This window comes from Vigna unguiculata, chromosome 3 (genome assembly GCF_004118075.2).
Source record: "Vigna unguiculata cultivar IT97K-499-35 chromosome 3, ASM411807v1, whole genome shotgun sequence".
Classification (NCBI taxonomy): domain Eukaryota; kingdom Viridiplantae; phylum Streptophyta; class Magnoliopsida; order Fabales; family Fabaceae; genus Vigna; species Vigna unguiculata.
The window spans coordinates 62,006,763-62,115,930 of record NC_040281.1 but is presented as its reverse complement, the minus strand read 5'-3'; the positions used below and the strand labels follow the sequence as shown (position 1 = coordinate 62,115,930).

Here is a 109,168-nt window from a genome sequence, read left to right as displayed (position 1 = left end):
TGAACTACGGGATGAAGATTAGCCTAGCCTCAACCCTGAAGGTACACAATCCAATCTTAAGTCAAATAGGTGGGACTATTGTTTCTTGCATCCTCAAAATTATTAAGTGTACTTTCATAATAATAGGAAAAGACTTAAGCACCTTCCACCACTTCTGCACCACACCAGTGTACTAGGGATGGTAGTATGGAAGACGGGTTACACGGTTCTATCCTACTTCCCAAAAAAAATCTATCCTCCTTCCTTTTTAGTAGGTATAATTTTTTTTTTCATCTCCATTCTTGTTAGAATAAGATACATCCATACTTATCATACTCGTTTTATTATCCTCTCAATATCAATAAAATCATTTTTACAAAAAAAGAAACATTAAAAAAATGATATTATTAATTATTTAAAATTAAAATAAAATATCCTCATTTCTTTGTTATCAAATATTTAAAAAGAATTTATAATTACATAAATTTCAAATCAAAATATCAAATAATAACTAGATGAAAATAAAAAAATTGCACAAAATAAAATATTATACAATTACACAAATAAAATTTGATGATAATCAAAATATTTATTAATTTTGCAAAATAAGGTTGACAAAGTTAAAAAAATACATTTTAAAATTATAAATATAAAAAGAAAATAAAACAAATATTCAGTATATTTCAAATGTTAATTTACTTCCTTTTTTTTAAATTTTAATGAAATACACTAATAATAAAATCTTTCTTTTAAATAGACTAATAAATATTAAAACGTATTATTTAAGTGAAATCAAAGAAAAAAAAATTGAACTAATAATACTTCGACTTTAGACATACTTTCCATACTTTTAAAATTTCGTGAAAGAATTTGAAGAGTACTTTTTTCACCTGAAATGAACCTTGAAATTTTTACTTCATAAAATCTCAAATGTCTTTGACGAATCATCATTGAGGATAGTATCTAAAATTTCAAGATCAATGGCTTGATATATAGTCCTTTATCTACAACTCTTTCAGTTGTTGATCTTCCATGACCTTGAATTGGTGTCTGATGGAGTTGTTTTATTTGTAACAACTGAAATCTCATGCTCTATCAACTGCCAATACTTCTTAAATCAAAGAAATTCTCCTTTAGTTTTTACCGATGATCATAATGTCCATCAAATCTAAGGATTAGTCTGGACATATTTGTTGATGCTCGTTTCTATCATGTTCCTCTTTTAGAAGAACTGTTGGTGATAACACACAACTCTTTTTCTCACTCACGGCGGTACTATCACGCACAACTATTTCTCTCACTCAATAAGATTCTGGATCAAACCTCTAATTGTAAACACAGGTAAAATTTCTCTATTCAATTCAAACTGCAAACATTTGGCCTTATAGTCATACAACCAAAAAAAAACTCGAGACCCACTAATTTGAGGCATAAAATCATGGGTGGATTTCTAAAATCATAGGCTAAATTTTGGCATCATATCCCTAAATAATAGGTCAACTGACCTATTATTGAACAGAAAACTGCACTCTATTTAATCACAAAACAGAAACTACATCTAAATTGCTAACAATCCTACCCAAATTTTAAAATTACAAGTGTATGATCGTTCCAAATAAAATTAGTACAATACTTTATCCATTCATAATTCTGACGTGCATGGATTTAAAATAAAATCTAGTCCATGATGTTATCTATAATCGCAAACAATTAACCTGGTGGCCCCTTAATCAGTGCTTTAAAAGATCTTTATCCAGCAATACGCAATTTCTTCAAAATATATCACTCCCCCAATAAAATTTTGGAACAAAATTAAAGTAAAAAAAGTCACAAAGGAAAAGAGAATGAGAATGACGGGGGAGTTATAACTCAATTCTTCAAACTTCTATAATGAAAGAATGGTATGAGAATAAGTCGAAAGCAAATATTTTATTTAAATAATCACTTAATCAAATTTTTAATTAATTAATAAATGTAATATTAATCTTTTGAAACATTCACTCAAAATATACAGCAATACTCGGGCTGAACAATAGATCATTAGACTTTCCTTTAGACAGGATGCATGAGGTGGGTTCTTCACGAAATACCTTCCAGGCTTCCATTATATGATAGTGCAAGGACGACTCCAATTTCATTGCAATCCCAGTGCCACTACAACTCTGAATTCAACAATTATTCACACTTATATGCACGAGTGATTTCCCACGAAACTGAATCGTCTGGCGAGAGGCCATCTATCAAACAACCATCTCGCTTACACTTTACCAATGCAACCATAAACCTCTCATTTTCTAACGACGAAGGATACATTAATTGCTCTTCCTGAAATAAAAAATAATGTGTTCTTTGAGAACCAAATTTTTTTGAATAGAAGTGATATTAGTTATAGCATTGCTCAAGCTCACAATTCGCGATTTCTTATATTATCTAAACTCAATTTTGCTTGCAATGGGAAAGGGATATCATGTTTAAGATGTTACCTCGGGAAGTTCATAAAACTCCTCAGGAGCTATCTGCAACAAATCCATAGCAGTTTGACCTGTACACCATGCCAAAACTTTCGTACCCTCATCCACAAGAGTAATTTTCAGATGAAAAGTGCGTACTAGCGTAGCATCAGAAATTGTATGACAAAAGCAGCATTTCACCGACCCATCAGGCATCTTGTTCACAAAATGACCACATAGAGAATGTGAAAATCGTGTATTGACGTAATAATACCGAATTGGATCAAGCGAGACTCGACATACCTTCAACAATAATAAGGAAAATTATCAGAATTTGTAAATAAACAATAAAATAACGGAGATACTGTAAAAAGGATAGGCATGGAAAGTTTCGGAACTGTATTCAAGAGCTCAATTTTTTGACGTATAATAATAAAGCGATATGTTATTTATGTAATCCTATTATTTTAAATGTCTGGATCTATACTTTTTTAGAGAACAATAATTCGTGAAGACCATCCAACTACGAACACTCGAGGAACATGTCAATAACCTCTCGTGTTTAACTCATTAGGGTTGAGCACTTGCATGCAGCAAAGTAACAGAGAATATAGAGTTCAAACAATAAAAAAAGTAGCTAAGGTTGTTGCCAGATGTCTTATATTAGTAAATAAAAATATTTTCTGTATATAGTATCATGTTGCATCAGCTATAATTAATGATTAGTCAGAAAATTGTAAACAGAAGACACTAGTGACAAGAAGACGCCGTAATTTGAAACATAAAAGAAAAAAGTCAAGTAGACATTCAAATAATACATACTGATACGTTATTCTTACTTGTGCGTAGCTAGTCTGGTCAGAAATATCAGAGAGTCGCGATAGCTTATGAAGGCAAGATGAGTAGATCAATGCTGGTAAGCAACTGAGATTGATGAAAGAAGCTCCAATACCTTTCTCAAACCATAATACTTCCAAACTGACAATGAAACATTCAATTGTATTGCGGATATATTAGCCACGAAAAGGGATCAATACAGGCAGATAAAATAGGTAGAGCAGGCGATATGATGGAAAGGGGGACTATGCAACAATTTGAAGTATTCAAAGACTTTCATTTTTTTCTGTCAATTTTCACAATTGTCTTTCTCATGTGGTGACTGGCCATGTGCATCAGTTTTTAATGTTAACTTTGAACTTGGATGCGCTCACCATGTTTGTTTCGACATTGAGCATGTCAAGCCAGATATGAATACAGTGTGACCGAGACTCACTCTTCCTAAGGACCTGCGGTATATATTATAAGAATGAGGACGCAGAGCACTAAGAAAAGAATATTTACAACTGCAAAGAAACATGTTAACCGGTTTCCTTATACTGTTTAATACCAAAATCTCGCAAAATGAAGCTTTGTCCAAATTTCTCCGCTAGCATCCGCGATTCTTAAAGAGAAAACAGTTTCTTTGATATTTTCTTCTTTGATAATATCTGTAATAACACCATAGAGACTGATACCCGTCATCTTGTCACGAAGGTCGACCACAAATGACTGCAAAACTTCACACAGGTAACAAAGTTAGGTAATCAACCATAAGATACACAAGCACACCTTTGGAAGCAGTGCACATAAGATAGTGTGTAAATATTAAATATAAAAGAGAACAGTGAATAAAACATTTTTCCATTGCATCCTTTTGTATTATTGGCCCACACAGGGCAAATTTTATATACATTCCACTGAATACTGAATCAATAGAGACCTACATAATTTATCGGGCAACACAAATTTCACGCAGGGTATCAGAATTGTGTTGCTAAACTAAAGCCAATAATAAAATCAAACACCGGTTATTGGCAGGCTGACAATATAATAAATAAATATCTTACATGAATAAAGTAAAATAACTAGTGAGAGAGCTATTCAGATTAAGAACAAATAGAAAATAAGGAAAAACTATCCTTTAATTTTCTTTAGAGGGGAGGTAGAGAAAGAACTCACCCTAAAAGGATAATTACTGAAATCAATGGTCCCCTGAGAATCACGGGGTAAGCTAACTTGAGAAACCTTGAGATCCTGACTGGGATTACAAGAACCCAAGGGCCGTGAACCGTGACGTCGATTTGGAGTCAATGTTACGCACACCTAATTGGCACAGCTGTTAATATTCTCTCCATTTGACAACTACAATAGTTATGTCAATAAGAAATCCACAAATCACCTGTTCTTCATGTTGAATATAAGGCACCAAATATAACTGTGTTTCACTTCCGTATTCGAGACAAAACCCTTCACTTGTCTCGACATCACAGTCCTCTGAACTGGCAACATATGGTTTGTCCAGGGCAAGCATGCTTCCCACTCTGTATAATCCCCAAAAAATGAATGTCACACAAACATGAAAAGAATTATTCAGCTTCAGAAGTCTGATCACCGCAAGAATTCACCTGAAAAGGTTGGCCAGGAGAATCTGCTCACCCCACAAGAAAAACTCTATTACAACACCATCACCGTCAACAAGAGTAATCTGTTTTCTTTGTAAGATTCCAAACTTCCCTTGAACTTCCGAAGATTCGATCTTTTCAATCCTATAAATCAATATAAGAAAATATTAATGGACTAGTACACACTTTGAAACTTTAACCTGCACCTGCATCTTTGCACAAAAAGTAAAATCAAGCATGGCATTTTATCATCGCAAAATGTGAAAAGATAACACCACTTTTTTTGGATAAACACATCAATAACTGCATGTAGTTTACCGGGCATAAAGGGAATACGAAGCCCCTCCGTTCACTGCATCAAGAGAAATTGAAGAGAAAGAGTCTGAACAAAACTGAGCTCCTAGTAGCATTGCATCATCATCCTGATTCTATGGTTTTGAAGAAAATGAAAGAGTTACCATCACGAAAACTTGACATGAATCTTATCTTTTAGGTGTAGCAGAAACACCGAAAAGGAAGAACTAGTCTACAGAAGCACATGATGTGTTCCAAACTCGAACTACTTGCATATGCAACAACAATGATCCAAGAAAATTACCACAAATTCGTATTGGGACAAACTTTGAACGTTACCTCATCCAATAGAATCACAAGATACTCTGTTGGCAAAAGACGTGCACGTCCAGAACCTCCAGTGGCAGTTCGGAGGTAGCAACCAGTGAGAAAAATCTCCCTCCCTCGCTTCAGAATTCCGTTTTGCATGCCTGCCAGGTCATAGAATCTGTTGGAAAAAATATGACACAATATTAAATGAAATTGCAAATAAACATGCCAAGGTTTTGATTTCAAATTACTTAGTAGCTATGATGCACAAATACAATACTTATATAGCACAAATACAATACTTATATCGGATATCACACGTATCTAATATGTCGACAAATTTATTTTGAAAATAATAAAATACGACATATGATATATGTATATTGAAAAATATACAATAATTTTTAAAAATGTTATAAATATATGATTTTTATTGTATAAATCCAAATTAAAATCATATGTATTAAAGTTATCAACATAACAAATTTATAAATTATTATCATCACAAAAATATTAAAATATCAAACATGGATACATGATCCAAATTAAAGTATTAATGTATCATAGCTTGCTACATATTGCTACATATTTCAAACGGAAAAGAGGAGCTAAATCCATACTCACTACTTGCATTTCGTGCAAATATTTAAAAAATGTAAGTCGTTGGAAACTTTAAGAGCTTTTAAAGCGATAAACAATTGAATGAGCCAACAGTAAAAGACCGACTATCTTCTTAAACATCATTACCGTCAGATTGTCTAACAAGTTGAAGAAACGATTCACTTAAGTAAAAAAAAAAACAAAAAGGTACCAAAGTTTTAAGTACTTTCAGGTTTCCATATCTTTCAGTAGCAAGAGAAACAAGCCATGTAAAGTGAACGAAGAAGAAAAGCCAGCTGTCAGTGCAGGCATAGCGGTAAATTTTTTATTAACAATGCATCAAATTACAAAATTGAGTCAGACCTTTATTCGTTAAATTCAATTACCTGCGGTGTAGGTAGAGATCTATGGTATTGGAGCTCCAATAATCCCCTAATATAAGCATGTGAATGTTTGTGCCTGCAGATGGCAAGCATCAATCATTACAAAACAAAAATTAACACATACAAGAATCAATGGATGATTGTGGGCTCTATCAGATATCAAATTTTGAACATAACAACTAAGTGGGTTCTATTTGACTTACTTCTCCAAAACACCTTAACCAAATAACTTTCACTGCAGTTAAAGTGTGGTAAAATAACAAAACCGATGCCTATTTGTAAATGTTTAACGAATTAAGTTCATTCAAACAATACTTTAATTAAGCAAATGGTAAAGTTTTTTGTATGTTTTATTAGTATTTCAAAAGGTTAACACTTTTATTTAATTATCCACAAATATATTTTAAATTAATATTTAGAATTCATTAAAAACTAAGATTATTCTTAGATTTGGACTTCTTGACTTGGTCATTTAAATTTGGTATCCTTAACCTGACTTGGATTTAGGAACATTCTTTATTATTATAAATATTTAAATTAGAGAATGTGTTTGCAGAGTTCTCTCCCACGTTTTTCCTCTCTTTCTCGAGTTATTTTCATTAAAAACTAGCTAGTTTTGTTGTCTAAAATTATCATTAGGAAGAACATATCCTATCATGGAAACGTGTACATCGCGCTAAGAATTCCTTGGAAACAATGTAAGTTCATGCACATCAGGTCAACTTTGTTCTTGATCACTCTGAGTTCGTGACTCAGACTGCAAGAACATAAATCTTCACATTCGTTCATTACCGTCATTAAAATATTCACATGACAAAAAATGTTTTAATTCCAAAGTACCTGGGAGCACAAATGCATCAACGATAACAGCTTCTAGAACACTGTTCAAGGACAGGAAGTTCTTTTCGAATATGGAATCAATTGTAACTGTGTTCGGAAGCTTAGTCCTCCGATGATTCTTCTTGAGTTGGTTGATTACTTCGAGCTGCTTCTTAGGAGCCCCAACCCTGCGTTGCTCACTCCACGCCTTCAAAATAGACCAACAATAAGAAAAGTAGAAAAAGACAGCAAAAAAAACCTAACTAAACTCAACACCGCGCAAATGTAACAGCCAAATTCTCATAGGGAACAGTAATTGCTACATAACCTATCTAATTCCAAAAGAAAAGGATGTAACCGATTACAAATTCCGTAGTCCATGTGCACTGAGGAAATCACATTCAAACAGAGAAGAAATGGAAGAGAGAAGTTTATGTACCTGAGAGAGTTCAGAGAGCAAGATCGCGGGAGTGACGCCACTTGAATAAGCAATGCAAGTCTTCAGAATACGAGACACGATCCAACTCCATCCAAGTCCAGCAGAACCGTCATCGTCTCCATTTGCATCGCCTTCTAGTGATAACAGTTCAGATCTTGCGTGTTCCACGAATTTTAGAAATGGATCAAGTTCTTCCTCTTCCTTGTCTTCATCTTCTTGGCAACAATCTACATCCATGGCGGAATCTAACTTTCTGCTGAAACAATGATGATCGCGATACTCCATTCCCGAGTTATTGAGTTTTCATATGCAGAAAGTGGTGACGATAGGTCACTTGGCGCGGTTTTCAATTGAAAATGCCCCTTTTGTAAATAGGTCTTCCACTTTTTGGCGGGAACAGTTTGTCGGACTAACATACCACTCATGGCCCAAGAAATCTACAAAGGGTTGGTTTGGTGACGATTGGCTCTGGTCTTTTTGTATTTTTTATACAGCCCCTAAAACTCATTATGCACCCTTTTTAAACTAAAATTGATTCGTTATATTGACTATGAATGATTATAATATAAACTAACGTGATTATTTTTTTCTATAAAATAAAAATATCAAGAATTTTGATTTTTGGGTGCAGATACATTAATTTAATTAATAATTAATATGATATTATCTTAAGAAAAAAGGACATTTATGAGCTAATGCACAGATTTATGTTTGTATATATTTATAGTTAATTTTACTATAAATGCATTAATTTTTGTACTTATTATCATAAAGTTTATTAATTATATAATAATCTTATTACAAAGTATTTCTAATTAATTAATGGTACAAAAAATACTTATAGTTTTATATAATTTATCTCTTCTAAACTCTACAACCAATGTACAATTATATACGAAAATAGTATATATGAGCACTAGAGAGGAATTATATTTATACATCTTAATTATTCTTATCTTATTTTCTTTACACTTTTTGATTCCTTTGATATTATATATCCCTTAGATAGTTTGGTATATCTATATTAATCATTCCGATCTTTCCCACTACCACTTAAATCCACCCAAAATATGCTTTATACTTTTCCTCATGCAAATAATTCTCTTCTCTCTGTCGATCTTCTATACCTTGAACTGTTGCATCTGTACTGTTGCATCTGTACACTGATTTGAATTCCTAGGGTCACCAAAGATTGATAAGCAAATCGCACCACTCTTACCTTTTCAGGTAACCCCATGATTCCATATGAGGGTAATGGTGTTGAATAGTATTAAACAGTATCACACACACATTAACGTGATAAGAAAAAGGTCGAATCTTCAACTATAATCTATTGGAAAGTATGTTATAACTTTGAAAAAATAAAATAAAACTGTTATTTGAAGCAGGGATCTGGGTATCTTTAAGTTCAGCTATAAACCGCGATCATTCTGGAAGTGTAGTCTGTTTGAGATTTTGCATCATGAATTCCAAGAAAAACATGAAGGTATTTTCAATTTTTCTTTTATGTTCAACCAACAAATGATAAACAACAATTTAATCCATCTTTTGAGATATAAAACTATTGCATCAATGATTCGTCTCTGGGTTGGAGAAAGAAAAGACCGAAAAGTAAAGAGAAAAAAGAAAAAAAGGGTGACATGATGAATTGATGTTAATCATAAATGTAGTCCTTCAACTAAGAGATAATTTGAAGTCAATGGTATACATAATTCTCAATATGCTGAGATCATGATGCTAGAAACAATCTCAGATGCATCAACAACAAAAGTAGCCGCGAAAAGTTATTGACCTAAAAATCTCTAGGGTCAACAAACACATTCCCGATTTGTCTCTTAATCAGCAATTCATCATCCTTTTCGTCATTGTGGCTTGAAATTCTTTTCGTGTACCAAATATCATCGATACACGACATAGAAGCTGTTTGAGGGACATGGTTTACAAGTGGATCACCAAACCCTAGCTCCGTTATAACCACTCTGCAGTCCTTCAAACTTTCTCCCATCCTTGATGTGAACCTCCATATGGATTCCATTAGCTCCCCAAGGTTCTCTCCCTCTCCGTGGAGCCCATAGAGGAAGAGAAACCCAAAGGGCCTGCACAGTGAGTCACTCACCGACATTCTCAGACAAGGGAAAATTTTGTCTCTTGCATGATTTAAAGTTGTGTAAAGAAACCTAAGTGGCTGAGACTTTTTAAGTTGAAGCTTGTAAGCCTCACAAGTATTCCATATGCTAAAGATGATCCACGAGCTTGTGATTTCATTGGTAATCATGTCTTCCTTTCTCTGCAAGTTGAGTAACCCTCCCTCTTTGTAATAACTCACCCAGGTGCCCAAGCTGAGATTCTCCTTCAAAATACTATCCATGTCTAATGGGTAAAGCTCTTTCGCCATCAGGGTTCTTCTGTATAAGGAAATTGCCTGGTCTATGTTTACCTTCTCGATTTCTATATCCTTGGAAAGGTGCTTTGCAGGGAAACTAATTGGATGCACAAATATGAAAAGTGAGCTGAGACTCACAAATTTGCATTTGTTGGTAAATAGGTTTCTAGAGGCATCGTTGTTCTTTTCGGTGGCCAGGAATGCATATTCAACCCCATTTCTCAGCATCCATTCTTCAACTGAGGTGACAAGTTTCAGTCCAATCCCCTTTCTCCTGCATAGATCATGTATTATTATTCAGTGCAACACTCACCATATTGCAATCTGATTTTTCATATACCAAGTTCAAAGTTTTACATCCTGATCATATGTAAATCAAACAGATTGAGTACATTATATGGTAGCATTAATCAAGTACCTGTGTGAAGGAGAGACCCTAAGGCCTAGTATGCAACCAATCTTCAGCAATGATTCAGAAGGAGTTTGCATACTCTTAATGCACCCTCGAACCACACCCACAAGCTCCTTGCTTTCAAGCAGCTCAGCCACCTTAGGAAACACATATACCATTAGTACACCCATCTGCTGCATAATGTGGTATAGTATATGCATGTGTTTGAAACAGATAACATATTCATAATTAACTAATTGAACCCAAGTTTTCAAGTTTGGATTTGGAGAGATAATCGTGTAAAGGGGAAAAAGATATAGATAGGGTATTAGCTACCCACCAACATAACATGAAGGGGATAGAACCTAATCCTAGATAAAGGGTCACCCATCATGTTGGTGAAAATGGAGACCCCCTTTTTAGTTCCAATCTCACACTTCCTCTCGAGCTTCCCCACCACCTTAACATCTCTATCTTCATCAAACTCTCTTATATGAAATCTACTCTCTTCACTGAAAGTGTCAACCATTTCTACACTTCCTTAGCTAAAAGAAGCAAGTGATGTACTGGTGTGTGAACTGAAATTAGGAAAGTTTACTGTGATTGGATTGGGTTCACTCCCAACCATCCAACTCATTCGAGATCCTTATATATATGTGGTGAAAAACCATTGGTTGTTTGTTCACAATGTCCTATGATCTAGTATCATCTCGATCAAAATATTGTGTTAATAACTATTTTATCACAACACGCAACTTGATGCGTCCGTTGAAAATAGCATTCCTGTGTTAGTTTTTATTAGTAAAGGCTGACACTATTTATCACAGTCGTTGCCATTAGGACAAATACAAGTACACAATCTACACGGGTTGCACCACAAAACTGAAACAATAACCTCTCAAAATGATCCACTGAATCTACTTATAAAGATTTTCACTACTTTCTTCAAGCATTGTCACTTGAAAAATGTGCATGTAGCAAATGATAATGACTTACCAATGTCGTTTGCGATACACCTAAGAAATCATTTGTTATGTGTCCAACTCTTCCAAGTCCTTCGACATAAAACTCCACGAACTTAATTTCTATTCAACACACACAAAGTGTTGATTCTAATGTTAATGTTGATGCTCGGTTACTCATGTGTGGCCAGACTTGTGAGTTGTCACAGATACGTAGGGGACCCGGGTTTAGTTTAGGTACTGCATGCTTGTTCATTTTTTCAACGGATCTTATTCTCTTCACAGTACAAAATCAGTGTGGTATGATAATTTTTAGGTATAAGTAAAGTGTTTAGGTACTATAAAATATCTGTTTTTTATTTCTTTAAAATTTAAATTTTTGTATTTAATGATGCTAATTTACTATTTATATATTAAATAAAAAAAATTAAACCTTTGTTTAAAAGTGGCGAATTTGAATATTAATATTATGATATAATGTTAACATATGATATTAAAAAACACATTTTTTAGATTTTAAAGTTAAAGGTAACTCATCATCTTAGAATTAACTTTATATAAAAAAGATAAATTATTAAAATTAAAATTTAACTATTCTATAAGTATTAAAAAATATTTGTAAGGTTTACAAGAATGAAAAAAATAAGAATTAAAATTAGAAACTTACAATTTTATGTAGATTTAAAATATGTTTAAGTATAATTTTTATTTTAAGTGTTTATATATAGTTTTCTTTACCTTAAGTTATATATAAGATGAATAAAAAATGTACACATTTATTGAAAAAATATCATAAATAGCATTATATCATTCCACCGATGCTTCTAATATTGGCAAGGGGTTTAGGAAATGATGGTTTATGAATACATGATTGAAAGAAAATGTATATAAATGATGGTTTCATTCATGAATACATTATTGAAAGAAAATTATAGAAATAATTTTTTTTATCAACAAAAACAAATATATTAATGAAGACAATTAAGTTAATCCAACCCGTATAAAACAAGATCAACAACATAAAAAAGAAAAATATAATATAGTATGACACTCTTTGGTTGTACTCGGTAGAAAAAAAATCCAACACAATATGACAAATATTCATTTCTTAACTATGGTACTCTTTCATTACAATATAGCAAGGCTCTTAGTTTTTTTGTTCCCATCTATGATGCACGGATACGATACTTGAATTGGATATAATACGCATCCGATATGTCGATACGTTTATTTTTAAAATAATAGGATATGATACATGATTGATATGTGATATATGAATATCAAGAAGTGAACAATGATTCTTAAAAACATAATAAATATATGATCGTTATTGTGTGAATCCAAAATAAAACTAGATGTACTAAAGTTGTTAACATAAAAAATATAAATTATTGTTATCATAAAGTACCATTACAAGAAATTTCTTAAATAATAACCAATTTTAGTTACCAATATGTTAGAGACCAATTTTCTAATTGAAGAACAATATAAAGATCAAATACTTTGGTAGCCAAAATTTGGTTGCTAATATTAGTGATCAATTTATAAATCACTTATTCTGGTAGTCAAAATCTTGGTAGTTAATATTGATGACCAATTTATAAACCAATGATCATAATAGAAACTATTATAATTATCAATTTAGAGACTAATTATAATTTTTTGAAACTATTTTAGTTGTTAATAATTTTTAGTTTTTAAATTAAATTGGTCATTGTTCAAAATATTTGTTATAGTGTACTACAATTTTATAAATTAAATACTTTATTTATAAGTATCGATAAAATATCCTAAAATATCGGATACAGATACGTTACCCAAGTTAAAATGTCGGTGTATCATAGATTCCCATAGAGTCTTTACCCTCTCAAAAAAATGCATCATTTATATATATTGTCTCTTCTTATTGGTTTCTCTCAAATTTGCAACCTACAAAAGGGCTACCCAAATCCATACACATAATATTCATACTTTCTATCAAGACAATTTACAAAATTTAGAGCTTTGCATATATTAATATCGCATGCTCCACCACACTAAATATAGTCTTTATATCTCATCAAGCATAGCAAATATGTTTAAACTATATATATATATATATATATATATATATATATATATATATATATATATATAATTTTAAATTGTTAATGATAACCTGAAAACGGCACTCTGAGAACCTCGGATTCTACACATATATACATGCCACTATATATAGATATAAGCATATGAAGCTTATCTAGATCATGATTCATGACCTTAACAATTACACCTCAACCCAGCTCTATTGTCTTGCATAAAATCATTGCTGATAAACTCAGATGAAACCAGCAATCACTCCTCTGTTATAGCAAGAAAGAAGAAAAGAGAAAAACGGTGGCAATGTTTTTTCAAGATGAAAAAAAAAAATTGATATGTTGTATCTCTTAAGCTATACACAATTAAACAAATTTGGATTCGATTAATAAGAAGATTCTATATTACCTCCAACCTACAAATTTTAATAATAAGTTCGTGGATATTTCTTTTTATACATCTCTAATTACATGATTTAAGACTTGTATCTTTATTTTTATTTTTTAAATTATTACAACTGTTGGAATTTTTTGTTTAAAAAATTCATCATTTCTAAAATGAGTTATCCACGTAAAAGATAAAACATAACCTTCAATTTAAAATCTTTAATGGAATCAAGCTTAACATAAGTTTTATTTGGAAGCACATATATATATATATATATATATATATATATATATATATATATATATATTTCATTTTCCTGAAAGTACATGCAAGAGTTTATGTAACGACAGACATTCAATTTATTTTCTTAAGTGTATTGTTCTGAAGGTTGAATTATGTTAAATGATTGTGGTTATCACTTGAGATGAGGCAAACTAGGAACCTTTGTTGAAGAAAGCACGTGAAGAGAAGGAATATAGTTAAATCACAGTGTGTACATATTCACTCGTTTCTTTCTTATCACTACTATTGGTTTTACGTTTAGTCATTCAGCTTATAATTGCTTTGTCCTTCTATGTCTGATGGAGAAAACACTGTCACAAGCCTACTTTAGACGTGATGGAAAATATCGAGAAACATGAGGGCATGGGAGTGTCAGATTCCATTACTTTATTTCATTTTCCTTTTTCCTTTTAAGAATTTTGCCTCTCTTTTCAATCTCTCGTATGGTTTACAGAAAGGAAAAGGGTTTTGTAAACCATTTATAAGGAGTTTGACTATTGTGCATTCTAATGAAGAGTTTGTAGAAATTCTGCATGTATTTCTGAATATACATCCATCGACTACTGCATTATATCCGAATATTTCAGCGTCTTGTCTATTTCTATCTGTCGCTCCAATCGCAAATCGAAACGTTTTAACTTCTTTTATTGACACTGTTATATTTTGGTTCTTTCGAAGAAGAGGAGGTTAACTATGAAGTTCCAACATCAATGAGATATGAGTTTAAAATAAGGTACCGACAATAAGTTGATGAGTCTTTATTTTTATATAATGTTCTATTTTCTCATTTTTACCAACTTAGACTCACACTTGAATTATTCTAACCATCTTTCCCTCAAGATGAGTCTCTTTCATCACATTAGTACACTCGTCCTCCAGTGGAAGTCATTCTTTTTAACGGGACACACTTACCTAAAATTATTGTCATGAAGACTTTCGATACAAGAACATTGTACTCATCTTAGTCGGTCACCATGATTACTCATCGACTCTAATACCACTTGTTAGGTATATGGAAGGAGGAGATTCAATGAAAAGATACAATACCAATAAAACATGAGTCCAATCACATAAGACATTGACACGACTTTCAATCTTAACCTTATATAGTAAAAATCTTCTCTCTTTTTTTTTTTTTATGGTTTTCTAAAACAACATTAACAGGTTTGTTCTATATTTCTAACACCGTGTAGCACGTACAATGTTAATGTGTTTTCATTAGGCAATTGATTGCATAATATTAAGTAATTTTATTTATAAGTTTACATAATTAGAGGTAATAAAATGCATCTGGGAAAGATACGTATAGAATATCATTCTACTTCTTTAATCATAAAATAGAAAGATATAGGATATTCCATTTCCTAATTTTCTACTGAAAAGTCTTATTCAAGATAAAAAAATTCAATTTTGAGTTATTAATATTTATTTATTTATTTATTTTTATCGCAGTATTCATCACTGTATGTTTTTTTTCTTTCATGTACTTCTTTCCTGGTTCATTCAAAAAGTATATATACACAATCATCAGATTCCTTTAGAAGCTTAGAGCACCATATAAGATCTGATATATAAGACGAGAATATGACATGACAAGCAATGATAAAGTGTTATATCGTCGACTATTATTGATGCATATATTAATTTTATAAAGGTTTAATTACTCGTATGATACTCACTTTGATAAGAGTGTACCAATTTGGTACTTGTCGAAAAAAAAATGTCAATTGCGTTCTCACTTTTGAAAAAGTGCATCAATCAGGTCCCTTTCAGAAAAAAATAATTAACGCCGTTAACGGCAAGCCACGTGTCACTTTCACGTTTTTTTATTTTTATTTTTTAATTTTTTTTTAATTTTTTTTAAATTTTTTTTAAAATTTTTTTTAAAATTTTTTTTAAAATTTTTTAAATTTTTTTTGTAAAAAAATTTTGTTGCCACGTGTCAAGTCCATGTTTTGACATGTGGCAATGTCAGTGCCAAGTGGCAAGATAATGCCACGTGTGACAACTGTCATTGTACTGATTCTAATTTAGTACCTATATGTACCTGATTGTTTCAATTTAGTCCCCACTTTTGTGCCTTTAATTCAATTTTATCCCAATGTTTTTAAATAATTGAAGAAGATTTTTTAAGTCAATTTTTTATAAGATTAAAAGTAATTAAGCATAAATATTTTTACAATATTAAGTACTATGATATTTATATTGAAATTTAGTTGTACAAAAAATGTTATACTAATAGAACAATATAATCATCTACTTTTTTTTTTTAAAGTAAAACAATATTGTTTCTGTCGAATTCAAGACCAAATATATTATTTGTATAAATATTATACTAATATATTTTTATTAAAAATAACTTTTTAGCATATTATGTTATTGTATATTATTAACCCATATCTTGTCAATGTATTCTTTGACCACTAAATTTTAAGATAAATATAAGTACTTAATTTTGTAAAAATAATTATACTTAATTAGTATTAATCTTATAAAAAAATGAATTAAAAAACATATACTTCAATTATTAAAAAAAATTGGGACAAAATTGAACCAAAAAGACAAAAGTGGGTACTAAATTGAAACAATCAGGTACATATTGGTACTAAATTGAGATAAGTACAGTGACAGTTGTCACACGTGACTTTATCTTGTCACGTGACACTGACATTGCCACGTGTCAAAATAGGGACTTGACACATGGCAACAAAAATTTTTTTACAAAAAAAATTAAAAAAATTTAAACAAAAACTTAAAAATTAAAAAAATGTGAGAGTGACACGTGGCCTGCCGTTAACGACGTTAATTATTTTTTTCTGAAAGGGACCTGATTGATGCACTTTTTCAAAAATGGAGACGCAATTGACACTTTTTTTTCGACGGGTACCAAATTGACACACTTCTAGTAAAGTGGATATCATCCGAGTAATTAAACATTTTATAAATAATACGAACAATGAGAATATATTATATAGAGATTAATGATGGGAAATTTCAATTTAGATAAAAAATATATATATAGTTTGGTGACGAACCGTTGATTTTTTATTTTATTTTTTTACTTTCGATGTGTTTTGTAATCCATGACTAACTATTAATTTAAACTCTTATACATGTCATGGTATCATAAATATTCGTGTGAATTAAAGTTAATAAATTGTTGTTAATATGTTAATAGTTTGACATTAATTATATTACTTAATATCAAAATATTAAAATATTTTACTCGTTGTACGATATTAATTATATTTGTTAATATAACTCCTATGATTTGCATAGATAGTTAATTTTTGAAATTCTGCATTTTTTATATTTAATTGAATTAAATAGATGTAACAGATGATCGTATGAATGGTAATTAAGGAGAATGTATAGTACAATGTGTGTTGAATTACAAAATTAAGCAAAGGAAATATTTAAATTTAATTAATATAGCAAATCACATAGATTGAATATTTGAGGTGAGAGTCGTCAAAAAATGCACATACGTATCCTATCTCATATATTTTTCATTATAGTAATTATGTATTGGAACATCAATAAACGATGTCACACGTACAAGATTATAAATCCATGTGTATATTTTGTAATTTGTAAAAGAACTTGTTTAAGCATTTTGAAATTAACTATAATTTTATATGTTACCTTGAAGAGTTTGTTAAAGTAAAGTAAAAATAATTTATATACATATCATTAGTTGTTTCTATAAAAGAAAAAATTATAAACGCATGTTACATGCTTCTCACAAAGTAAGTCCAAATAAAGCATAAAAAAATCCAGACATTAAACAAATTATAAATCCAGATATGTAAATTAATTAATTAATCGTAGATATGTAAATTATAAGTCCAAATTAATTTTATTAAATTTAAGAGATATTATGACTAGGATTGATTAAAAAAACTTAGATGAGAAATTAGTATATTTGTATCGTATTCAAAAATATTTGTTTCTAAGGCCGTGTTGAACACAAGGTAAAACAGCTCTTATGCCATGCCACGGTCACTGTTAAAATCAAGTAAATCTTTACAAGACAACACCTAAACAACATTTCTTTGTACTTGCACTTTAGCAATTCTGTTATTTGGTCGCCATATCCTTCTACCAGATGGTGGAATTCTCTTCTCAGAAGAAATTTTGGGCGCTTCCAACTGAATTTCCAGATTGGACGAATCTAAGGATAACCTTTTCATAATGAAAGCATCCAAATCGAAGTCACTTTCACCATTCGCATCATCCTCATCATCGTCCTCAATAGAAAAATCGCCACTGTTTTTATCTGTTCCCGAAATATTTCTCGAAGAATTAAACGGCATGTTGTAGGAATTTGGGCTCAGCTTGAGGAGCGTCTTTAAAGTGTCAATGGCAGGGTCTAAAATATCTAAGAATCCCATAACCCATGAAGCATCATCTACAACTTCTGTGCGCTGTACCATGCAACAAATAAAGTTTCTCATGTTAGCAGCGCACAAGGATATTTTCTCAAAAGTTAAATTATCTACATGTTACACAGTGCAATCTTTTAATTTTCAAAAAATTGGTCTGAGATTATAGAGGTCCCGGTCATAAAAAATTTCTTATAATATATGACAGTTACCTGTTGGAAATAGAGATTACGAATCTCTTCAGCACGCACGGAGTTTCCTTGTTCTTCCTCCATTGCTGCCCAAGTCATCCATGTCACATAACTCTGAGAATTTACATTCAGCGAGGATTTAAATAATCTACGTGCAGTTGAAAGATTGCCAACCCTCTGCTCCAGAACACCCCAGGCCTGCATTGGAGAAAATAGTCACAGCAAGTGATTATTAAGCTTTGTAGAGACTCAAGTTGTAACAAGATTCATCATATGCACGCGTGTCACCTGAAGGCATCTGGCAGCAGTTTCACTGTTCTGATCAATTGATAGAGTTTTTTGGTAGAATTCTCTGGCTTTATTCATGTTTCCTTCCTTCCATTCCATCCAACCCCAAGCCTACATTCCGCCAATTTTTCTGGTCAATCACTCTCTTTTCAAATAGTTATATACGAAAATATCTATAGGTGGGGGAATCAAAAGTATGCAGTAAGATAGAAGTCATGATTCATGCAACACTGTTTTAAATCTGAAAGATAAACTATTTTGCATGTTGAATTAGTATGTATGGCACAAATTCCTCATCATGTCAAGCTTAGTTTACAGAACACTAAAAGAAGGGAATAAAAAATTGGGTAATGATATTTAAGATAAATGATCCATGAAAAGAAATTTCTTACAAACCAAACAGGTTGGTGCCTTGGATTCAATTCTGACGCTCTCCTGAACAAAACCCGAGCAAGGTTTGCAGTTGAGTGTTGGTATTCTAATAAAGCAAGAGATTGAAGTAGAACAGCATCCCTCGGATTTAGAGTGTGGCCTATCTTTAAAAGTTTTCTTCCCTTGTCAATGTTACCAATGTTTGCTTCAAAAACGCCCCATACATGCCAAGCAAACCTATTTTTGGGACTAGCCTGTACTGCTTTCTATTAAAAAATAAATAAAACACACATAAGTCACGCTATGACGAAAAATAATAAAATCAAATGACTGAAAAAAAAAATGTCCCAACTCGTAATGACTATATAGTCTGTCTAGTTCAAAAAACCAGATGAATCAGAACAAAAAGAAAAAGAAAAAGGAACTCGTAATGTTAAATACAACCTCAAACAATTTCCTAGCAGCACGGTAGTTTTCTTGTTCCACCTCCATTTGTGCCCAACTCTAGAAAGAATAAACATGATTAGATCGATGAGATAACAAGAACTACATAAAAGGTTTAGTTTATAAACGATATCCCTCATATATATAACCATGACTTACAAGCCAACTAGCACAGCTATTAGGATTACACTTTGTGGCCTGATTGAATAAATAACGAGCCTGCTGATATCTTTTTGCTCTAGCTTCAAGCAGTGCAAGTGTTTGGTATATGTACTCATTCTGTCCACCATATTGAAGACCTTTACCGAGTAGACTCCTTGCCTTCTTTATATTTCCCTGCTTTAACTCTAGAACTGCCCATCCATGCCAAGCAGCAACATGCTTCTTATCAGCAACCGTCGCAGCATCAAACAACTCTCTTGCTCTCCTCAAATTTCCCATTTGCATTTCAAGAACAGCCCAGCACTGTCCAAACACAACTTTAACTTCTTAACTTCAGAGGTTAAAATTCATCGTATCAGAGTATCGGAAACAATCATTAGGATTTGTCATAGGAGAATTGCAGGCACTATAAAACTATGTCCTGAATTCTAAATCTTTAACACACACCCTAGTAGTAGTCTCTAAATTTTTACTTTGTATTGCTTTCAAGTTCTCTTAGGAAATCAAACATATCACCAGAATGATTTTATTGAACAAACATGATTTGAAGGAGGCAAAGCAAACAGTACATGCAAAACACACTTGAACACTGACCTGCCAAATGTAAGCATTTTCACCCTGCGTAGCCTGGCAACCCTTCTCGTATATCTCTCTGGCTTCACCTGTTTTCGATTGCTTGCTCAAAATCTTTCCAAGTACCACGTAAGGTCGACCATCTTCAGGCCAGAGGCTTATACACTTCCATTCCCATTCCCATTCAAAACCATCAGAAAAGAAATTGCCAATATTTCCACAGAAACAAACTCGGTAACTAAAGAAGAGGAAAAACGTGACACCACACCTTTCGAAGCAATGCCTCTGCTTCTTCATATCGAAAGCTTCTTCTAGCCATAAGCTTCGCCCTGTATAACGCCAAGTCCAAATTCACTTTCAGGGGTCTCTCTTTCGATTCCACCCTCTCAGGTTCAAACATGGGCATCTTCTTCGCGAATTTCGCAAGCCCCGCGTCGATCACCGAGGCCTTCGCGTCACCACCGTCATCCGCCTCGTTCTCCTTATCTTCTTCCTCCTCCTCCGCCTCCTCCTCTTCCTCTTCGCCGGAAAAATCCGTCACCGGCCGGCGAACCGCAAGAGCTTCCACGGAGCCTGAGTCTTCCGGCGAAACTGCATTGCTGTAATTCTGTTCCGATGAAAGGGCATTTTTGTCCAGCACCGTGGTGAACGAGGAGGATGAGTCGCTGAGAGAGCAACACGGAGCATGTGAGTGTAGGGGAAAAATGGGTACTTTATGTGTGAGCTTGAAGATATAGTTAGGGTTCTTGGACTGAGTTACGAAAGCGAAGGCGGAAGAGGAAGAAGAAGGGACGGCGTTCATTTCTGGTTAACGGTCTAAACTGTTTCGTGTTTTCTACGTACAGAGCAATTGTTGAAGAAGAAGAGAGTGAGTGGAATTACCGTTATTACCCTCTGTTGGGTAGCAAAGACGGGTTCATGATTCAAGTGGAAGGGTAGTTTGGTAGTTGTACATGCTACGTGTCAGTGGACTGAAATTATCCACGTAACTACGTGGCTTATGTGGCTGAGGAATTCATCTTGATGCAGATTTTAGTCACACGTGTGGGTTCGTGATTGGCATGTGTGCGGGTTCCAGATTTTACAAACGTGGATAAATCATAAACGATGAATAAACTGGAGAAATAATGGAATGTGATGACTGTACAAAATTATTTATTATTAATTACAAAAGTTAACAACCTGTCTCCAAAATTTAATTGTAACTTTCATATATTACCATTATAATTCTAAATTTATTTTTACTTCTCTCTACAATTACACTGTTTACTCACCGTTTCTTTGGTCTTTGACTATCAAAAGCTTGTTCGAAACAGAAATATTTTTCTAGCACTTCGATCATCCTGAGAAGCTAAAAATCCAGTTTTTAAACATATTTATAAAAAAAAAAAATGCTTATAGAAATGTTAGAGGTCGATTTCCCAATACAGCAAGTTCTAAAGCTTTTTCCAAGTGGACAAACAAATTCAATTTTAATTGAAATTTTTAATTCAAATATATAGCTTAATTGAATTGTGTTTCAACGATATGACTTAAAAAACAACGTTAAATATCGATGCATATATAATTGGTTAAAATATTTGTCGTCCTTGATAACGATTTCCACTTTAAAAAACAAGGACTGTTCATCCCATAATTGATTGGAATTGGTTTTAAAAGTTTAAAAAATAGGAAAAAAATTAATAAAGCAACTTCTTAATTTTCTGAAGAAAATATCTTGTTTAATTTTGTATAAAATAGATCTTGATTAATATATACACATAAATAATATCTTTGTAAAAATCATGGAATAGTCTTTAAAAAGACTGATTAAATTTGCAGGAATTGAGACTTTGCATGTCTTATATGTTTTTATACATATGTTCATAACAATCAAGAATTTAGAATTTCTATTGAATTTTTTTATATTTTTTACTGTCATAATATATTAATTATCACTAATTTTAATATTTTAAAATATATTTAAAATACTCATATAATATATTTTTAATGTTTAATAGAAATAAATAATAATAAATAATCTAGACTCCAAGAATAAAGATATGATAATTTACTTTAAAATATCATTCATGTCACATCCCATACCGACTTACAATTGTAGATAAAAATCAAAATTTTTATCAATAATAAAAAGTAAAAACAATATATATATATATAGAAAGACATATTCATTTTAATTATATCTTATTAAAGACTAACACTTAATACGTTGAAGACTATTCCAATTTCTTATTTTATAGTGGTACATGTTACCACGTTACACTTATTAAAAAATTAATAATTAATATTACACAGATGAGTTGTTCCCTATTCTTTTATTCTTTATTCTCTATTGTTTCTTCTCTATTATTTATTATTCTCTCTATTATTCACTTTATTTCATAACACGTTATCAGCACCATGCTCCAACCAATTGAGGACTAGTGGAAACTTTTTCTCTATAACGACAATGCTCTGCACGTCTCAATACAGGCTCTTTCTAATCCTTTCTCAAATTATAATTTTACCTTATATTCTTCCTCTTGTGATAAGAATTATTTAACTTTATCAATTTTCATCTCCGTCTTATTATTTTTATTTTTATTTTGACGGTGATTATTATTATTATTATTATTATTATTATTATTTTATATGCTAGTTTTAAACACACAAAATGTTGCAAAATTTGGATTTGTGACCCTTGATATTATAAGGAAGAATTCCTTATATTGGATTTTAAATGTTGAAATATATTTAGATGCAATGGATATTGGGATACCATTAAATAAAGAAATAAAGCATCTAAGCAACATGACAAGAATATTGTGAAAAGAGATTTCACAAATATTGTGAATTTATTTCATGCCTATGTATGGCTGACTGGACAAAGCAATAAAGCTTTTGATGAAAAATCATGAGATCCGCCTAATCTGCTCCATTCCCAGAAGTGAATGCAACAATCAATATTATGAATTTATTTCATGTCTTTGTATGGCTGAACAAAGCAATGAGCTTTTGATAAAAAATCATGAAACTTGTCCAAATTGGTTCTGTTCCATTCCCAGAAGTGAATGCAACAACATTTTATTTATATTTTCATGATTGATCATGATCTTGATTTTGGACATGGTTATAAAGAAAATTTCAAAGACACATTTTGTCACCAGAAGTGGCACGATAATGTGAAAAAAAGGAAAAGGAAAATGTGAAAATATTGACAAAAAGATGAAAGTATATATTATCATTACGGTGGTAAAGGTCATTTGAGTTATACTTATTGTACACCAAAGCATCTTACAAATAATGAGAAGAACATAGAAACACAATTTGCTTATGAAGATGGTGATTCTGATTATGGCCATATGGATGCTACTCATCTTGATATTGTTATTTTCTTTGCTAAAGCAAATGGAAGCATTGATCACCTCATTGATTATGAGAGTGTTAAAAAAAATCTCATATTGATATTTAAGTTTATATGAAAAACGAATGTTTGCACTAGTACCAAAAGAATGCCTTATTGATAGTGCAACAACTTATACAATTCTCAAGAGTAATAAATTTTTCTCTTGTTTGATAATGTGAGACATCGATGTTAGTATTTTTTATAGTATTACAAATATATTTGAAGACTCTAGAAGAGCTATTATACTTCTACCAAGAAGTTGAATAGAAACTTACTAAGTTTCAATGATATTTGTCTAAATGGATATTATATTGAGACAAACAATGAAAAAGATATGAAATATCTTTATATCTCTATGATTGAGTTGAAAAAGAAAGTGTATTGGAGAAATTATCAACATTCTCTTATAGTTTGTACTACAAGTTTATTAGTACAATTGAAATGCATGTCATGGTAAACCAAAAATTTACAAATCAAAATGATTGACTTATTTGACATGATCAGTTATTATGATGCGAAAAAAAAAGGTTGAAAAACTCATGTGGACACGTTTGAAGCGTGGTAGACCTATTGGTTCCAAAAATAAAAACTCTTGAATAAGAAAGTGAGTTAATATGCAAAATGACCTAATCGAAAAGGTTGAAATTTCAAAAGATTCATTTGACATAATTAATGGTTCGGTTCCAGAAGAACCTCAAGTACCTGAAATGGTTGAAATGATGAGATCTCAATAAATTATGTCATGAATCATAGAATATGAAACCAAAATAAAGTTAACATTGACGAAACTTTTACTTATAACATAGCGATGAATGTTATGAATGACAATGAGGATCAATAAACAATGATCATTGAAGATTGTCGGCGAAGAAAAGATTGGCCAAAATGAAAATATGCAAAGAAGCATAATTGTATTTGCTTACTGAACGAAAGATTTTTGGACGTATAGTTCGCACACCTGAAGTTGTGAAACTTGTTGGGTACATATGGATTTTTGCACAAAAATAAAATTAAAAATGATGAAATTGTTAGATACAAAGCATAATTGGTTGCTAAAGGTTATTCACAAAACCTTGTATTGATTAGTGAAAAAACATGTTCACTAGTATTGGATGCAACAACATTGCAATATTCGATTATCCTAGTTGCACAACAAGGTTTTCATTTACATCTAATGGATGATGTTACAACCTATTCGTACGATTCTTTTGAGAATCATATTTATATGAAAATCTCTGAAGGATTTTATTTGTCCAACAAGACAAATTCTAAAGAGGGTTATTCAATAAAATTGAACATGCTCTTTTATTGATTAAAGCAAGGATGTGTGTGGTATAACCATCTTATTGAGTTCTTATTAAAATAAGGATATGGAAATGATCCTTTTTGTCCTTGTATTTATATGAAAATATTAGAAAATCAATTTTTCATAATTATTGTTTATGTAGATGACATAAACATCGTTGAAACTACTAATGAGCTCACAAGGCAATTGAAAGAATTTGAGATGAATGATCTTTGAAGGACAAAGTCTTGTTTGAAATTAGAAATTGAGTATTTAAATAAAATTATTTTTATACATCAAGAGGCTTATATGATTAAGGTGCTTAAAATGTTCTAAATGGACAAGTCATGTCCATTATGCACTCCAATAGTTGTGAGGTCGTTAGATGTTGATAAAGACTCTTCTTAGACCTCAAGAAAATGATGAAGATCTTCTTGGTCTAGAAGCACCATATCTTAGTGTCATAGAAACACTAATGTATCTTGCGAATTATACTCGATCTAATATTGCATTTGCTATAAATTTGTTAAGCAATATATAGTTCTTCAACTACAAGAAGAAAATGGTTTGGAGTAAAACATATATTTCGTTACTTTAAGGATACTACGAATATGAGCTTATTCCATCCAAATGATTCAGATTCAAACCAATGGGTTATGGATATGCATGTTATTTTACATATTCTTACAATGTCACAATGGTTGATCACAAACAAGATGTTTGTTCACATGTGGTAGCACAATGGTTTCATGAAGGTATATGAAACAAACCATAGTAGCAACATCGTCTAATCATACAAAATTACGAGGAAAGTTGTGAATATGTTTGGTTAAGGTTTATAATTCAACATGTGCAAGAAACTTGTGACTATCCCCGAGAAAGATGGAATCAACAACCATATATGAAGACAATAGTGTATTGTTCAATTGAAAGGATGATATAGATATCCAAAAATTCGTTCATCTGAAAATATGACAAGTCTATTTGTAAAGTTTTTGCCAAGAAAAACTTTTGAGCAAATGACTCACAAATTCGGACTCTGTCACCTTAATGATGTAAGTTTACATGAGAGAGAGAAATAGAATATGTGATGAACAATATTATATTAAAGAATACAGAATGTTGTACTCTTTTTCCTTCACTAGGTTTTTTATCCCAAAGGAGTTTTCCTAGTAAGGTTTTAACGAGACACATTCTTTATCAATGGACACTCAAGGGAGAGTGTTATGAATTAATGATTGTCCATTGATTTGATACATTTACTCATATGATTCATTACTCTTTATAGTAAATATTTGTATTAACTAAGTTGATTTGTTTCCTTTATGGATTACATATTGTATCTATAAATATGACTCTTCCTATCAATAATAATACACAGATGAGTTGCTCCCTATTCTCTTATTCTTTATTCTCTATTGTTTCTTCTCTATTATCTATTATCTCTCTATTATTCACTTTATTTCATAACACCTTTAACTTATTACCACTCAATATCTTAATTTATGTTGAAAAAAAATTAATATTTGGTTTATGGAAAATATCATTTTTATAAAAAGTGACCTCAATTTTGGTGAGATAGAACTTCCTTACATATATTATAGAAACAATAATAGAATAAATTTATTTAACTTATCACCATTTAAGTTCTTATTTTTATTTTATGTGATTAGATCATTAATAAAACATATTTAAAAAAAATAACATATCATTTAGATATTTCATACATTATAGTATAAAACATCACATGCTCATACATTCCATAAAACAATCATAATGGGATAGACACTATTTATCTCATTTGTGATCTTGTTTCTTAAAATCGAGTAACTATTTTTTGTTTAAGGAATATAGTTCTAAATAAGTGAAACAAACTATTATAAACAAAATTGATTGTGTCCCTTTTTTTCTCCTTCCAAACTCAAATGTTAATTTTTGTGTTTTAATTTTTTTAGGAATTTAAATATGAATCGAAAGTGAAATTTAATAGAGATAAAAAATTAAGTAACATATAAAAAATAAAATACACAAATATACTTAACTTACCTTTCAATCTCTTTATAAATTTCTCACTGATTAGTAACAAATCTGTATCCAAACAAATCTCCTAACATTTTCCATCTCTTCCAACACCACCACAACAATTCAATTTTAAACAAAATTCTAATAAACATATACATAGCCTATATTTTGTATTATTTATTCATTTAAAATTTACTGTTATTAAAATTATCACGTCTTATAAATAAAATCAATTAGTCAACATAGTATAATATTCGATCATAAATGTCATTTTAATTTTAAAAACTATAAATCAGAACAATAACTCTGGTTTATTTATAAAAAATATATAAAATAATGTCAGACTTTTATTACATGATTATACCAAAAAAAAAACGTATATAATCGCACTACACCTGTCATTTCATTTTTCTTTTCAATAAAAAAAAAGGAAAAAAAAAAAAAAAAACAACACTAACTCTGGTTAGGTTACACAAGCCTAAAGCATCAGCAAGCAACATTTGCTGCTATAGCATTCCAAACCCTCCAAGAAGACTGTTAGCTCCAATTTTTGCTAGTATGATAAATTGAGGAAGAAAACTGCAAATTGATCTAACAGAAAAGTTTGAAAGATCAAACTAGAAAATTTAAGTAGTAGTTATGTGGGAGAATATCTAGATATACCTACAGCTACAAAATAACTGCCAAAAAACTACAATTTCATAAATTTAAATAAGAAAAAAATATGAAATCAAATTTTAAATTATTATTCTATGATTAATATATATCTCACTAATATTGAATTTTATTACTTGAATTAAAAAAATCAAATTAATTTTACTATAAATTATTAACATATAACAAAAGTATACAGGTGGGAAATCTGATACTTGCTTCATCAACAAACAATAATTAAATAAATATCCACATTATTCATGGGTATCATCTACCTACCCATTTTTTTTTTCCGATGTGCAACTTTCAACTGATTTAAATTTCTAACCATCCAAATTAAAGCATAGAATAGTACCAGTGGAATCTAACCCAATTTGTCACTTTCCTCTGAGAATCTTGGTTTATCAACATACAAGCATCTTGAACCACCACAATTAAATTAATTAATTAGCCAATCTTGATTAATCAGCCCTAAAGCATCTTAATTAAATAAACACCAGGTAGAAAACCAAACAAAGAACAAGGACAAACCAGGATCATGAGCAATCCACTGAACCTAACTTCGAACCTCTTCTTCTTCATCCTCACCTTGACCATCCTCTATGCAGCCTACACATTCTCCACATTCCAACCCAAGCAAACCAATCTCATATTCTACGTCCATGATCACTTCACCGGCGACCACTCCACGGCGATTACGGTGGCCGGAAAGACTGGACCCGTCTCCAACATCCTAAACTTTGGCACTGTGGCCATCGTCGATGACCCAGTTACAGAAGGACCCAACATCGATTCAACACTCATTGGTAGAGCTCAGGGTATGTACATAAATTCGCAGCTTGATGGGAAAGGCTTGTACATGGTTTTCTCTGTGATCTTCACCGGTGGGGAATTCAAAGGTAGCAGCTTGGAGATTCAGGGATCTGATATCTTCACAATGAAGGAAAGAGAGTTCGGAGTTGTGTCTGGCACTGGTTATTTCAGGTTTGTGAAAGGATATGGGATTATGGAAACTGAATTCATGGATATAGCTACACTTAGGGCCACTCTTAAACTCACTGTAACACTCAAACATTACTGACAAAACTCACTGTTATGTTTTTTCTTATGATATGATGGTACAAACATTTGTTACTGAGTCATATTTACACCCAGTAAAAAGTTAGACATATATCTCCTTTAACTTATTATCAAATAATGTCTGAATCTATGTTTCAAAGGGTTAACATTAGGTTCAAAAAAATGTAACTTTTTTAGAAATCAACCTTATTTTTTGTGAGATATGGAGTTTACTTGCATATATTATTAAAACAATGATAGAAGAACCTTATTTAACTTATCGCCAATTGAATTTTTTTATTTATGTGATTAAATCATTAGTAAAATATATTGTAAAACGATAATTTGTTTGTGTAAATTTATATCATTTTTAGGCAACCTCGTTTTTTAAAATCGATGAACTATTTCTTGGTTAAGTAATTCTAAAGAAGAGAAACAAGATATAATAACATCTCTCTTACTAAGCTTAAGTAATTATTTTTTGGAAAGTTAATTATATCTCTTTCTCGCTCGATCTAAGCTTCAATGTTAATTTTGTATTTTAGCTATTTTATGTTAAAAATTCAAATTTGAATTAAAAATCTCATATTTAATAAAAAAAATTATGCATTATATAAAAAAGTAAGATCACATACAGGGATATATCTAACTTATCTTAAAGTTTTGAATTACAAATAAAGTTATAATCTTTTCATAATTTTTCATTGGTGAGGGATTTGTATCCCAAAACAAATCTGCTAACATTTTGCGTCTCTCCAAACAACACCACAACATAATCGATTATTCTTCAATTTTAAACAAAAACTCTAATAAACATATACATAGCCTATATTTTGTATTATTTATTCATTTAAAAATGACTTTTATTGAAATTATCACGTCTTATAAATAAATAATTAGTCAACATAATAATAATCTTCGATTATACATTTAATGTTAATTTTAAAAATTATAAAATAAAACAATAACTCCGATTTATAAAATAAAATTATATAAAATAATGTCAAAATTGTATTATATAATTATACAAAAGACCTACTGCACCTGTCACTTAATTATTTCTCATCAATAAAAATTAAAAGTAGGAAAAAAATAACACTAACTCTAGTTACATTAAAGCCTAAAGCATGATCAGCAAGCAACATTTGGTGCTAGAATTCCAAACCATCCAAGAAGACTTTGCTAGGCTCCAGCTTTTGCTAGTGTGATAAATTGAGGAAGAAAAATGCAAATTGATCTAACTAACACGAACGCTTAAAAGATCAAACTAGGAAAATTTAAGGGAAAATGTTTTTTTTACGATTTTGTTGACCAATTTTTTGACAATATACATGTGACAATATTTCAATAATAGATGAAATAAATATTTGATGTGACTTGAAGAGAGAAGAAAAATGATTGATGTGTGTTGAAAAACAAACTTTGTCAATTTTTTTTGTCAAAGTATCATAGTTCAAAATTTAATGGATTACATAGTTACATATATGATTAAAAGAAGGGTTAACGATATTTTTAATATCTGAACTTTGACACGAAATTAAAATTCATCTATGTTCAAAACTTTAACACATTTTTAGTTTACAGACTTTAAAAATTAATGAATATAGTTATTTTAATCTAATTATATTAACTTTTTTACGTGTCAAACACATTTTCTAGCAAATATTGAAGCGGAAAGGTGTCAAATGGTGTAAACAACTTGAATGCTAGTATGAAACGTTTGACATGTCAAAAATATAATGTAATTAAGTTAAAAGAAATATATTCATTCATTTCTAAAGTTTGAGAACTAAAATTATCAAAGTTTCATATATGAACAAATTTCAATTTCACATTAAAGTTCAAAGACTAAAAATATACTTAACCCTTCAAAGAACATTATATGGGAGAGTATTTAGATGGACACTGATATTTTGACATCACACTTATTTTTACTACCATTTGACAATTAATGCCCCTTATTAATATTCACTTTCTCTTCCTTCTAGAAATATAAAAGTTAATTTTTGTTAAGACAATTTTACCTTTATAAGAGTTGTCAAATAGTCATCAAATGATGTCAAAAAATCTTTTTCCTATTTAGATATCCATAGGCATTTAAAAAATTCATCTAAAATAAAAAGAAAACACAATTTTTACTTAGTCTCACTAAGAGAATGTTTTTCTTTATCATAAATTCTCATAGAGGTTTTTCGAGACATTATAGAGATTTAACATCAATTATGGGTTTATGGGTCATTCAATGTGGAATTTTCATAACAATCTCCCTTTTAAGTGAGTCTTTCATATTGAAACACATTATTCTCAAACATGAGTATTTTAATGGTGACTATATCTTTTTATGCTTTTTTTTACAATGGGATACATTTTTTAAAATGAAAAACTTTAGATACAGAGAATTGTTAAACTTTAGGATTCCTACTTTATAATGTACATATTCTAACAATCACTTGGATAAACTGATACTAAGGATGATAATAAATCGAGTACAAACAATATTTATCTACTATCCGCCGTTATCAGTGAAAAAATATCCATGAATACTCATGTATATCTATAAATATTATTATTATTATTATTATTATTATTTTAATTTTAAATTTAAAAATGAATCTTTAAAATATAATTTTGGTTTTAAAAAATTAATCTGTAATTACCATTCAAATCAAATTACTTAATAAAATAAAATTATTAATATATATTTAATTAATAATTTTATTTTTATCACTTGTATTTTGAAAAATAATCTAATAAAATTTATTAATAATTATTAGTCCATAGTATCACGATAGTAATCTCATCAACAAATGAGTAATTAAAAATCAATGACTTACAAACCACTCGGGATAAGAAACTATAACACCTCCATCACATAAAAAACATATATTAGAGGCCTTTCAATTTATAATTTTTTGTTTAATTAGGATGGTACGTGTCACTTGAGTTCAATTTTTGAAAAATGTCTCAATTAGATTATTTTCAGAAAAAAAATTATTAACACCTAATTTTATTCATGACTTTTATCACTAAATTTTAATATAAATATCGATACTTAGGTTTTTAAGTTATTTTGAATATAAATATCGTTAACGATATTAATAGTTTTTTTTTTTTCTGAAATAGACCTAATTGAAACATATTTTAAAAAGTTTAAACTCAATTAACATTTTTTTTAAAAGTGGATATTAAACTAACACATTTATGAGTACAATCTAACCGATTAAACCATAATTTTTTCATCTTAATTTTTTTATCCGAGGGCACTAGGTGGGATAGTGGTAGCTGTGTCGTGGAATCTAACCCAACAAACTTCCTTTGTCTCTTTCCTATTGGAATCTTGTTTATCAACAAACAAGCATCTTGAACCACCACAATATAATTAATTAATTAACCAACATTGATTAATCAGCGCTAAAGTATCTTAATTAAACTAACAAACCAAACAAGGGACAAGGGACCAGAGACAAAACAGGATCATCATGAACAATCCACTGAACCTTACTTCGAACCTCTTCTTCATCTTCACCTTCACCATCCTCTATGCAGCCTACACATTCTCCACATTCCAACCAAAGCAAACCAATCTTATATTCTACGTCCACGATCACTTCACCGGCGACCACACCACGGCGATTACGGTGGCCGGAAAGACTGGACCCGTCTCCAACATCCTAAACTTTGGCACTGTGGCCGTTGTTGATGACCCAGTTACAGAAGGACCCAACATCGATTCAACACTCATTGGTAGAGCTCAGGGTATGTACGTAAATTCGCAGCTTGATGGGAAAGCCGTGTACATGTTTTTCTCTGTGATCTTCACCAGTGGGGAATTCAAAGGTAGCAGCTTGGAGATCCAGGGATATGATAAGTTCGAAATGAAGGAAAGAGAGTTCGGAGTTGTGTCTGGCACTGGTTATTTCAGGTTTGTGAAAGGATACGGAATTATGGAAACCGAGTTCATGGATATAGCTACTCTTAGGGCCACTCTTAAACTCAATGTAACACTCAAACATTACTGACAAAACTCACAATTATGTTTTCTTTCTAGAATTTCACTTCTATTGTCAAAGACATTTCTATTATTGACGGTAAAAGTAGACTTTAAATTTAATTTAATTATATAAAATTGATTTGTATGACGTGATTTACACCTTATATTTATACTTATATTTATATTTATATATATATATATATATATATATATTATAAATTTTACGATGTTAAATTTTTACCGATCTTATTTATATGGTTACAATTTTATCGGATGTTCCGAAGAGATTATCGAGTGTTGTGTATATATATTTTTTTCTCATGTTGGGGATTTTTTTCTTTGACTAAATATTTAGATACGTTAAAATTTTCCACACTAATTTTTTGTTTAGATTAGTTAAATTTTGGAATTTAAAGATATTTGGATGAGTTGAAAAATTATAAGTACAGGATCTCATTTTGTTTTCCTTCTCGCGTTAAGTACTTGGACTTTCTTGTTCTCCAACTTTGGACCATCACCCCGTGTTTAACAAATGCTGTTTTTTAATTAATTTGAATAAATTATTCTAGAATTTAAAGAAACAAACTTTGTTTTAATCTTTACAGTTTTTACTTAATATGATTAGGGTTCCTATGTTACTATAGTTAGAAATAATTATGATTTTTAGGTTCGAAGATCAAATTTATCAACATACAAAAACCTAAACCAAAATTTTAATAACACTTTTTTTAATCATGATATAATGAAAAGACTTTTAACATGTTCTTAACATCGTCGTTAAAAAAATATTTTTTAATAATATAATATTTTGTAATTGAATCATATATATATACACTGCAATATATTATAATTAAATTTTCTGTATAAATAAAACGTGTGTATTTTTAAATTATTATTGTTGGCAGATAATTTGGATGATACATAAATAAATAATTAACGTTTTTTAATATTCTTGACATTTTTTTACAATTATATAACTTTTTATAAGTCTCATTTGATAACGTATCCGGATATGTCTATATTGTTTGGTTAAATGTCTGTGTGTTAAATTTTATTAATATTAAAAAGTACAAGTAAATCTTACTTTATATAAATGAGACATCAAATATTTTAGAATAATTTTAACATATTTCTATAAGTACATAATTTTTTCATTTAATATTCCCTTTCTGGTTAAATTTTTTTTCTTGCTTTATATAATTATTTCATTTTCTAGATTGATTTTTCATTTTTTCTAACTAGATAATTTCTTTGCGCAGACTACGAAGGATAAAATAATAATGGTCAAAGAAAATCCATCTTAAATAATTTTTGTGTTCCTCTCATCTTTAGATTTTGCTATATACTTTTTGTTTTTAGATGCACATAAAATTTGAGCTGAATAGATATATCTTAGACTAAATTTGTAGTGAAGTGTTAGGTTTATGAAGCGGTCTCACTGGACTAAGTTGTATTTGTGTTTTGTTCCAACTTTTAGATTTCTTGAATAGTTTTTTAGATGCATGTGTAAGATTCAAGCTAACTAGATACATCATGTAATGGTGTGTTAAGTTTGTGAATGAGACTTGTTTCCAGGAAATTAAAACTTCTCTAACTCTTAAGATTTTTTTGAAAAATTATCCAAAAAGAGCATAAAATTTAAGATAAGAAGAGTTAACTTATTTATGAAAATAATTCATTTTGGCGATGATGATTAGTATGAACAAAGAGAATCTGATTTGAGAACTCTGAAAAGTTGCAAATATTGTTGTAGATATTAGTTTTTATAATAGTCTTTGGAATATATATATATATATATATATATATATATATATATATATATATATATATATATTAATGGAGAAATAATGGTTAAATATTAATGGTGCAATATGAATTCTCTTAATTTGAGTATATGTGTTGATATTTTTGGAATAAGTCAAAATAAATGAGGTAACTTTTTAATTTTTTTATAAAAGACATTTATACTTTAGACCAAACTAGAAAGAAGATTTTAAAGACATTGATTAAGGAAAAACACTTAAATATTTTGGTCACAGAAAGATTATATTTTTATTTTGCCATTATTTCTTAAATTAACTGGTGAATTCTTTTGAAGATTTATCATATCAAATTGTCTTGACTTTCTTTCTCTCAATAAATATATAAATATATATATATATATATATATATATATATATATATATAATAGATATAATTTGTCTAGTTCATGAAATGTAATTTTTTATTATGAATTTGGTGTGACTTTCCATAATTTATAATATTTTTTTAAAATAAATTTTCATATGATGATAATGATTGATGAATTTTAGGATATTAATGTAATTAAAATGTTAAAATTTATAATAAATTTTAAGATATTAATATAGTTAAAATGTTAAAATTTATAATAATATATAATATGAACTTATTTGAAATTCTGTATTTATTTTGCTATGTTACTAATTCACTTTTTTGCATTGTTTGGTCAACAGAAAAAATAATTTTGCCTTAAAAATTATCAATATAGTTTTTTTCTAGTTTTTTTTTTTTACTTAAATAATGGATTGTCACTTAAGGTAAAATTATTTCCCAATTTAAAAAATATAAATCGCTAAAATAAGAGTATTTTGTAAGTGATATATATATATATATATATATATATATATATATATATCGAAAAATGTATTAAAATAATATTTGAAGTTTTACTTATCACTAAATAATCTCATATATATATATATATATATATATATATATATATAATATTTGAAGTTTTACTTATCACTAAATAATCTCATATATATATATATATATATATATATATATATATATATATATATATATATATTAAGTTTGGAGACTAAATAATATTTGAAGTTTTACTTATTTATTAAGTGTTATAAAGGAAAGTATCAAATAATTGTGGTCATCCATATATAACTTGTAATAGGTAATAAACGACCTTTTATAAGATTTTGTCATATGGGATAAATACTAAAAAAGATAAAGTAAAAAAAAAAAATACTATAACAAACACTAATATTCAAGTTTATTGCTATATATATATATATATATATATATATATATATATATATATATTACACCTAATGTTCTGAGAATAATACATTTTGATCCGTATTAAAATTATAACAGAATAAAACTTATCTTCATTAAATAAAAATTTCATTAAAATGAAAAGTTATTAAATAATATAATAGTTTTTATATATAGTATAAAAGGATAACATTGTAACAATTTAATGTTTTAACCTATGTATTACATTATTTAACCAATATGTTGCATTACTACAAATTATATTCAATTCCTTAATAATCATATAGACAAGTATTTAGTCTATTAATACATTCTTTCCACATCCGATAATACCAATTAAAATTTAATTACCTCCCTTTACCTAGGAGTACTATGCTTACTATTAACATTTCTCCACTAATCTTTTAATAATCCAAAAAGACAACGTATTTTCTTAACCACAACTTCAAGAAAAGAAGAAAAAGGAAAATAAATTTCTTAATGTAAATTTCCAGATTAAAGATTTATATTTTGACACCTCTTTGTTGTAAAAAAATAATATAGAAGTAAACAATGATTATAAAATTATTTAGATATTGCAAAGTACAAAGAGTTAAGAAAGTTAAAATATTAAAAGAAATTGCTAATGAAACGAAGAATGGATATATATTTCTTATTCATTTAAAATTTATTTCAATTAAACCTTAGGTCTAAAATATCCATACTTGTATTTTTTTTAAACTAGTTTTAGTAATTATAAACAATTAGTATTCAGAATACATTCTATTATTAATTATTTTGTTCATAATTTCTCTTTAATAAAAAAGAATATGGTGAAGTAATTAAAATATATTTATTAAGAAAGTAAGATGAGTTTAATAAAAAAAATTATTCTTTATTATTATTTTAATAGTATGCTAAAAATAAGATCAAAGTCGAAACTGACGTGACAACTTTGTAATATAAAAGGGTTGGCCACTCCATCCACTTTATGCAATGTAAGTTAAAACCAAAAAATATATATATTTTAAATATTTAAACATGATAATTTTTTCTTATAACATAAGAGATGATGAGATTTTTAAAGATTGTTTTTAATATAAAAAAATAAGAAAATAGAAAAAAGATAGAAAATCACTCGATGTCACTTATTGTAAAAAAATATTATCAAATTATAATTATTAAAATATTATTTTCCAATAAAAAAAAATATCATTTTCCAATAAAAAATAAAAGATAAAAATTGGGATGTGATTCACCCCGCACATAAGATAACATAACCGGTCACAGCCTCCTTCTCCAATGACCAACTAGGCCAGTGCTCACCCCACCTTCCCTTTCGCAAAACACAGAGTGTGAGAAAGAGTTATATATGGACATTGGACACTGAGAATGTATGTATGTGGATGAGGTTTTAACAACTCATAATAATGGTGACTCCCGATCTAAGCTAACTATCACTCTCACGTGACCACTCTCATTCATTTCATTTCATAATGTATACAACTTAACTCGTCTCTTGCACAGCATTCACCAGCACACTCCATTCAGGTACACTCTCTCTTTCAATCTCAGATCTCCTTCAACCGTTTTCTTCCATTATCACTGCACCAATCTCATCACATCGTCCCTTCGCTGCTCCCCAATCTGCTTCAATTTCATTTATCTCTTCGTTCTTTCTTTCCCCAATTTCAAAACCAACAGCATGCACACACACCATCTTGTTCTTTAAAAAAAAATTGTCTAATTATGTGGAATCGGAATTTCGGATCTGGCGAGTTGCAGTAATTACGTTGGATCAGCGTTAGATTTTAGAATTTGTTTGATTCGAACTTAATGCCTAACGTCACGTCCATCTTGTCAAGGTAGCTGTTTGGTGGTGGTTCAAGACTCGGTTAAGTTTTCAGTCTCATTTACTCACTCCTTTGACAAATTTGCTTCTTCGTTAATCTGTTTCCTTTTCTTGTAAGTTAGGAATTTAATGATGTAGTTTTGCATTTCCTTTTCTGAGGTTATATTAGGCTTAGGAACGAGTGCGGTTTTTCTTAGTAAATGCCCACGCTCAGTGGTTTCTTTTCTTGCTTTTCAAGTTTAAGAGGTTTCACGTTCTGGTTTGTTTGCTCTATTCCTTTTCCGTGCGTGTGTTTGATGATAACTTCATGACATGCATGACACGTGGATTTTTGCGCATTACGAACCTGGTTGATCTGTTTATTATATTTTGTTAATCAGTCCCGTGATCCTAGAGCTGTTATATAGTATAACTATTAGGCTGAAGTGTCAGTAAGTTATTCGAGGGTTGTGGTTATTTTGTAATCGATTTATCTTAAAGAATTTAACTGTCTTTCTTCTTAAAATTAAAATAGTTGATTGATACTGAATCCTGCAGAAAGATTTCGATATCTATCGGTGATTCTGAGGGAATTTTACATGTCTTTTGCTATGTTGTCAAATATTGGTTTATACTGTATCTAGTTTCTACTGCAATATAGAAAGTAATGCATTAGTGTATGTTATCAGATCCATCTGTTTCTTCGTCATGGCCGCTGGACAACTATTCTCGCGTACTACACAGGCTTTGTTTTACAACTACAAGCAACTTCCCATCCAGCGGATGCTTGACTTTGACTTTCTTTGTGGTGTGCATCATCAATTCTTTGACAGTAGAAAATTGTGGAGCTACATTAATGTGTTTTTTTTTTTTTTTTTAATTAATGAAAGATCCAATTGTTTTATTCGCAGGTAGAGAAAGACCATCAGTTGCTGGAATAATTAATCCTGGTTCGGAGGGATTTCAAAAACTCTTTTTTGGTCAGGAGGAAATTGCCATACCAGTTCATGCTGAGTATGTGTTTCATGATTCACAAATTGTCTCTTTTTGGCTTAAAATTTGAACTTGATGAACCAAACATAGTTAAGAGTTTTTTCCCTTCCTTCATTTTTGTGGTCTCTTTACTGCTTGCACATGCCGCTGGAATACCAAGTAACCTGTAATGAAAGGAAATTCTCGTTTCTCTAAGTTTATGTTTGACTTATTTTTCAGTATTGAAGCAGCTTGTGCTGCACACCCTACTGCTGATGTGTTCATCAACTTTGCATCGTTTAGAAGGTTGGTATTCATGGCTGTTCTTTTTGAGTCCAGGACTATCTTATTGCATGTTATCACGAGAATCGTTTGATATACTTGCAGTGCGGCTGCATCATCCATGACTGCTTTAAAGCAGCCGACGACTAGAGTTGTTGCTATTATTGCTGAAGGCGTCCCTGAGTCAGACACTAAGCAATTGATAGCGTATGCTCGGGCAAACAATAAGGTGAGAGAAGAAATGGAAATTAAATTAAATAAACAAACTTTCTAGCGAAATAGAATAGGTTGGAATACTAATTTTAGTGATGATGTTGTGCTAGGTTGTTATTGGTCCAGCCACTGTCGGAGGAATTCAAGCCGGTAGTTTTAAGATAGGGGACACTGCTGGAACAATTGACAACATAATTCAGTGCAAGCTCTACCGGCCTGGATCTGTTGGATTTGTTTCTAAATCTGTAAGTAGTTATTTATTTTCCTGTTCATGTCGTAGTGTTGTTCCATCTCATTTTTCTCTTGTTAAGGACATGATATTATATCTAGTACTACTTTGAAAGGAGGAGATACTTTTCTATCAATGTATTGGTTAGCATTCAGTCTTGTAGATTTCAGAGTGGAAATTATGGTTGTGGAGCGATGAATCAATTTAATATTGAAGTGCAGTTCTGCATAACAGTGAAAATTGGTAGTAGTAAACCTGTTTGATAGGATTCTGTAACATCACTACTAAGCTACCATTCGCTGATCCCCTTTCTGTTGGTAAGTAGTAGCACCAGCTAGTACAGCTAAAATAATGTGCTTACATTTTGATAGTGAAATTACTGTTATCCAATGTTGGATTACCAAACAGCTAAGAAATTTGGAATTTGAGCTCTATTTCTTTTGGCGTTGTCTTATTATGCATACACCAATGGTTGTGAGAGAAGAAAAAACTATTGAATTGCAGGGTGGGATGTCCAATGAATTATACAACACTATTGCCCGTGTGACTGATGGAATTTATGAAGGTACTGCCAGGGTGTATGTTGCTGCTGTATTTCTTTAACATAGTTTTGAATTATATTTTAATATTGTCTTGCTTCAGGTATTGCCATTGGCGGAGATGTTTTTCCAGGTTCCACACTCTCTGACCATGTTTTGCGGTTTAACAACATACCACAGGTAAAATTTCTTTTTCATCTTGGTTACCGTACATAACATCTGCAACTCATAAAGAACTGTGAAGAATTTGGAGCCTATAATTTTCTTGTGAGTGATCAGTCTGTATTTACATCAAACCTCAGGTTAAAATGGTAGTAGTACTTGGTGAGCTTGGTGGGCGAGATGAGTATTCTCTGGTGGAAGCCCTAAAACAAGGGAAAGTGATAAAACCAGTTGTTGCCTGGGTTAGCGGAACCTGTGCACGACTCTTCAAATCTGAAGTACAATTTGGTCATGCTGTATGTCACTGGGTCGTTACTTTTGACTAATTCTCAGTTATTTTTATAACATGGGAGGCAAATTCTTGATGTCCATTGGCAAATTTATAAATTAGGGAGCAAAAAGTGGCAGTGACATGGAGTCTGCTCAAGCAAAGAATCAGGCACTAAAAGAAGCTGGAGCTGTTGTTCCCACTTCATATGAGGATTTTGAAGCTGCAATAAAGCAAACATTTGACAAATTGGTTAGTTTATCTTGAAAATTTTATCTCCATAACTGTTTTTTTCCTTGTTTCCATCTCCCTTAAGGAGCAATGTTTTAAAGAAGTCTTGTCAGTTTTCTAGATTAGCCTGACTATCGTGGTTGTTTTTTCTTTTGCTAGGTTGGAGAAGGGAAGATCGCACCTATTAAAGAGTTTACTCCTCCACCAATCCCTGAGGACCTTAACATTGCAATTAAGAGTGGAAAAGTACGTTCTCCAACTCACATTATTTCCACCATCTCTGATGACAGAGGTATGTTGGGATCCATCAAGTTTGTTAATTGTAACATGGAAATGAGGTGTCCCAAGACACATTTGATAGCTAAATCAAACTTCTCTTCCATTATTTTCTAAAGGTGAGGAGCCCTGCTATGCTGGTGTACCCATGTCTACCATTATTGAAAATGGTTATGGTGTGGGGGATGTTATTTCTCTTTTGTGGTTCAAACGTAGCCTTCCCCGTTACTGTACTCAATTTATTGAGGTATACCTACTCATACTCCACTTTGCTGAGCTTTCCTTAAATCTAGTTCTCCCTTTCTTTTTATGCATTGTCCACATTAAGCATGTGAAACTGTCTATGCTCATGCTCTTTCTTAAGACTATTATTGCACTATTCGCATTTCATATAGGTATTGGTTGAGTAAAATATTTATATGATCTTCTAGCTTATATTTTTCTGATGCATTACATTGGTGATATCAGATGTGTGTCATGCTGTGTGCCGACCACGGTCCTTGTGTCTCTGGTGCTCACAATTCTATAGTAACAGCAAGGGCTGGAAAAGACCTTGTCTCCTGTCTTGTATCTGGTAAATACTGGCCTCAAATCTATCTACTGCTGAAGTATGCTTGTTATCTGAGTAACCGTGTCTGTGCACTGATATTTCCTTTAAATCATCTCTAATATTTTTCATTTGGCATTCTTGGTTCCTAACATTATAAAACAGGCTTGCTTACAATTGGTCCTCGATTTGGAGGTGCCATTGATGATGCTGCTCGCTATTTCAAGGATGCTTATGACAGGGTATGATTAGTAGGCTTTTCTTGTGAAGCTAGCTATCCAGTTATTGTTTAACATGCGATACCACGCATTTTCTTGTTACAGAATCTTACACCTTATGAATTTGTTGAAAGTATGAAGAAGAAGGGCATCCGTGTTCCTGGAATAGGGCACAGGTAGTGTGTATACTTGTGTGTTCATTTACTTCTTTTTTTTATTTGTATTGTTTCTTTGAAGATCTATAAATTTTGGTTTTGTTCTGTAAATTAGAATCAAGAATAGGGATAACAAAGATAAGAGAGTCGAGCTGCTACAAAAGTTTGCACGCACGCATTTTCCATCTGTGAAATACATGGAGTATGCTGTTGAAGTTGAAAACTACACCCTCACCAAGGCAAATAATCTAGTTTTAAACGTAGATGGTGCAATTGGGTCGCTTTTCTTGGATCTCCTAGCTGGTAGCGGAATGTTCACCAAACAAGAGGTTGACGAAATTGTGTGGATTGGCTATCTTAATGGGCTTTTTGTTTTGGCACGCTCCATTGGTCTGATAGGGTGAGTTTCATTTTGATTGTCTTTTTTTGTCAGGAAGAGCTTCATTTTGATCGTATTTATCTGTCAGTTAGAGCGTTTATCTTTTTCTTTTTTCAAGTAAATAAAAGATATAATTTTTTGTGTATACACACACAAATTTCAACCATTCCAATTGTCAAAACTCGTAACTTCATTGGATTTTGACATCCGTAAAGTGATTGTGTTGCAGAGTACTCATGACTTGAAATTAATTCATTTTTATTAATTTATCTTTTCAGGCATACCTTTGACCAAAAGAGATTGAAACAGCCACTCTACCGCCACCCATGGGAAGATGTTCTGTATACAAAATGAGGGGTTCTGCATTGCTGAAAGAACTTTGCTATGCTTCAGATCAGCTGTTTTTAGGGAAATCATGCATCATGCTGGAATGATTTTGTTTTTTAGTTGTTAGACTAGTATATGGCGGTTTTTTTTTTTTTAATTTTTTTATCAACAATAAAAAATATAGGGATGAAACAAAAGAATATTTCATTCAATAGGTTTATATACACAAGAAAGTAGAAGAGTACAACAATAACTTTTACTCTCCTAAACACAAAGACCAGTGTATATGGGGGTTTATTGGTATCTAGCTGTTTGTAAGTTGTATTAAAAATTAATTTAAGAAATAACTTAGTTAAATTAAAATTATTCTTCTTGCTCTTGATGAAGATGGTCTCTGTTCTACCCTGACTTCAAACAAAATTGGTCACCAAGTCCTTGTTCATTCGTGCATTACTCTACCATTTTGTCAAAAATTCTGATCATCATAATCTTGTCTTTTTATTTATGCTAATAACGACTCTAAGTAGACCATGAAAAGATGCTCCAATTATTTTTACTTCAACATTTGTTTGGTTCAATAAACATAGTGGAAGAAAATAAAGAAACAGTATTTCAAAAGTTTGGCTTTGAATTTTAGTGTTAAGCTCTAAATCTTAAACTAATTCAGGTCAAAAACTATTTTAATTAGTACACTATCAATCTTAATAAATTATTTGAATCACATAAATTTTTCTATTTTCTATTTTACACCAAAGCAAACTTTCAAACCTCGTTGAAAAGTAACTTTAACTTTATATTTACATAGTATTTTATTTTTTATAGGTCAAATGATATATTTCACTTTTCTGTCTTTTTCTTTCGTATATTCTATTTTAGTATTACAATTAACACTTGCAAAATTTGTAATAATAATTCTTGTATTTCCCCTCCTCCGTGGGGATAGGATATCCGGATTCTTCTCTATTCTTTCTATAAGCCTCCTAAAATTGTGTGTATATACTTATTAATATTCAAGAAATCAACTGTCTAAAAGGATTGAATTATACAGTATTAAGATGAGATTGTTAGGATTTTCATTCTAAAAAAATATTTTTTTCTAATTAGAAATTTTAATAAAATGTCATACACTTTTTCATATTTATAATTCTTAATACTTATTTCCATTCTCTTCTAATTGATATTCTTTATTTCAACTTTTAATCTTTATCTTCATCAAATTAATCTTGATGTTCTTTATTTTTAACTTTTAATTTTTATCTTCATCAAATTAATTTTATTTACGTGCAACATTTAAAATGATTACTTACTCATCTAGTGTCACATCACATACTAATTTGAGGTTCTTACAAGTTAAAAAATTAAAAGAATTTTTCAGAACTTAAATAAAACAGAAAAAAAAGTTGTAAAGCAATTTGTACAAGAATACAAAAATTAAAATTATAAATAATATCACTCCTAAAAACACTCATATTTCCTTAAAATTTTGTTTTGAATTTTTTTTAAAAAAAATACTTATAAATTTCGTTATGAAAAAAATTTTGCAGGAAACTATTGTCAATTTTTTTTAACAAATTAAAAAGAAATACTTATGAATTTTATAATTTTATAGGAAATAATTATCCATGAAGAAATTATTCGTCAATCAAGATTCTTATCAAAAATAGTAAAAAAAAATTCTTACAAATTTTTTAATAAATTTGTAAAAAAAATCTTATGCATTATGAAAATTTTTAATAAGATATATAAGGATATAAATTCAATCAGAAACAAAATTCTTAGTCCCTCTTACAAAAGTTATAGTAAATCATTCAATTTGAAAAAGAAAGAGTTAGTTTTCCCTATCTTGATTTTGGAAAGTAAATACAGAATGTATCTGATTTAGACAGTTTAAGGCAACAAAGTGGTGATTTCCTTTTCCATACGCATGTCCTTTTGATAATACTTAGTTAGTTCAACGACGGCTCTAAATTTTTAACATCTTAAAAGATTTCTACTCATATTTTACTAACACAACTTAAAATAAATAAATAATATAAAAATATAGGGTCTTGACCTAGAAAAAAAAAGTTTGTCTTTTAATTTTTTATGTTGCCATAATATGTGTGCATGACATTGGTGTAACTATGCTTACACTTATTAAATTATATTTAATATATTAAAAAATATCAAATATACATTATTATTTTTAAGAACACTGGAGAACAGATTAAATTATAATGTGTCAGTCCAATGAACATACCCAAAATGTATAAAGAAAAATATCTTGTTGCTTGCTCATTTGAGGTCTTATTTCATTTTACTTTATGATGAGTAATCACAAATTTTGCAAACAAGGAAAAAACAGGTAAGAAATGTGTCCAGTATTGTGTCTGAACCAAATTAAAACAAGTGGAGTCCTCCTGAAGAGAAAAAATAGCATGCTCCACGGAATAAAAAAAAAAGTGCTGGTGTGAGAATGAACCAATCCGAATGAAGCCACTCAAAAGTTTTTAAACCAAAAAGACAGAGTACGTTAGGAGCATAAAACACACCCAGAAGAGAGAGTTGACACACGTGCGTCCTGGATTGGCCCAACACTAAGAACTTGAATGGAGAACGGACTGTTACTGCCACGCGCCCGATTGCGAGTGGGGGTTTTCGGTCTACTTTTATGATGTAATAATAATGAATAACTTTCTTTTGGTCCAAATAGCTGGATTCAGATATTAACGATGAGATAGAGAGTGGAAAGAGAAAGAGTTGAAGTAAGAGTAAGCAAAGGCAAAGGAGAAGAAAAAAAGGAAAAAAAAAAAGAAAAGAAGAAGAAGTAAGAGTGAAGAATATAGGTAGAGATAATAGAGATAGAGAAAGGAAGAGATTATTGTTTTTTGTTTTGATGCTGTATTGACTCTGTTGAGAGATAAGACTTTGAACTTGAATTGAAAATTTATTGCAATCTGTGTGTCTAATCAATTTATTTATGAGCTATATGTGTTGGTAGCTTCTAGAGAAAAGGGAGGTGAATGTTGTTGTTGTTGCGGTTGCTTGTTGTTAGTGGATAAAATACACATATCTGAAGAGGACGATAGCAATAGCGTGTGTTTGTGTTTGTGATTGCGATTGTGATTGTGATTGTTGTTGCAATGGGAACTCCACCAACGGATGAACTCGTGAAGAAGATCCAACAGTTAGAAGAAGGACACGCGCACTTGAAGCAAGAAATGTCAAAGCTCAAACTCTCCGATGTGAGGCATGGACATCGCCAGAGGTCGCACTCCGTCTCTCCGCAGCGTTCCAGATTGGGCGCTCCGCCGAGGAGGCGGACTGATGCGCCGGCAGCTGCGTGGAAGAGAGGTTCGTGTTCCTTCAAACAATCCTCGCCGCTGCAGAGAGAGAGCCGCGGCGGCGGCGATCCTCAAATTCACGGCGGCGGAGGTGGAGGAGGAGAAGGAGAAGGTGCTACTCCGTGCCGTGGTCCTTCCGCGGTGAATTTCACGGAACGGCAGTATCTTAATATTTTGCAGTCAATGGGACAGTCTGTTCATATATTGGATCTTAATTGTCGCATAATATACTGGTCAGTCTTTGTCTCAATGCGCATCGCGTTTTTTTATTTGTTTTGCTATTAAATTCTGTGTAATTTTTCTATTCTGTAACGGTGATAGTTAACGAAGATGTGGAATTATATGAATGTATTGACTTTTATAGCAACTTTCTCATTTAACTTTTTTTAAAATGAGATGCATGAGTTAATTTTAGTGCATGAGAGAAAGTCGGATGATTTTCCTTTTCTGTGAATACTTAGGGAAAAGCTTCTTACTATAAATGCTTGTGGAGAGAAGTTTCTTCCACTAAATACTTAAGGGAAAGTTTCTCAAAACTTATGATTAGTTCTTTGCTGGAAAATGGATGTGCTGACTGTGTTTGAGGTTTGATATATTGTTTACTGTTGAGCATGTGATGTTGTATGGTGCTGATTGCGTGAATTCGGGGAACATATATTAAGACCTTGTTTTGAGAAAACAAAAATGTGGTTGGGGAAAATTTTGCAGGAACCGTAGTGCGGAAAATCTGTATGGTTATACAGCAGAGGAAGCTTTAGGGCGGGATGGGATTGAGCTGCTTGTAGACCCTAGGGATTTGGGCTTGGCCAATGATACACTTAACCGTGTAATGATGGGAGAGAACTGGACAGGGCAATTTCCGGTCAAGAATAAGATGGGAGAGAAGTTCATAGCCGTAGCGACTAATACACCTTTCTATGATGATGATGGAAGCTTAGTTGGGATAATTTGTGTCTCTTGTGATTCACGGCCTTTTCTTGAAATGAAAGTTCCGATGTCTGGTGTAAGGAACACTGAGTTAGAATTGGACTCGGGCGGAACTCGATCTAGAAGTAGCATTACGAATAAACTTGGCATTGACACTCAGCAGCCACTTCAAGTTGCTCTTGCGTCGAAAATTTCAAATTTGGTTTGTGACATAACTTTTTTGATTCTGTAATTTTAGTATACCGTGGTGTGTCTCGAGTCTTGACGTCTTTAATCATTAAACAGGCATCAAAGGTGAGTAACAAAGTAAAGTCAAGGATCTGGACGGGAGAAAATAATGTGGATCGTGAAGGTGGAAGCGGTGACAGTCATCATTCTGAGCATAGTTTGTCGGAATCTGTTCTTTCGGACCAGAGAGAGGATGCTAATTCCAGTGGAGCTAGCACCCCCAGAGGTGATGTGCCACCGTCCCATTTTGGTGTGCTTTCTCACGGCGAAGAAAAATCTCAGGGAAAATCTTCGAGAGGGTCTGGTGACGAGAGTGAAGGAAAATCTATTCACAAAATCTTACCTGCTAAGGCTGAAGCCTGGATTCAAAGGAAAACATTATCATGGCCATGGAGAACAAAGGACCGAGAAGGTTCAGATGGATCAGAGGGAACCAATGTTCGTGTTACTGGACCCTGGAGACAGAATGATCGAGAAAATGAATCAGTTAATCAGAAGATTCTGTCTTCTGGCTTGAAGCAAGAAAGCCAGGGAGGTGAAAGTAATCGCCCTAATAACAATGAAGTTTCAGGATCCTGGTCCTCCTTTAATGTTAACAGCACAAGCAGTGCCAGCAGCTGTGGGAGTGCTGGCAGTTGTGCTGTCAATAATAAAGTGGATGTGGACACTGATTGCTTGGATTATGAAATTTTGTGGGAGGATCTGACAATTGGAGAACAAATTGGGCAAGGTGAGACGCTCTTAACTAGAGGGGCAAACTTGAGAACATAATCTTTTGATAACATCTATGCCTTAAGATCAAAATTTATTTTGTTTGAAATTCTGTTCGTTTCTTTCTAGAGCTTTCAAAATTTATTATGCCTATGCTTGCAAACCCAAATATCAAGTTAACAATGGTTATTATGCCTTTTATGCTTTACCTGTGACTTCGTTTCCTATTCACATAACTGTTTCCTTTTCCAAATTGCAGGTTCTTGTGGAACTGTATATCATGCTCTGTGGTATGGATCAGTATGTTCTTTTCTCTTTCTGCAATTTCTGATTTTAATTTCTTCCGTTATTGAGGATACTTTCCAAGAAATTTACTCTAGCTTAGGTTTCTTTGATGCATTATTTTCCTCGCATTTTTTGGGGCATAAGTTTATATATTGGTGCAACTGGAAGTTAATAGCATTTAGTATACCGGTGTCCTTTATTCTGCTAGTTCAACATTCTTGAGTTAAGACATCATAGAATTTCTGTTTGTCCTTGGAAAAGAGGATGACAATTCTAAGCAAGACAACGTTAGAACGTGCCTTTTATAGTTTTATAGGCTGACTGAAATTCTGATGTCAACTTATATTTGAAATTTTGCAGGATGTTGCCGTTAAAGTTTTCTCAAAGCAAGAATATTCAGATGATGTGATATTGTCCTTCAGACAAGAGGTATACTTTCCTCTAGCCTAATTTTCTTATCAGTGAGGAAGTTACAGAGGTTCAGAAAAACAACTATTGTTGCCAATGTAATTAGGAGAGAAAAATCGGCTAAAAACAAAATAGTTTTCCTTACTTTGATGTTTGCTCAATTATTGCACAATTGGGAGGGAAATGTCATACTTGTTGCTTTCACTTTTTTAATACCATGATTTTATGAGAAACAAATCCACAAACAAGTTGGGCATCATTGGCCTCTGATAAGTGAACTTGATTCATTTGCTAAGCTTGTGTTGGGCTTCTTAATTACTTTTGGTTATTTTATGTAAGGATTAATAGGCATTATTGTGACTTTGCTAAGCTTGTGAAAGGGATCCATGTTTATATGGACATGGCTTAGGTGAATGATGGCCTACATTGTTATTCTGTTTTGCTTTTGTTGCGGGGGGTGGGGTGAGGTGTTACATTATCTACCTTAGAGTGGATATAATTAGCCAAATGCAGTGAAAAGTCACACATGTAGCGTACAAGATAAACATCATCTGCATTGTGGAGTGGATGCAAATAGCCAAATACAGTATAAAGCCACACATTTAACGTAAAAAATAGTGTATGATTTATGTAGCATGACTGGTTGGGTAAAATTCAGTCTCATTATCTCTTAGTCTCCTCTCTGATGATAAAAGAGTTTAGGAGGGGACAACCTATACTGAAAGTAGTGAGTTCTAGTGTGGGATTTATAGAGCCTTTGGCTCCAACTAAAGTGGCTAGCTTTTTTGATCTAGCTCTTCCATGATTCTAATAAATTGATATTAGAGCTTTTCGCGACCGTGTCTCTCAGTTATGAAGAAGCAGCGGGTGGTGACACTGCCATTACAGCATTCGATTTGACTAGTAAAAGGGCTAGTGTGTACATCCAGCCCGTATGAACACAAGGGTTTCTAAAGTGCGGGTTTTATAAGGCTTTGGGCTCTACACTACAACAGCTAGCTTTTGTGATGTGGTTTCCCATTTGTGATTGGATGCCTTTTTTTCTCTTCATTAGTTGTCCTTCAAGTTCAATACTGTTTGGTTACTCAGCATCTTGTTGTTAGCCACATTTTTCTTCCTTAAATACGGTAAATTACTTATATTGATTTAATATGACCCATATATATATATATATATATATATATATATATTCTATTCCTTTATTTATCTGACTTTATACTCCAATTTACCATTGTAATATGGATGCACACTCACAGCCTAGATTGCATTCATTATATTTTCAAGATTGACAATTTCCCATAATATGTTTAAAATAATCGGAAAAAAATTGGATTGGTGCAACTTAGTTATCGAGAGCCGTGGCTATTAGGATGGCTAGGGATTTTGATATAATGTACTTTCTAGAATTTAACTAATATGGAACTGTGCCTTGTTCTTCCACTTGATTATTTTACCGTATTGATCACTTTTTTCGTCTAAACCTCACGAGTGCTTGGCAGACCCCTATAATATTTCTCTTACATTGATTTGACAACGTTTTTTCTCGTATGAAGGTGTCTGTAATGAAAAGACTTCGTCACCCAAATATTCTTCTCTTTATGGGGGCCGTGACTTCACCTCAACGTCTCTGCATCGTGACAGAGTTTCTCCCACGGTTTGTGCTGAGCTTTTTCTTTTGAACCATTTGTATCAATAGCATATGATTGTACTTTACTATGCTATGTATCACAAAGTACTTAGCTGGGTTAGTAATTGCTGTGTTGATTTGTATTTTATTACTTCAGTGGAAGCTTGTGCCGCTTGTTACACAGAAACACTTCTAAACTTGACTGGAGACGGCGAGTTCATATGGCCTTGGATATTGTGAGTACCTTTCCTTCTAAATAAGACCATTGTTATGATGCTATTGATTTGTGGTATAATAGTGGATCATTCACTTTTTTTCCTTTTCCTTTTGGTATTATTTATTTCGGATTTTACTCCTGGAGCATAACGTAATTTTGACTTTGTTCGTATAAATATAAATTCCATTAGTATTTTAGAAAGCATCTCTCACATTGTTTGAAGCTTGTTGTTGTATGCTTACAACATATTCTTTGTACAGGCACGGGGCGTAAATTATCTTCATCATTCTAACCCACCTATCATCCACAGAGATTTGAAGTCTTCAAATCTTCTAGTTGATAAGAACTGGACTGTGAAGGTCAGCTACTTTTCAGTTTTCTGTTTATTCTACTATGTTGGTTTGGAAGCTTGTCCTTGATTGCTTAAAGTTTCTAACACTGTCTCTGTTGCTACAAATATCTTGATGACGTTTTAACTGAACAGGTTGGTGATTTTGGTCTTTCACGAGTTAAGCATGAAACATATCTCACAACTAAGACTGGAAGGGGCACGGTACACTCCTTTTCTTTAGTGGGACATACTATTTCTTATATTTTTGCAATCGTCCCCTTTATATTTTTCAATGCTAAAGAGTCTCAAAACATCTCACTGATTCTAGCATTTTTTTTCTTTATAGCCCCAATGGATGGCACCCGAAGTCCTTCGTAATGAACCCTCCGATGAGAAGTATGTCCTATCTGTACTCTCAATTTCTCTTTCTCTCCACTGATGTTTCTAAACAAATTTCAGACTTTGAATATCTGTTTTTGCTGCTTCTTGGGAACATCAGATCTGACGTTTACAGCTTTGGAGTGATACTATGGGAAATTGCAACTGAAAAGATACCTTGGGATAATCTCAACTCAATGCAGGTATTGCTTTCATGAGTACATGAACCTTCGAAAATATATACGCGCGATGCTTAAAATGGTAGTAAAGCTTATTTAATCGAATTGCAAAGTTTGGTTTTATCGTTGGTCAAGCTTTTACTTTTTTTCAAGTTATTTGTTATTCCAGTGCTTCAAACTTGAAAGTGAACTATTATACCATAAAGGATGCACGTTGGGTGTTTAAATTTTTTTTGGCCGCAGCTTATTTAGTTTTTGAATTACGCTTATTCTGGTATTAAAGATCATGGTGACTGGATATTATTATATCATAATGTTTTCCCAGTTCAATACGAAGATTTTCTTTAATGAACTATGGAATATAGATCACTGTGGGTGCATACATGAACAACTTTTCCTCTAGGAATCTTGCAGGTGATTGGAGCTGTAGGATTCATGAATCAACGGCTAGAAATTCCAAAAAATGTCGATCCGCGGTGGGCTTCTATAATTGAGAGCTGCTGGCACACGTAAGCATTCTAATCTCCGTTAAACTTTTGTACGTCAATTTCAACCCTCCAAATGCCTTGATATCCTAGCATGAAAGTTATCACCCAAATGAATATAGAAGTTGCTTTACTTGTGCTCCAATAGTTGGCCAGTTTACCTACTCGTATTTTCTTGCTGTTTCATCAGACTGGAAGAAGTATTTGGCCTTTTATTTATTCAACATTAGGTTACCTACTTGATGTAGCCCATTTTACATTTTCGAACTGTAGTGAATAAGAAATTCTCAGTTCCTTAGTTGACCTTTGGTTTGTTGCGTTTGCTCCTCAACATATATATTTTTTTCATGTAAATCCTTGATCCCTTATATTTCCTACCTTTTTTTGGTAGTTTTACTTACGAATGTTGAAGCCATATAAGTGGAGTTAGCAAACGTTTTTCCAACTTACAAATTTGTCTGTTCCTACCAGCGATCCAGCATGTCGGCCAACGTTCCCGGAACTGCTTGAAAGGCTTAGAGAGCTGCAAAAACAGTATGCCATTCAGTTCCAGGCAACACGATCCGCCAGCAAGGAAAGCACCCAAAAAGAGACGTAGAAAAGCCTGGAGCCATTTTTTTCTGATGGTTAATGATTTTTTTTGCATATATTTTACCAAAACTGGTGGAGTAGATGAGTTAGTACAAACAAACAGCTGGTCTTGGAACTTTGTAGCATAGCTGATCTGAGTCCTTCATCAACATTTGCCAAGTTATTTTGAAGAAGGTGGATTACTGATAAAAGAAACGTGGGGATTGCCAAACTTTTGATAGTGATTGGGTCAGTCATCTTATTTTTCTCTTGTGGCATCTTTTAAGTTTCGTCAATTGATTGGTGGTTTTAGATGTTTGGAGTCTTGTCAATTGGATCGATTACCACCCGCATTGTACTTTTCTATGCAAATGTTTGCGCCACTATTTCAAAGTTGTACAGAAGGTGGCGAAAAGATGGGGAAAAAAAATCATTTGACTACATAGATTTTAGAATCACAAAATCAGTGTGCTTCAGTGTTTTTTGTTAATGTTGGATCTCTATCATTATCCACTCGAAGCAAAAAGTGCAGTTTAGCACATCCGACAGCCTTTGAAGGGAACCATTCAGAATTTGATTGGCTGTCATCAATTCAACTCATCGAACGATTATGCGCAATAATTCCTATATTAGACACTAATTTTCAATTGCTTCTGCTTGGCCGTTCCTTTTTGTTAATATTAACCGAACTGTAAAATGCTGATTTCCTAAGGGATATAACGACCAAAATATTTATTTTTCTCAAGATTAACTGTAATGGTAGATGGAGGTATGATTATTACGATTTGAATCCTTGGCGACGATAACGTTTTTTTCCTTAATAAATCGCACAAAAAAGTAAATTTGTTTTGAGAAAAACATGAAATTATGAAGAAAAACATGCTAACAATTCTCACTTAGTTAGTCTGACTTTAAAGGAACGAATTCTTTTACGTTTTTTTTTTTTTTAAATTTGAATCCTATAATTTTTTTACAAGTATTTGCATCAGAAATCAAGCTAAATGATTATAGATAACGATGAAGTTGAGTAATTTATACTTAACTGTTTACAGTAATATATAGAGAAAATAGATTATGTACCGATAATATCAAATAACTACTAAAAACAAATAATCATGCATGGTAAGTATGTTAATTTTTACATTAAGAGTTATACTATAGCATTTCTTTTTGGGGTGTTGTTCTACTTTTTTTAGTTTCAACAAGTAACTACAATGTGGCAAAATTCAAACAATGTTTGAATTCCATTACTAACTTCAGTTATGACATATTTTAGATTATTTATGTTGATTTTAATTGGATGCTTATACGAAGTTAGCATATCATCAATTCAAAAAGTAAATTTAAGAGTCAAAACATAATTTTGTATAATTAATATAATCATCATACTCACTTCACATAGACATAACACATGCTTTAGCAGAGTTTTTCTAATGTAGTTTCCTAACAAGCTCAAAAGTTGACTTTCATCGAGTGATTCATGTTCTTTTTCCATGACACCAATGTTTTTTTCAATTGAAATCAATGGAATTTATTTTGAATTAATATAAACCCCAATTATTTGTAATAATATCAACCAGGGTTGTTTTTCTTTTTACATTATTGGTAATTTGTATTTAGATAATTTTGGGCCCAGCTTTATATTTGCATTTTTATTAAAGTTGCGCCAAAAACATTTAAAGAAAGTTTTTCAGATAAAACTCCTAGCAACAGTCATTCAAAACTTTAACTTTAAAATAGCTTTTAAACAATAAGAAAGAAAGTTGGGTCAACTATAGCCCTTTTCCTCCTTCCTAACAATTCCCTGTTTACTAGTGAAAATGTGACGTAAGTTACGAGACAAGAAAGGAGGGAAACATCTCATGCAACTTGTAGAAATCTGAAACAACTTCATGGTGGGGAACTTATAAAGCCCATTTAAGGACTAAGGTTGCTTTTATCACTTGGGAAGTGGGATTACATTTTCAGATAAAGAAAGTAGTGGATTCCCCGACAAACAAGCAAGAAAAAAAGGGATGAGATGACAAACTAATGGCTCTAAAGACATCTTAGAAATAAAGATAAAAAAAAGACACCACAGCATGAAGAACTGTTGCAGCTATATGTTTTATTAGAATCTTTCTTTAATACGGAAAAAAGTAGGCGAAAACATAGTGGGTGCTTTCTTCACGACAATGTCAACTTCAAGTAACATCAAGAATCTAGCCTCTATCAACTTGAAAGTGGTAAAAATAGTGCAAATATGTCATAACAACTAGCACAAACTGTTGCGCCCAATACCTTACATGAGCATTTAGCATAGAGATAGAGGACTAAGTACAAGGTTTTCTATTTCACCACAGTAGTTGACAAAGCATTAAGCACTGAACTTGAAGATGGAGGAGCTTCACGTTGAACATCCAAAAGAGCTAATATTAGTGGCAAACACAGAGATACATGACTCCAATTATCCCACGCTCCAACATAACTATGCATAGATGATCCAAGGGATCAAGAGCTCAAGATCCTATCATATACCATCTTAGCCATTCGTTTAGTTCCAATTGGTCAATTTGATGCATGAAAGAGAAAAAACAGAACTGTAATACGGAGAAATCTAAGAACTCTGATACATTTATTTTTTGAGTCAGTAGTAGAATGAATTTAAACACATAAAAAAGAGAGGGAAGGAGGGATAAAACTTCAATAGATAACAATTCATTTAACTAAAAGTTTAAACAAAAATAATAGGTACCCAATACCTTAAATTTCCTTGGGTACCACAATTTCTCAAGAAAACATTGTTTGAATGGTGATATTTGTTCTTCAACCTGTAGGGCATGCATTTCCATGATCCAACGGGTGCTACCTATTGTGATACCCTGTGTTCAAATCTCACTCCCCACCTCCCCAATTCAGGCTAGAAATTCTAACTTGAAACCATCTACGCCAGAACAAAATACCACCCTTGCCACTAGGTTCCCTAGCCTTCATGAAACATTAATTGATTGGTTCTATCGGCTTATATTTGCTCAAAGTCTCGTCTAATATCACCAAACATAAGAGCAGAACAATGCAAGACAACTAAGCTAATCTATTGTTAGTTCCTTTATGTTAGTCATTATGATTTCAATTGCTGACAAGACTTGATTATGAATATAGAAATTTGTAAACATCTAAACAAATGTTTCGGCACATGGATCGTATGGTTTCTGCATAAATTAGGTCTTTGCATTCAGATAAGTATGATTCTGCTAAGCTATGGCACTTCCATTCCCACAACTCTAGCGAAGCAAGTGCCGGATTGCAGCAACAGCATCACCTTTATGTTCGCGTAAGGTCCTTTCAGCCACTTTTTTATCCAGCTTTTGAAACAAATTACACATAAAAATATCAATTGATTAAAAAAAGAACTAGAAAAATTTAAAAAAGCGACATACGGAAAAAGTTACCTCTAATTCATTAGCGATAATATCAACCTCGGCGGCATTTATCTTAACAGCAGCTAATTCTTTCTCCCTACAATCAGGGGGGAAAATACAGACTAATAGTTACTTAATAATTAATCAAATGTTGAAGACAGAAAAAAAAAATAGGAATAATTTTACCTCAAACGCATGGCTTGCCAATCAGCTTCTGCGGATGCAGCAATTGATGCCATGGCCTGCAAGATCGTTAGAAAATACCGCAAAATTCAGTTTAACAAGAATCGAATTGCTAGTGTGGAATTTTGTAGCAACGTTTGGTAACAGCGCGTTCGATTTCACTTTAGGACGTGATTTTGAGAAGCTGATAAACGCGCTTCCGAACGTGTTTTGAATTTCGAATGCGATTAGAAGAAAAGGTGAGAGAGAGAAGAGAGAAGAGAACCTCTTGAACTCGAGAGGAATCGAGTTGGCGATCCTCAACGCGATCAGTGAGCTTGTCGAAAGCTTTGGTCTGCTGCTGCATGTCCTTCGAGTCCACCACCCTCTCTATTCCTTCATCTGCACCTTCCATTTCTCTCTCTCTCTCTCTCGCTTCAATTTCACTCTTTCTGCTGCAAAATCAAACTCTACAACAAAACTCACACAACCCACGAGCAACGCTGGAAGAGCTTCATCTCATACTGTTACTTTGTGCTTTCTGAAACATTTTTCGGCCCTTATTGGGCTCAACTGGGGATTCATTTCTCTAAAGGATTTACCTCCTGCACCCCACCATTTCTTCACGCACCCAAACCTTTCAAAATAACAATTTTACTTTATTTCAGACTGTACAATAATATTTTAACAATTTTTTCTTATAAATTGAGGTAAGATTTTTAAGTGGTTTTGAAATAAAAAATTTATAACAAGAAATAATTGTCAAAATTTAATTTTTAAAAAATATTTTTCTTTTCGATTCTTTGGGATAAAATTTCGAAAACACTTTTTTCTAGATCAAATTTTCTGAAACAACACACATGAAATACATTCTACAAAACCTAAACAAGATCAAATTTTCTGAAACAACACACATGAAATACATTCTACAAAACCTAAACACATTTATCTTAATCTTCCTCTACAACATTCTTCGTCTATTTTTCTTCCTTTGTAACAGCGCTGATGATAGAAGCGGGAGCAGCAGTGGCAGCGGTAGCGGGCTACGGTGGTGTATTTATAGCACAGGGGCGTTGTTAATAATTGTAGTGGTGCAGGAAGCAGTAACTCTCTCTTAAACACTCTCAAACAATTAGCCCACTAAGCTAGGCCCAACTACTTTTTCAGAGAAGAAAGGATTTTTTCGGTGCCAATAAAAAAATATTAACTATATTGTAATTAAAATAAATAATGTTTAGTTATTGATAATTTTTAATATAGCAATTAAAAATTAATTTACAAATAAAAATATATATTAAGAAAGGGATAAACAGATCAGGAGATTAAATATACCAATAAAAATAAAATAAGAATATTTTAATATTTCTGGAAGGAATATTTTGTAGGTTCGATATAAAAAATGTATACAGAATAAGAAAAATAGAACAAAAAATATTGATCTGTGTAAGTGGGAGCACGTGCACGATAGTCTCGTTCTTCACATGATATATTTTATGATATAGAAACAGATAACTAATTAGAAATCTTCTTAAATAAAGATTAATCTTAAGTGAAAGTAATTTTCTTATTTATATATTAAAGTGTAAAATTATTCTAATTAGTGTATTTTTTTCGTTTTCAATTACTAAGCACGTAGACGTAAATAAATTGGTACGAGGTCATAGATAGACATCACATAGTATAAAATATACATTATTTCTTTTTTTCAGAAGATATCAATGGTGTATACAAAAAATCTCTGAAATAATTAAATAATTTCGGAACATGATGCACTTAATTAATACAATTAAATAGTTCTTGCATGTGATGAACTTAATGCATTATAACAAGTGTCTACTTTTTGTTTTATAAAATTATGACATGAAATATCTTTTTGATTTATTAATTGTTAATTTCGGATGAAATACTTTATTAAAGGTTTAAATACAATTTAATATCTATTTTTATCATTTTTATTTAATTGGTTATCATTTTAATTTAGTGTTCAATTAGATCCTAATTTTCGTCAATTGATATTTTTGTTAATAGTGTTTTATTAATTAACTGAACATGTCACGTGTTGACTCCTGATTATTTTTTTAATTAAAAACATTTTAAAAAAATTAATTTTTAAATATTGTTAGTAAGAAAAATCAAATTGACCACAAATTAACAAAAATTAGGATTTAATTGAACACTAAAGATCAAATTGAACAAAAATGATAAAAATAGGAACTAAATATATATTTAAGTTTATATTAAATAATTTAAAATTACTAAATTTATTTTGAGCTGCTAGATTGTTGATTCTTAGATTGAAAGTTGAAAATTTTCACCTTATTTATTTTCTTTATTTGCTTCTATTTTCTGATTTTGCCACTTCTATGCCGATTTTAGATGTTTGTGTGCTTCCGAATCACATTAATCCATTTTAAAAAAGACATACTCGTTTGGGGATGATGCAGACACATCCTTTTTGTTCGACAGAGTTACCGTTGTTAGGTGTGTAAATTCACAATGCTAAAAATAAGTATCTTTTATTAGAGTATTGATTAAGGAATTTAAAAGAATCATTAGTATAGTTTAATCCTGATTTTCAATGTGATTTCAGTAAAAACATATAGACATGATAAGAGGTTTTACAGTTGAATTGTGTTGTTGAGTTGGTTCTGAAATGGTGAACAGCTAGCTAGGTTAGCTCAATTAAGGAATGGGATATCCCCAAGAATGTGGTGGTTGACGAATCACATGATGCTGCGCTCCAGCTATTCCAATTAATTAAGTAGTTAGTTCATTTTTTCTTTCTTGTTGAAATTGAAAGAAATAATTTACTGATATGACAACGATGTTCTTGCTTCCGACTGTTGCCGCTGGATGCATGCATTCTCTCAACTTGCTTGCATCACTGTACCCTTTTTCTTTTCTCCTCCAGTGTGAAGTTCTTCATCTAAATTTCATTAAGTTGAATTGCACAAATATGGTATGAGATAAATGCTTATCATACTTTGTAAACAATATTATCTATTATATTTTTTTGTGCGAATTAAGGTGTGAAATTTAAGTTTAATTTAATTTTATAAAATCAATTTATAAGATCAAGTTTGCATTTATTTATATATTAAAAGAGTGTCAAAGTGAGTCAATTTGGTTCATATGGATTGGTTCACTGTAAGTTGAGCTAAAAAATTATTAACAAGTTCAACTTGATTCACTTTTTGGTGAGTCAGACATTTTATAATTTGATGTGACTCACGGGTTGATGGGTTAGTGAATTGGTTCACTTTTAATTTTTTTTTTAATTTATTTTATATTTATTATATTACAGTGGATGTGAATTGACTTCATTTATTTTTTATGATAGCAGAATTTAATTTTCAAAATTTTATTATAAAAATAATAATTAAAGATTAAAGTATCAACATATATAATTTTACAAATAAATTAAATAAATATTCAAACTATTCATATATTATTAAACAATATTCTAAGTGAACCATATATAAAATAGTATTTTGTGAATAATAGCTTAAAGCTTTATTCGATCTCTTTTAGGTTTAGTTTTGTTTAATGAAAAGTAAAATTGCAAATATCAACAAAATTGAAGGGGAAGAGCTAGTATTTTTTATTAAACATATATATAATACAATTATATGAATAATGTCTACAAAATTATTGTTTAAAAAATAGTATTGAGTTGAATTAAATATTCACACATACTAACAAATTGGTATGCGTAACAATCTAAAAAGTACTAAGATTTTAATTTTATTAGTATTCAAACTCAATCCTTCTTGAATAATAATGAATTCCATAAATATAAAATTATATCCAATATCCATTTAAAAAGTGCTTCAGAACATTATAAGGTGTCTGAAATTAAAATATAAGAAATAACTTCTTAGTTATATTTATTTTTCTTTTAAGATTTATCATTGACGTGCTAATCTAATTATCCAAATTAACCATTAGAAAAAATCTCATTTAAATCAGTTCAATTACATCCATATCATTTATATATGTGAATTAATAAATAAGATCTATTAATATTCATTTAATGAATATTATCTCTCACACACACAGTGACGAAACCTAGACAAAAAATTCAAGAGTGCCAATTTATATTTTATATAATTTATTAATTAATTTTTTTTTATTTCTTTTATTTAAACCATTTTCATACTGTAATTCACACTTCTCAATTTTATTTTTTCTAATTGATTGAATTCATGCAAAATAGGTATTCTAATTTCTATTCAAATTCAAGATTATTCAACTAATTCGTTATATGAAATGGAAAACATAAAATTCTAACATTTTATAATGTAGGGTAATACTAATTTAGGAAGATATAATTAGGGTTCATACCAATTTCATAAAAAAATTCCTAAAATCAAATTAGTTTTCATACTAATTTAGGGAAAACTTAATTTAAAAGAAATAATGAAATAATCATAAATCTAACATACATAAATCATACTAAGATACTGTAAGTCTTGTGAGTATGAGTTATTCGATCTCTCAACTCTCCCATCTTGTTTTCTCAACCTCTCTTTCTTTTTACGATCAGATACAAAATCTTAATCGATTTATTAACTAAGATTTATAAAATTAGTTTTTTAAAACATATATATAATTTAATACATTATATATATATATATATATATATATATAACTTAATAAAAATAATATATAAATATAAATTTAAAAAATATATAAAAAAATAAATATATATATATATAAAATTTAAAATTAAAAACTTAGGGAAAAACATGACTCTCCTTGGTCACAACACAGGTATGCCTATGCTCACACACACACATACACACATATATATATATATATATATATATATATATATATATATATATATATTGATTTATTCAAATCATTATTTTTATTAATAATAATACTATGATTAAGAATAATTTAAATTAAAATTGTGGAAGATTATAGTATCTCATTATCATAATCTCCATTATGATAACATATTTTAAATTATTATTAAAGATTTTATAAAACTAACTATTATATTATACCTTATAAATATGAAATAAGAAAACTTTATTTAAAAAATAAAACTAAGTAATTAGACATTGGGTACACGTATTGGTTCCAACACCAACCTCACCACCTTCCAAACCAGCAACACCAACACCAGTCATAACAGCCTCATCACCCTCCACACCTCCACCACTACTACTAGAAACCAAATAAAACCATTTTTATGTCATTCAATGCTTTACTCAATGAAACAGACAAAAAATAAATGAAAAACAGGATTTTTTGTATGGACTAAAATCATGAATCGACGTTAAAAGTACACTCCACATTTATTTTTGAATCAGAGAACACTATTTTCTACCATCAAAAACATTCATCCTATAGTTAAAACATAAATCATCAGCCTTAATAGCTCTGTATAGATGAAACCTGCAAACATTAAACTTGTTATGTAGGTACATTTCGATTTGAAGCCAATTGAAATCTTAAAAATAATTTCCCTTTCATTGCATCTAAAAAATTAGAACAAAATGAAGGGAAAACTTACCTATTAATAAGGTAACCTTATGAAGAAATTGCAACAAAATACAAATATATATACCTACTCACAATCCACCACCTATTTAAGTCCCCACAGCATTCGCATGAAAAGAAAGAACAAACAAAATGCGTATTAAGGAGCAGAAGAGGCCAAGAATGGAGGCTTTTGCACAGACACGTTCAGATAACTCTCACTCTATCCATTCTTCAAATTAACTACACAGACAAATAAATTTAACAGGTAAACGAGAACCATTATAATTGTTATGTAAAATTATAAGAACCAAATAGATAAATTATTTAATATAAATATTAGAACCAACAAAAAAAAACACATTTAACCTTACAATAATAATATATAACTGATCTAGAAAACGTGGAAATTCAGACTAAGAAACGATGAAAAGTATCGGTTTGTATTATAATTAATACTGCATGTATAGGTCAGTTTTCTAAGAATTGGTTTATATACCTTGACTAAGATAAGTATAGTGTCAGGTTTACAGAGTACCTATTCTCGTACAGCTGTTTATCTTAACGGAACACGTTTATCTGAAATTCTTGTCAGAAAAATTTTTGATACAAGGATATGCACTCGTCTGAGTCGGTTTTAACCACTCTGTTATGATACCACTTGTCAGGTTTATAGAGGAGTTTCACTGACGAGATACAACACCAATGAGACCTAAGGCTAACCACATAAGACATTGATATACCACTCTCAACCCAAAACCTTAAGGCAATAGGTTTATGGGTCTTTATTCTTATATGGTGCTCTACTTTCTCATTTCTAGCCAATGTAGTATTTATACTCACACTTGAATTCCTAATATATACTATTTTATTTTTATATTACAACAATTTTTTTATGATTATATTATTTATTTAAAGACAGTGATGGGAGCACATTCAAACCTAAAAGCCATTGAGAATGCTGGTACTTTATTTTTAACAAGTTCTTTAACTAAAAGTACATTTTAATATTAAAGTTTTATGAAATAATATTGCTGTCACCGAGTATTGATGAAGCAAGTTGTACATGTGGTGGTGGGGTGGCTAAACGTCCAGAAATGCTACATATTTCTGAAACTGGATTAAACATTAACATGTGAAGTTTTTTTAATTTGATTATTAGTGAGATGGCTGAAAATGTTGCTCACATCACATGCCAATCCCATGTATATGACATTGAACCGACAGATAATACACATAAGAGTAGGGCAAGTTTTGAAGCTATAAATGAGAAAAACAGTGTAAAGACGTGAGGGTCTTCAACATCTCATAATTGCCATCTGCCAATCGCAGTCACTTCCAGAAAATTTTTCTAACTACACTTTTACTCACACTCAAAATGGAAGAAAATTTATCACTCTGTATCCTTGATTTCGACAAGTTACGTCCAGCATTAAATATATTTACCAACTAAAGTCGTTCTGTTGGATACCAAAAATAACACCAATTTACCATTATGATCAAGAAGTGTATCGTTAGAGATTGAATCTTCTGTGTAGAAAAATTTTCTTTTCGAGATATTAGTCCTTCAAATAAATTTTAACAATTTAAGAAATTATAGTTCTCAGTTCTTTATCAAGATTCTAATAATTTACTTCAAAATAAGAATTTGTTCCTGTACAAACTTCATTTTTTGTGGATAGTGATTCTTGACAATAAAAATAAGGAACATGTTTCATGGAAAATTGTGAACAACCACTTTCCTTAAAAACGAAGATGTGCCATTTAGCAACTGATCATGAATAAGATAATTCACCGCAGAAACCCCGAAAGGCCTACTCAGTCTTTAAACTCCTACTGTGAGTGGAGCAAGCTAGTTGCTTTCACTAGTGTTTGTTATTATCGAGATATTAACGTTTTTGTTAATAGTTATTAATCGCACTACATTATACTTAAATAAAGTAGTTGATGGTTGGGACATGACAATTAAGATTTCACCGGCCCGTGGATTTTGTCTTTAGGAACAAAGTTTGAACTTTTGACGGTGTTGGATAGTTGAGATCTCCATAAGTCTACGTGTATTAATGGTGTGTGTGCGCTTGTTCACACTATAAATAACTCCTTTCATCCCAAGCTTTCTCCACAGAGAGCATTTTCTGCCCCTTTTCTCTATTTGTGGAAGGATGGGAAAGTTACACAGCTATGTTGCAGTACTTGCTGTGGCATTTGTAATAGTGATAGGAGCAGCAGAATGCAGAAAAATAAAAGAAAATGAGTTTGTTGACAATTTTGGAGGTGGCTTAGGTGGTGGCGGAGGTGGCGGCTTAGGTTTAGGAATTGGAGGTGGACACGGTGGTGGATTAGGAGGAGGAATTGGTGGTGGTGGCGGTGGTGCTGGTGGCGGCTTTGGAGGTGGAAAAGGTGGTGGTATAGGAGGAGGAATCGGAGGTGGGCACGGTGGTGGAGGAGGCATTGGAGGAGGTGCTGGTGGTGGTTTTGGAGGTGGAAAAGGTGGTGGCGTGGGAGGAGGAGTTGGTGGTGGAGGAGGTGCAGGAGGAGGCATTGGAGGAGGTGCAGGTGGAGGTGCTGGTGGTGGTTTTGGAGGTGGAAAAGGTGGTGGCGTGGGAGGAGGAGTTGGTGGTGGAGGAGGTGCAGGAGGAGGCATTGGAGGAGGTGCAGGTGGAGGTGCTGGTGGTGGTTTTGGAGGTGGAAAAGGTGGTGGCGTGGGAGGAGGAGCTGGTGGTGGAGGAGGTGCAGGAGGAGGCATTGGAGGAGGTGCAGGTGGAGGTGCTGGTGGTGGTTTTGGAGGTGGAAAAGGTGGTGGTGTGGGAGGAGGAGTTGGTGGTGGAGGAGGGGCAGGAGGAGGCGTTGGAGGTGGTGCAGGTGGAGGAGCTGGGGGTGGTTTTGGAGGTGGAAAAGGTGGTGGAGGAGGGGTAGGTGGAGGCATTGGAGGTGGTGCAGGTGGAGGAGCTGGGGGTGGTGTAGGAGGAGGAGCAGGTGGAGGAGCTGGAGGTGGTGCAGGTGGAGGAGCTGGAGGTGGTCTAGGAGGAGGAGCAGGTGGAGGAGCTGGGGGTGGTCTAGGAGGAGGAGCAGGCGGAGGAGTTGGAGGTGGTGCAGGTGGAGGAGCTGGCGGTGGTATAGGAGGAGGAGCAGGCGGAGGTCTAGGCGGAGGAGCTGGCGGTGGTCTAGGAGGAGGGGCAGGCGGAGGAGCTGGAGGTGGTGCAGGTGGAGGAGCTGGAGGTGGTCTAGGAGGAGGAGCAGGTGGAGGTGCTGGTGGTGGTTTTGGAGGTGGAAAAGGTGGTGGTGTAGGAGGAGGAGTTGGTGGAGGTGCCGGTGGAGGCGCGGGAGGAGGCTTTGGAGGTGGTGCTGGCGGTGGCATTGGAGGTGGTGCTGGCGGTGGTGCCGGTGGTGGCTTTGGAGGTGGGGCTGGTGGTGGCGGCGGTGGTTTCGGTGGTGGTGGTGGCTTTTGAGTTAAAATATATTCTTAATAGTATGTATACTATATACCATGCAATGCAATGCTCATTTAACGAACCAAGTACGTATAACGTACACTATATTTATACACTATCGAAATAAACGAAAGTTTCTTTCATGCTCATCTTATTCTTCTCCTTTATACCTCACAAGTCCATTTTATTTTATCACAGTTAACAATTAGCCCTTCATAAAACAATTGCCATATTTGTGCTTCGTACGAATAAACTAACATAACCTTAACTAACAAAAATTAAAGACATATTGCATGAATGTGGCACTTGTAATTCAACTGTGGAAAGGATTCTATCAAGACTGCATAAAACTGGTGATGGAGGTAGTAGAAACAAATTCCTGTCATGAAAAAACCTATTACCTATGCAGAATGTTTTCGCTCAATGACTAAGTTGTACCTTACAGAGCTTCAAAAGGCTAAGCCTTTATTTTCACTGCTATGTGGAAACACAATAATAGGTCAACCTTGTTAAGTGTTTAATTATAGTGACACATCAACTTTACCACTCGCGTTAATCCATCCATTGTGGGGACTACATTAATGACTATATCTTATTTTACATTATTTACCTCAAAATGAGAAAATTTATGATGATCGTTGTCAAAATAAGCAATGTAAATTATTAGTTCCTTCCTTTCTTTCAAAATAATTGTGGTTTATGGAAAAGGCAAAGACGTGAGGATACATTCCCAAAATTTAAAACCAAAAGTTGGTTAAGGAATAAGCTAACACATATCTGTTATGTGTTGTCGTATACTCTTGTCTTGGCCGAAATAAGAAGACCACACACAAGCTTGAAATTTACAAAACATGAAGTAGCAGAACACAAAAAGTGCAGAGGGAACATTCTACTGGTTAAGATAACGGTAGAATTTTGCATTGAATCGTATCATAAGAGAGAAAACAATTTCGAGACAACAAAGTTAGCCAGTTATGAAGATTTTAAAATTGCAGAGAAGCTACAATGTACAATTTTTAGTGACAACTTGACTAAATTACTTTTTAGTGGGATTTCTTTTTTTTAATTACATTTTCATTTGTATGACTTGAATTCAAACTTTTGTTTAAAGCAAGAATTAAAAACTATGCATTTCAAAATATATTATATACTGACATTGGTTTTATGTTGGTATTTTGGCTTTCCGGTAAAATACATCATGTATTTCCAAATTATGTATTTGGTATTTAACTCGAATACTAATATTTTGACATTACTTTTTTTTATTATCATTTGACATTATTCATAAGTTGTGAAATAATATCAAATAACCTTTTTCCATCATTTATTATTGTTAGTTTGAATTTGTTGGCGTAAACTTATTTCTTTGGGCGCATCCTCAAACAACTATTGGAAGTTGTAGTTTTTTATTCTGAAACCCATAACTTTGATCAGTTCACACTGACCAGAAAAATATTGTCGAAGAAATCATGAAATCTTACTTTGGAAATTGAAGTCCAAGGAATTTCATTAGTTTATGATGTACAAGCCGTTATTTGTTTAAAAATTTTAATCATATTATTTTTTTTGTTTTGTATTTAAATTTTGATCGTTTTACTTTTCGAGACACATAGGAATATAATCTTTAAGAAAAATATTAGACATACATCGTGAGGTGGCAAAACTCGCTCTACATCTTTGGGATGAAAAGTAAGGTTAAATTACTCTTTTGATTCCTTGATTTGTTATGAAATTTCAGTTTAGTCTTTAAGTTTTTTGTTGTCTTAATTTGGTGCTTATTTTTTTAAAAATGACTCAATTTGATTCTCACCGTTAATTTGACCAAACCGTGTTAAAGTTAACGTCATATGTCAATTTTTGGTTTTTTTGAATTTTTTGATTTTATTTTGAATTTTTTTTTAATTTTTTACACGTATCACTTCATAGTTGTGTTATGTGTCAAAGTGACTCAATTTGGTCCCTATATTTGTTTTTAGTTTCAATTTAGTCCCATTTTTTGTAAAAATGAAATAATATTGTCCTTCCTTAAATTGATACTAAATTTATTTTTTTATAAATTTTATGGTGATATTCTTACTAAAATTAAGGTTTTTATTAAATATTTTTATAAATATTTTAAATTAACTTTAAATTTTATACACAACATTAGACTTTGGTTTTGTTTTGAACTTGAGATTTAGTTCCTAAACTTATGTGTGACAAGTTATTTGATTTTTAATCTTCACTAAATTTGTATAATATGATACACTTGATGCCTTTATATATGATGACAAAATTGTTAATTTTTGAAATTAAGTTTGGTGTTTAACTTTGTTTAATAATAAAACTAAAAAAAACTTATTTAAAAATATTGCTACAAATATTTAATAAAAACGTCAATTTTATTAAGAATATTATCATAAGTTGTATACAAAGATTAAATTGGGTGTCAATCTAAGGAGGGACAATATTGTTTCATTTTTACAAAAATTAGGACTAAATTGAAACTAAAAACAAATATAGGAACCAAATTGAGTAATTTTGACACGTGACACAACTCTGAAGTGACACGTGTAAAAAATAAAATAATAAATAATAAATATAAAAAAATTCAAAAAAACCAAAAATTGACATGTGACATTGAATTTCTTTAGATAATTGGGGTACTAAATTGAACAAACCAAAAGTATGGGTACCAAATTGAACTTAACCAAAAAGTTGGGATATCAAATCAATAATTATACCTTATAAAATTTTATTTAGTAAATTATAATTTTGTTTACGAGAAAGAGAATGATTAATTATCTTTATTTTCTTATAATCAATTTAGATTTTATTTTCTTCTTTCATCCTTTTATCTCTACGTGACTTTTCTTATCTTCCCTCACTTACTTTTCTTTTTAAGAGTCTTTCTTTTAAGGTTTTGATAGATTACATTCCTTAAATCTCATATTTAGGGATGTCGACAGGACGGGTAGGACATGGGTAGTAGCTCCCAGTATCTTTATCCATATTTGTGCGGGTATCCATTAGGTGGGTACTCGCATATTTTTTTAACATCCACAAATATCCACGGGTATTTACAACAAAAAATTAATATTTAACAATATATTTTAACAATGAATTCAAATAAAAATACAATGCATAACATTTATAAATTTCAAACAAAGTACAAATAACCTATTTAAATAGTGTTTAATGACAGTTTACAAAGAAATAGAGATTTTTTAAAACCAATTGATAAAATATAACTCATTTAATTTCAATGGGTTAATGTTTTAATCGTGTTTTTTTAATTTAAATTAAAATATAGCGGGTACGGATACTATGATCCCTTGCCCGTCCTATTAACATGTGAGTATAAAAAATACATGTATCTGTTACCTGCGGGTATCCATTTACAATATTCATTTGCTACCCGTTGTAATTTTATCCACAAATATTGATATGAATGGCATCATGGATCAAATGGAGAAAGACTAATATCCCAATTTGTTGCAGTTTCTTTTATTTAAATAAGGGTTGAATGCTTTATAAAATTGGTTGACCATGTCTTGGCTTAACTTAACCGATTAATGGGTTTAGTTTTACCTTTTTTCCAAGCTGTAATACAAATCTATTTGCTAACTTCAGAATCAACTTTTAGAAGAACAATAAAATCTTCGTTGAATGCTTGTAAATAATTTTTGAGTAACTTAATTTCAGTTAGACTCAACCTTTTAAAGTAGTGGATAAATTAATAAAAGTCAATTAACTTAAAGTATGCATAAAAAGAATAAAAACAAATTGGCTGAAAGTCAATAAATGAAGCCAGAATCACGTCGACCTTCATTGATTACCAGAGTAGATGAGGCAAGTTTCAAGTTGATGGAACTATTTCGTTTCCCATTGTGGTTTACGCAGTTATGAACATGATGCCACACATCAGCAACAACCAAGTATGGTTCTTCCTTTTTTTCTTACTGTTCATAGCTGTAACTCAGTTTAGAATATCTCTTTTAAAGCGTATGCATGTTCCCAATTCTTCCATATTATGCTACCTGCACCATTTATGATCGATAACAAATGCAAAAAAAAGTAGTGATGGTGATGTGCGCAAAGTTGTTTGAAAAAATAATGGATGGACTACTGTATGATCTTGTCAATGACGAAGAGTTTATTTGATTTCAGTTATAGGTTAAAAATCTCAATTAAAAATGAGATAATTTTATAATATATATATTTATATATATTACCAATTGATTCTAAAAAAATAAGATAATTTTATAATATATATATTTATATATATTACAAACTGATTTTAAGAGATTAAATTAAGTTTAAATTTTCATTTTCGATATTATATGAAATGAACCTATTTGTAATTCTTATGAGTCGTGATCTACTTTTAATGAACCAAACATAGAACGGACCATTTTCGTACTAAAGAAATGATGCATGGAATTAATCATTTACAAATAGAAAAACTACACCTAATATAGAATTAATTTTCATGTTAAATAATAATAATAATGATAATAAATATAAATAACACTATACATATTTTAAATATTATTAGTGGTAGGGGGTGCACAGAAAACGAAAGGAAAAACTATTAGACAAGAAAAAGCGACAGTGTGGGTTTTCTGCAAAAGAAAATATGAATTGAGGAAGTCCCTGCAATCATTAAATACTCTCCCTTCTTTTACTGAGATGCATTTAATTAAAAAGCGTGAAGATTCAGTGCTTCTGAACTTTGAAGTTTGAACAACCTGTTGCATTGTTAGCAAAGTACTGTAGATGGAGAAGATTTTAAATTCGAGAAGCAGATAACGAAAGCTATCATTTCGTTGTGTTGCACATAAATTCAAAAGCTTTAACATAGTATAGCAGAACCTGTGGTCTGATAATACACGGGTTTTATACTAGACTCGTACTAAAATATTTTATTTATAAGGTTTCTTAGACACCTTAAAAGGAATAATAATAAACAAATTATTCTCTTAAATATTTTTTTTTCAATTACTATAAATTAAGTCACAACAATAATTAATTATTTTTAATTTTCTTGTAATGTGTATTATTTTGGTTTCAATTTAGCTTTTATATTTTATTTTTGGTTCTCACTATTTTTTTCATTTTAGTCTTCCACATTACAAAAAAAGACATGAATTATCAATGGTATGAATTCCTCAAAAACTATTTTTTATCGATAAACATGTTTTTCTGATGGACTACTGACGAACACAAATTTATTGATAAAAGCTTCGTAGAGAATATTTATTGACGGATTTTACACTTTGGTAATTATCGACGAATTTTTCTTTTGATAATTATCGACAAATATATCCGTCTATAATATCAAGCATTAGATGTTGGACTCGATGGGCAGTGATTATGTCACGAAAGTGCGAGGTTGGAATTTCGCTTCTCTGTGACAACAAAATTAGGGACAATTGAAATTGGGGAAAGGAACAACTAAAATTGGATTAGGAAATATGAATTATAATTTTGATTTCATTGAAGACATTACCGACAACTTTGATCAGTCGATAAGCCAGCCACATATGTTGATAATTAGGTCAACAATTTTACAATTAACTTTACCGACAAATTATATTTGTCGATCAATTCAATAACAACATTCGTCAATAATTCTGTTGGTAATTGATTACCGATAGAAATAATTTGTCTATAAATTCAACAACAACATTCGTCGATAATTCCATCAATAAATAACCATTACTGATTTGTTGGAAAAACGTTGTCGATAATTTGCATTTTTCCAATAGTGTCATCAAATTTTCATTTTTATTTTAGTTTTTGTTATTTTTTTTAACTTTATATAAAGATTAATGATATTTTGACAATTAAAATTTGATAACTTTTTCTTATAATCTCATGTAATATTTTCTAAATAATTTTGAAATATAAAAAAATAAAAATTACTTAAAAAATATCACCTCATGACTGATTAATTGTTTATATAATTAATTGTTTATTAAGTGAGCATCTCTCTTATGTGGATGAAAACTAAAGAAGTTCGATTTATTATGGTATCCGTTTTAATTTGAAATGTCATTTATTCCCTCCAACTACACACGGTCAAGACTAGTAGGTTCATAGGCAGAGCAATTAATGTTGGCCCACTGCATGATATTATCATCCCTCACATGATTTATTATATAAAATTCCATTATCATGACCCAATGCCAGTGTCTTTTGCACATTATAAAGCCCATTGTTTATGGTCAATGTAGCACAAGTATACGTACAATATAGGAGGAGGATCCTGATTCAGTACTTCGTTGCAGTCATCAGTTACTGTTCTTTCTCTCTAATGGCTGTCCTCTTGAATCTGATTCGACTTTTCATAGTCTCGGTCTTGTTTAACGTTTCAACCTCAGATGAACTCCCTGCAAATTTTGTATTCGGAGACTCCCTTGTTGACGTGGGAAACAATAACTACCTTGTTTCCTTCTCAAAGGCTAATTATTTACCCAATGGCATTGATTTTGGAAGACCAACGGGAAGGTTCACTAATGGAAGAACCATCGTGGACATCATTGGTAAGCTTTACCACCTTGTATTACTTCCTATGTTTTTCTGTTCTTTTATCTATTTTTTAATATTATTACTTCTTTTGTCTGATGAGTTTTTCTTTTGCTTGCTCCACCAGGTCAGGAACTGGGTATGGATTTAATCCCACCCTATTTGGCACCCACCACGGTTGGACCAGTGATTCTGAAGGGTGTGAATTATGCTTCTGGTGGAGGTGGAATTCTAAATTTCACTGGACAAGCCTTTGTGAGTTTCTGTTGATGTTTGTTTAAGATACTACAATCATCAAGAACCTGTATTAGATAGTTTTACATCATTATTACGTAGTTTATTAAGACCGTGATAATCTCACATCATCGTACATTAATAACGGTGTGCATGCATTGATGGATTGTCAGGGTGGTCGACTCAACTTTGATGCACAGATAGATAATTTTGCAAATACCAGACAAGACATCATAGCCACCATTGGTGTTCCTGCGACTCTCGATCTATTCAATAGGTCATTGTTTTCCGTGACGATAGGCTCAAACGATTTCATAAATAACTACCTAACTCCAGCACTCTCATATTCCGAACGGGAATCGGAGACTCCACAATCCTTTGTCGCAAAAATGATATCAAAATTCAGAGTTCAGCTCACTGTAATGTTTTTCAAGATTATAATTTTTGTGAAATCCCTGTTTCTAAAAATTTCCCCGACAAATTGTTAATGTTTTAGCATTATGCAGAGGTTGTTCAATCTGGGGGCTAGAAAAGTTGTTGTGGCGAATGTGGGGCCTATAGGGTGTATTCCAAGTCAGAGGGATTCAAACCTCGGTGCTGGATATAGCTGTGTTTCTTTCCCCAATCAGCTAGCACAGCTATATAATTCCCAACTAAAGGACCTTATTACAGAACTCAATTCAAATCTTGAGGGTTCAGCTTTTGCTTATGCAGATGTGTATCAAATTTTAGATGATATTCTCAAGAACTATGTAGCACTCGGTACGTGTCTATCTGGTTTGACAAATAATCGATTATCAGAATAGAACCTTGAATTTGAATTTATAAGGTGTTTGTTATGAACAAAAACTTTGTTGTGTGTCTGTGTAAACATGTGACAGGTTTTGTTAATCCAAATTCAGCTTGTTGTCGCGTGGCTGGGCGCTTTGGTGGTCTGGTTCCGTGTGGTCCCACATCGAAAGTTTGCTGGGACAGATCAAAGTACGTGTTTTGGGACCCTTATCATCCTACTGATGCTGCAAATGTTATGGTCGCTAAGCATCTCTTAGAAGGAGGTTCCAACTACATTTGGCCACGCAACATTCGCGGACTCCTTCAAACTTGAACTTTTTTTTGGTGTAGATACCTAATTCGTCATACTAAATGCTTCAGCATAAATGTTATAAACTTTCAAATTAAAGAAAGATTAGGAGATAGTGAAAATCATGTTGTGTTTTCATGATTTCAAAGCTTATGACAATCGACAATTTCCTTAATTAAGGTGTCTTTTGTTCCTTGGGAATCACGATATGCCTCAAACTGTTGAGTGCTGTCTCCATACGATGAAAGATATTACAGATATTTGAAGCCACCATGTTCTGCCCACTTCCTACCCATTCAACAATAATTCATATTCACAGTCACATATCTCCGACACACTTTTATAGTACTTTTTAGGGAAAACATTAAATAATACAAATAGTGATTAATTCCTCGTATTAATGCTGTAAAAGGATTTCATCCTTGTTATTTTACTGCATTATCATTTTTTCTTTATATCAAATATTCATGTTAAGTATATTTGATAGAACTCATTACATTTAGATTGATATTCGCATCTTTTCATTTTAATAATATTAAATCAAATAAGGTGGTATTTATAACATCAAAATGAAATATAATGTAGTTATCATTATATAAAGGTAATACAGATGAAAATGCACTCAAAATTAACGATATATAAATCTCAAATTACAGAACATCTAATAATGTGATCCAATATTTTAAAATTCGACTGAGATATACAGTGATGTCATCAAACACAGTGGTAATAAATTAGATTGAACCAGCAAAATTGGTATGGTTGGAACCAAAATTTTCGTGTCAAAATCTGTTGATTTTTCAAATGCGCTGTCATGCAGTGTTCTAGAACAACGTTCTTACTGAACCTCAACTTTACTCATCTAACATTTCACTCACCTGCAAGTCTACAACCACTTTTTCAATGGAGCTAGTTCAACCTTGTGCATTACAAATTATAGGAAATATGAGGTTAAAATATTTGTTTATTCTTAATTTTTATTATGTTCTGCCAAATTAGTCATATTTTTATTTTTTTTATTTAAAAAGATTTAAATTTTTTTTTAATTTAGTTTTTTTTTAAGATTGTTTAAATAATTAACAGTAATTACGTATCATTTTGTATTTTTTATATTATTTTTTAATTTTTTAAATTATTGTTAAATTAATTTTTAAATTTGTATTGTTGAAAAAATGTCCACATGTCAATTCAGCCGTATGTCACGTGTGAAAGTCAATGTTTTATATTAAATTTGATTCCTATATTCATCATTTTTATTCAATTTAGTCTCAATTTTGTTTAAAATTGAACAATTTTGTCTTCTTTAAAATTGAAACCAAATTTAATTTTGATATTAAAATTCACAGTTTTATTAAATAATTTTGTTTAGAGTTACAATTAATTTAAAATTAGAACGAAGATTTTAATGACAAAGACTAACTTTAAAATTTTAGATCATTATAACTTCAAGGCTTTATAATTAGTCCTAATACCCTTGGACTCAACCAAACTTAGTGTTTCTCCTTAAAAATACTAATTTGACTACCACACATACTAAAACTTTACACACATACACTAACAAAGATAACTATTTAGCATCACCGTAAGACAATACTAATTCACACTCTATAACAATCGTATAGATATATCACAAATCTAAAAAATACAAATACAATGCCACATTCAATACTACATTATTGTAATATAAACATCTTAGCCAAACATATTTATAGTTTTTGCAACAATATTCGAAATTCATAGGTTTTTAATCTCTTTTAAACTAAAGTGTTCAATTACTTCAAGACTTATAATAAAAAGTTATTATACCACACCAAAAACATCCAATCTTACAAATCCAAACAACTGTTTCACCATAATAACATCACAGTCACACATATTCCTTTCTCATCTTATAAACTAACTCTTCCATACATATCTATGATATTTCATACTAATACAATATCAAACACACTTAAGTATCAATTCTTCTCCTAAGTCAATGTCTCTATAATCACATTCATACCCATCCCATTAAAAAAATAGTACAAACAATAATTCATCCATCCAAAATAATAGTTTCTCATCACATTTTATAATTTCACAATTCAGATCAAATCACCCTTCTCATAAAGGTTATTCCCAAATTTCAACAAACATACAACATTCATACAAAACAAAATCAATAATAAGACCTTAGAATTTGAATTAAATTAGTGTCCCTTACCCAATAAAATTTGTCTAACTTTGCTCTCCTGCCCTTAAAGAGTGTCACACACGAAAAACCATTCTATCTACATAATCAAAGGTCTGATTGACAATCAAGGCACGATTTTAGTATCTCCAACAGAAGAAAAATCACATGCAATGAGAAAAGAGTTGCATGCAAAGAGGGAGAAACTTATTACTTCATAGTAAAATGACAGAAAATGAAATTACCTAAAGGGAGAAATCGATCGGAGGCTCTGGTAGAGTCTTTCGCATACATCACTCCATTAGTGTTGGATTTTCAAAAAGAGAAGTATGTGTTAGAGTTTTGAGAGGGAAAATGAAGATGATTGAGGGAAATTACGGTTTGTGATAAAAGGGTTTGCAAAAAAAATTTGGGGTTCCCACAAAAATTGAATCACAGAACACTCAAAGAGTTCAGACTTCTTGGTTCATAATGTTATTGCTCTTGGTTTAAATACGACTACATTGATTCTAGTAAAAGGTGCTTTGGATGTGCATGGTTCTAAGTTAATGTTTGATAAAAAAGATTTTAATTATAATTTTCCTTGTGATGGCCTGGGACGAGGTGGAACTTGTGATACTTCTGCTTGGGAAGCATTTTATTTGGAAGTTTTTTGGATTGGCGCTGAGCACAAAGTGCAGGACGTTGAATGTCACTTTAATTTTGTTTCTAGGTTGTCTCGAAAAATTTGGATTCCTACTTCACTAACGGTTGGATCATATTGAAATTTTAACAATATGGTTCTTTATCTTGACAGTTAGAATCGATTAGAGAGTCTACTTTATTACATTATTATTAAAGAATAATTTAAACAATAATCTTTGAATAGTTGAAACCTTGATAACTAAAATCTTGATAGTTAATATTAAAAATTTAGAACATAATTGACAAACAAATTATAATTTTTTATTTATAAAAAATTATTTTAAATATCAATATAATTTAAATTAGTTAATATAATAATTAAATATTTTTTATTTCTAAAATTAGTTATTTGTTTAGTGGTTTTTTTATCTTAACTATAAGGACTATAATGAGAAGAATCATAACAAACGTCCAAATTTCTGTGAAAATTTTTATTTATGTCCTCTAAAATCTCAAGTTATAGATTTTACTTAATCATAAAAATATTTGACTTCGGTTGTACTTTTAAATGTTTCTCTATTTTTTTATCTTTCCAAAATTTTAAAACATCAATGTTGGTTTTCACATTTATTTTGATTATAAATGAAAATTTTTAAATATAGAAATAACATTAGTGAGAAAATTGCACCAACAGTAAAAGTAATATAATATTATCATGGGTTAAATATGTTTGTGGTCCCTTAAGTTTCAGTGAATTTTGGAATTAGTCATTTTTTGAAACTTGATACCAATTTAGTCCTTCATCTTTAGAAATGTGTGGATTTAGTCTTTATTACCAAATTTTATTAAGTTTATATGACGTTTCAAGCGCATTTCATGATAGTATTTGAATTGTTTACACCGTTTGACACACTTTTACTTCAATATTAGCTTAAATATTATCATAAAATGCATTTAAAATGTCAAATAAACTTAACAAAATTTTGTAGAAATGACTAAATCCACACATTTCTAGAGATGAAGGACTAAATTGGTATCAAGTTTTGATTGAAGAGGGACTAATTCCAAAATTTACTTAAACTTGAGGGACCAAAAATATATTTAACCCTATTATCATCAAGCCTTTCTATGGATTTCCCTCTTTCTAATTTATATAAGCACAACTAGGGATGACAACGGGTCGGGTCGGGCACGGATAGTGTCTACCCGCAATCCGACCCGCAAAAAAAAATCCGCCCGTTACCCGGTTGTTTACCCACCAGGTATCCACTTAAAAAATACCTGTGGATATTTTTAAAACTCGCAGGTACCCGTGGATACCCGATACCCGCAAATATTTTTTAAAAAAATATATTTTATAAATTTTTTAATATAAAATTATTAAAATAAAATATAAATTAAATTAAATTATAATTATAATTAAATTTGACATAATAAAATATACTATTAATTTTAATTTTAATTAAATTTAACTTAATAAAATATAATTTTAATTTTAATTTTAATTTTTTGCAGATAACGGGTACCCGCGAATACAGATAGTATGATACACGTACCCGACTCGTTTATAAGCGAATATTAAAATACCCGCTATCCGCTACCTGCGAATAATCAATACCTGCGGGTAGTAACTATTCATCGCGGATTTTATCTGCAGATATCTGCGGACTCATGTACTTTTACCATTCCTGAGCACAACAATCAAATAATATTATGATTGATTAAAATGATTTCAACCAATTATTCGTGTTTAACAATCAAAAAGATGATTTTATTTATAAAACTAATTCTAACATTTCTTTAAAAATATTAATTATTAAATATAACTTCGGTTTCATATAAATCATGATGATATATATTAAGAAATATTAGTTTTGTGATGGATAAAACATAATTATCTGACACGTCATCTCTCTGCCCGATAATCTTTCGCGTCACGCACTTGGAGACTGCATCCTCACAGAAGGATCCACGCCCTCTCTTCTTAAGCCAATTTCACATTTTCAACTATCGATTCGGGTCAAACATGGATCGGCAATCACCGGAGAAACTAATACTCGTGAACCGCCACCCAAACGGCGTCGCACTGATCACGATCAATCGTCCGGGTTCTCTAAACTCGCTGACCCGGCCCATGATGGTGGACCTGGCGCAGGCGTTCAAGAAACTGGACCGGGACGATTCGGTGCGGGTCATCATATTGACCGGGTCGGGCCGGTCATTCTGTTCAGGCGTGGATCTCACAGCGGCGGAGGACGTGTTCAAGGGCGACGTGAAGGATCCGGAGAGCGACCCCGTGGTGCAAATGGAGCTCTGCCGCAAACCGATAATCGGAGCCATAAGAGGATTCGCCGTCACCGCTGGGTTCGAAATTGCCCTCGCCTGTGACATTTTGGTCGCTGCCAAGGGATCTAAGTTCATTGACACTCACGCTAGGTTCGTTCCCTTTATCCGTATTACAAATCGACTCTTCGGATTTTGAACACGCCCCTTACGTGTTTGTTGCAGGTTCGGGATATTTCCCTCGTGGGGTTTGTCTCAGAAGCTTTCGCGCATCATTGGGGTCAACAAAGCGCGCGAGGTTTCTCTCACGGCCTCACCTTTGACCGCTGAGGTGGCTGAAAAGCTGGGTTTCGTTAACCATGTGGTTGAAGATAGTGAATTGTTGAAGAAAAGCAGGGAAATTGCAGATGCTATTGTCAAAAACAACGAAGATTTGGTGTTGAGGTACAAGGCGGTCATCAATGATGGCATCAAACTTGATCTTGGCCGTGCACTTTCCCTTGAAAAGGTTAGTATTCTGTACAATTTGTGTCTACCATAACATGGCATGGGTTTTACGAAAAAGATTGGTTTGGTTCTCTGGTGTAGAGCAACACTACAATTATCTGTCTCTGATATTACATGTGGATTATTGCTTAATTCTCTTAGATGATAAGCTAGAAGAATTCTAATGTATATGGAATGTTTTCAGTTTCCTATAAGGTGGGTGGGGTGTATCCATTAATTGCTGTTCTCTGTAGTTGATGGATGTGAACTTAACATGGAGTTAGACCTCAGCATACCAAAAGTTTTTCCATAACTACCGTACAATTTAGTACTTTATGTATAAGTTTTAATTTATTTTTTCTCCTAAAATATTTGTGAGAAAACTTATAACATCAAGAAAGATGGTATGGTTGAAAAGAAATAGAATCGTACCTCACAAATTAGGAGTGACCTACCTTAACTTCGTAAGCTACTGAGACCCTAGCCACCTAATTTTGTTTATCACAAAAAAATAGTCCCCCTAATGATGGAAAATTTGTTCCAGATTCTGAAAACAGCATTTTATTGATCAAAATTGTCTTTGAAAGTGTAAACTTAATGAAATTAGTTTGCAACCCTTATGGCTAATTTGTCTAACGAAATGCAATTCAGGGGCCTCAGACTCCAGTGTAATTTCCATCAACCTGAGATTAGTGTATTGTATCATTCGTAAACATTGGAAAAGAAAAGAGAAAGGTTGTGTTACACTGAAATTCTATCTGGTGATTGATTTGTTTCGTCTCTCTTTGTCACTATTTCTTTCCTAATTGTCTGCTGAATTATCCATTTTATGCTTCTCTTACACTCAAAATCTTCTTACATACAACTTCACCCGTGTAAAAAATTTAGGAGAGGGCTCATGATTATTATAACGGAATGACGAAGGAGCAATTCAGAAAGATGCAGGAATTCATAGCTGGTCGAAGTTCCAAGAAACAGTCCAAATTGTAGTAGGTTCTTTATTTGTGCTGTAATTGTACATGACTTTTCTTTTTATGGGCAAAGTTCACACACTGGCCTAATCTTGATAACCAAGAACTAGTTTGTTTGGGACGATACTTTACTGGTCCACAAATTCGAGGTTTTACTTTTACTGGGAACTTCGGTTTTTAGTTACGAATTATGTAAATGGTGGAGTTCCTTCCTTGTTTTAAAAATAAATGGTACAAATTATTTCTGTATTTGTTTTCTTATCTGTTATTAGCCCCTTTTAAATTTGGAATTTCGTTTAATTCTATGACTCTAAGCTCTTAGGATCTATTTTGTAGATAGGAAATAAAATAGGGAAATTTTGATAAAATTTATTTTTATGTAGAAATGGTAATTTATTACACTCAAATTTTCACTTCATTTTAAAGAAGAATATGCAATTGTTATGGTGAGTGGAATACACTGCAGAAAGAGATAAAAGGAGAGAGAGAAATCGATAAAACTATAATTTATGCGATAAAAAAAAAAAAAAAGGAACAAGAATGGGATCAAAATAAAATGAGTGCGTTAATTTTAAAAACAATTAAATTGCATGAACATTGCAGATAATAAGATCACAACCTAAACTTGCATCATGAACAATTCAATCATAATAAAAAGGTCATAATAAGATATACATACTACAATTATTATAGGGTTAACTTTCAAACACTTTGAAGACCATTATTTCTCCCCTCGATCTCGCTAATTTTGTTCTTACCCAATTTCCTCAATCTGAAAGCCTTTTTGATCTTTTCCACAATCTTTTTGAAGACTCCACTGCGTTTGTTTTCGGGTTCTTGGCTCTGCACCTCCAATTGCTCTCCCAAACCCTCCAAAGAAGCACCATTCCCACGAAACGCTTCGAAAAGCCGAGGGTAAAGCACCACCATGCGCTCCTTGAAACTCTTCGAAACTCGGACCATCGGAAAACGCAAGCCATCGCAACCATAATACCCAACTACCACGCGCCCACTCGCGTACTCGCCGCAGGCCGCCAGAATCGAAAACGCCCGCCGGCGAAAATGATCTCTGACGAAGGCTTCGAAGTTCCGCGGCGGCCGCCTAAGCAGGTGGAAGGAGGTGACGCAAGTGCTAAGAAAGACGTTCTCGTTGTACGCACGTGACTTCTTCTCCGACGGCACAGCTTCAGGTTCGTTGAAAAACGGTTTCTCGTTCAGAACCAGAGCTTGAATCGAGAGCAACACTTGCAACATGGTGGACTCACACGGGACCCACTTCTCCTTCTTCCTCCCGTACCACGTGTTCAACAGACTCAGACACACTTTCCCATTCGTGTAGAGGTTCGGGTTCTGTCTGTACCCAAAGGAGTGGTAATACAGCTTCGGTGGATTCCTCGGATAATCCGAAGGGAACACGATGTCGAAGAAGAAGAGACCATCGTGGTACGGTGTGCCCGCAGCGCCTACGATCACAGCCCTCATAAGATCAATGCGTTGCTCGTAGACTCTGACGTAGATTGATTCCGGTAAGTTCTGCTCCAGAATTTTCCACTCTCTCGCGATGGTTTTGTACACTGCGCTCTTTGAATCGCTGAACGATTTTCCGTTCTTTGAACCCAGAAAGTGGTGATCGGAATCGTCTGACACCACGTCGAAGTGCTCGAACTCCTTCGTATTTTCCATCTCTCTTTTTTCTCAAACTCAATTTTCAACAGAAACACGAATTTGCAGAGAGTTCGAAAATTTTCAACCTTTTGAAGGAACGAGTTTTCAATGTGTATCAAACTCTTTCCACTAGTCCGTTGCAGGAACTTGAAAGGTGTGATCTGCGTTTCTGGTCTTTAAATCATATCAAACTCTTATAACAGTAAGATCATACAAAAAATCATTTTCATTACAAGAATCTTTAAAGACTTTATGATTGATAATCATCCTCTTAGAGTTTCTGTTTTATAGTACATTATTACATCATAAATGGTTTCATTTACTTGACTCTTATATTTGTTTTTATTACTCTTTAATCTCATCTCATCTTTCTGTGGTTTGTTTGTACTTCTTCGTAAAAGTGTACAACAAGTCATTCTAATTACTCAACATTTATCTCTTTCCATCGCTCCACTCTCTTCTTATCTCCACGTGACTTCTAAATTAAGAAAGTGTGCAAGTGCCATCTTTTAAGATGTAAGTATGAAAAATGGGCTTAAATAACTTTTATTTCTCATCAATTTTGCCTATATTTTTTCCGTTTTAGACTTCAATAAAAATTTTATTTCCATTTTGTTGTGTTTAAGTTAATTAAAATTTCCGCAACTATAATACCTGTGATTTTCTTTTTCATTTATGTCATCAATCAAGTTTTTTGATAATTTTTGTTAATATTTTTTTCGTATTTTACTTCTTATTACAATAAAAAAAATATTTTGGTTCCTTATAATTTTTTCTTTTTTGTTATGATACCCATCATTTATCCATATTTTTTATGCAATGAGTGGTCCGCTAATTAAGAATATTACTATTTAAATGTAATGACACATATATTTAAACTTGTGCCTTTTGGAGAAAAATTAACCAATGTGACGGAACAATGTCATTTTCATCAATTTTGCATTTCCTATTGTTTTTGTTTTTTTATTCAAATGTGAAATTCAAAAAGAATAAAAATTAATTAGTACCGTCGTTTTGGATTCTTCATTAATTTAATTTTATCATTAAATCAGATATGCTGAGGAAAGAGCAATGCAACCTCTGATAGAAAGAAAACAACATTATCTCCATCAATTAATGTGTTTTCTTACAAAATAATTTTAAGAAGATACGTGTCCAATTAAGCATACGTGCAATAAACTTACCATTTAGAGTTAATTATGCCATTAAAAGATATGGAAACAAAAGTCAGAATGAAAGAAAATACCCAAAAAATGTAAAAGTTATTTAAAGAGGCCCAAAATATTATATCTTTTGCGAAAATAATAACAAATTACTTAAGCAAAAATTATCAAATTTAAAATCATAATTAAACTTAGTTGCAGTATAACTCCCTCAATATATTTTAGTCAAGTTGCTAAAATTAAGGCTTAGATAAATTTTGAATCTTCTAATATATTTGATTTTTTCCTTCGGAATACCATAGCAAAAAAAATTATTGACATTAAATACCTAATCTCTTGACACGGATTTTATTTCCTTCAGATTTAAATATTAACCTACAAAAGTTAAATTGACTTACATTGACACGAAATATTCATATAAACAAATAAAAGCATTAACCTATATTATTATGAATAATTACAAAAATAAAACAGCAATGTGCATCACAAGCATCAATAATATTTAAATTCAGTATCATTGAAGTAAGACTTTCATTATTGGGCATTATAATCGTCTACCTCTGAACATAGGGGTTTATGTTTACCGATGTGTAACTTAGTTAATATAATGACGTTAAAAAATCAAAGTCAAATACATAATGATAAAATATGGATTAAAACATTTAATGTTATTATTAGGATGGAAAGTGTGAACCTCAGTGGTAAGATCTAAGTGATGATTTGAATATTTCTGATTTTTGGAATTGAATCTTTCGTGTTGCTCAAAAAGGGAAGATCCACTTGTAAAAGACTATCAAATGCTCAAGTCAATAAGAGGATTTGAATTTTTTTAGAGTAAACGAGGATAAATATGAATACTATGTATATTTATAAGTTATAGGACCTTTTGGACCTTAGATCCATGTGATAAAACAGTTATCACATGTAATATTAATCAATATTAATAAAATCACAACTTACTTGAATAAATAATAATAATAATAATAATAATAATAATAATAATAATAATGTGGCACTTTACTCGATATACCAAATATCCAAATGTTTTGAAAATAAATGATGTTAAAGAATATAATGACGTAATTATACTGTCGAGATTTAGTATAATATAATGTTAATACATGAATATTTGCGCTAAAAAATATATCTTAGAATATATTTCAACTACCTACATTAGTAAAGCTAAATAGACTTTATGGATCCGCATCACTTGAGATATTTGTTGGGCCAAATATATACATTTGACAATTAAAATAATATAAGAATTTAAGCTCAAAATAATGTACGAAATAATATAAAAGTCGTTCACATTACTCAATTTTTAAAAACATAATAAATCCTCGATTAAAGATGATATATTATCCATTTAAATCAATTCATCAATATTAGAAATAATAAAATGCTTAGATTAAAATCTAACTATGGACTGTATCTGTGAGTAGATCATCATCACCTTTGACCAAAACCCTACCTCCAATACTACATAAAGTTTTTATTGCTTTAAATAGCAGATATTTCAAATATCTAATATTAATTTAAAATTTGGGTTAAATTAAATAAAGATATGAGATTTCTTTAGCTAAACTCGTCTGTAAATCTGATATCAACGAAATGCAACTTCCCTTACCATAACTTAATAAAAAAAAAACACTTACAACAATTAAACCTAGTGTGATTTAATTTATAGGTACCCTATATCTGCGAGTTCTGTTGTAACAGTAGAATCCTGTTAAATAGTTTGTTTTCCCAAGCAAAGCTTACAAGAAGACCTGAAAGAAAACCTAAAAAAGCACACTCACTTTACAAGCTGCTGCAATGGAGGCGAAAAAGACAAGGGAGTTCGAGCAGTTCGACGTTGTTGTGGACGACTCAGGCCATCGATTTCGAGACACAAAGGTTGTGAAGGTCTTCAGCGATACAAGGAGTGGACTTTACAAAAGGATCATGAAAGAGTGGAAGATTCTTGAGAACAACTTGCCGGAATCAATCTACGTGAAGGTGTACGAGCGACGCATCGACCTAATGAGGGCTGTGATCGTAGGCGCCGCGGGCACACCGTACCACGATGGTCTCTTCTTCTTCGACATCTTGTTCCCTTCCGATTACCCGAACCGCCCTCCCAAGCTCTATTACCACTCCTTCGGATACAGACTAAACCCTAATCTGTACAACAACGGAACGGTGTGCCTGAGCCTTCTGAACACGTGGAGCGGGAAAAAGACGGAGAGGTGGGACCCAGGCAACTCCACCATCCTGCAAGTGTTGCTCTCCATCCAAGCGCTGGTTCTCAACGAGAAACCCTTCTTCAACGAGCCTGGTGTCGATGGTTTTGCGAGTCTCATCATGATGAACTTGGAGAAGAAGTCACGCCTCTACAACGAGGGCGCGTATTTCAGAACTTGCAAAACCTCGTACCAGCTGCTTCGGAGGCCACCTCGGAACTTCGAAGACTTCGTCAAATCCCACTTTCGCGAGCGAGGGGATCACATAATCAAGGCGACCAGGGAGTACACGAGTGGGCGCGTGAGGATCGGGTATTACTCCTGCCAGTCGGCTCCGTCTTCTTCGTCGGGGGTGCCCGTTTCGTGGGAGTTCAAGCGCTGGATGAAGGACTTTTCCCCTGATTTTTTTCACGCGCTTCGACGGAACGCTGGTTCTCTTTCGAACAGCGGCGGTGCTGGTTTTTCGTGTATGGTGGATTACTTTTTTGTCCGGTCGGATAGCGCCGATGAAGATCGCACCGATGGCGAGGAATCCCCAAACAAAGGATTCTTCAAAACGGTTATGGATAGGATAAAAAAGTCTTTCGGATTGAAGAAAACTGCAAAAAAAGAATAAATGAAGGGGATGATGGTATAGTTTGTAGGTAGTCTTCAAATTCAAATTAAGAGCTTCAAAATAAACTATGTATGGTTATGGTTCATCATAATCTTTACCCTTTTTATGATTCAACTATTGTCAGTTCATTATATATAAACTTTGTGCTTTGCAGGAAGGAAAAAAGTGAAATAGAACATTGGTTTTAAGGGTGATGTTACATAATACCCCATTTTTTATTTAACAATCATCCAACATCAGCAAAGTAACATTTTTATTTTAAAATATCAAATAATTTAGGTTAAATTAGTTATTTGAGCCTATTTTAATCAATTTTTATTAACATATATTTCTTCCCAGACAGAAAAGTCTAAGAATATATCTACCTCCGGAAAAGGATAAAAAAAAATGTCTTAGCATGAATCAATCGCTCTAAATTTATTTTAATAAAAATCAATTTCGTAAACCCAAATTATTTATGTCGTAAAAAGGGCATCAATTAACATAAAAAATTGGAAATATGAGGAGAGCCTTATAAATTGTAAGTTGACATTTACTATATGAGTTATTGCTAACACATTTTATATCGTATTTTGAACCAATCAATGTAATATATTGTATTTTGAACCAATCAATGTAATATATAAATAATTTTATTTTAATAGTAACTCTTTTTGATAAATATTCAGCATGCTATTGCTTCACTTATCTCTTTTGTTATTGTAATATATAAATATTTTTAGTTTGATGGTAACTTATTCTAACAGCAATGCTTTATTGGTGCACTTATCTCTCTTGTTACTGTTGCTCATTTCCCCTTCCATTGATCTTCTAGAAGGTTAAATTTCTCACTTTTGAATTAATTTTATTTGTTAGGTTTCTATTTTTACCATACTTCATTTTTTTTAGGTTTAAAATCGTTGATTTCGATTCTTAGAACATGGAGGGATTTTTTGGGGACTCGGATGTCATGACCCCTCAAGCTTTTCAAATTCTTGGAACAAGATGGATTCTTTAATTTCTTTTATAAAACATATCATTTAATATGAATAACTAATGAAACATCAAACTAAATATAAAAAAAAAAAAAACATTAAGATGCTTTTTTTTGTTTTTTTTCTTCTCTGATTATTGATTAACTTAAAGAAAATAATTTAATCACCGACTCACTTATTATTTTTACTCTGATTTCTGACGTATTCTTATCGATAGTTTTATTATAATATAAAGAAAGTGACGGATTTTGACGAAAATGGTTGGGGGAGCCAAAATAATACATCAAAACTTTATATATTTAATTATTGTCATTAATAAAATGAAAATAAATACATAATTTAGTATAATAATAACTAAAAAAGAAATCACACATATCTAAAAAATTGTCAAAAAAAAAATTCAATAATAATCAAACCACACTTAAAATCCAATTATAAAAAACACAAAATACAATATTTTTTCTACTTTCATAAAATAAAAAATTAATATACAAGAGACTGATTAAATAAATGATTAAACTAATATTTTACTATCAAGTGAGACAAGAGATAATTATCTTCTTCTTTATTTCTTCGAGAATGGAAGAAAACCACCGAGAGATGAGAGCAATAGATCTTTTACTCTTCAGAAACAAAAGAAGATAGGTGAGAACAATTTGTGAGAAACTCAAAACATATAATGGAACTACAATTAAAATTTGGTTATAAAAAAACACACAGTATAATATTTTTTCTTCTATGTTCATAAAATAAAAAATTAATATAAAGCAGACTCATTAAATAAATTATTAAACTAATATTTCATTATCAATTGAGACCAAAGAATTACCTTCTTTTTTTCTCCCTCGATTATGGAAGAGAACAAAGGAGAAATAAGAGCAAAAATGATAGATCTTTTTCTCTTCAAAAACAAAAGAAAACAGCTGAGAATGAGATATGAGAACAATTTGTGAGAAACTCAAGACTAGAGATGGTAAATAAACCCGTGCCCGTGGGTATCACCCGAACCAGTCCCCGTTTTGACGGGGAATCCCCGCTTTGACTGGGTATGGGTATGGGTATGGGTAATACCCGAAATTTTCAACTAGGGATGGGGATGGGGATGGGGATGGGGATATATATATATACCCGCCCAAATACCCGTCCCCGCTTAAATTACTAAACTATTTATAATTTATTAAATAATCTAAAAAATATATATAAATAAATAATATATTTACACATAAAATATAATATAATATAATATAATATAATATAATATAATATAATATAATATAGTATATATACATATAAATAAAATATACTTTTATATATATATATATATATATATATATATACATATATATATATATATATATATATTTACACATATACATGTAATATAATATAATATAATATAATATAATATACATATAATATATATACATAATAATATAATATAATATATATATAATATATACATATAAAACAAATTAATCATTTAACTAGTGAGATCTTTTATAAAAATTTAAAAGAAATATATATATATATATATATATATATATAAAGCATAAAATATCTACGCATATACATATAATATATATACATAATAATATAATATATATTATTATATTTATATTATTATATAATATAATATAATATATACTTAAAATAAATATATATCTATAAATATATATATATATATATATATAAACATAAGATATCCACACATATAATATATATACATAGTAATAATAATATAATATATAATATAATATATATAAATAATTATATATATATATAAACATAAGATATCCACACATATAATATATATATATACATAGTAATATAATATATAATATAATATAATATAATGTAATATATATATATATATATATATATATATATATATATATATATATAACATATTTCTCATTCTCTTTGTTTTTTGTTATATAACATATTGGCAATTGGTTCAGTTTTAGATCCAAGGTACAAGATGGACATGTTAGAATATTATTTTTATAAATTGTATGGTAATGATTTTGATCTGAAACTTAGTAGGATTCGTCAAATGTGCTATGATTTGGTTTTGGAATATCAATCAAAAAAGAATGAAACTTCTTCTTATAGAGCTACATCATTGGAGTTGGGAAAGGATGTTGATAATGATGCGAATGAATTTTTAGAGTTTATGGCAAAAAAGAAAAAATCTAGAACTACAGTTATGAAAACAGAGTTGGATTATTACTTGGAAGAAGATAATTTGCCGGTTACACAAGAATTTGATATCCTATCATGGGGGAAAACAAATGGGTTAAAGTTTCCAACCCTTCAAGCAATTGCAAGGGATGTTTTAGCTATTACAATAACAACTGTAGCTTCTGAATCTGCTTTTAGTACTGGTGGTCAGATATTAACTTCTCACCGTAGTCGACTTCATCATATTACTATAGAGGCTTTGATGTGTACAAGAAGTTGGATATGGAACTCAAACCATCTAGGTAAGTTACTCAAATTTATTAATATTTTTTGTTAGTATTTTTTGTGAATTCTCATCTAATATTCTACATTTGGTGTTTGTAGGTGTTAAAAAATTAAAAGGAAAAGATGTTCTCATGAGTGAAAATGAATCTGATGAAGAAGGTACATTATATTCTAGTAATTAAAATTTTCAATTTCAATTATTATATCATATCTAATTTTTCATTTTTTTTCTATGTGTAGGTGGATCAAATGCAAATGAAACCACTGATCATTTGTAAAATTAATAAATATTTTGGTTATTATAAAATTTTAGTAATGTGTAATTTTTTAGCTTTTATATAATTATTTGAATTTTATTTAGTTGTTATTTGATACTTTAATTTGAGATTTATATTATTATAATATTTTTCTTAATATTTGACATCATGAAAATCAAAAAGAGTATGTTATTTTAATATTGAATATTTTGATAGTATCATGATTCCGTTGGTGTGATTTTTAAATTTTTTTTATAAAAAATATTTAATTGATATATGGAACAATAAAAAAATGGGTATGGGTATGGGTATAAGAAAATACCCGTTACCCGGTGGGGATGGGGATGGGTCAAAAGTTGTATACCCGTTGGGTTTGGGGATGGGGATGGGGATGGGATCATGATACCCGTACCCGCCCCGCCCCGTTGCCATCCCTACTCAAGACATATAATGGAACCACAATTAAGATTCGGTTATAAAGAAACACACAGTACAATATTTCTTCTTCTATATTCATGAAATAAACAATTAATATAAAAGAGAATCATTAAATAAATTATTAAACTAATATTTCACCTATTAATTAAGACCAGAGAATTACCTTATTCTTTTCTCCCACGAAAATGGAAAAGGACAGAGGAGAAATAAAAGCAAAAATAATATATCTTTTTCTCTTAAAAAACAAGAAAAAAGAGATGAGAATGGAACATGAAAACAATTTATGAGAAACTCAAACCATAATAAATAAAAAAATATCTTGATAAATCTTTTTATTCTTTATTTTTTATTATGTTTAATTTTATATTTTATTATTTATTAACATTAATTATTATGTTTATAAAAGAAATAAAATATTTGATTTAATTATAATATATAAAAAAATTAAAATATATAATATAAAAAAAATTTAAAACTTTTTGGGGGGCATGGCCCTCCTTGCCCTAATAGTAGTCTGTCACTGTATAAAAAAGATATATTTTGCAATAAAAATTATCAAAATATTTATAATTTTTTTATAATTATAATTATATTAAATTATGTATTCATTTATATGGTATCAACAATTATAATTAAAAATATAATCATTGCTTGGAAATATAGAGTTTGATTGTTATTTATGAAAATTTTCAAAAATATAATATTGAAAAATATAAACATTTTACATATTTAGTTATGTTTTATGACCAAATTAGAAACTCTACATTTTTATTAACAAGTTTTGAAACTCTATCACAATAATAAATTTCTATGGTTTCCAAATTAATTTCACTACAAAACCATGATATAAAGAAACTCATTCTAGTAATAAATTCAGGATAGACACGTCTCTCTTACTAATGATTAATATAAACCTAACACATGTAAATAGAATGATATTGTAAAGAGAATGAAAAATTTATCACCCTAAATTCCACATTTAGACTCCACGCTTGGGATTCAGGAATTGCACAATCGATGATATACTAACATAATGATCTATAGAATTACAAGTTAATTTGTGACATTTATGAAAGGACAATAATCCATATAGTTTTACTATAAGTCGCTAATCAAACTTTACCACAAAAATCATCCTAGAGACTTTGACTAAAACATTTTTTTTATAATGTGTAGTTGGATTTCAAATTATTACGGGTTTTTAAAAAAATCATTAATAATTGTAAACTTTTAGTTCATTTTTCATGGTGTATATAAGTCATTTGCAACCATCGGCGGACCTACATAGGGACTAGGGGAGCCATGGCTTCCCCAAACTTTTAATTTTATTATATATATATATATATATATTTAAATATTTAAATTTTATATTATTATATTATTTTTATTAAGTTATATATATATATATATATATATATATATATATATTATTTTTAGTGTTTAAAAAGTAAAATAAAAATTAATTTGATGGATTAATAACTGGATTAAAGAGATTAAAGTTCTATATCTAGTTATAAGGTTTTTCAAAACAAGTCATCAAAAAAGTGTGAAATAAAACAAAGACAAATTAGGAAAAAGAAATTGGAAAACATAGAAGATAAATAATGCATACTCACACGATCTCATGAATAAGTATCATAGTATGATGTATGTATGTTAGATTATGATTCTTCTATTACGATATTTCTTCCAAATTAAGTTTCCCCAAATTAGTATGAATCCTAATTATGATTTTAGGGATTTTTTGTATGAAATTGGCATGAAGTCTAATTATATTTTCTCAAATTAGTATAACCCATTGATATTTTGTATTTTCAACTGTATGTAATGAATTAGTTGAATAGTCTTCAATTGAAATAAAAATTAGAATACTCATTCATGTGAATTCAATAAATTAGAAAGATTAAAAATTGAAAAATTTGAATTGCATGGTTTAAGAAGAAATAATTTTTTTAATTAAGAAAATTATATATAAAAAATATAATTTGGCACCCCTAAATATTTTCTCCAAGTTCCGCCACTGTTTGCAACGAAGAAATTAATTAAAACACATACAATCTACTAAACATTCTATGCAATACACATTAATTTATTAAATTATTAGGTAAATATGAATTGTTGTACATGTTAGAAAAATATGAAATGAAAATTTTCTAATATATTTTATTTTCACAAAAAGTTACATATTCATGACTTTGTTATCATGGTTAAGGATTAAAAGGGTTAGAAGTGGGTTTTAAAACTAACTCAATCTCATAAAATTGACTTGTAATTTGTCTTATCTCTAGCTGATGTGAGACTTCCAACATACCCTCTCACATCGTGATATATTTATCTCGTACGTGGAATTAGAAATGAATGATCCGTTAGCGGCTCGATAGCGGATAAAACAGAATGTCAAAAAAATCTCGCTAAGATAGGCTCTAACCTAACTTTGATACCATGTTAGAAGTGAGTTTTAAACCTAACTCAATCCTACAGAACTAGTTTGTAAGATAAGGATTACATCCACTTATATATGTTAATTGACCTTATCTCTATTCCATATACAACTTCCAAAAAAACAAATAAGATAAAAAAAGATTAAGTGCAAAGTTAAATTATTTAATTTTGAACATGAAATTAAATGTATTTTATTTATTTTCTAACTACAAGCAATACAAGAAAATTTTTTAGTGGTCGATTATAATAACTAAAAAAAAAATCTTATCAGTGGTCAATTATAATAATAAAAAAAGTAATCACGAATAATTTAAATACTAATTTATATATTAAAATTATTAATAACTAAAATAATTTATGAATTTATCGGTGAATTGATTTTTAAATTAATTATTAAAATTTTTAATTGTTTCTAAATTTATATTTAAATTAATCACTAATAAAACATTTAAAAACTATTTTTTTAATAACTAATATTAATGACTAATTTATTATAATAAACAATTTAAAAACTACTTTAATTATTTTTAAACTATAAATTGATATCAACAATTAATTACTTTTTATATCTCTAAATTTGGTCAGTAGATAGAATCGAGAAATAATCGGAAGATGCAACACGATCTTTGCTTTTTGCTATTTAAAGAGTATATAAAATTATTTTTAAATTAAAAACTTAAGCTCAGTAGTAGTGGTAATAATTTGTGTGAGGAAGGTGGTATATTCGTATTTCATTATAATGATTCAATTCAACTCAATGCTGAAATGTGGCATCAACTGCCACGTGCTCCTTTCTGACAATGTATTTAACAGCAACACTCAGCTGCAAAGAAAAAAAATAAACCAAACCTGTTCGCCGATTCCCATCCATCCTTAACATGGCGGCAGCCACCGACAAAAACAACATGGAACGCTTCGACGTCGTATCGGACGTGGCGGACCACTACTTCATATTACCAAATCAGGACTCAGAAGGCCTCAGCAGAGTAGGGAGTGACGTGTACAAGAAGATAATGAGAGAGTGGAAAATCCTCGCCCGCAGCCTCCCCGATTCCATATACGTTCGCGTATACGAGAAACGCATCGATTTGCTCCGAGCAGTCATCGTGGGCGCCGCCGGCACCCCCTACCACGACGGTCTCTTCTTTTTCGACATGGCGTTCCCACCTGATTACCCGGCCAGCCCGCCGGATGTCCATTACCGCTCCTACGGGTACGCCATCAACCCGAACTTGTACAGCGACGGCCACGTGTGCTTGAGCCTGATCAACACGTGGCTCGGGAGAAAACACGAGAGGTGGGAGCCAGCTCGCTCCACCGTGCTGCAGTTGTTACTCTCGATCCAAGCGCTTGTCCTAAACGAGAAGCCGTTTTTCAACGACGTTTGGTCGGAGTTTTTCCCGCTCGGACGCTTCTTCTTGATTGATAGGTCGCAGGCTTACAACGAAGTCGTTTTCGCTCTCAACTGCAGGACCATGCTTTGCCAGCTACGCCACCCGCCGCGGAACTTCCAAACCTTCGTCGTTGCCCATTTCCGCGACCGGGCGCGTGCCATTCTGAGCGCGTGCGACGACTACGCGAACGGGCGCGCTAGAGTTGGGAATTACGGTGAAGCCGGCGAGGGTTGGAAGTCGAAGGTGAGGGTTTCGGCGAAACTGAGAGAGACGTTGGTTATGTTGTATCCTCAACTTTTTGAGGCATTTGTGTTGAATGGTGCGTTTTTGGGTTGTGATGAGGAACGGTTGAGGATGGAAAAGAGAGATGGGTTGTGCAAAAGTAATGTTACTAGGAGAAAGTACAGGGTAATTATGGGGAAGGTGTTTGGGAGAATAAAGAGCATTTATAATTCAACGTTTAAGACTAGTCACAAAAGTTGATATCAATGTTACTCCATAGGAAGTTTAGCTACCCCTTCCTTCTTCTGTCTTAAAAACAAACCCTGATCATTTTTTAATTAGAGATTCATATATGATAGTTTAATAGACTGATATACATATTTTCTCTTGTAGAAATTATGTATCACCTTGCCAAGTCATCCATTCTTAGGAATGTTAATATTAAAGTAAACCGTATGTATAAACTCATTTTAGTAAATATTATGACTGCAATGAATAATAAAATTAAAAGAAAAGATTAAATAATTATTATAAATATTGGGAAAATAAAAAGGAGTCAAGCCTTAGAAATAATGTCTCATTTTTTTTGTGAGACTATTTATATTCATTTTTTGAAATAAATTTAATTATTTTAGCTTTTAAATTATATTTTTTACGGAAGCTTGGTTTTCAAAATTAGAATTTCCATATATAAGTATTTAAGAGTAATCTTTAAAATTGTATTATAATTACGGATAAATTCATTTAATGTTTCTAAACTCGATAACTCGAGTTTTTAATAAGAGGTGAATTAGCTACTCGTATCTTGTGTTTTGTTATCTATTAGGTAAAGACTTACTTTATTCGTGCCTAACTATAAAAAAAAATATTTTAAAATATCCTTAACTTTTCTGTAAACTGTAATTTAATTGTCTCTTATGTTATTAATCATTTCATTTCATATACAGTTACTGTTAGAAAATGAGCTGGATTAAGATTTACCTCAAGTGTGACATTGAAAGGATAGCGAGATGGGGGTTTCTCCTTGCACCTCCAATAATCTCTCCTGTACCCCCAAAACCTATTTTATTTCTATGTTTGCCCCTGGTTAAAAAAAAAGTTACTGTCTCTTTTCTCTCTTTCACCTCACTGCACCCCCAAATACCCCTGCACCCCTCACACCCCTCAGCACACTGCACCCCAAAAACCCCTCACCCTCACCCCAATAAAGCAGATTCCCTCCCTGCACGCACCTGCACCCTTGCTTGGAATCTTTGACCTAATTTCTTTTATCTTCCACAAAGCCTCCATGCGTCCACACCTCCACACACTCTCCATCCTCATTCTCCCTCTTCTCCCTGTTTTCCCACAAAGCATTCTCCCCACGCCATCCTTTTCTCCTCCACACGCAGTATCCTTTTTTCCTCCACACACCATTCTTCTCCCCAGCGTTTGCCTTTCATCCTTTTTAGCGGCTTCTCCATTTTTTACAGGTAAGTAATACTGGTTTTTTAATATTAGATAGCATGTGTATATTTTTATTTTAATGCATGTGTATATTTTTATTTTAATTGATTTTATATGTAACTTTGTTTAAACCTGCTTTGGAAAGGTGGGTTGTGTTCATGAGTGGTGTGCGTTTGAGAGGAAGGGTTGTGGCGTTTTTTTTAAGGAAACGGATTGTGGAATCCGTTTCCCCATTTTTTTTTTTTACAAAACGAATTGTGGAATCCGTTTTTTTTTTTTTTTTGGAAACGGATTGTGGAATCCGTTTCCCGTTTTAATTTTTTTTTACAAAACGGATTGTGGGATCCTTTTTTTTTTTTAGGAAACGGAATGTGGAATCCGTTTCCTCTTTTCTTTTTTTTTTAAACGGATTGTGGAATCCGTTTCTTTTTTTTTTTGAAACGGATTGTGTAATCCGTTTCACGTTTTATTTTTTATTTTTTAAACGGATTGTGGGATCCGTTTCCCCTTTTTATTTATTTATTTTTTTTACAAAATTCGTTTCTGTTTTTGTTTGGAAACTTAGGTGAAACGGATTGTGCAAACCGTTTTCCATACTGCTGAAACGGAACCTGGAATCCGTTTTGGCTGTGTTTTTTGGTTTTCCCATGTGAAATCCGTGTGTTTTTTGGTTTTCCCTTTGCATCTGATTTACTTCTTGAATGCGTTTAATGTTTTTTATTTAAATTCGTTTCATGTAATTAATTTGATTGTGATCCGTCTTCAATTTGTGAAATTGAACCCACTTAGAGTGTTTTTACGAGGAAAAAAAAAGGAAAGATGATGTGAAATTGAACTTGCACTTACTACATTTAGAGTGTTTTTACAAGGAAAAAAAAGGAAAGATGAGGGCGAGTATTTATTATTTATTAATTTGTATTTTATTTTATTATAGATATGGTTAGGACACGAGGTAATATATCTAGACGTGGTTCAAATGATGCACCCGAGAGTTCCAGACAGGGGGCTGCACGGAAGAGACCGACAGCATCGGCTCGTAGAAGGGGTCATGAGGCTAATGTTGTTGAGGATGACATTGTTGAGAATGAGGTTCCTGACGTTCCTCGGGAGGACGAGCATGTCATTGATAACGATGGTGGAGGATTTCCTGGTGGTCCGTATGATACATCTTTATTGACCCGGTACCAGGATCATGTTGCACGCATGATATAGGATGGTCAGGTCAGTAAGAAGTTTTTATATAAGTTTGATTTTGTTGTTGTTAAGTATTTTTATTCTTGTTTATTTTTTTGTTAGGATCGAGCTGTGAAAGTGGTCTCCCATATTAAAAAAGTTAAGAAATTAGGACGTCCTCACCCTGCTGTTGCACCTTTTGTGTTAGCTTCTGGATTATCACCTTTGTGCGACATTTTATATGAATATATCGATCTTGGGTTAGTATTGGGTTTCGTGGAGAGATGGCATCCCGAGACTAATACTTTTCATCTGCCCATTAGGGAGATGACCATCACTTTGGATGACGTATGGTCACTTCTCCATCTTTCCATCAGTGGAAACTTTTGCTCCACTGAAAATCTTGAATATGAAGATTCTGTTCAGATTTTGACGACACTTCTTGGTGTTGACCGGGCCATGGCATGTGTGGAGCTGAATCAAAGTCGGGGTGCACAGGTCCGACTGAGCTGGTTGAGAGACTTGTATCACAGCTGTTGTGAAAATGAGCTGTGGGAGTTTGCTGCACGTGCATATCTTTTGCACCTTGTAGGGTGCACGATATTTGCTAACAAAAGCGCCACCTATGTTCGTACACATTATCTCGAGTTATTTAGAGATCTCTCCACATGTCGTACATATGGTTGGGGAGTTGCTGCTCTTGTCCACTTATATGAGCAGCTAGGAGATGCCAGCTTTGCAAATACAAAGCAATTAGCTGGATATCTACCTCTTTTGCAGGTACCCATTTATATAACATTTTATTCTTTATTTAACTTGTTTTTAGTTTTATATGACAATGGTTAAATGAAATATTATTTGATACAAGCTTGGATATACGAGCACTTCCCTACATTGGGAAAGAAGGAAGTACGAGATACATATGTGGAGACCGAACCCCGTACTCTACGTTATGTCACTGGACGCGCCATTTCCGCTATAGCTGATGTTAGAGTCCAGTTGGATGGCTTGACATATGATGGGATGATTTGGAACCCATATGTAGCACACAGAGCTGCTCGACAACTGGTAACACATGGCATGTTTTCTGGCTTCCTGAGGGTTGGGACCGTCGTACAACGTCATTTGCCGGAGCGTGTGTTGCGACAATTTGGCTTCATCCAGCCTATTCCACGACCGCCTAGTTCGGTTCCCATGATGGACTTTGAGGCTATTGATGACCGGTGGAAAAAGCACGAGCAGTTTGTTGTACATCAAGTGGTCCAAGCACCAGCTCCTTTTTCATGTTCAGATGGATATTTGCAGTGGTTTAGGAGAGTCTCTCATCCATACATTTTACGTGGAGCTGAGGCCGACCGACCTAGCCTTGTGCTTGTGCCCCGACTTCGTCGGAATTTGCCAGATGACATAACAGTTCAGAGGACGTCACCGTCATCATCTTCCAGTGGTTTATTGGTATGTTACACATTTAGTTGTTCATATTATTAGTAACTTTTAATATTTGACATTAACTTGTTATTATCACAGGGTCTCGTGAAACGCATTGTAAGTGGTCTTCAGCAGATGATAGACTGTAGAGACGTTATTGAGGGCACAGTTGCCTGGGATCGCACTCATGAGTTATTGCATATGGCTCAAGATGGCGTTGAAGAGGAAGAGACTAGAGGAGGACGTAGAGTTCGAGGTCGACGACCATCTACGTCTGGATAGTCGATTTATTTGTATTTGATGTTAGAGTTGACATTTCTATTGGATTTTATATTAAGATATTTCATTTATATATGGTATTTTATATTTAGATATTTCATCTATATATAGTATTTTATATTAAGTTATTTAATGTTAGCAATGAGGCCAAAATATATCCGTCCCTTGGCCAAATGAGTTAGAATTTTATATATTGGTAAAATAATTACAAACTACAACAGTGAAATACTTAAATACAATCAACAAATATCAGTCTTCCATGAGATCTACATAACTACGATCCACTATGTGTAAATCTAGGAATGCTTGCATCCTATCTCTATAAAATGATGCCCACCCTTTTGCCTTTGGGTAACAATTGCTAGATGATATGATATCCACTGTCGGTAATGGACAACCTTCTTGTAGACGAACCTGTAAATCAGCAATTAGTCAATAGAGAAATAAAGTTCTTTATAAAAATAATATATATATATATATATAAACATATATACCTGCACAAAATGAGAATTGTAAATATGTCCGATACAAATTAGTCGATGTTGACTTTGCGAAATAGGTGGGGATGTACGAAGTGGGAATATAGTCAAATTTTGAACTGATGACAAGCACACGAGGATTACATTATACCGATTAGCAATCGCATACCCCATGTCTGGTATAGTCATCCACTTGTCTCGATTAGCCTATATATAATTTATTAGATTATAATAAAACAAAATCATAAAAAACTTGTAATACATAAATTTGAACACTGGTGTATAGAAGTTATACCCCTGATGGTGATTGAACTAGCAAAGACTTTCTCAGTTCTTCCAGACGATCATAGCCTCCAACTAACGTTGCATATTCATCTCGCCATTGACTAAGTTCTTTGTATAGATCATGTCTAATTAGAGGCCACGACTCCTCACCCATACCCAACAATGCAGCAATGCATCTATATCCACAATGACCATCCGCCATAACATCGACAACATCGAGTATATAAGGATGAAAAACAGGATTGAACTGTTCTAGCATGTGTATTACTTTCTCTTCAATTACACGTTTGCTCTTCAGCTTGTTTTCTGTTTTTGCAACACATGTGTCTTGTCTTGAGGACTCAATGAAGGCGTCCACATGCTCAAAATAGGAGGGATCACGCTTGGTTGACTTCTTTGATCTATGACTCCTAGCTGCACCTTTCGTCTTAACTTTACTCGGTGGTGGTAACATCGATGTCATGGAAGGGCAAACTATGTCAAGTAATTTATGTTTTATGGTCACTTTTCCTGCAATATCAACTTCTTTGAAAAGATTAAGCAGTAGATCAACCTCCCTCTGAATAGATAATTGCCCTTCAAATTGTGAAGACGAGACATTGGAGAAGCTCAACCTAGTCCACATGACATGAATTTCTTGGAGAGGAATAATCCCAGGATCATATCGTGCTAATTCACACGCACATGATAGACCATAAGTTTGTCTGAGAATGCAGCCACAACGACTACTATCGAATCCAATCTTCTTTACTCTTTCCAACTCTGGAGCAAGGAGTTCTAAGGCACATCTAGAAATATTTCCCACTAATCTTCTATAACTCAATGCCTTGTAAGAGTCACTGATCAGATTTATACTTCTTTCAAAAGACGCTTTAATTTCGTTATGTTGCAAGATAATAACGTTGTGAATGTCATCCCAACACGAACAAAGGTCTCCCATACTACTGCCAAGAACTTTCTTCAGACTCCAGTGAGCAGACTCAACCCTAGTACAATTTATACAAGGAAATCATATAAACCATTAATAAATAAATTTAATTAATAGCAAAATGCAAATATACCTGTTTGATGTTGTATTCCCCAAATGCATAACTTTGTTCGTCCATGCCTTCACAAAGAATTTCTTGTAAGGAATGATCCACGAGTCGTTAACATATTCAAAGAATACAGGCCACGACTGGCAAACAAGCTCAAGACGATGAACACACTCGTTAAACTTTAATTCATCTTCGCAGTCCATGACATTCTCCCAGGCTTGAAGTACAACATCCCATGCGTCAACAGAATTTACTAACATTTTGCACTTTGCCTGCACATTTTTTTGAATGTGGAAACGGCATAGAAGATGATAACACTCAGGGAACACAATGCCAACAACATTCATTAGAGCAAGATCCCTATCAGTTACAATGACTTGGGGACCACCCTCGCACGTCATAAACAGACATATGAGCCTTTCAAGAGCCCAAATGAAATTATTTTGCTTTTCACTAGATAAAAATACAAAAGCGACTGAGAAAATTAATCCTGTTGAGGTCACACCAACAATCTCAAGTAATGGCAACCGATATTTGTTGGTTTTATAGGTACTATCCATTAAGAACACAATATTGAATGAATTTAACAACTTCACAGCATCAGGATGGGTCCAGAACAAATCGCTAACCACATCAGATTCATCAAGACATCTACTAAAATGGATGTAGTGATCACGTTCCAACATCAACATTAACTATTGTAACTCAGTTCTTGAACCTCTTATTGAACGTTTGTACCTATATCTTGCATTATACACTTGCTTCAGGGTTGTAACATTACACTCATCTTTTTCTTTGAGAGTGAGAAGTATATTTGCAGGTTTGACTTGACTTTTAGTCATATCAACAAGCAACGACTGTTTAGTAGACTTCAACCTACCCGCATAGGGGTGACCAACTAGAGTAGATGAGACATCGTGATTATGGTAACCACATTTTACGTTCAACACCCATCCCTCCCCTTGAGAGATGGGTCTCCCTCTCAATCTAAAGGGACAATCACATTTTCTTGTCCCAGATAAACTCGGTTCTGCATCACACTTGTATTTTCTATATTTTCCACCTCTTTCACAACCTAATAATACATGGGTCTTTCTTCCTGGTTGTCCATTATATTTATTTGATCTTAGAATAATGACAACAAATCCAAGATTATAAGCAACCTCTCTAACCCACTTAATCAAATCTTCACGTGTTGGGAAAATATCATCGGTTGTAAAATGAGATGTATAATCTTGTTCGCAAATATCATGAACAAAATCAGAAAACTCTGACATGAGACTACAATTTAGTTAAGAGTCCGCTTGAGAATCCAAGAAACTCAAATAACTAAAATGATGATCTTCCATAATGAACTATAATAAAAAAATATATTTTAATACGTAAATAACCCATCGAGGGTAACCACATAATACATAAGAATATTAAAAAATAATGCAATTAAAAAATAATGCATAAAGAATACAACACAAATCAGAGAAAAAAAAGAGTGAATGCAACACGTATCAAAAATTGAAAACTGATTGCATGCTGATATTCATAACTGATTGCATGATTTAGGTTACAAAATTCACCAATCGCACAGTATAAATTCATTCACATTCAAAATTCACCAATAACACAACATACACTTATCAACATTCAATACCAACACACAAAATCCAAGTATGAAACGGAATACCTATTCTGTGTCACAAACATATGAAACGGCTCCCAAAACCCGTTTGACAAAAAAGTACACGCAACTTGGTGAAACGGGTTACAAATTCCGTGTCACATCTTTGAGAAATGGATTATGTAATCCGTTTAGAAAAAAAAATTTGATTTTTTGATGTTTCAGTGTTTCGTCCGTCGCACAAAATAACCATACAAATAAGGAATTGAATTCTATTTCTAAGAAGAGGACAACACGTACATGCATGCCACCAATCTTATTCACGACTTCTTTTCATTAAACGTTGTCGGAACTCGAAATGGAATCAAGAAGAAAGAAATGGGGTGTGGGTGTAATTTTGAAGAGATTATGATGCAAAATTTATTTACCACTAAGGTTTAAAAGCAATGAGGTGAGGGTGTAATTTTTTAATGAATGGGGTGTAAGAAAAAAATCAAAATTTATCGGCATACACTTTCCGTTTCATAAAATTCTGAAAAGGATTCCTCTTTCCCAGAGAAAAAGAAAATCCTTATTAAATTAAGAAAGGTCACTTAGAGCATCCCAGAACCAGCTACGAACATGAGAGTAAGGTTTAAAATTAATGGGGTGGGGTGTAATTTTATAATCAAGGGAAAAATCAAAATGCATGCGAAACGAAATACAGATTCCGTTTCATAACACTCTGAAACGGATTCTGTATTCCGTTTCATAAAAAAAAAAATTTTTATGAAACGGAATACAGAATCCGTTTCACAGTGTTAAGAAACGAAATCTGTATTCCATTTCAAAAAAAATTGCAATTTTTTTATGAAACGAAATACATAATCCGTTTCATAACACTCTGAAACGGATTCTGTATTCCGTTTCATAAAAAGATTTGCAATTTTTTTTATGAAACGGATTACAGAATCCGTTTCAGAGTGTTATGAAACGGAATCTGTATTCCGTTTGGCATGCATTTTGATTTTTTTCTTTAAACGGCTTTTGTATTCCGTTTTGTAAAAGTTTGAAACGCATTTCAGTCTCCGTTTCATAAAAGATTTCCTTATATACGTTTCACATCAAAAGCAAACAGAAAAAGAAAAAGTTTAAGCTGGAAGGCTAAGCTGGAAGGCTAACCTGGATGGAAACTACCACTTCGAGAAAGATAACAGAGTTACTTACAACAACCTTCCTTCAAAGAACGACACAACCTTCGATCACAATATGAAGAACGGAAAGTAAAGACAGTGAGAGAATAAATAACATTCTTTAAAAAAAATAAATGCAAGTGATACAAACCAAAAGAGGGACCACAACAGAGAGAATGAACGAATGAAGGAAACAGCAGAGAGAATGAACGAATGAAGGACAAAGAAATTAAAACTCTGAGGCACCACGAACCACAAAGAATGAGAGAGCAAAAATTTAAATGAAAGTGGACACGGGATGGAGAATAAACGAAACGGAGTAGAAGAAGTAACGTTTTGGGGGTGCAGGATGTTGGTGACGCAGTAAATGAAATTTACTGCGTCGTAACCACTTTCACCCACTCTCTCACCCAGTTGTAAATAAGGGTATAAGAGTCATTTTTGGGGGTACTGAAGAATCGTTGGAGGTGCAGGGAGAAGGCCCCTAGCGAGATTAGCTGTTTGAAAATTTTATTAAAAGATTTGGAAGTGAAAATGAGTAAATTTAAAAGTTAAGTTTGTGAATGATTGGATTGATGTGATTGATTAAAAGTTAAGTTTAATTGAAAAAAATATCAAATTATTTTTGATGTTAAAAATAATATAAAATTATATTTAGATGAATTATATTTATTTTATAAAAATATTTAAATGAATAAATAACAAAAAATAAATTTAATAAAAATACAATATATTTATTCTTAAACTTTTGTTTTTGTTGAGTAAATGCTTGAAATGGGCAGAAGCAAAAAAAGCATCCAGGTAAATCAACTTGAATTAAGAAACGAAAAATAATCAAAGGCATTATAGTAATCTTACACAAATCAATTCCAAATCTTTGCATATGAAAGAAGATGGAAAAATAATGAAATCCTAGTATTCTTTCCTATTCATTTCTGTCTTGCAAATCCTCCCTATAAGTGATTTTGACTGAATACGGTCAAATTTTGTACATACTCCACTTAATACAACCAGATTTGGACTAGTTTATCTCGATCTTTAGTCTAATCCAACTAAAAATTTAAATTAAAAATTTTGATTAAATTTTTTGGATTATCTATATTTGAAAATCTGAATTTAGATAATAGATATCCAATCTATAAAATATATAAAATGTAAATCATATTAAAATCCACATACAGTGAAATAGATTAGATTTTTAATAAAATGAATTTTAAATTGATTGAGTCAAAACAGAAATGGATTAGATCAAGAAAATTGGATTTTTTATTCAACCCTAACGCCTATGATTTTTCTTCCCTTTCCTTATGGTCTAATATTTGCTAAACCCAACAGAAATTTGCTAAATCCAAAAGAAACGGAAATCATAAACCAAGAACTAATTTTTTATATAAAAACAAAAACGATAAGTACCAAATACTAAAATTGATCAAAATTATGAGTTAATTTTGTTGTTTAATATTCATGATAAATTTAATGAAAATATGACAATGTAAAATTTGCTTACATTAATGTTGTTAACTTTTATTACAGTTCTTCTAGTACCATGCCTTGAACGATTTATAATTATTTATAATATTCTTTGCAATGCATTTAGAGGACTCTTCCCTTGCTATAGCTTTTAAGAGTATCGATCAAAATCGGTTAGAAGGGACCATGCCTCCATGAGCAGCGATATTTAAGTAATACGGAAAATTTGACTTGTTTTAAAAGTATTGAAACATGTTTGTTTGAGACATTGCTTCATGTTTCTCTCGCTACACCACATCAACATTCATCCCATCATCTCTCAAATTTAGCTTGCTCATCATATTTGGGATAAAAGAGTAAAATAATTTTAACTTGAATTTAAACAGTAAATACTTAATTTCATGTTACCAAAATCTAAATATGAACACCAATAATTTCATGGAATGAAACTGTGCGTGTTTGAATATGTATATAAACTAGTCATGCATAAAATTCAATTGAAGTAATTAGGAAAGTGTCTTAGAAACATAAATAATACAAATAAAAGCAAGTATTATGAGAAAGCGAAATCCCATGTGGAATTCGTGGTACATGTTCAAAGAAAAGACAAAAGTTTGATGTAAATTTCATTTCATCACTAAACATAATGATAACTCTCCAAGTCAATTTACATCTAATCCTTGTTTAGGTGTTGGCATCAAACTTATGTTGTAGATAGAGCGACAAAGGCAAGTGCGTCTCCTTTATATGTATCATGATATGTCCACTGCCTTGTACTATGATTTTAATCCAAGACTAGAAGAGAAACCATAACTTCTTATTTTTGCAAATGTGAAACTAATATTTTTTTTCTTAGAATAAACGGAACCTACTGATTAAAACAAAACAAGGGAAACATCTAAATACACAATTATATAATTATATCATTATATTGTATGAAGGAGTACAACATCTTTTACAATTGGTAGTATCATTTTTAATGGGTTAAATATGTCTTTGGTTTTTTTATCTTTTTGGTAAAAATTAGAAATACTTCCTTTTTGAAATTTTGACCAATTTAGTCCATCAGTTTTAGAAATACGTAAATTTAGTCATTTTAACCAAGTTTTGATAAGTTTAATTTATCGTTTCAAACACGTTTTTCACAACTAAAAAATTCATGTCTCATGCCAATTTTGTTTTGAATTTTTTTTTCGTAGGAAATACTTAACATTTTGTTATGAAAAAAAATTGCAGGAAATTGCTGCGTTTTTTTTTTGCAAAATATTTTGTATAAAACACTTTTCACAAATTTTTTTGTAGAAAAATACTTACGAATTTTATAATTTTGAAAGAAATAATTACCCACAACGGAATTACCTACCAATTAAGATTCTTATAACATGTAATGAGAATTTTTCGAAATGTTTTCCCTAATAAACTTAATAAAATATGATTAAAATGACTAAATTCATGCATTTCTAAAGATAAAATACTAAATTGGTTCAAATTTTTGAAAAAAAAACTAATTCTAATTTTCACTAAAAAAGTAAGAGACTGAAAATACATTTAACACATTAATGGGGTTATGAAATCCCATGTAAATACTTAAGGTTTCAAAACTATAGACAAATAATGTCTTACCAGGAGTAGTTAAAACTGCTCGTAAGCCATTAATGACATTGATTTTTTTTTTTAACAAAAGCAAATTGCGAGTAACACCTTTAACTGAGGTTAAAACCTTCAGAAATCCCAAAAATAACTCAAGTTAAAAATAATTTCTTAAAGGAAAATAATGTTTTGACAAATTTTTTTTTGACAAAGTTGACAAAGTTACTATAAATGAAATTAAATTAGATTATCATTTTATTTTTTAACCAAAAGACTCTAATAAAATAATACTTTTTTACTTAAATTAGTAATTTGTCAAAAAGTTTGTTAAAAAACTTTGTTAACCAATCACTTCCCCTTCTTAAATTATTTGTATCTTAAATCATAAAGTATATTTTTTATTTTTTACATGCATAAATGTGGAGGAACACGGTGATCAACAATGTTACATTTATAAAGCCCAACCGTTAGTTAGTTATAAATAAATAATAATTACTAATTAATTGATTTTTGTTATGCCTAACTCTATTATAATTTCAATCACTGGGTGTTCAATTTTTCTCATCAAATTCATGTGATGTGAGCACTCGATTTACTCTCAAATCATTTGGTCTCAAGCTTGTTAGTCTCTAGAAATCATATAAAAAATATATTGAATAAATTCATAAATTATTGACAATAGAATTATTTAATTAGTTTTTTAATAGTTAATTTACTCGTGCATTTTATACAATAGAAAGTCATCTCTAAAAAGTTTCAAGAAAATAATGTACTTGACTTGTAATTACAATTTTGTTTTTGTAATATTCTTAATAACAGTTTATTGTTGATTGATATCAAGGAAAAACAGCTCATAGTTAATTTTTTGTGGAGAAATAATTACTTAAAATAAAACATTAAAGTTTGATTATAAGAGAGATAATTTGAAGTAATGTGTAATAATATATAATCATCGACACACCGTGAAATCATAATTGTATCAAAATAACAACGTTATGCTTTTTTTTTTCCACTTGGTTTGACAATTATTAGTAAATAAAGAAGTTTAACACTGAACATTCGTATCATTTATTATACAACTAATGTAGGAAGTGAAATAATATTTTTATAATTATTGAGATTACAGAATTTATATAAATCAGTTACCTCAGAAAAAATATTCCTTCGTCAATATACTGTAAATTTATGTATAAAAATAATTTCTGAATAGCTATTCTCAACGGATTTAGATCCAAATGATACCCTTAAATGAATATGTTAGGCTCATAGTTAAATTACACTAAAGTAAAAAGGTGCATTTTTTTTTTACATCTTGTCACGGTTGAACCACTCATTTAATATTTCTTCTAATGCAACTCACTATCATCATATTTTTAAAATTTTTACTATTAATTCATATAAAATCACTTCTAACTTATACTTTTCAAATTGTTCTCCCTTCTTTATGTATAATATATAAATAGATAGAAAGATTTATATTTTTCTCATTTTTCTTTGTGGTAGTGACAGTTCTGTGTTTGTATGCTTCCGTAGGAAGAATATTTTGAATAAAGACCCACACTGCAATTTAGAAAACAAATCATCTTTCTGAATGTTCAAGTCAGCTTCAATCATGTAGACACCAATTTAAACAAAGAAAACAAATATTTAAATAAGGAATTGTGTAGATAACTTGTTTTAGTAGGTGTTACATTGATAGTATACAAATTTATACTTATTTTGCGTCTTTGTATTAATCTTTATCACCTCTTGTATCTTGAAATTTGTTGTTATTGCTTGCTTAGTTGTGGTATTATACTAAATATATTTACAACTAAAAAACATTCCAACAAGCAGCATATTACCTCTACAAAGGTGTTTCTTTCATTCACTGCATTTACTCTCATTAATTGCTCTTTAATGTTTTCTAACATTAAGTATTTGGTTGGATTAAGAAGTAGAAAATAAATTGAAAATTGATAAGGGAAAAAGAGAAATGGTTCGTATTAAAAAAAATGAAAAGTGAAAAGAAACGAGTAAAGTAATTAATGTGATAAAAAAAGTGATTATAAAGTGGATATATTTAAAAAATGATGAATGAGACATGATTAAATGTTGAGAAATATTTAAATTGCTACTGCTTGCCACAATTAAAAATCTATTCAATTACAAACCCATTTGTAGAATTATACATGCGAGTATATGTAATATTGTAAAATAATTTAATGTAAAAAAAATAATGTTTAGAAACTTTTTTACGATATATCTTTATCATTATTAAAAAAATTAACACTAGAAATATCTTTTCTGTGTTTTAAAAATTTTTGTTCTTTTTTTTTCAAATTTTATTGCTTTTTCATTACACTTCTTTCATCTATGCTTGCTCACGTCTTAATGCAAGACATAAAGATTAATGGACGTGAACTAAAATTATTTTTTATCATATAAACTTTAACGGTAAAAGTAAAAATAGCAATTTTTGATACATTTTTAGTAACATTCTTTATTTTGCTTGGCTAAAATTTTGCTAAAAAATTTAAGAGAAGTCACAAGTGAGACTCGTCAAAATAAAAAAAAGTATACAGATTTATAATTTATAATAAAAATGAATTATTGATATCTCTTAAATTAAACAATTGTATTTTTCTCAATTCAACAAAATGGATGGGGATGTTCACATTGAGCAACAGTTGGCAGGTCGTGCCTCGTCTTGTAGGCAAAAATAAAACCCAGTCAAAAGAATTGAAATGCCAAAAGTATAAGTACAAGGACGAAAGAGCAATAACTAAAAAACAAGTCCAAAACTTTTACAACCCGAAAAAGTGATATATATTTTCATTTGATTTTTATTGAAAAGTGATAATTAAATTTATTTTTTGCAAATGGAGTTTGTAAATAGAAAGAGATTTATATGAACTTTGAACACTGTTTGAGATAAATAAAATTCTAAAAAAAAAAAGAAAATAAAAAAATGGGAAGGAAAATTGTGGAGAAGACACGAAAGTAAAGGTATTTGTCCCAACCCAAGTAAAGTATGGAATTTGGTTTTATGAAAAAGGAAAAAAAGGAAAGGCATTGAAAATAACATCAGCAAACAGAGTCTTCCCCACACCATCTCTCCCACAAGAGAATGAGCCCGTTCATGTTCCTCTACAACCGAACACACCCCGCCACCACCCAAGGCTAACGTGCGCCCCCTCCTTACCCTGCGCCTCGCCACCCAGTCTTCTTTTTTCCCATTTTCCTTTTTCCCTTCATAAACACCGCGTTAACCGTTCCTTCCGCACTCAGATTCGGAGGATCGGAGCGAGGTTGGCGGTTCCGGCGTTGGAGGCCTTAGGGTTAGGGTTACCGAGCGATGTGGTATGCTCCTGGCATTGATGAATCTGTTCTCGCTGTGTTGGAAGCCGTTCGGGCGCGATGCTGATCGATACGATTCCATCGGAGTTATCGGGAGCAACTTCGCCGGGAGAGAAGGCAGAGAAGGCTTGCTCTGGTTCCGCGACGTCGGAAAATATGCCTCCGGCGATTTCTCCATGGCCGTAGTTCAGGCCAACCAGGTTCTCGAAGACCAAAGCCAGATCGAGTCCGGTCCTCTCGGCACATTCGTCGGCATATACGACGGTCACGGAGGACCCGACGCCTCCAGATATGTCTGCGATCACTTGTTTCGCCATTTTCAAGGTTCTTCATTCGGAACCCTCACTTTATAGACACAGTTTCGTTTGCTTCTTTGTTTAATTGTTTATTTATATCTTCACTTTCACGGTTGTTGCTGTGTGGATTTAATGCGGTCACGTTTTTAGTCTGATCGTCTCTCCATGAATCACGAGTGGCAGTGGTAGTAACTGTTACCAGTGGTTTTCATCAGTTTGCTTTTCTCATGAACCTTTTTTGGAAGTGCTTTTATACTCTCTCTTTTTTTTTTTCCTTCTCGTTGGTCTATTGAGTTTAAGGTTTCCAGGAACCAAGTACAGTTGAACATTCAGGACAATAGGTAGATAATGTTTGCAAGTTTCTCCTTTTCTTTGTTATGATTTGTTTTCGCTTTTTATCGTGAATCGATTTAATAGGTGAATTGTTTGTAACTTTTTATTGGCTTTCCTCTAATGGAAACGGATTCGCGGTTCCATGGCACATGGTACTGTAATTAGTTATTAAAGTGTTTTGGAGTCTCGAAGGCCCATGGTT

General features: G+C 31.6%; 16 protein-coding genes across 22 annotated transcripts in view; 11 read left to right on the top strand and 5 right to left on the bottom strand.

Moving 5' to 3' along the window:
• Window positions 1–1,906: 1,906 nt before the first annotated feature.
• LOC114177207 lies at window positions 1,907–8,123 on the bottom strand. Its single transcript, XM_028062471.1, has 13 exons — window positions 7,715–8,123; window positions 7,297–7,483; window positions 6,460–6,532; window positions 5,504–5,651; window positions 5,189–5,298; window positions 4,874–5,014; window positions 4,648–4,789; window positions 4,428–4,571; window positions 3,817–3,977; window positions 3,641–3,715; window positions 3,269–3,407; window positions 2,463–2,732; window positions 1,907–2,304 (listed from the first exon to the last, which is right to left on the bottom strand). The coding sequence occupies exons 1-13, from the start codon at window positions 7,997–7,999 to the stop codon at window positions 2,155–2,157; spliced, it is 2,025 nt and encodes a 674-aa protein (XP_027918272.1). The 5' UTR covers window positions 8,000–8,123; the 3' UTR covers window positions 1,907–2,154.
• Window positions 8,124–9,404: 1,281 nt separating this feature from the next.
• On the bottom strand, window positions 9,405–11,017 carry LOC114175565 (probable N-acetyltransferase HLS1-like). Its single transcript, XM_028060317.1, has 3 exons — window positions 10,829–11,017; window positions 10,516–10,682; window positions 9,405–10,371 (listed from the first exon to the last, which is right to left on the bottom strand). The coding sequence occupies exons 1-3, from the start codon at window positions 11,015–11,017 to the stop codon at window positions 9,507–9,509; spliced, it is 1,221 nt and encodes a 406-aa protein (XP_027916118.1). The 3' UTR covers window positions 9,405–9,506.
• A 7,082-nt stretch (window positions 11,018–18,099) lies between these two features.
• LOC114175850 (protein high chlorophyll fluorescent 107) lies at window positions 18,100–21,463 on the bottom strand. Its single transcript, XM_028060681.1, has 8 exons — window positions 20,879–21,463; window positions 20,632–20,775; window positions 20,035–20,340; window positions 19,876–19,935; window positions 19,452–19,697; window positions 19,060–19,170; window positions 18,793–18,969; window positions 18,100–18,622 (listed from the first exon to the last, which is right to left on the bottom strand). Exons 1-8 carry the CDS (start codon window positions 21,410–21,412, stop codon window positions 18,236–18,238), a joined length of 1,965 nt encoding a protein of 654 aa, XP_027916482.1. The 5' UTR covers window positions 21,413–21,463; the 3' UTR covers window positions 18,100–18,235.
• Window positions 21,464–28,359: 6,896 nt separating this feature from the next.
• Window positions 28,360–29,117, top strand: LOC114177153 (dirigent protein 11-like). The gene has a single exon (XM_028062409.1). The coding sequence runs from the start codon at window positions 28,495–28,497 to the stop codon at window positions 29,035–29,037; it is 543 nt and encodes a 180-aa protein (XP_027918210.1). The 5' UTR covers window positions 28,360–28,494; the 3' UTR covers window positions 29,038–29,117.
• Window positions 29,118–32,435: 3,318 nt separating this feature from the next.
• LOC114179257 (dirigent protein 1-like) lies at window positions 32,436–33,121 on the top strand. The gene has a single exon (XM_028065524.1). It carries the CDS (start codon window positions 32,495–32,497, stop codon window positions 33,032–33,034), a length of 540 nt encoding a protein of 179 aa, XP_027921325.1. The 5' UTR covers window positions 32,436–32,494; the 3' UTR covers window positions 33,035–33,121.
• A 4,206-nt stretch (window positions 33,122–37,327) lies between these two features.
• Window positions 37,328–43,016, top strand: LOC114175654 (ATP-citrate synthase beta chain protein 1-like). 3 transcript variants are annotated; one of them, XM_028060426.1, is made up of 17 exons: window positions 37,328–37,572; window positions 38,542–38,660; window positions 38,764–38,866; window positions 39,065–39,130; window positions 39,212–39,335; window positions 39,430–39,564; window positions 40,053–40,113; window positions 40,191–40,267; window positions 40,390–40,545; window positions 40,641–40,769; window positions 40,908–41,040; window positions 41,144–41,271; window positions 41,493–41,598; window positions 41,737–41,813; window positions 41,895–41,965; window positions 42,060–42,344; window positions 42,602–43,016. In XM_028060426.1, the coding sequence occupies exons 2-17, from the start codon at window positions 38,561–38,563 to the stop codon at window positions 42,675–42,677; spliced, it is 1,827 nt and encodes a 608-aa protein (XP_027916227.1). In that variant the 5' UTR covers window positions 37,328–37,572; window positions 38,542–38,560; the 3' UTR covers window positions 42,678–43,016. The 3 variants fall into 3 exon arrangements, with proteins under 3 accessions (XP_027916227.1, XP_027916226.1, XP_027916229.1); XM_028060425.1 differs by lacking the exon at window positions 37,328–37,572 and adding an exon at window positions 37,843–37,886; XM_028060428.1 differs by lacking the exon at window positions 37,328–37,572 and adding an exon at window positions 38,032–38,132.
• A 2,347-nt stretch (window positions 43,017–45,363) lies between these two features.
• Window positions 45,364–52,809, top strand: LOC114177860 (serine/threonine-protein kinase STY8-like). Of its 3 annotated transcripts, none has more exons than XR_003603234.1 (13): window positions 45,364–46,206; window positions 46,682–47,102; window positions 47,186–47,858; window positions 48,099–48,139; window positions 48,485–48,553; window positions 50,086–50,186; window positions 50,317–50,395; window positions 50,637–50,735; window positions 50,861–50,929; window positions 51,054–51,103; window positions 51,207–51,288; window positions 51,668–51,773; window positions 52,221–52,361. XR_003603234.1 is itself a non-coding variant. In XM_028063443.1 (13 exons), the coding sequence occupies exons 1-13, from the start codon at window positions 45,773–45,775 to the stop codon at window positions 52,345–52,347; spliced, it is 2,340 nt and encodes a 779-aa protein (XP_027919244.1). In that variant the 5' UTR covers window positions 45,365–45,772; the 3' UTR covers window positions 52,348–52,809. The 3 variants fall into 3 exon arrangements, 2 of the variants coding, with proteins under 2 accessions (XP_027919245.1, XP_027919244.1); XM_028063443.1 differs by having other exon boundaries at window positions 45,365–46,206; window positions 51,679–51,773; window positions 52,221–52,809; XM_028063444.1 differs by lacking the exons at window positions 51,668–51,773; window positions 52,221–52,361 and having other exon boundaries at window positions 51,167–51,272.
• A 1,733-nt stretch (window positions 52,810–54,542) lies between these two features.
• LOC114176065 (huntingtin-interacting protein K-like) lies at window positions 54,543–56,425 on the bottom strand. Its single transcript, XM_028060970.1, has 4 exons — window positions 56,169–56,425; window positions 55,907–55,962; window positions 55,751–55,817; window positions 54,543–55,663 (listed from the first exon to the last, which is right to left on the bottom strand). The coding sequence occupies exons 1-4, from the start codon at window positions 56,295–56,297 to the stop codon at window positions 55,583–55,585; spliced, it is 333 nt and encodes a 110-aa protein (XP_027916771.1). The 5' UTR covers window positions 56,298–56,425; the 3' UTR covers window positions 54,543–55,582.
• A 7,112-nt stretch (window positions 56,426–63,537) lies between these two features.
• LOC114175564 (glycine-rich cell wall structural protein-like) lies at window positions 63,538–64,824 on the top strand. The gene has a single exon (XM_028060316.1). The coding sequence runs from the start codon at window positions 63,538–63,540 to the stop codon at window positions 64,822–64,824; it is 1,287 nt and encodes a 428-aa protein (XP_027916117.1).
• A 6,220-nt stretch (window positions 64,825–71,044) lies between these two features.
• LOC114175004 (GDSL esterase/lipase At4g16230-like) lies at window positions 71,045–72,840 on the top strand. The gene is made up of 5 exons (XM_028059758.1): window positions 71,045–71,333; window positions 71,444–71,571; window positions 71,724–71,969; window positions 72,057–72,312; window positions 72,432–72,840. The coding sequence occupies exons 1-5, from the start codon at window positions 71,105–71,107 to the stop codon at window positions 72,653–72,655; spliced, it is 1,083 nt and encodes a 360-aa protein (XP_027915559.1). The 5' UTR covers window positions 71,045–71,104; the 3' UTR covers window positions 72,656–72,840.
• A 4,499-nt stretch (window positions 72,841–77,339) lies between these two features.
• LOC114179801 (probable enoyl-CoA hydratase 1, peroxisomal) lies at window positions 77,340–79,414 on the top strand. The gene is made up of 3 exons (XM_028066260.1): window positions 77,340–77,861; window positions 77,934–78,216; window positions 79,083–79,414. The coding sequence occupies exons 1-3, from the start codon at window positions 77,452–77,454 to the stop codon at window positions 79,182–79,184; spliced, it is 795 nt and encodes a 264-aa protein (XP_027922061.1). The 5' UTR covers window positions 77,340–77,451; the 3' UTR covers window positions 79,185–79,414.
• Window positions 79,415–79,708: 294 nt separating this feature from the next.
• Window positions 79,709–81,019, bottom strand: LOC114177386 (putative ubiquitin-conjugating enzyme E2 38). Its single transcript, XM_028062707.1, has one exon. The coding sequence runs from the start codon at window positions 80,846–80,848 to the stop codon at window positions 79,868–79,870; it is 981 nt and encodes a 326-aa protein (XP_027918508.1). The 5' UTR covers window positions 80,849–81,019; the 3' UTR covers window positions 79,709–79,867.
• Window positions 81,020–83,756: 2,737 nt separating this feature from the next.
• LOC114175731 (putative ubiquitin-conjugating enzyme E2 38) lies at window positions 83,757–84,862 on the top strand. The gene has a single exon (XM_028060518.1). It carries the CDS (start codon window positions 83,809–83,811, stop codon window positions 84,829–84,831), a length of 1,023 nt encoding a protein of 340 aa, XP_027916319.1. The 5' UTR covers window positions 83,757–83,808; the 3' UTR covers window positions 84,832–84,862.
• A 7,424-nt stretch (window positions 84,863–92,286) lies between these two features.
• On the top strand, window positions 92,287–93,285 carry LOC114175562 (putative ubiquitin-conjugating enzyme E2 39). The gene has a single exon (XM_028060315.1). It carries the CDS (start codon window positions 92,287–92,289, stop codon window positions 93,283–93,285), a length of 999 nt encoding a protein of 332 aa, XP_027916116.1.
• Window positions 93,286–95,406: 2,121 nt separating this feature from the next.
• Window positions 95,407–97,353, top strand: LOC114175561 (protein MAIN-LIKE 1-like). Its single transcript, XM_028060314.1, has 4 exons — window positions 95,407–95,664; window positions 95,767–96,423; window positions 96,526–97,098; window positions 97,171–97,353. The coding sequence occupies exons 1-4, from the start codon at window positions 95,407–95,409 to the stop codon at window positions 97,351–97,353; spliced, it is 1,671 nt and encodes a 556-aa protein (XP_027916115.1).
• Window positions 97,354–108,022: 10,669 nt separating this feature from the next.
• The window catches only part of LOC114178858 (probable protein phosphatase 2C 42), a 4,027-nt gene continuing 2,881 nt past the window's right edge, over window positions 108,023–109,168 (top strand). The window contains exon 1 of one of the 3 annotated variants that reach the window (XM_028064982.1): window positions 108,023–108,661. In XM_028064982.1, coding sequence (XP_027920783.1) covers window positions 108,343–108,661 — 319 coding nt within the window. In that variant the 5' untranslated portion in view covers window positions 108,023–108,342. Of the gene's footprint in view, window positions 108,662–108,682 lie in introns of those variants that run through there. The other 2 variants (XM_028064981.1, XM_028064983.1) reach the window with 2 other exon arrangements.

What these genes read in the sequence shown, in the direction of transcription:
- LOC114175565 (XM_028060317.1), bottom strand. Translation starts at nt 11,017, where the DNA reads ATGGTTGACACTTTCAGTGAAGAGAGTAGATTTCATATAAGAGAGTTT. An exon ending in ATCCCCTTCATGTTATGTTG is followed by an intron (nt 10,683 to 10,828) that starts GTGGGTAGCTAA and finishes CACATTATGCAG; the next exon opens with CAGATGGGTGTACTAATGGT. An exon ending in AGGGTCTCTCCTTCACACAG is followed by an intron (nt 10,372 to 10,515) that starts GTACTTGATTAA and finishes TGATCTATGCAG; the next exon opens with GAGAAAGGGGATTGGACTGA.
- LOC114177153 (XM_028062409.1), top strand. Translation starts at nt 28,495, where the DNA reads ATGAGCAATCCACTGAACCTAACTTCGAACCTCTTCTTCTTCATCCTC.
- LOC114175731 (XM_028060518.1), top strand. Translation starts at nt 83,809, where the DNA reads ATGGAGGCGAAAAAGACAAGGGAGTTCGAGCAGTTCGACGTTGTTGTG.
- LOC114175850 (XM_028060681.1), bottom strand. Translation starts at nt 21,412, where the DNA reads ATGAACGCCGTCCCTTCTTCTTCCTCTTCCGCCTTCGCTTTCGTAACT. An exon ending in AAAATGCTTACATTTGGCAG is followed by an intron (nt 20,341 to 20,631) that starts GTCAGTGTTCAA and finishes GTGTTTGGACAG; the next exon opens with TGCTGGGCTGTTCTTGAAAT. An exon ending in CTGCTAGGAAATTGTTTGAG is followed by an intron (nt 19,698 to 19,875) that starts GTTGTATTTAAC and finishes ATTTTTTAATAG; the next exon opens with AAAGCAGTACAGGCTAGTCC.
- LOC114179801 (XM_028066260.1), top strand. Translation starts at nt 77,452, where the DNA reads ATGGATCGGCAATCACCGGAGAAACTAATACTCGTGAACCGCCACCCA. An exon ending in TTCATTGACACTCACGCTAG is followed by an intron (nt 77,862 to 77,933) that starts GTTCGTTCCCTT and finishes TGTTTGTTGCAG; the next exon opens with GTTCGGGATATTTCCCTCGT. An exon ending in GTGCACTTTCCCTTGAAAAG is followed by an intron (nt 78,217 to 79,082) that starts GTTAGTATTCTG and finishes TAAAAAATTTAG; the next exon opens with GAGAGGGCTCATGATTATTA.
- LOC114175564 (XM_028060316.1), top strand. Translation starts at nt 63,538, where the DNA reads ATGGGAAAGTTACACAGCTATGTTGCAGTACTTGCTGTGGCATTTGTA.
- LOC114176065 (XM_028060970.1), bottom strand. Translation starts at nt 56,297, where the DNA reads ATGGAAGGTGCAGATGAAGGAATAGAGAGGGTGGTGGACTCGAAGGAC. An exon ending in ATTCCTCTCGAGTTCAAGAG is followed by an intron (nt 55,963 to 56,168) that starts GTTCTCTTCTCT and finishes ACGATCTTGCAG; the next exon opens with GCCATGGCATCAATTGCTGC. An exon ending in TTATCGCTAATGAATTAGAG is followed by an intron (nt 55,664 to 55,750) that starts GTAACTTTTTCC and finishes TTGTTTCAAAAG; the next exon opens with CTGGATAAAAAAGTGGCTGA.
- LOC114177860 (XM_028063443.1), top strand. Translation starts at nt 45,773, where the DNA reads ATGGGAACTCCACCAACGGATGAACTCGTGAAGAAGATCCAACAGTTA. An exon ending in TATTGTCCTTCAGACAAGAG is followed by an intron (nt 48,554 to 50,085) that starts GTATACTTTCCT and finishes TCTCGTATGAAG; the next exon opens with GTGTCTGTAATGAAAAGACT. An exon ending in GTGACAGAGTTTCTCCCACG is followed by an intron (nt 50,187 to 50,316) that starts GTTTGTGCTGAG and finishes TTATTACTTCAG; the next exon opens with TGGAAGCTTGTGCCGCTTGT.
- LOC114177386 (XM_028062707.1), bottom strand. Translation starts at nt 80,848, where the DNA reads ATGGAAAATACGAAGGAGTTCGAGCACTTCGACGTGGTGTCAGACGAT.
- LOC114177207 (XM_028062471.1), bottom strand. Translation starts at nt 7,999, where the DNA reads ATGGAGTATCGCGATCATCATTGTTTCAGCAGAAAGTTAGATTCCGCC. An exon ending in GATCTCTACCTACACCGCAG is followed by an intron (nt 5,652 to 6,459) that starts GTAATTGAATTT and finishes TTTTTCCAACAG; the next exon opens with ATTCTATGACCTGGCAGGCA. An exon ending in TCAGTAATTATCCTTTTAGG is followed by an intron (nt 3,978 to 4,427) that starts GTGAGTTCTTTC and finishes GAAGTTTTGCAG; the next exon opens with TCATTTGTGGTCGACCTTCG.
- LOC114175654 (XM_028060425.1), top strand. Translation starts at nt 37,858, where the DNA reads ATGCCTAACGTCACGTCCATCTTGTCAAG. An exon ending in TGACTTTGACTTTCTTTGTG is followed by an intron (nt 38,661 to 38,763) that starts GTGTGCATCATC and finishes TTTTATTCGCAG; the next exon opens with GTAGAGAAAGACCATCAGTT. An exon ending in AGCAAACATTTGACAAATTG is followed by an intron (nt 40,770 to 40,907) that starts GTTAGTTTATCT and finishes TTCTTTTGCTAG; the next exon opens with GTTGGAGAAGGGAAGATCGC.
- LOC114175004 (XM_028059758.1), top strand. Translation starts at nt 71,105, where the DNA reads ATGGCTGTCCTCTTGAATCTGATTCGACTTTTCATAGTCTCGGTCTTG. An exon ending in ATTTCACTGGACAAGCCTTT is followed by an intron (nt 71,572 to 71,723) that starts GTGAGTTTCTGT and finishes ATGGATTGTCAG; the next exon opens with GGTGGTCGACTCAACTTTGA. An exon ending in CAAGAACTATGTAGCACTCG is followed by an intron (nt 72,313 to 72,431) that starts GTACGTGTCTAT and finishes AACATGTGACAG; the next exon opens with GTTTTGTTAATCCAAATTCA.
- LOC114175561 (XM_028060314.1), top strand. Translation starts at nt 95,407, where the DNA reads ATGGTTAGGACACGAGGTAATATATCTAGACGTGGTTCAAATGATGCA. An exon ending in TGACCCGGTACCAGGATCAT is followed by an intron (nt 95,665 to 95,766) that starts GTTGCACGCATG and finishes TTTTTTTGTTAG; the next exon opens with GATCGAGCTGTGAAAGTGGT. An exon ending in GATATCTACCTCTTTTGCAG is followed by an intron (nt 96,424 to 96,525) that starts GTACCCATTTAT and finishes TGGATATACGAG; the next exon opens with CACTTCCCTACATTGGGAAA.
- LOC114179257 (XM_028065524.1), top strand. Translation starts at nt 32,495, where the DNA reads ATGAACAATCCACTGAACCTTACTTCGAACCTCTTCTTCATCTTCACC.
- LOC114175562 (XM_028060315.1), top strand. Translation starts at nt 92,287, where the DNA reads ATGGCGGCAGCCACCGACAAAAACAACATGGAACGCTTCGACGTCGTA.